General features: G+C 40.6%; 1 protein-coding gene across 1 annotated transcript; it reads right to left on the reverse strand.

The window, feature by feature from the left end:
* Window positions 1-14,257: 14,257 nt before the first annotated feature.
* Window positions 14,258-120,431, reverse strand: vstm2a (V-set and transmembrane domain containing 2A). Its single transcript, XM_086160826.1, has 5 exons — window positions 120,118-120,431; window positions 118,889-119,055; window positions 49,326-49,376; window positions 44,535-44,871; window positions 14,258-17,122 (listed from the first exon to the last, which is right to left on the reverse strand). Exons 1-5 carry the CDS (start codon window positions 120,191-120,193, stop codon window positions 17,046-17,048), a joined length of 708 nt encoding a protein of 235 aa, XP_086016952.1. The 5' UTR covers window positions 120,194-120,431; the 3' UTR covers window positions 14,258-17,045.
* Window positions 120,432-144,179: the final 23,748 nt, after the last annotated feature.

Below are 144,179 nucleotides of genomic sequence, written 5' to 3' on the forward strand. Positions count from 1 at the left end.
CATACCCCTGAGGTCCCCACCTTGCCCCCTCTGTAGCCTAGAAAATGGAAAAGCTGGCTGCATGCTAGGCTAAACGCTACACCACACAGACCGGCTCTGCCTGGTCTCCTCCTCACAAATGCCAGGTCACTCGAACAAAATGGATGAGATTTGACTGAGGATCACCTCACGAGACTTTGAAAGCTGTGGGGCAATCTTCACAGAGACCTGGCTGGATAACAAGACCTCCGATGCTGCAGGGGAGCTTACAAGGTGCTCTATTCTAGGCCAATAGGACTGCAACTTCAGGCAAGACCAAAGGCGAAAGTTTGGCGCTATACATTAACATATCACCATGAGTCAACAGAAAGTTACAATTGGGGGAGCTATCGTGCCTGATCAGCCAAATGAAAACTAATCCAGAGGCAACTGAAGGCTGTGCTTCCTATGTTTCACAGGTCCATAAACTTCCCAACAACAGACAATTATATACTGGATCAGGTCTCCTGCAACATTCCAGGTGCATACAAGGTCCCACCTTGGCATGTTAGATCACATGTGGTGGAGCTAATATATTGAATTACAAAAATAAAATGTGTAGGCCAAAGTAAATTTAAAAGAAAAAAATGCATTTTTTTGTGTTAAATCTTTTTACTTCAGGGGTTGCCACAGCGAAAAATGTGTGTTAAATAGACTACTATAATATACAAACAATATAAGTGAACAGACTTTATTGGAAGAAATTACATCAAAGTGTTCCCATTCTGGAAAATTTCTGTCTTTTTCACAAATACAACTTTTCTAAAACAAGACACATGCAGGAAATCTCACTGGAAAACTCATACCAAAACTCCAATACTTATCCTACGACTAGATGGGATCTGTTCGCATTTATATACATTCATGAATCTCACTAAAATTCGAAACATTGTTCAATGTGGTTAAAACCCAATGAATGAGAGGCCTGAAACATCCCAATTTAGGTAAATATTAATTACCATTGAGCTGTCAGGCACACAGTCAGCTTTTTTTTTTTTTTGAGCAAAGAAGGCAATGGTAGCCCTCCTGCACGACAATGCGAGTGAACCTTCAAACAGCTATTTCTTAAATGCCATAAACATCGGCTGAAATCTAGTCTAGAGAATAGCGGATAAGCATTTTCTTAACACTGTAGTTTTGTGTCTGGTAGATTGGCAAAAGCCACTCTTCTACTTTTGAAGATATCAATATGTCCTCGACTTTTCCACTGACTTGTTCGTTCCACTTTAGCAGTCTAGAGATCCTTGCTGATTACACTTGACATTTTAAGTGTGCCACTGACATAATCGGATTTTGTCTTAAATTGGTAAAATCCTGTCTAGAATAACCGTGTTGCTCTTTTAAAACTTTAATAAGGACTTGAAACCCCAGTAGTCACTTTTAGGCAAGATTCTTCAAACAAAACCTTACCAAGAAACAATGAATGATTGTTAAAAAAAAAACGTTTTACTATCAGCTTTACAAGCTGTTAAAAATGCCTAAAGAAATAAAAACGGTCAAGACTAGCTTAAGAGTTTTTGTTACCATGTGAAGTGTCTGCAGCTTGTGTGCATCCTTAATATCAACCATGCCATGGGAAGTCTCCAGTTCCCTCAGCATGGTGGGAGGATGGGTGAGGGTCTGTATGGCTATGCTGAAACAGTTAATTCTCTGTAAAATTAAAATCACCCCCTTAAAGAATCGCACCACCTACATTATCTTAATTTCATTCTGTCAAAAAGTTCTTTCTGCAACTTGTTTGGGATATATGCATTAAAAATGATTAAAAGCGGCATTGACTGACCGGCAAGTTCCCTGAACCATGTGGTCTATTGTTAGAATATTCCGTTATAATACATTGTGTTTACATACATTCATTGTATTTACTTATTTCGATTGTAGTCCTTGTGTGACGTGAGGACGCTCACGTCAAGAAGGACTTGCAAAATCCCCTACGTCAAATTATAGAGTCTCCAACCTCACATCATTATTTCACTATCAATTGCAAAGACTGTAAAAATGTAACTGCGAGACCCCATCATGTAAGGTGAAGGAATGCGCTACCCTGCTGTTCCAATGACACCCCCCGGGGATAATCGACCAGAGCCAGGGGGTCGGAGGAAGTCATTATCAGGACTTCTTCCGAACCGCGACTTCGATCAAAGCATGGTTTTACACAACCCAGGTGCTCATATTCCAAGAGAGCATAAACCAGGGGTCGGAGGAAGTTTATCAAAACTTCCTCCGATCAGCGACTTTGATAAAGCGCAGTTTACGAGGCCCCGCAGCCCAGATGGTCGCACTCCTAGAGAGCGTAAAACCGGGGGGGGGTCGGGGAAGCCATTGTCAGGACTTCCTCCGACCCTTTTGGCCAAAAGGTATAAAATGAGCCTGATCCTTTGGATCGGGGCCAGAACTTCATCTACACATTCGACTGGACGCGTCTCAGCGGGTGTCTAGAGGAGCCGAACGATCCTCGCGGGGTGACATTCATTCTGGCCTGGGATATCTCGTAAGTGTATTTTCCTGACTTTGAATAAACCATTCTTGCTTGATTAGTTCCTGGCCGTTGTGACGTTTTTCCCTGAATGATAATCTGAACACACCGGGACAACAAAGTCCGGTCCCGTGGCAGGAGCCACAAAAACGGACACTATGCTAATGGTCCAAGACAAGAGGAAGCCCACTCCTGCACAAGATGAAGTGCCATGGCTCAGACAATGCACCCGCTCTAATCCCAACACCAGTCCACCTCGATGCCTTCATCATTGTAAGTTTCTTGTACAAAAACCCCAAAAAATGTTCTGTCTGTTTCTTATACAAAAGCTATTTTCTTTGCCTCTCTGGCTCATTCAGGTTCAGAGACCGAACGTTAAGCCAGGTGAAGCGAGGTTGAGAACTACAATACAATATATACACCCAGCAAATAAGAAACAAAGTGCTGAGGGGGTTCTGTCCTGCAACACCACAGTATAGCTGGTTTTTCCTCACTTGACTTTTTTTAGGGTCATGTCTTGTTCAGTTGACTCAGACTCTGCTTTGTATTTTGAAACTGAAAATTGTTAGGTCCAGGAAATTGTGCTGTAATTTAATATGTTGAAGCTCTTCAGCAGTGTAACATGGTAACAGTTCTCCTAACTGGTTGTGTGTGTGTGTGTGTGTGTGTGTGTGTGTGTGTGTGTGTGTGTGTGTGTATGTGTGTGTGTGTGTGAACAAAACATCAGTAGTCTGACCAACAACTCCCACAATCACTGCTGTCTGAGACACTAGTGTCTGTTAGCCTACTGCCTGCTTGACACCCCTTGTGGTTGCTTACAACAGCTTTCGTTTTGTGGCAGTAGTGTCAATGAACTTTCATGCTCAATCACCTCTGCTGTGATCTGTTTTACCTTGTGTCCTCATGTCACACAAGGACTACAATCGAAATAAGTTAATACAATGAATGTATGTAAACACAATGTATTATAACGGAATATTCTAACAATAGACCACATGGTTCAGGGAACTTGCCGGTCAGTCAATGCCGCTTTTAATCATTTTTAATGCATATATCCCAAACAAGTTGCAGAAAGAACTTTTTGACAGAATGAAATTAAGCTTTGCTACTTAATGGTTTGCTTACTTCTATAATACCACTGCTCATCCCTGCTTTTTCACCTGCCTCTCTCACCTAGTTGGGTCCCACATCAGGCTCCCAGAGCCTCCCACAACTTCATCCATTGCATCAATTGGATCATAACCTCAAGCTTAACTCAACTGTTCAGTCTCACCCAACTGCTCCATTCTTACCTCAATGGTTTCTCCACATGCCTTACTCTTGGTAAAGGGAATGCACACAATCTCCTGTTTGGTCCCCCGGGCAAAGACTGCATCACAACATCGGGCTTTGAGGTCCCAACAAATATGCTAGCCATGCCTTTTCACCACAATATAAGCATTTCATTTGTGAGGTTGCAAATACATTGTGGAGAGACCTTTGTGAGTCCACCCCATACCCTTTGTTTTGTGAGTTGGAAGCTTTGCTAACCTCTTATAATTTAATGCTTTAATGCTCTCTGAGTTCATTCTCTTCTATCATCTTCTTCTTCTTCTTCTTCTTCTTTCGGCTTTTCCCGTCAGGGGTCACCACAGCGAGTCAACTTTCTCCATCTAACCCTTTTCTCTGTATCCTCCTCTCTCACACCAACTACCTTCATATCCTCTCACTACATCCATAAATCTTCTCTTTGGTCTTCCTCGAGACCTCTTGCCTGGCAGCATTAACTCCAGCATCCGTCGACCAATATATTCACTATCCCTCCTCTGTGCGTGACCGAACCATCTCAGTCTGGCTTCTCTGACATTTCTCCAAAACATCGGACATGTGCTGTTCCTCTGATAGACTCATTCCTGATCCTATCCATCCTGGTCACTCCCAAAGAGAACCTCAACATCTTCATCTCTGCAACGTCTAGTTCTGCCTGCTGTCTTTTGGTCATTGTAACGGTATTCTCTTCTGTCGTGATTTCGTTAATTGGACATTTTGTCCTGTGTGGTGTAATAGTTGTGTTAGTAGCATCAAGGTGAGTGTCAGTGGCTCTCCATGTAGCGTGGAGAGGGTGGCCTGGCATGAGGGAGTTTATCGGCCACAGATGTGTGGAATTTGCTGCATACATGAACAGATCCATGGTTCTGTTGGTGGAGAAGGCTTGCCAGCTGGCGTAGTCTGGCTCTCCCGTGAATGGAACATTCGTCCAGGTGTTGCTACTGACTCAGCCGGCTCCTAAAAATCACCCTGTCCAACATGCCTCTGTTCATCAGCGGTGATGTCCTATGCAGAGTGCTGTACAGAGACAGGAAGGTGGTGTTGCCAGTAAGAACGGTCTCTTCTGGATCCAAGTCACCACTCAGAAAACCCATTGTCTCCTGCCGGACACAACTGTTCATCAATCTGAATAACTGGAAATAAGAACTCAATACATGTAGGCATAGATGACTTGGAAACCTAACAAATGTTTTGTTTGTGATGAAGAGCAACATGTTATTAGGACGGGTCAAGGCAGAGCCAATCCTGCTGGAGCAACCCCTGCCCAGTGGGGAGCGGACCAGGGGTTGAACACAGTAACATGGTGAGAGGTAAGGGTGACACTAGAGGAGTGAGTGAAGAACAGAATGAACCGACAAGTGAGCAGAGATTATAGAGCAGAAAGCTTCAGCAATTCTGCTGCCAAAACTAAAGAGGGGCAAATGAAAGCTGGCGCTGGCTGCAACATGGGCCAGCACGCAGGTGGCATAGAGACACATGGTCTCAGACAGAAGTGACTGTGAGAGCTGCTGTTCCAACTTGTGTGATGTTTCACTACCCAACACAGTCAACCAGCTAGGAAAACCTTTAATGTGTGATTCTGCGTAATAGCTACCTTCAGCAGACCAAATGCATGACAGGTGTTAATTTAGATCACTTCTTCACAGATATAACCTTGTTTTATCAGTCAGCAAGTCACTATGTTAAATAGAAAATGGTTTCTGTTTTCACTGGCAAAGACGTGTACAGATTTTAACAAGCAATGTGTAGCTCTTACTACAAATTTAAAAGAATCTGGACCAGGACCAGATTCGGAGGAAGAGCAGTTAAAATGGTTAAAAGATAAAGAGACACCACATACCAATTGTTAGTTTAAGTGCTGGCTTGTTTATCAAAAAGAATTGAAGTAGTTAGAAATGATAGTAATTAAAATTCTGTACCATAAAGACATTTACACAGACCATCGAATTAAATACACAAAACCATTTACATAGACATGCAAAAGATGAGTTGCAGTATCAACCTTTATTTTCCTGTAAATAAAGATACAAATATGAATTTCTTATTCTTCCACTCACTTAAACAGTAATTTATTTCATTTTATCTCGTTAGTCTTCTTTTAAATCAACATAGGCCTATTCTAGTATTAAGAGATCCAGTATTGGTATCACCTTCCTAATAACAGGCTATTTCATCCACAGACACCAACGAGTTACAATACGCAATTAACCCGATAGGAAATGAACACCTTCAATTGCAGTGACACTTCAGATTCACAGGTAACATTTTCAAGAAATACCATATAAAATGAAACTAAATGAATATGCAGTCCTCTAATGATCAAAATCTTGCTACTCAATCAGTTCTTTAACAAGTAAATGCAAAGTAAGCATGTGAAAGCAACGTTCTTTCCTTACGACCGAGTCCATGCGATGTCCACGTGATCCAAGGGGGGAAAATGATGAGATCAGTCTTACCACGATATGGAGATTCCCTCTCAACAAACAGTTGGAAAACTGAACTCAATTGGCTTTGCAGTTTAAAATCCACGTTCCCAAAAGCAAGTAGAACAGAGGAGTAGAAAAGTTCTCCTACCGCTGTCGCAATCAAGTCGAGGCTTTAAATGTGGGTGGCTCGCCATTCACGCCCATGCGCTGGACGCGATGGGCTTCAACAGTTCACCGTTTCTCCAGCAATACAGTCATTGAACTGGAAAATGTTCAAAGTCACCACAGTCTATCAGCAAAGACAGAACCTTAAATAAAACATTTCAGGGATACTTAATATCTGTTCCTTTCTTTGTTCACTCACTGAATCACCTCGACCGCGTGGCTATCCATAATCATGTTTAGTTTCGTTCTGTCGTAACTTCTGGAGCGGAATCGCTATCAGCGTTATGATTGGCTGATACATTTACCGTTTCTTAAAGCAACAGTACTATTAACCTAAATGACAAAACAACAATATGAAATAACGTTTTTAATCCTATTTATCTCATTTAGATATTTTTATATCACTCATATGACTTTTTATTCTAATCACTATTTATTCTAATTTATTCAAGTAATAATTTTAGCTTTCTTTACCTGGGTGTCCAAAGTCAGATGACAGATATGTTTGTGTGTTGTTGGACACCTGGAGTCACCCTCCTCTTAAAACCTCTCATATCACATGGCCACTCGACATTGGAATGTGAAATCTTAACAGCGTCAGAGAAGCAAAGAAAATAACTTTTCTATGAAACGGTCAGTGTGAAACGTGTTTATTATTTATTCAGGAAATTGATAGCGATGAAGGCAGTGATGTGCCCTTGCATCAGTGAGCAGCTCATAGCATGCTGCTAGGATGTATGGAGAAGGATGCCCTCACGCTGCAGACAATTCGCATGGTCCCATGTACAGGACAGTAGAATCTCCTTTAACGGTTTTATATCTTTGAACATCATTTTAACATCTTGAACTTTTACTGATCATTCATTGCTTTTATATAAGTTTTTATTAGAAGTGCCTACTGGTATTTCAAATCATTTTACTTCATTATCAAAGGTTGAAAGACACCCTAAATTATTTCCGGACCAATTTTTAGTCAAAAGACAGAAAACATTACTTGTGTAAGGCAATGGTGGGACCTCGGGAAGGTTTTAATCGGACTATTGTGAAAAACATCACACTCGAAATATCATACCAGATCTATTGATAATCTGGACACTGATATTGTGGCACTAATGAATGAGTGAGTCCTTGGAAAACTGAGGACCTATTGAGACCATCAAAAGTAAAAAAAAATGGCCTCAGCTAGCCTGCTACATATCCCGAGTCCCAGATGGATGCTCCCTCTAGCTTCTTCTTTGGCTCGGAAAAGAAACACAGTACAAGGAAGCTGATCCACTCCTGCTGTCAGACGCAGGGTTGGTGCTGAGTGAACCGGACCGGATTGGGAAGAGGGCAGTTGAGTTTTACTCTTCCCCCTACTCAAGCGAATCCATGAAAAATGAAGGATTTCTGTGGAGAACTACCCCAGGTCTCAGCAGAAATCATCTCCAAGCTAGAGTCTCCACTGAGCACAAACGACTTACATATTGCTCCTCACAGCATGGAGAACCGCATGGCCCTGGCAATGATGGTTTGGCAGCGAAATTTGGCAAAGCATACAGGGACATTTTAGCTACCAATGACATTTTAGATGTTTTTAATTAAAAGACTGGCTGTGGGTTTGCATTGCAATTGCAATTCAGAACAGAGAAGAGTCCAAGAGACTAGCATTCGGCAATCCAGTAAGTAACTAACTTAACTAAATAACTATTGAGAAATTGCTGCAGCATACCAGTCTAGCGGTTAATTATTGTGAGTAGAAGTTAATTTACTTTATTATACAGTGTAAAACTAACTTGTTGTTGTTGTTGTTGTTGCTGTTGCTGTTGCTATTGTGGTTCTAGTCCTTGCTGTGATTGGTTTCGGTTTCTGATTGGCCCATCAACTTGGGGCCTGTAAGCAATTGACCGACAATTAGTGCTCCTTAAATTCCAGCCACACTTGAAAGCTGGGCTTTCATAGTTGAAGTTGTTGAAATTCTCAATTAAAAAAGATGTGTAGAGCTGATATTATGCAGCTCAATAGAATTGAGTCAGCCACACAGTCATTTGAATAAGCTTGTCTGATCCTATTGACAGATGTTCTGAATAAGAGATTCATGCAAGGTGACACGGAAACCATCTTTCACCACGATTTTTGCAGAACTTTCAAGGTCCTAAAACTAGACAAAGAAAATCATGTTTAAGAAATCTGAATATGTATAAGATTTGTATTATGGTTCTGAGGTTGGACCCACAAACCAATGGAGACTATCACAGGGGAAGAGTTCAAAGAACAAGTTTACTTGAGATACAACACAGCTGGACTTCGGGTCCAACTGCAAGCAGAAAACAGGAACAGGAGAGTGCAGGTTCAGGAAGGAGGTGAACAGCTAGGCGATGGTCAGCGTACAGAGAACACCGGCATCCAGCCAGATTCCAGCAGTAGGGGGAGCACTTGCTTCCGACTCACAGGAGGACTCGAGGAGCCCAATCACAGACAGGTGGCCAGGCAGGTAGAGAAAAAGCTCGTTTGAGGATGGGCAACCGGGAGATAGGCGCTGGCATACACCCGCAAGCATGGAGGAAGCCTGGTCGGGGACAGGCGGGAGGTGTTGCCATTCACCATTCAAGAAGGGAAGAGCCAGGGATCCAGTGGAGAGAAGGCTCAAGTGGAAAACAGATGGTGCAGCAGAGGCGCAGCCCCCCCCTGCAGCCTTTATCCTCCCACCATCTATTTGAAGCCCTAATAATTAGCTCCACTACCATGGTAAAATCTAATGGAAACAGAGTACACCCTGCCATTATGCCTATCTGTAGGTGTAATGCTGTAGTTAACTCTACTGTGGAAAAGCAGAGTTGAATATCTTTTAACTAAACTCTTCATGCTACCTGGCACTAAAGAAATGAAAAGCCTCCAACAACAGACTATTTGGCACTGATCCAAAACCATTGGCCAGGTCCAAGAACACGATGTGCAAGTCTTTCTTCTCACACATCGCTGTCTGGATTTGGTGTCACATCATGCTGGTGTGCTCTAAGCACCCAGAGAAGCTGGTAATCACAGCTTTTTTCACTGAAGTATCAATCAGCGTATAATTACCAAGGTTACTAGACAGCCCTTGTGCCACCACACAAAAGAAAACCTTCCCTTCAGCAACAAGTACACTGAGGTAAAGATTGAGGTGGCAAAGGCCAAAGAAATGACGAGTCATGACTTGTATGTTCGGTTGAAAAGTAAGGAGGTAAAGAATGATTTATACAGGTTGGCAAAACAGAGAGATAGGGATGTGAGGGACATACAACAGGTTCGGGTGATTAGGATAGCGAGGGAAATGTATTGACAGGATCCAGAGGAGTGATGGGAAAATATAAAGAGAACTGATTAATGAGAACATTGAAAGTGTATAAGAGGCAACTATTGTTGAGCACAACTAAAAGTGAGGTGAAGAGGATGAAGAGGCAGCTGGTCCTGATGATATACCTGTGGAGGTAGGTAAATGTCTAGGAATGGCAACACTAGAGTTTCTGGTGGACTTATTGAGCAGGATCTTAGAGAGTGAGAGGATGCCTGAGGAATGGAGAAGTTTGATGGTGCTCATTTTTAGGAATAAAGCAGATGTGCTGAATTGCAGGTAACTATATAGAAATCAAGTTGATGAACCATACAATTTCAACAACTTCAACTTGTATTCATGGTGAAGTCCCCAAAACCACATGTGATGCATGCAAGAAACAAACAAGGTTGCTGGGCTGCTGGTCCCAAAATTCCATGGATCCCCTTGAAAATCCATTAGACGCACATGCATTTCTGCACTCTGTCACTGCATATCCAGAGTCATCTCATGACATAATTTGCAGTAAGCAGTAAAGAAAACATGGTTTTTAACTGTACACATATGTTACACAAAGAACAAAATTCAGCTTCAAGGCATGCAACAGAGATTCCATTTTGTGTTCAATATATGTATGTTCATTTTCTATTTTATAAAGTGGGGCAATATATTCCCTGGCAATCATCTTATATTTGATGTGCATTTTCTTTGGGGTTTCATAAAATGTAATTATATTCAACAATTAAACTTGAAAATATAGGTATTTTCCAAAGACAACTATTTTTCAAGAACACATCAATACTTAATATGTAAGTTATGTTAAAGAATATCTGTTATTACTATTGCCCACAGTAGTAATTCAGTGATGTATATACCTTCTATATGCATGTGTGCCTGCGGATCCACCTCTACTATCTGTATTGGTGCTGTTTATTGATTTTATCTAATTAGAAAGACACAGAGTGTTGAGCTACATTGTGTAAGGACCTAATAACCATTGTGCAGGGGTTGGCCAGCTGGAGAAAGGATTCAAAGAGAAGTAATAGTGTTGACAATAGTCACGTTGAGTTGAGGAGGTAGAGTAACTAAAATGAGTAGATCTGCAGCAGGGCTTCACTGATGGGAAGCAAAAATGACAACAACAACAACAACAGAAATATTGCAGCAGGTGGTCTTGGATCATCCAGTGGAGAGGGAAATGAATGAGGGATCCATGTTGCGCTGAGTCATGCTTCACCTCTCATACTAAGTTTGTCTCTTGAATATCAATTGAAAGTTAAAACCTCTTATGCCAGAAGTAAGAGGTTGTCTACTGTGTTTTTCTTGTCAGCAAAAAAGATGAATGTGCTCTGGCCTAGAAAGTTTGGGATCTGTGAATGCTGATTTTAGTTGTGATTTATTTCACTTTTTCCATGCGTGAAACCTCACAGTTTTGTCACAGACAGCTATTCATATGTATCAAATAGATCTTACCTAAAATTTAAGAAAAAAAAAAAAAAAAAAAGCAAAAAAAAACTTGGACGGATTCCAGTGGTTCCAAAGTGATAACCCAAATTATCTTGAAGGGTAGAAATATTTCATTTTTATAGCTATTCTTCATGTGTTTCATAAAACCAAAGGAAAACAGGATACTGATATTTATACTTGAATTCTAACTTTTGCAAGGCAGAAGAGTTTTATTCAGTTACATGATGATACACTCTGTTCATTTATTTATGCTGTGTGTTTATGATAAGGATATAATCAATCTTCAGTTTTTTTATAGGATGCAGGGGCACTGGCGAAATTAACCTATTTATTGGGAAGTTAAATTTTGTTTTGCTTCTTTATTGTAACACTAAAAAGGTGAATGTGTATTTATTATATATGGCACTGATCAATTAAATGCTCACTAGTCTATCAGATTTCACACACTGTACACTAATCTGTTCACTGTTCAACCTGAAGTATTAAGCTGAGTTACTTTCAGAAAAAGTGAAGAAAAACATTAAACCTTCTGTATGTCAGGTCCTGAGCTGACAACATTTTGGGTCCAAACTAACTAGCCTTCCAATCTAAACCAACAGCCTTCCAATCCTAACCAGAGCAGAAATGTACTTGACAGGCAATAATTTACAGCGGAATATTTCTATTTAAACTCAATGCAATTTTCCCATCTCTATGGCACATGATTAGCAGGAAAGACAGACCTACAACTGAAACTGAAATGTGCAGTACTTATTCCTCATCACTCCGAGGGGTCAAAATAAAAAGACAGAACAAACAAAGAGCGTTTGAAATAAAAAATAAAGATTTATCTATGCTTTACCTTCCAAAGAAAAAACAAATGCTTTCAAGTTTACCTGTCTCTACTTACATGTTTTTAAGAATTTCTCTGACACGTTACATTGATTTTGAAAATCCCAGCAGTGAAGGGGATTTTTAATCTCACACAGTCAGATTATTATGTGAAACCACTGTAGGAAGGCCAATTCAAAGTCAAATCAAATTGTTCTTGATAAAAGACAGGAAAACAGTGTTTAGAACTCGATGTGCACCAGGTTACACCTCTGCAAAGACTCATAAATGAATTCAGCCTTTCAGTGGATTAAGAGATTCTTTATTTGTCTCTTCTAAAGACTGTATGTGAGACGGAGTCTTCGTCTCTTTTCCCAGAGCTACTACTTACTATGGGGTGTTTAAGTTCAGATCATCATTAGCTCATCTAATGTTCAATGTCAACGTTGAGGTGGAAAACAAAATTATCATTGAACATCATACAGCACAAACTTTGGAAACCTTGCATGGTGAAAGCAGCTTCCCAACTCTGAAAAAATCTGGTCTCTACTGCATTCACATGTATATGTCATGAGCATACATGAAGACGGAGCGTTATATGAGTTTTCCTTGTGGTGGTGCATGAAATAGATCTCAGCCATCTGTGACTTATCTACATCATTAAACATGAATTTTTTTCAGGTTGGGGTCTGGGCAGGGGCCTTGGTTTAGGTTTTCAGGTTGAGCTGTTCAGTGAATTCCAGCTACATCTTTATGCTGCTGTATACCGTAATTTCAGGACTATTGAGCGCACTTCAATATAAGGTGCACCGGCTAGCTGATCGTTATCTTGAGCTTCCTCCTGCGCACTAAAACCATCAAAGTTGTCTTCTTCTTTTTCATGTATTAGCCGCATCGTTGTTTAGGTGTAAAAAGTTTATCGTCCGGAAATTACGGTAATACGACCAAATGTCCGGATTAGAGAGCCAGAGGTGGGTTGGTTGCTTCTTTTCTCTTCCTCTGAACATTTGTAACTGTGTATCCCTTGCTGTCTCAACAAATATAGTCCTAGGGTTAATTTGGTATTGTTAGTGAGTTGTTTTGTCTTCTGCCACTGAATTCTTCTGGTTTGAAGTCAGAGATCAGTGATAATGACCTGAGCCTCACTCAAATGTAGGTTTTGATTTTTGTTTATATATATGTGTGTACAAATATGCTCGGTTGCTTGCCATATTGTATGTCACAATCTTGACTCTCCAATGTAAGATGACCATATTCATAGGTTATTTCAGTTTTAGTGTATTTTTGATTGTAAAAACATACTATACCTACCTCCTAAGTGACCTTAGCAAAAATTTGAAGTTAAAAAGAAGTTAAGCCTGGCCACACTGACACTATGTAATGTTCTCAATCGTAGAAATAAGTACTTGATTAACTGAAATTGCATTTAAAACATAAAATACATCCACTCTATAGTAATACATAAGTTTGTCATCATTACCATACTAATGCAGATTTCAAAAGTCTTGCACATTGTTAACTTTTTATCCCTTTTTATCCTTATTTGGCACCAGCTCTTCACATCTGTGTCTCATGGCCTCTGTTAGCATCAGCTGCTAAATTTCACAGAGATCATCAGCAGAGCTGTGGAAATAATTCCTTGTCTAATTTAGCTGCACTATAAGCCTCTAACCATATAGTCATCTATTTGTGGAAAATAAAGTAGTCACTAAAAACAAGACTTTTAAAAAGCCAGTGTAATCATCTGTAGTCTCAATAGGTTATGCAGGTCACCTAGAAATATCAGGTCCACAGTACTTATTGTACATGTGGACTCCTCCCTGTCATCCCTCACCTCAACAACTATCTAGATCTTTCCAACATTTCAAGTAAGATGCATGCACAGAATTTGGAGAAAAAAATTACTGTGCTATCATAAAAGGAGGATATCAGCTCAAAAAAGAACAAAAAAACATGACTTTGAATGGCAACCAGAGTTAGTATTTGTATTGCCAGCACTGTTTTTCAAGTCAGACCACTAGAATACAAAGTCAAAATGGAAAAAGATGGAATCCTCAAAGCATTTGAATCTCACCAGTGAAAATGGTTTATTTATATATTATTCTGATATTGTCATTATAATACAAAATGTTGCAATGTTCCAGTACAGAAAGCCCTGCACAATACCAAATAAAAGAGGATTAATTTAATCAGTATGTATGACAGCTAAACAGACAGGACCGCAATTGAGATGAAACACATTAGAAAAAAACAAACAGATCTAAAGTGGATGAGTGGTATGGTATTTCAATTAGCGGAGGGAAAGCACAAGTGTTTGATGTTTTCTGTATCCCTGGATGAAGGACCTGCTTTTCTATGATCTGTCCCGTTCTTTTGTAACGGAGACCTTATTGCAGACCTTATTGCAATAGAGCAAAATTTTCCACCAGCAAAAGCCATAAACTTCATATTATATATATATATATATATATAATCATTATATTTTATATATCATTTATATATAATCATTATTTTTTTCAATCTTATTACAATATTGAACCACTCAGCATAAGATATTGCAATGAACTGCCGCTTGTTCAGTGCAATAAAGAGGTGTGACACTTTGATAAAGAAGATACAGTATATGAGAACCCACACTGGACTCCGTAACACTTGAATATGACTACATAACACCGATGTTACAAGTACAGAACATCAATGGCCTTTGCCTTTTCAAATTATTTTAAAGAAATATTAACATGCTTATCATTTTTTTACAAGTTGTACAGATCTTTAACTTTTCCAATCTAATCAATATTCGAACCGCGTCCTAAATCATTTGCCTGAGCCATATTTTTTTACATGTCTCATCTCATTTCAAAAACAGCAACATCTAGGTATACCCATCTTGCATCTGTTTTACATCACTGTGAAACCTATCAGTTAATCTAGAAAAACATGCTTGTATGCTTGGAAGGGGTTTGCTTCTTCATCTATTTATCATTTTTTAAGGTACCTTTGGGCATTACCTTTTATTTTGTTTTTGATATGAAATGTAAACCATTTTCTAATGCCTTCTAATGTTGAGTTGACCTTTTTATGCATTAAAGCGGGGCGGGGATTATGTTTACAGTAATTCAAAATATAGTCCTTACGTCATATTGGCAAGGCATTTCTTACATTATACATTTAAACGAAACCACTTTCATTTTAATTTTACACTTAATTTATTATTCTTTTTTAAAATTTGTATCAAGTATTGTTAGTGATGCTGCATTTTTGTAAAATACACGTGACCGGCATTTAGAAGCCTTCCACCATCATGCTGTGATCGAAAGCATAACACACTCAATTAGCCTTTGAACCACAGTGCTGGATCAAGAAGCTCATCACCCTTCTCTTGTCTTTTGAAGTGATGACAATGCGTCAAAGGAGTTGCTTCTGAAACACACAGCACACATCTTTTTTTTTCTCCTTATGTTCAGTAAGAATGTTTATACCACATTGTGGGGAAATCACATAATTTCATTAATCTGATGGAAATTGTTAAGATCATCCAAGCTACAAACCATGTGTGCTTAACCATCACAGCCAAGCAAAACAAAACATTGATGTCATAATTGGGCAGCTGTCAACTCTGGGTTATTAAAGAAATAAATCAGTAAATTAAAAAAGTATAGGTTGTACAGTATTTTGTGTGAACTTGAATCTCTGACCATCTACACAATTTATAAATTGGTTCTGTGCATATTGGAGCATTAAACATAGTGAGAAACATAAGAATAATGCTAAATTCGGGTTTATATTGTTTTGTTCCATTAATAATATGAGAGAGATGATTGAACTATAAACCGGAGAATACATTAGTCTGTTTTTGTCTGATTGTCAAAGCCTTTTGCCATATATGCTCTGAGTGGATACAATTCTCTATCATATCATCTGAAAATAAATTGAAATATTTAACTATGAGATCATAACATTTTAAATGAACTTGTTTGTCCCAAAATGAGGTTTGTTTGAACAAGTCCTCTCTCAGTGTCAGCACTCAGTCACTCTGTGGATTTTGATATGGTTGTTGTTGTCAACATAATAAACACTAGTAATACTCATGGTTTAGAGTGGTTACATACTGTTTCATCCACTGTACAAATGACACGTGACAGGGAGGTATACAGTAACTGGGGCATGCCATTTGAAAATGGTGGCTTACAGACCGAGGTGTAGGTCAATTAAAATTAAGCACCCATCGTAACTTCATGATTCATAACGTGTGACATCCATTTTATTCCTGTTAAGGATGCAGTACAAATTAAAATGACGAGGACCACTTCATTTCCCTTTTGGATGATTTCTTTTTCATTTTTAAGTTGATATTGTTTTTTTTCTTCACACAAAAGATAGCACGTTCAAATACAACAAAATCCAGTAACACTGAACCCAGGGTCTTGACTTAGATAATTCAAATAGCATAGTATGTTCCTCTCCCTTAAGCCTTCAGATTAATAAGCATGCACATTTGTCTATGTATCACTAACAAGATGTCAAATTATGCATACTAGATCATTTGGATGACAAACATACTTTAGAAGAAGTTCTAAAAATTAAGCATCTCAACCTGATGGCTGACATTCTAAATGAAAATATATTTATTTTATCTCTCAGACTTAAAGAGGGCTATTCACAAAGATGTATACGTCACATACAGTAACTCAATGTCACATGAATGCCTTTTGAATTAGATATAAACATTATATATATATATATATATATATATATATATATATATATATATATATATATATATATATATATATATATGTATATACAATGTTCTTTTTGAGTAGTGTGTTGCACCTCAGGCGGGGTTCATCAGCAGTAGGCTTGGAGGGGGCATCTGTACAAAATGTACTCCAGCTCATTCAAAGGTGACTGGTGCTTACAGCGGCAAGTAACAATGTGCTGGATGCAAAAGCAGTGGTGACTGGGAAAGATGGCAAACTGTGCTGTCTGTGTGGTGGTAGGGAAAGTAAAACAGGCAATTTTGCTTGATAGCCAACATAGAGACAAAGTGTAACCTGGCTGCAAATCATGACAGTTCCTCAAATTATAACAAGGCATCCCTCAAAAAAACACTCATCAGAAGGATGACAGCCAGTCCATAGCTGGATGATAGTCTTGTACCTGTGAGTAGAAGAAACAGAGCAGTCAGAAATACAGGATAAGTGAAGTGCATGAAATGGTAATATATACATTTTGAACAGGTTTTTATTTGTTCTGGCCACCCGGGGGGTGTACAGCAACCTGAAAAAACAATTCTGAGTCATGGGGGGATGGGTTAGCAAAAAAGGCTAGGCTAATTGGATTGTGAAAAATGCATGCGTACCTTGGTTACCTCTCTAACAATTGAGGCCTTGAGGCAAAAGTTTTTGAGTCAGCGTGCATCACATGGCTTTGTGATTATACAGTATGGTGACAATGCCAATTTGAATTCAAAGCTTGAAACTTTTCCCATTTGGACTTGCAATGTTAAAAGCATTGCTTCAAATCCATTTATCCATTGTCTGCCGCTTATCCTCCTTAAGGTCACTGGTGCCTATCCTAGCTGCCATCAGGGAAGAGGTGGGAAACAACCTGGACTGCCAGTCAATCGCAGGGCCATATATATAGACAGACTGCCATTAAGTCTCTCTTTCACACATCTGGGGAATTTTGCCAGTTTTTCCATTTAACCCTCTGCATGTTTTTGGACTGTGGGAAGAACTCCAAACAGAAAAGTGCCCTATTGGACTCATACAAGGGTCCTTCAAGCTGTGAGGCTGAAATGCTGACCACTGCGCCACCATGCCACCTCTACTTAAAATCCACTTGTTGCAAAATATTGATATGATACATTGAAATATATGCTTGTGTAATATGTTTTTTTTTACAATTTTTAAAAGAAATTTACATCAACTTTGCAGTTTGATTTGACCTGGGTGATATCATACACACATATATATTTTTTTCCCTTCATCATAATTGCCTAATTTCTTGTTTTTTAAAGTAAAGAAATGTGGAAATTCAGTTAACCCCCAGCAGGCCTAATGTGCTTGGTTGAGTAGCACATGCGGGGGAAAAGTCCTTATGCTGCAGAATAGTTGTGTTTTACACTATTAGCATTTGTTGTCAAAGAGGTAGTCAAATCTTCTTGTGGCAACTGAACTGAATATTTTTGATTACATTTCAACCTGGCTTCCATGGAAAGATGATGGCAATAAACAAATCATAAAAAGCAATAGCATCGATGGATAGTATTTAGTGTTGATATGGAATAGCAGTATTACACTGGGTGCATATCCTAGATGTACTGATTTTTATTGAGGCTATCCCTTTACAGTTTGGCTCATATAGACACTCAAAATTTTTGTTAAAAAACTTTAAATTTAGATTCCACATCCAAAAACACAGCTATGAGTCCAAGATAAAGGAAAACAAAGGGAAAGCAAACATTGGCAGCTTAACTTCTGTATGTCTTGACAAATGTTCAATCTATGGTTATGTCTCAAATCTCAATCAAGAACCCCCAGGGGTCCTTGATGTCATCTAAGACATTCATATCAACATGAGTTGTTTCCCAACAAAAGAATCATGCAATATTTTTTTTCATTTTCTTAACATGCTCTCAAGCCCATGAGGGATTAGAAATTAACAGCTGTAGGCATGAGTGTCAGAGCGTGCTGTCAAGCAGAGGATGTTGGTTGACTGGACCCTGTTATATATCATGTAATGTATCATTTTTGTCATAACAGCATTAAACAAATAAACAAAAAAAAACAACCCCTCTTGATTGAAGTAGCCATTTCACTGTTTCTACTTGAACATTTCTGTTTTAACTCAAAAGTCAGTGTAACTATGATTGCTTTGAACCACATACACTTGAGCAGCGTCTATCAGTTCCTCTCTGAAGATACTTTAACCACAATATACTGCGATGACAGTGTATTGTGCATGTGACATAACTGAGAAAAGAATATCAAAAATCATTTTTTCTACAGCTTACCAGTTGGTTTTGAGGCATGTGAACTAAAATAATTTGGCTCAAAGATAGCAAGAGAAAACAAGAAAGAAAAATAGCAGTGGATGAATATGACGAGGGCTCGGATAACTTGTTAAGCTGTGGCACAAAACAGTGATTGAAAAATTCTAAATGACCACTACAGTGAGTATTGACATTCAGTAACCAGAGGAGCCAGGCAGGAATACTAGGATATCAACAAGAGGGACTGGGGGTATAGACTGCTTTGACCCTTATTCCCCCCTACCACATCTTATTTGCCTTCAGGTGATCTGGAGAGCATGAGTGCCACAGAGTAGCAGCAACCGCTAGGGGCAAAAACATCCTTCACACAGAGAATAATTAATCAGCCTTGAGCCAGAACAAGACACAAATAGAGAAAAAAAAGCATGGGAAATCTATGCATCCATCCAGAAATAATGAGCATTTTATAATCCTCAAAGATAAATAAAATGTTAACAGTCTACTCCTTTGATTCTGTCCTGCAATTCTAATTGCAAACATTCTCTTTACTTATTTTTTTGAGCTGACCCTACTAATATAAACAGCAAAAACAAAACAAAGCAAAAAAACAGTATTTGGACATTTTAGCTGATAATAATATAATAAATAATAATAACAATGTATCCTTTATTAATCCCTCATGGGGAAATTCGTTCTCTGCAATTAACCCATCATGGATGAACCATGAGCAGCAGCTGCCATCCACCAGTGCCAGGGGAGCAGTTAGGGGTTCAGTGTCTTGTTCAAGAACACTTCAACAAACTAGGAGGAGCAGGGAATCAAAGCTGTATATATATATACATACAATATATGCCCCTGGTAGGGCACGCAGGGTGGACAGGTCCTTGGTGAGGGACCAGGCAAAGGGTGGCTCAAAAAAGACAAATGGACATGGTTTTCACTTGCCCGGATGCGGGTCACTGGGGCCCTTCCCTGGAGCAAGGCCCCGGGACAGGGCTCCATGGCAAGCATGGAGCCCTGGTCGCCTGGCCTGGCCTAAGAGAGCAACGTGGATCCCCCTTCCCTTGGGCTGACCACGGAAGGGGCTATGGGGGTTGGGTGCGATGTGAGCTGGGTGGAGGGTGGAGTGGGGGACCTTGGCAGTCTGATCCGCAGGCTGAGAGGTTCTGGCAGATATAGTCGGACTCACCTTGATACATAGCTCGGGCTCCTGTGGGGGACTCCCTCATCCTACTGGGCGACTTTAACGCTCACATAATGCAGCAACAGTCAGACCCTGAAAGGTGTGATTGGGAGGAATGCTCCCCGCAATCTAAACCTGACCAGTGCTTTGTTACTGGACTTCTGGGCTTGTCATTGACAGTCCATAACAAACACTATGTTCAGACATAAAGGGGTGCAGATGTGAATCTGGATGATCAACTTTGTGGTTGTGTCATCAGACTTGAGGCTGCATGTTCTGGACATTCAGGTGAAGAGCGGGGCGGAGCTGTGAACTGATCACCACCTGGTGGTGAGCTGGCTCCGATGGTGGGGGAATGCCAGTCAGGTCTGACAGAGTCCTCGACAGAAAGAGTTTCAACTCCCACTTCCGGCAGAGCTTCAACCTCATCCCAGGGGGGAGAAAGGGGACATTGAGTCTGAGAGCGCCATGGTCCATGCCTCCATTGTCGAGGTAGCAGACCAGAGCTTTGGAACAGGTAAGGAATACTTAGGAAGCCTTATCAATCCAGACGACATGCCTTCCAATAAGGTAGTAGAGACGGGAGACTTTGGAATGGACTCTCCTATATTAGGGCTTGCTGTTGCTGTAGCCCTGGTAGTCAAACAGCTCTCTGGTGGTGGGGCCCCACGAGTGGATGAGATCTGCCATGGGTTTCTTACAGTTCTGGATGTTGTGGGACTATCCTGGCTGAAATGCCTCTGCATCATTGTGTAGAGGCCAGGGGCAATGACGCTGGATTGTTAGACTGGGTTGGTGATCCCTCTCTTAAAAGGGGGATTTGTGGGTGTGCTCCAACTACAGGGGGAACACAATCCTCAGCCTCCCCTAAAAATTTTACATAGAGCTGTTGGAGAGGAGACTCCGACGGGTCGTTGAGCCTCAGATGCAGGAGGAGCAGTGTGGTTTTTGTCCTGCCTGTGGAGCAGTGGACCTCGATATCCTCGGCAGGGTCCTTGAGGGCGAATGGGAGTTTGATCGGTAAGGCGTCAGCAGTGATGTGGACTCTGCATTGGCCTGTGTTGGTAAAGATGGAGCTGAGCCAAAGGCGAAGAAGAGCTGGACCAAGTGGCCAGGGAGAGAGAAATCTGGTTTGGCAGCTGAACCTGTGGCTCGATTCTGAATAAGTGGTAGAAGATGGATGGATGGATGGAAACACCCATGTCAACCAAGTTATTAACAGACCATTCCAGTGTTCTGATTGTTACTGCCCCTCTTCCAGTTCAACAACACTGACAGTCAGTAAGCGAAGTGTGCTGGTCATATCTGTCAATCACTTGACTGCTCAGTTTCTGATGACTGTGAAAGATCTTTTTTGATCTTGTGTTGTTATAGTTACATATGCCAGTATTGATTTTATATGATGTACTGTAAAAGTGTCAAGGACTTGACTAACGGCACACAAACTTTATTTGTTTGTATAGCTGCAATACATTTAGAGGCACTACTTTGATAGTACTTTGTATTTTTGATGTACCAGGTAGTCTTTATAGTATATTTATATTAAGTTTAGATTTCATGGAATCATTAGCTTATTTTAAGGGGCTTCTTGACGGTCTTCTGTTTTCATCCACGGCCCTTTTTTTCCTTTGTTGGTTTTATTTTCTTTTTGTGTTCAATTAATTAAAAATGAAATTATATCTTTATTTGTACAAACCAGGTTTGTAATTTTAAAATCAGTGTTATGTAACTAATATGATGTGGACACAGACATGGGGAGGGTGACAATTAGGTCAGCAAAACGACCATCCTCTCCATGATTACCAGAATTATTTATTTTACTTGCTTAGGGGACAAATTTCATTATTAAACAACATAATGTGCTGGAAATGCCAGCCACTGGAAGAAATCAGAAAGTATTGTCTTTAACAGTGTTCAGTGACACTGTTTGAGTATTTTTAATACGTTTCAATTTTCTATATACTGAATACTATTCATTCGTGTTTTTTTTAGAAGACTATTTCCCAGTTTTAGGGTACTTCATTTTAAACAATTTCTTTGGTCAGGAACTGGATTCTGTTGGCCTAAAAAACATAAAGGAGATAATAGACATACTTCACATATTTGAAATTTCAAATATTTGGGTGGGAGCCACCAAAATAATTGATAAGAGATGGGAACAGAATAGAATTTGAAATGGAGTCTGAGGACGGTAGGCATGCATCAGTCATACTGTCTCCTTCCAGGCCATTTCACATTCTTACATTTAAGTTAACTTTACTGGCCAATGAGGTTTCAGTATGTCACAGAGGAATACTTTTTTTCTTCATTCTCTCCTGTATAATCATAATTATATGAATAATCTACTAACATATACCTTACACAGAAAAAAAATAGATTTCACATCTAAAAATGTCTCACATATATCTGTCACATACCCAGAATATTTTCAGAGAGAAAGTAAGAAGATCTAATTTCCCACAATGTTTTGATATGAAATAGTCCAAATAAGATTACAATACACTACCTGCTGGAATTCCAGATACATTCATTGCAAAGATTAACATACTGGGAAACATGACATTAATTGATTGTCTGGCCATGGATGACAGCACAATCTAAAGGTACTGTTTAGTTACATTATTTTGTTATTTTGCAGTATTGACTTGACAGGCCTTCTTGCCTTCTTCGGGAGATATACACATATGAGAATTTAGAAACAAAAAAGCTCTGATAGCACCTTTTTTGAAAATACAAGAACATACTACACCATCACATGAAGTAATCAAGGTTTTTTTGTGTAATTTAATTGTAATCATTGTCTTTATTTGGTGGCCTAAACACCCTTGCAGATTAAGACATTTATATCACCTAAATTCGAACCAGGTCAATGCTAAAACCTCCTCAACAGCTTGACAAATTTACAGTTCGACACCTTGTACCCCCCATTTCCCCCACCACCAACAACACCAAAAGTATGAATGTACATGTGTATGTGTGAATGGATGATTGTGACCGTGTTATAAAAGCACTTTGAGTGGTTGGAAGGCTGGAAAGTGCTATATCAAAGCATTTAATTGATGATTTAGCCTGCCTCCATTTACATGGCCCTTGCTAGCAGTGGCAATGTGCATAGAAGCCACTTGCATACAGGTTTGCAGCAAAAAATATACATCTTTGCATGCATGGTGAGAACTTCATCATCAAAGTAGCAGCCTTGCCACACAGTATACCACAGGTGTAGTCAATTGTCTGTGTTGCTATTCTAGAAATAACAAAGACAGAACATCTGTTAATTAATTTTTCTAGAATAGAATAGAATACTAGCTTTACTGTCATTGTTCAACCATACAATGACCATACCCTGCATTTTAATTGCAAAGGATAAACAACTCCAGTCATCCATTTTTCCAGGCTTTCCTCAACAGTCTGTTGAAATAATTACTTTGTTTCAGTTAGCAACACACATTTTTAAGTTTTCTATGTACTTTTCACATTGTCCTACTTAGCCTAGCATTACTACGACTATCATTTGCCAAAATGATTTGGCCTGATGAAATGGTGATGTTGAGTATTGATTTTAGGCCAACAAGGCAGCGGGCTGAGCGAGGCAGGGAGGTGAATCACCACAGCACCTCGACAGGGAGTTCAAACTGGCTTGATGCCATTTGCAGCCATTTGTGCTGATCCCTAGCTGCCTGTTGGGCTTTTTGAATCATTCACTGGCTTTCTTTCCAGCCTGCTGGCTCTGTTGGAATACATGCTTACTTCTTTGCTTAATGACTGATTAACCCTTTCTGTTTGGCTAGCTTAGTCATGTAAGTAAGGAAAAAAATGAGGTATGGCTATAATACCCCAGAAGAGTGCTTGGTTTCTTATTTCATTTTATTCGTTCATTCATTCAATCAGTCATTCAAACCATTAGCCCCTAATCAGATGTAAAAGGCCAAATAATTACTGTAACTGGCAGCAGGTTCAAATGATGGTCTTAATTATAAATATATAAATAGTGAGAGAGAGAGAGAGAGAGAGAGAGAGAGAGAGAGAGAGAGAGAGAGAGAGAGCAAGAGAGGGAGAGAGAGAGAGTGAGAGAGAGAGAATTGTGATATATCAGTAGTTCACATAATTTCTAACCAAAGAAAATAGAAATAGAAATGCAAAATAAGATAAAAGTAAGAGCAATTGAAGGGCAGGTGTCTAAAATATCATTATTAACACTGACCTTGGATATGAAGATTTACCTTTGTGTTCCACTGATAATGGAATGAATGAGGTGAATAATACATCTAGTGTATTCACATTTTTATATGACTTTTTATAATTGGCATTGAAAACATTACCTTTCCTCAGGCACTTGAAGTCTGGACACATGATTACATTACACTACCATTCTTAAAGCCATAAAAGAAAAATAATTCAATTATATCTGTCAATGAACAAGTATGAAAAGGTGCTACAGAACATAATAAAATAACAGGTTGAGCAGATTTATTGATTACCATAGAATATGAGCAGACAATAATTTAGCAGGAAGAGATCAACAGCTCTTCCAGTGGAAAAGCAGTTGGTCCTGATGATATACCTGTGGAGGCAGCGGTAGATTTTCTGACTAGATTATTCAACAGGATCTTAGAGAGTGAGAAGATGCCTGAAGAATGGAGACAAAGTGTGATGGTGCCTATTTTTAAGAATAAAGGGGATGTGCAGAATTGTGGCAACTACAGAGGGATAAAGTTGATGAGCCATACAATGAAGTTATGGGAAAGAGTAGTGGAAACTAGACTGAGAGCAGAAGTCAGCATTTGTGAACAGCAGTATGGCTTCATGCCTAGGAAGAGTACTACAGATGCAGTATTTGCGTTGAGAATGCTAATAGAAAAGTACAGAGAAGGCCAGAGGGAGTTACATTGCGTTTTTGTAGACCTAGAAAAACCATATGACAGGGTGCCAAGAGAGGAGCTCTGGTATTGTATGAGGAAGTCTGGAGTCGCAGAGAAGTATGTTAGACTGGTGCAGGACATGTATGCTAGCTGTGAGACACTGGTACGGTGTGCTGTAGGGGTAACCGAGAAGTTCAAGGTGGAGGTGGGACTCCATCAGGGATCAGCTCTGAGCCCCTTCTTGTTTGCAATGGTGATGGATAGGCTGACAGATGAGGTTAGACAGGAATCCCCATGGACCATGATGTTTGCAGATGACATTGTGATCTGTAGTGAGAGCAGACAACAGGTAGAGGAAAATCTAGAGAGGTGGAGGTATGCTCTGGAAAGGAGAGGAATGAAAGTTAGTCGCAGCAAGACAGAATATATGTGTGTGAACGAGAGGAACTCGGGTGGAGCGGTGAGGCTACAGGGAGTGGAGATCAAGAAGCTGGAGGATTTCAGGTACTTAGGGTCAACAGTCCAGAGCAACGGAGAGTGCGGAAAAGAGGTGAAGAGACGGGTCCAAGCAGGTTGGAATGGGTGGAGAAAAGTGTCAGGGGTACTATGTGATAGAAGACTATCGGCCAGAATAAAAGGAAAGGTGTACAAGACAGTGGTGAGACCAGCGATGATGTATGGACTAGAAACTGTTACAATGACCAAAAGACAGCAGGCAGAACTAGAGGTTGCAGAGATGAATATGTTGAGGTTCTCTTTGGGAGTGACCAGGATGGATAGGATCAGGAATGAGTCTATCAGAGGAACAGCACATGTTAGATGTTTTGGAGGGAAGGTCAGAGAAGCCAGACTGAGATGGTTCGGTCATGTACAGAGAAGAGATAGTGAATATATTGGTAGACGGATGCTGGAATTGGAGCTGCCAGGCAAGAGGTCTCGAGGAAGACCAAAGAGTAGATTTATGGATGTAGTGAGAGAGGATATGAAGGTAGTTGGTGTGACAGAGGAAGATACGGAGAATAGGGTTAGATGGAGAAAGTTGACTCGCTGTGGCGACCCCTAACGGGAAAAGCCGAAAGAAGAAGAAGAAGATCAACAGCTCTTCCATCAATGGAACAATGAGGAAATAAGAAGGAATTGGGCCAAAAAAAGGCATGCAGCAGAAAATTTTAGTCACCTCAAAAGCTTTCTTACTCGACACTCAAGTACACCAGAATGTTGAACACCTTCTCTCTCCCAGTGCGTCAATTATCTGACAAATGGTGAATATTCCCTGCATATGAATGCATTAGAAAACCCGTTCTCATAATTTTTCAATGAACTTGGGGCGTCATGTCAACATCAACATCTGTTTTTATATCTAAACCTAACCTAAATAAGAGTCGAGTCTGTATTTCCTCATCTTTCTGATGTGGAAACTGCATTCCTCCATGGACGCTGCACCCGAAAAACAGGTGCTTCATTGAAAAATGGAAGCGAGAACGTGTCAGCATGTTTGAATATAACTCTTAGCAAATTCATGTAGGCAGGTTCAAATAATGTTCATACTTTATCAGAATACTATATTCCAGTAACAGATAATCTCATTTGCAGATGAAGCAGTTATATTTAGTTTGTGGGGTGGAAGTTAGGTTTGATCCAAATCTATAATCGTTACATGTAATTTAATAGGTTAAAAAATCATGGATGGAAATTACAATGATGGTAACTCTGATGATTATCACATTAGCTGAGTGCTTTCTGTATTTTTTAACAGGTCTATGCAGTCTTTTCAGTTTCATAGCTAAAATGGTTATGGGGGGGGGGGGGGGGGGGGTAACGTCACAGAACCTACCTGCTCATAAAAAGCTTTGTCTCCTTCTGATAGGTTCCAAATTTATGGTCGTTGAATGGAACTTAACTTTGCACATTTTTGAGAGACTGATGGCTGCTGTGTTAGCTAGACAAATACTAAATGAACCTATTCAGTTTAAACTCTATTCTACAAATCTACAATGTGCGTGTGTGTGTCTGTGTGTGTGGGTATGCCTATATTGAGGCAGCTTGTGCCTCGTAGTTATTTTTAATATTTTGGGGAAAGGGGAATTAATCCATAATAATGAACAGTCCCTTTAGGAGTTTTGAGTTAAGCCTATACAACTAGCTCAATCATGACACATACTGCGATTGCTCTCAGGCCCATCTAACACAATTTTTAACCTTTAAGCAGTTTAAAGAAAAACACTTGTACTCCACTTTGGGATGTCCATTGCCCCTGACCATTACATACACTTGCAAAACTGGAGGCGTGAATCATGCATTTTTTAAAAAATATTTTACATTTCAATTGAAAACAAAATGAACAACACAATTGAACAGTAGAAAATTAAATATTACACACAAATGTTATTTCTTAATCTTGAAAGTCAGTATAGCTGTCAGTTAAACCAAATGAAGTACATTTGATGTACATTTGATCACCTCCTGAATCAAAACGAATATAAAAGGATTTCTAATTTTTTTTTTTTCAGCATCTTCTTTCTTTAACCTCTCGGATTTTTCAGGTATTTTCACTGAGGACAAAACAATAACTTTCAAATACTGTTTGCATGGAAAATTGCTTTTCACAAAAATGATTGATATAAAAAAGGAAATAAAAACTCTCCCCTCTTGAGTAAACATGATAGAATACCATAGGATAGAACTTAATTGATCCCATGGTAGACTGCAGGAGAGAAACTTACTGTTCCCTGTGGGAGCAGCTAATTTTCGTACAATTTACAGTGTAATGTTAATTATTGTCATCCTTTCATCCTTTTTTGGTATCTGCAGTCATCAATTTTGTTTCATTTCAAAGAGTAATATTCCTGATTTGAGGATAAATACAGTGTATGTGTGTGTGTATATTTATATATACATATATATTCAGTTCTAGAGACAATGGGTCTACCTCTTGCACCATGCTGCCCCCATTCGTCCTTCTTTTGACACAGTGCTGAGCTTAAGGACGAATGCATGTCTGGATTAAGGGCCTATATTTTTCTTTGCATTCAGATGGGGTCACCTGACCTTTGAGACAACGCTTGCAGGAAGGATGGAAGCTGAGTTGAGATTTAGCATTAGCTGACACACTGGTGAGAGGCAGCTGTTAAAGAGGAAAAGAAAGAAGAAACATTGCTGCTGCAGCCACTCCACCAGCAAGTAACTACCACAGCTCTCCTATCTGGAAAATGCCCTATTGTTTACACATGCAGAGGAGCAGAAAAATAATATAGTTACATTTTCCCTGGGTAAATGTCATCTCCACCCATTTAGATATTGTTGCTCATTTGCCTCGGAACTGAAAAGGGCCATGATGGAACTCTGTTGCACTCAGTCATAATACCTTTCTCCTGCACAGAGAATGTTATGAAGGGTGCCTAAATACCGGGCATTTATCAGAGTTAGACACGAGGCAGAGAGAACTTACAGCACATTTGTCAGCAGAATTTGAATGCATACTCTCAAACTCGGCAGCCCTGATGATTACTCGACTTTTTACCTGTGTTCCGTATATTTCTCTCTCTGCGTGTTTGCTTCAGGGCACAGAGGGCTAATCAAGCTCACGGCAGCTGACTTTGTGCTTGAACACTATGGGGGGGTAAGATTGGCATTTATAGGCGAGGATGAGCAAGGATACCATTCTAAGCTTCTAATACCAACTAAGCTTCGCATCAAACAAAGAAAGGTAGAGTTGATGAACACACATTTTAAGCACAGTCAGTTATAGAGGCAGATGGAAAAAAAAATTAAATGGACTGAAATATGAATGACTTTCGCAAATGCCAGAGTCACAACAAATAATCCATTAGGAGTTCTAGCTTGGCTTAGGTGCAGAGAAATTAAAAGTGTACTTCTTTTTGTTGGAGTCTAACTGGCTACATGATTTTTTCATTTGGTTTTGTTTTGTTATTTTTCTATTTTTTTTAATTTTTTCTTTCTTTATTTTTCTATTTTGTAGCAAAAGAAGAAAGAGTCAGAAAGTGTGGTGTGTTTCTCCAAATTCATGGCACACGACTTTCTTTGGCACAGTTCTTTTTAGCGGCATAGCCAATTGAGCTTTGGGCAAAGGCAGGAGTGTTATGAAATGAGAAGTCAATAGCTTGTGAGGGCCCCTCATACTTATGTTAAAGACATACAAAAACCTCTTACTATGGTTAGATTTCATCACTTTCCTTGAACAAAATAAATTTTGGTCCCAAAGGTCTACATTAGAACCCAACAAAATTGCCATGAATGAATCAATGATGATACTGTGACAGACACTAGTGTCCGTGCCTTTCACTCGATAGCATGCATAATTAATAGGCAGGTTATATTTTTGAGGCTTAATTTTGTTATAGTATAACTGCAGTGCTCTTTGTCAATCCAAAATGTTGATAAACCCTCAAACAGGAACATTTTAGTCGTAAAAGTGAAGTTTTGGTTTTCTTAAGAGAAAATCTATGTGTACACCATTATTAGGCAACTGTTAGTGTGCAGAATTAGTATGCAACTAAATGAAAAAGAAAGATTTTCCCATCTCACTTGTTTATTTTCACCTGTTAAAGTGAAAATTATAAATAAACTACATTTAAAAATAAACATTTCTGAAATAAAAAACAACAACAAAAAAAAAACCAACTAAAAAACCTCAGTGACCAAAATAGCCACCCTTCTTTTCAATAACAGTCACAAGCCTTCCATTCACGAGGTCAGTCAGCTTCTTGATCTGGTCAAAATTAACTTTTTTGTGCAGCTGCTACCACAGCCTCCCAGACTCTGTCCAGAGAGGTCATACTGTTTACCTTCACTGTAAATTTCCTGCTAAAAAGGGCCCAAAAGCTCTCAATAGGGTTTAAGTCAGGTGAAGAAGGGGGCCATGTAATTAGTTTTTCATCTTTAAACCCTTTATTGGCCAGCCATGCTGTGGAGTACTTTCATGCATTTCAAGGAGTCTTGTCTTGCATAAAAATCTAAGTCTTCTTGAAAGATGCAGCCTTTTTCCTGTGTCTGCTTGAGGGAAGTGTCTTTGAAAAATTGGCAGTAAGTCTGAGGGTTGATTTTGAGTCAATTTTCAAACCGAAAAGGTCCACCTAGCTCCTCATTAATAATACCTGCCCATACCAGTGCCCCACCTCTACCTTGCTAATGTCTGAGTTGAAGCAGAGCTCTGTGTCCGTTACTGATCCAACCACGGGCCAATCCATCTGGTCTGTCAAGAGTCACTCTCATCTCATCAGTCCACAAAACCTTTGAAAAATCTGTCTTCAGATATTTCTTGGCCCATTCTTGACGTTTCAACTTATGCGTCTTGTTAAGAGGTCGTTGGGTTTCAGCCTTTCTTACCTTGGTCATGTCTCTGAGAACTGAACACCTTGTACTTCTTGACACTCCAGGTAGGCTGCAGTTGTGAAATATGGCAGTACTGGAGGGTTTGGGTTCAAGGTGGCTTCATGTTTGATTCTTCTCAAATCTTTGGTGGTTGAGTCTTGACACATTCCTTGCAACCCTGCTGACTACTACAACAAAACGTTTGATGGTTCTGCGATCACGTCCCAATATCTTATATATTTCAAGAGTGTTGCATCTCCCTCTGAAAGACTTATTAATATATTTGACTTTTCAGAGTCAAATATATCTCTTTTTTGACCCATTTTTCCTGAGGAAGAGAACCTGCCTAATAATTATGCACACCTTGATATAGGGTGTTGATCTCCTTAGGCCACAACGCCCCTTGCCACAATAACACACATCAGCTGATATACATTCAATACAATGAACATTCAATTTATACAACTTGGAGTTGGAAATGGGATAAAAAAATTGGAAATTGGAGTTGGATAAAATGATGACATGATCGAAATAATCACTTGCCTAATAATTATGTACACAGTGCAGCTGGGGGGCGTGGTTTATGTCCCCAGTGATTTCTGGTTCAATGTGTTTCCTCGTTAGTTTGGTTCAGGACTTTAGGAATAAACTTTAAATCCGCCTTTGATTCCGTTCTTATTTCTCATCCCTGCGACAATACCAATAATACCATATTTTCATGACCATAAGGCGCACCGCACTGAAAGGTGCAGTCTCAGTTAGGTGAGCCATTACTGTATTTAACATATACATAAGGCGCACCTGATTATAGGGCGCTGCTTTTAAATACAATCCACGCCCACACTTCCCCCCTTTAACGTTCTTATGGTGTCCTCTACTATGTCCGCCTTACAACAATAACACACACACAAGCATACAAGTTCGCGTATTTAAAAATAGAGCGGAAGCTAAACTGAGTTTGGTATTCACATTTTTTTACCGGTAATCGTCATCAATCAAATCCATCGAATTCCTCATCCTCTGTTTCTGATTTGAACAGCTGCACTAAATCTCCATCAAACAAGCCTCCATTTTCTTCACTGTCAGAGTCACTTTCCGTGCCGTGCAGCTTCCTGGAAATGATGCCGGCTTTTGCGAAAGCTCGAATCACAGTGCCAGCAGACACGTCAGCCCAAGCATCTACAATCCATTCACAAATTGGGGCGTAACCCGCCCGGCACTGCCTTCCACTCTTAGTGAAACTGTGATCTCCAAGAAGACTTTTCGTACCCCGCTGTGCGTATCGCTACCGTGCTGGTCCCCTTCTTCTCCACAGTGTGACTCACCGGCATGTCGGAAGTGAGTGGCACCTCGCCCACGTTGGTGATGTGGCTGGGGTGGATGTGTTTGTTGGTGATGTTTTAAAGGTTGTTAAAACAACAATGTTCTGCATAACGCACATACCTTTTCTTTTATACACAATCAACGCCCACACTTCCCCCTTTAACATTCTCATGGTGTTCTCTACTATGCACAAAGGGCGCACTGAACCATAGGGCGAGCCGCACATTTTGAAGAAAATCTAAGACTTCAATGTGCACCTTACGTTCTACGGTAAATATAAACCCTTGCACCCATGAAGAGTGGATCCAGTTTTCCCTTGCCATGATGCGGGTCATCAGGGCCCCAGCCCGGGGGCAGGGCTCGATGGTGAGTGGATGGTGGCCAGGCCTGCACCCATGGACCTTGGCTGGGGACAGCCCAAGGGATTGACATGGATGCTCTTCCCCTAAGCTCACCAACCGCAGGACGGGCTAAGCGGGTCCGGTGCAGTGTGAGCTGGGAGGTGGCCGGAGCAGGCCTTGGTGGTCAGTCCCTCAGCTGCAGAAACTGGCTCTTAGGACATGGAATGTAACCTCTCTGGTGAGGAAGGAGCCCGAGCTGGTGCGCGAGGTTGAGAGATTCTGACTAGATATAGTTGAACTCATCTTGAAACAGCCTGGGGTCTGTAACCAGGCTGGAAGGGCTGGACTCTTTTTCAACTCTGGAGTTGCCCCTGGTGAGAGGCGCCGGGTAGGTGTGGGCATATTGGTTGCCCCCGACTCAGAACCTGTACGTTGGGGTTCTCATTGTTGTTTGTGGCTATGCACCCAACAGCAGTTCAGTTTACCCACCCTTCTTGGGGTTCCTGGAGGGGTTGCTAGAGAGTGCTACTTATGGGGACTTCCTCATTCTGCTGAGAGACGTCAAGTGACAGTGTGACTGTGGAAGGTGTGATTGGGAGGAACGGCCCCTTATCCATCTAAACCCGAGCTGTGTTTTGTTATTGGAGTTCTGTGCTCATTACGGATTATCCATAACAAAGATTATGTTCAGGCATAAAGGTACAGGCAAACGCACCTTAGGCCACAGTTCTTTCATCAACCTTGTGGTCATGTCATCATGTCCTGGACACTCGCATGAAGAGAGGGGCGGAACTATCAACTGATCATCACCTGGTGGTGAGCTAGCTCCTATGGTGGGGGAGTATGCCAGTCAGACCTGGAAGACCCAAACGTAACGTGAGGGTCTGCTGGGAACGTATAGTTGAGTTTCTTTTCAGAGGGAATTTCCCACCTCTGGCAAAGCCACAACCACGTCCCAAGGGAAGCGGGGGACATTGAGTTTGAATGAGCCATGTTCTTTGCTTCCATTGCCAAGGTAGTAGACTGGAGCTGTGGCCGTGCAGCGATCGGCACCTGTTGGGGCGGCAACCCTAAAACCCGCTGGTTGACCCCAGCGGTGTGGGATGCCGTCAAACTGAAGGAGTCCGATCAGGCCTTTCTCTCCCGTAGGGTTCCGGAGGCAGCTGACAGGTACCAGCAGACCAAGCAGCATGTGACTTTGGTGGTTGCAGAGGCAAAAACTTGGGCATGGGACTTTGGGGGGACCATGAACAACAACATCCGGTGGGCGTCAAGGAGATTCTGGTCCACCATCTGGCAGCTCAGGAGGGGGAAGCAGTGCTCTATCAACACTTCTACAGAGGGAGCGGGGCACTGCTGACCTCAACTTGTTATTGATCGGTTGAGGGAATATTTCTGAGATCTCCCCAATCCTGTCAAAATGCCTTCCAATGAAGAAGCACAGCCCAGAACAAACACACCCATTTCCAAGGGCTGAAATTGCAGAAGCAGTCAAAAAGCTCTTCAGTAGCAGGGGTTGATGAGGTCCACCCTGGGTTCCTCAAGGCTCTGGATGCTGTAAGGCTGTCCTGGCTGGCACACCTCCAGCAGCATTGCATTGAAGTCAGGGTCAGAGAAGCTGGACTAGCAGACCGGGGTGGTAATCCACCCTTTTTAAAAAGGGGTGTGTTCCAACTACAGCGAGATCACACTCCTCAGCCTCCCTGGTAAGGTGCTGGAGAAGAGGGTCCGCCAGGTCGTTGAACCTCATATCCAGTAGGAGCAGAGTGGTTTTCGTCCTGGTGGTTGAATATCAAACCAGATCTGTACCCTCAGGAATGAGGATCAGCACCTCCAAATGCAAGACCATGGTAGTCTACCATGATATCAGAAACAGGTGGAGTGCCCACTCCTGGTCGGGGAAAAGGTCCAGCCCCAAGTGGAGGAGTTCAAATATCTCAGGGTCTTGTTCACAAGTGAGGGAATGATGGAGCGGGAAATCCACAGGCGGATCAGTGCAGCATCTGCAGTGATGCAGACTCTATACCTGTCTATTGTGGTGAAGGAGCTGGGCCAGAAGGCGAAGCTCTCAATTTACTGGTCAATCTATGTTCCCTCCCTCACCTACGGCCACGAGCTGTTGATAGTGACCAAAAGAACAAGATTGCAGATACAAGCAGCCAAAATGAGTTTTCTCTGCAGGGTGGCCATAATCTCCCTTAAAGATAGGTTGAGAAGTTCGGTCATCCGAGAAGAGCTTGGCGTAGAGTTGCTGCTCCTCTGCATAGAGAGGATTCAGACGAGATGGCTTGGGCATCTGGTCGGGATGCCTCCTGGACGCCTCCCGGGGCAGGGATTAAGACAAGATAAACTTTATTGATCCCCATAGGGGAAATTCTTTGGTCAAAGCAGCGCAACTGTTATTGTATCAATAAATATAGATACAGAGACAATTAAAAGACAATTAAAAGATAGCGAAAGACATCCATAAACAAATAGACAGCAGAGTGAACAACAACAAACAAAAACAACGGACAACAGAAGGGGAAAAAACAGCGAGGGTGCAGATAGACAACCAAAACAACAGGAACATAAACAGAGTGACAACAGCAATGACAAAAAAAAAAGCAGAATGTGAATGGGCTGAGACCACTGTTACCTCTAAGGTGCACATTTATTTTATTTACGGTTCAGCTCGGATTTTATTTTGAGCGCAGCACAGATTTGCTGTGCGTGGAGAACACTGGAGCAATACATGATTGAGCAAACGCGCGGCTTAAAAGGAACAGTGGCTGAGACCAACAAGGATAAAAACAGACAATAAAGTTAGGGCATGACATGAGTGAATGGGTGAGGTAGTGAGGTTGTGGTAGCACAGATGGACTTTTGGCCAGTCTGGGTTTTGTGCTGCACAAAGGAGCGTCTGAAGTGTTCGGTTCTGCTCTGGGGTGGAATGAGCCGTTGGCTGAATGAGCTGTCCGTCAGCCATTACTTGTCGTGTAGCAGGGGGGAAGGATTGCCCAGGATAGCTCCCAGTTTGTCCTTCACCATCCCCACTGCCACTGATTGAATATGGTCCAGGTGCAGTCCCACCACTGAGCAGGCTTTCCTCACTCGCTTTCTGAGCCTGTTGACCTCAACAGTCCTAGCACCGCCCCACCAGCACACCATAGCAAAGAAGACTGCTCTGGCTACCGGTCTTGAGGAGACCATAACAGACACCAAACAACCTCAGTCTCCTCAGGAAGAAGATCTTGCTCTGACCCTTCCTGTAGAATGCATCTATGTTGTGTGTCCTATCTCCCTCCTCGCCCTTGATGATGATTGGTACATGTCTCCTCTGACTCTTCATGAAGTCCACAACCACCTCCTTGGTCTTGGATATGTTGAGTAGGAGGTGGTTTTGGTTGCTCCACTCAAAAAAACTTGCAATCAGACCTCTATACTTCTCCTTGTTGTCATTGTCAATGTATCCAACAATGGAAGAGTCATCTGAGAACTTCTGGAGGTGGCAGGAACCGGAGTTGTGCCGGAAGTCGGAGGTGAAGAGGAATGGAGACAGGACAGTACCTTGGGACACTTCTGTGCTGCAGGCCATGGCCTCAGAAACACAGCAATCCACCCTGACATACTGCAGCCATCCTGTGAGGGAGTCCAGGATCCAGTGATGTCGGTGTTAAGTTGCATACTCGGCAGCTTGTCCTTAAGAAGGGTGGGTTGGATGCTGTTGAAGGCACTATAGAAGTCAAAGAAGGTGACTCATAATGCATCCTGTACCCCCCAGATTGGATAGGACCCTATGAATGAGGAAGATGATTGCATCCTCCACACCCATCTGCTGCCTGTATGCAAACTGCAGAGGGTACAGGGAAGCAAATAGCTGGTCTTTCAGGTGCTGAAGTAAAGCTTTTTGAATGACTTCATAACATGTGACGTTAGTGTCACCAGCCTGTAGTCATTGAGAGCACTATGATGTCCTTAAGTACTGGGACAATGCAGGACATCTTCCAGAGGTCAGGCACCTTCAGCAGCCTCAGGGAAAGGTTGAAGAGGTATTGAAAGACCCCAGCAAGCTGCCCAGCACACACCTTGAGGACCCTTGGGCTGATGTTGTCCCAGCCCACTGGCTTTGCTCTGCCTCAACCTGGAGAACTCCTGCACCTGGCTGGACGTGTGGATGAGGCCGTGGTTGGGGAGAGGGTGGAAGGGAGAAGTGTCTGTGTGCCCGGTGGTCCTTAGCCATGAAGGCCCTCTTCTTCCTGCGAAGGGGCCTTTGATGTGCTTTCTGATCCATGGCTTGTTGTTATTGAAACAACTGAACTTTTCAGATGGGACTATGTTGTCCTCACAGAATGTATGATGTAGTCTGTTGTACAACGAAAGAGGCCCTCAATGTCGTCACCAAAGTCTTTCAAAAAGACTTCAGTTGGTGACATTGAAGCACTCCTGCAATGCCTCCTCCGTGTTGCTGAGACCTGTTGCTGCCCGCCTGCTGCTTCACTATCGTGTGCAGGCAGTGTCCAGGAGTACCAGGTTATGGTCCGAGTTGCCCAGAGGGAGGAGAGGGGAAGAGTTGTATGCATCCCTCACATTTGCATAAAGGAGGTCCAGGGTTGATTCGCTCTTGTTGCACAATCTTCGTATTGGGTGAAGGTGGATAGAACAGGAGTGAAGGGGATGTGCTTGAATTCCCCGCTGACCAGGATGAGAGCGCTGGGTTGGCGCGTTTGCAGGTCCGTGATCGTCTAGTAGATGATGTCACTGGCTGCGGCTGCAGACGGACGAACATAGACGAGCACCAGGATGGAGTGTGAAAACTTACGCGGGAGGTAGTAGGGGTATCTATTGAACCTTGTGGATAGCCTTCCTAGAAGAGTTGAAGCTGTTATAGCTGCAAAGGGGGGACCAATGTCATATTGAACCCTATAGATTAGGAATGGGATGTCACTTAAGTTCATATGTGAGTCAAGGCAGGTGAATGAATACTTTGGGGCATAGTGTATATTGGTAGAAAGATGCTAGAGAAAGACCAAAGAGAAGATTTATGGATGTAGTTAGTGGACATGAAGTTAGTTGGTGTGAAAAAAGAGGATACCGAGAATAGGGTCAGATGGAGGAAGCTAATTCGCCTTGGCTACCCCTGAAGGGGAAAGCTGAAATGAATAGTAGACGTTTCATGCTGTTTGTTTTAAAAAAAACAAACACAAACATCATGGGTGATCTTGTCTTTAGAGATGCTCATATCGTTGATAAGAAAAATCCCCTCATGATTACCAAGGCACACAGATAACCCGTGTTACCCACATAACATAAGAGGTGACCTTCAGAAAGGTATATAGGTTGTTTGCCAAAATAAAAAAAAATAATTAATGAAAGGATTTAGGAATGTGAGCTTGAAATAATGCTAAGAGTATGCTTTCAAATTATCAGAGCATGATTTGACCATGCACTGACTTGATGAATATTACTCTAGACACTGCAGTTTAAGTTATCGAAGTAGGCCCAAAGGGATGAAAAAAATAGTGTCAAAGTTTTAAATAAAAAATATGATGCACAGTCAACACTCATACGTCACTTGATTAGGAAAGGTTGGAAATAAACGAAAACGATAGTTGCCAGATTTGCGAATCGTTGAGGCTGTAGAGAAGAGGACAACTCCAGTTTCATTGCTGTTAATTTTGGACAGTTGGATGAGAAATGTGAATTGATCTCCATGAGGAAGTCAGAAAGGGAAGAAGGTGGATGAGTGGCACTGGGTTTGGAGGAGATATAGAGCTAGCTGCCATCCACATAACAATGAAAGTCGATGTTCTGTTTATGGAATCGTCAGGGGGCATTTAAATTACAAATGCAGCTAAAGGGGGGCAGAATTAAGTCTTACAACAGCAAACGAGAAAGGAATCGGGACCGAGGAATTTAATTTGTATGTAGTGAACCTGGTGAGGGAAGCATTACTGATATCACTGGATGTTAAAGAGGGGTGATGTAAAAGATAATGTGAAGGGAATTGAAGGTCGTTGGTGACTATTAACAGAGTTGTATCTGTAATGAGGAGCACACAATGGACTGGAATAGTCACAAAGGCTGTGATTACAGTAATGTGTGTTAAGCTGGGAGGTGACAACTTTCAAGGACTTTTGTGATAAAAGGGAGATTAGAAATTGGTTGAAGGTAACCGATACTGTATAGAGTTGAGGCAGGTTTTCAGAGTTGAAGTAACATAAGCAGTTTTGAGTGATGAGAGAACAATTCAAGTGATAAGAAAAAATAGATGCAAGTCATTGTGAGGGAGTCAGTGAGGGAGACATACTTTAACTATAACAAAAGGGAGCGAGTTGAGCTGGACGGTAGATTTTTGTTTTTTTCGAATGACTATTGATGCATTAGTAAAAAGGAGGGGAGAAATTTGAAAAAGAATGAGGTATGTACACTGAGGGAAACAGGGAGGTGTTTGACATTTTGGTATTGAAGTATGGCATATGGGAATTACAGAAGTCAGCAAAATGCATTTAGACAGAGGAGAGTTCTGGGACCTGGTAATGTTGTTAAACAGAGAAAAACAATAATTCTGTTCAATTCATTAGAAGAGATTAAACCGGACCAGTAAGTTGATTCTGTAGAGGAAAACAGTCCTTAAAAAATTGCATGGTTAGTGTACAGTTCTTTGAGAATGGGGAATGTGGTTTTCTTGAAGATGTTGTCCAGGTGGCATCCCTGAACTTTGAGTTATGGAATAGGTGAAAAATAGGAAGAGGTGGAAGACATAAACTGATCTGTGTTTGAATGATGGTAATGTGTTGAGAAGATTGCAGAGGTATTCTTTGTAAAAAGGAAACCAGAAAATCAGGGATTGTGGGTGTGAGTAAGTGACACAACACATTGTGGCTAACATCCCAGTCACTGTTGTGCGCAGTGTTGTGGTGAGCCACAGGTGAGGGGGGGCAAGGTGGAAACATAGATGCAGGAGCTCAGTGACTGGGCCCTGATGGACTGCCACTGTGAAGCTATTGACAATGGACATGACAGTCAATCAAACAAGGACCACACAAAATGGTTTGTGGGTAAGAATAGGTTGAAATCTGTCCAGAAAGCACCAGCAGGAACACTTTCAGGAACTTGGCGTGTGTTGTCATCCAACAAATTTAAAATTATTCATCCATCTTATCTGGGGTTAGGACACAGGGGGCAGCAGCACAAGCAGAACAACCCAGACTTCTCTCTCGCTGACAAATTTGTCCAGCTCTTTCAGAAAAATTCCGAGGTGCTATCAGGCATAACCACTCCATTCTGTCAAGGGTTTTTCCTTGGTGCCTAAACCCAGTGGGCCATCCACGTCACCAGGCAGGTGTCCAGGAAGCAATCCAACTAGATACTGGAGGTATATCATTTGGTTCCTCTTATTGCCATGGAGCAGCTGCTCTACTCTGAGATCCTCCTGGACGGCCAAGTTTCTCGCCCTATATCTGAGGGAGAGTCCAAAAAACATGCAATTGAAAATTCAAATGCTGTTTATTCCCGAGATCTCATTTTGAGTCACTTCCCAAAGTTTGTGACCATAGGTGAGGGTATGACCCTAAATCGACCAGTAAACGGAGTGCTTCGCCTTTCAGCTCAGCAGCTTTTGTATCATAACAGACAAATGCAGAGTCCACATAACCACTGTTGCTGCACCTATCCACCTGTCAATCTCCTGCTCCATTTTTCCTCTCTTGTGAACAAAGATAGTTGAACTCCTCTATTTGGGGCAAGGTCTCATCTTCCTCCTGAGGAGAACACTCTTTTTCCAGATGAGGACCATGACCTTGGATTTGGAGGCACTGATTTTCATCTAAGCTGTTTCACATTGTGAACTGCTTCAGTGAGGGCTGTAGATCACAATTAGATTAAGCAAACAGAATGACAGCATCTGGAAAAAATAAAGATTTAATCTTGTGGCCCAAGAAACAGATCCTCTCAACACTCCAGCTTTGCTTGGAAATTCTGTCCATAAAGACAATGAACAATGAAATGGTAAGGGGCAGTCCTGGCAGGGTCCAACACTACTTTAAAACAAATCTGACTTTTTGCCAATGCAGGCTGAGCAGTTTTAAATGGGCCCAGTGTGCTATAGTCCTGGAACACCCCTTGCAGTACGCCCTATGGGACAAAGTCTACTGTACATGTAGACTTGGTGGGCAAACTCCCATGCACCCTCCACGATCTTGCTAAGGGTGTAGACCTGGTCCACTGCTCCACGGCCAGGATGAAAACCCCACTGTTCCTCCCGAGTACAATGATCAAGTACCCAAAGGACCCATCTCTCATAAACCTGAGGAATGTATATCAGAATTATGGATTATTCCCCCTTTTTAAAGAGGGGGGCACCACACAGCTTGGCAATCCAGAGGCACTGTCCATGCAATTTTTGCAGATATATGTCAACCAGTACAGCCCCTCAAAATCCAGAGCCTTGAGGAACTCGGCGTGGATCTAATCTGCAACATGACAGCCTTCTACCATAGCAACTTCAGCTTGAGTAATAGGAGAGCCGACCCTGCGAGTCCATCGACTCTTTACTTCTTCGTTAGAAGACAGGTACATGGGATTCAAAAAAGGTCTTTGTATTCCCTTCAAAGACCAACAATGTCTTGAGTCAGCAGCATCCCATCCCAAGTGTTTACAGTGCACTGCTTCCCCCTCCTGAGCTGGCTGAGGGTGGACTAGAATCTCCTTGAAGCACTCCAAGCACTCTCCTTGAAGCTGTGTCTCTACTGCCTAAAAAAACTCCTTCAATGTTCCCCCTTTAGCTACAAACCAGTTTACACTGCAACTGACCCCTCCTACTGATGGTAAGCCCATGGGAAGGTCAACCAATGTAGTCCAAGGCCTGGAAGGCTTGGCCACCAGGCGATCACGATGGACCCTTCCCCCTGGCCCTGGCCCCAGAGGGGTGCCCATGTCCAGGTGAGAGGAAACAAAGTATATTCTTGCTTTAAATTATGGTCTTCTGTAAAGTTATAAACTCTTTAAAGTCTTATTAGTGATTAGTGACACCCCAAAATGCCAGTGTGTACACAACCATCTGGGAGGTTTGATGGGTTTTAAATGAAACACAAAAAAAGACACTCTGTGATCAAAGCGTTGTATGTTATATTTCTTATTTCTGTATCTGCTTTTTCTGAGTGAGAAAAAAAAATGGTAAATTCTTTGTCAACCGTTTCCATCTTCTCTTTTTCAGAAGTCAGGCAGAGAGGAATATAGGTATTGTTTACAAGTACAGTCCATGAATTGTACTGGGTAAACCAAGTTCACAGTTAGAGGGTTGAAATACCAAAAATGCTGTGAAGACAGTATCGATTTGAAGGGCTGGGGCAGAGCAGAGAATGCAGATGAAGGAACAAAAGCCATCTGCTCTGCCTATCATGAAATGGAATGTGAGCTTCTTGGTCAAAAACCTGGCAACACTTGGCACAATCTGCCTGATTGTATACAACCTCTGTGTCACGGTTCTCAGTGATGTCCACTCTCTTGCCTTTCTTCCCTATACTGACCTTGCCTGTTTTTAGTTTGACTGCTTCATTTGTGTTCTACTGTTGTTAACTGCTTGCTGCCACGAGCCTCAGTAAAGTTTTGAACTCCCTCTCTGATGGTGAGGCATCTTGGTGTTGCTATTGGATCCATACTCCACCTGCTGCGGGCAACACTGCTCTTGCAGCCTTCTCCACCCAGGTGCAGCCACTGAGTCCCTGATCTCTGACTTTCCTGTGTCTGGCTTTAAAGTTCTCAGGCTGTTTGTCTTCTTTGGGGGGCAGGGTGTTCTGTCACAGTTGTCATTGCTTTTTCTGGTGATTCAAACTCATCAGGTGATTGCATCCATCTGGATGCACATCTGCACCCCAAGACAGGCAGTGTGGACAAAAGCCTAAGCTCCACTAGTTGCCAGGTCATTTTTCTTTTCCTTGCCAATGACAGTAGGGACATCTCCCCAGAACCGATCTGTCTCTGCATTCTCTTGCCAGACTTCAGGAACCCTAGCATCTGCCTGCTTGTCTTGAATTCTGCTGCTTGATCTACTGTTGTGATCAGCTCTCCCACTGCCACCAGCCTCAGTAATGTTGTTTTGATTTCTCTGGTGTGGGGTCTTGTTTGCAATTGTGTCCATACACATACCCTCATTACCCTCTGAGGATCTAAGCCATTAATGAATGTGCATTATCAAATTTCTGAAGTGCAAGAGTTAGTACCAAGCACCATCTATTATGATCCCTATTGTTTAAATTGTCCTATACTGTTTGAATTTCACTCATTCTTCTCTGGTTTAGGCTCATTGGTCTTACCTCGATTTGATTTTTGAGATGCTGTGTGTATATATACACCTTGACATTTTTCAAGAATTCTTCTTATACTTTTAGCTCTTGCCAAGTTGATTTACTCTTCCTTGAAGAATCTGGTTGACATATTAATTCCTCAGCACCATAGCAGCACATTTGAAAAAAAAACTTTGTTGGCTGACCTGCATTTCAATACAAACTGTCATTTTCATTTTTTTTTATTCATTCTTTTCCAACGAAAAAAGCTCCAGACACACAAAACATGTTTTATTTCATCAATGTCTGGACACCGAGCACTTTCTCTAAAAATCACCCTGATTATCACCCTCAATAACAGCTATGGAGCTTTTTTTTTTCATGTGCCTCTAAGCTCTTCTATGAACAAGCCGAGAGACTTGCTAAGAACCAAAGAAGCATCTTGGATGAGAGGTGAGGTGAAATGTCCAGTTGCCAGATTCAGATCACTTCAAGATTTGCCAATTGACTAACTATGACCTGGATTACTGAGAAAACTCCATAGAAATGCCCTGAAAGTTATGTTGGGATAAAGAAGTTGAACTACATAAAGTCTCATTTTCCTGTAGACTAAAGAGTTAAGAAGTTGGCTTATTTTCAATATGTTCAACATGGATAACCTCAGACCTCTGTGGGGACTTGTTCTGTGGTCACTTAAATTTCAGCATTTATTTTTCTGGGCTTAAATAACAAATGAAATGTTTTGTATCTTTTTTTTTTCTTCTTTAAGGAATGTTCTCATCAAATGTTGGAACAGCCCCGCAAGAGACCTTATGCCAAGAATCTGTTTCTGTCACTCGACTATCCCAATTATCTAACTGTCTCAAATTTAGTCTGTGCTCAGGTTTAAAAGGGGCATACAATTCTGGTAGCTCTTGGCATCCCAGAACTATTTTGCTAATAAATCAATATTTCTTGGAGCCAAATATATCTCCTGGGACCAAAAGGTTTGTTTTTGCATGCACTTGCAGTGCTCCAGGCTCCTTAATTCACATGAATATGAGTTGTATTTATATACGGTAATTCTATAATTCAAAGTGTTATATACCTCAAAGAGGACATAAAAATCATGAATCCATAATTCCCCTGTGTTTAGTTCAACTAAATTTACATCTGTGTGAGAACTGAAATCAGGCATTACTTCGACTTTCTTTAGTTCATTGCACCACCCCTTTATACATGTCAGCAATGTTTTGACCGAACCCTTAACAACAAACTATAGCGAAAGCAGCTTTGCATGTCTGCCCATCTCAGAAGTGATACACTTACATGTGGTGGATCATTTGTGCCTTCACAGTTATCATGAAATCTATTTAGTATTGAACCCATTCCCAGTATAAGTCAGTCTATTGCAGACAGTACAGCTTTCTTCTCAGCTCATTTTGGAGGTTTGTCGGCAGTAAAGTCAAGCACACCTCATCAAATCACATTCACATCATAAAATACTGTCAATTACTTTGTAATCTGCTAAATGACACCATTGACTTGCTGTTAAAATGAAGTGACTGACAGTCAGAGATGTCTCGAACATGCTCTAAAAGGCAATCGTAGCCAATTGTCTTGTGAGTGTGTTTGCATGTTTTCCACTTATTCTGTTTAACAACACTTATATATAATATTTTCTGTATTTGATTTGATTACATAAATAGTGACAATAAGCTGAAGGGTCATTTGAAGGAATTTTGCACAAATGTCTGGGTACCCTGGTACCCAGACATAACCTTCAGATTTCTTGAAAGGGTGTGCATAAAAGAAATTTGATCAAGCGACAGAACTAACCATGTGCAGAATGAATTTTATTTAGTATATATTTTTGTTTGTTTGTTTTATTAACTGCCTCTTTAATTACTGACTTTATGTATTCCAAGGACAGCTCAGTGGCACAGTCAGTTTTACTAATTTCAATATTTTGAAACATTCCTGAAAATGCTCTTATTTGCATTGAAGATAACGCTAAATCAAACAATCCACAATTTGGAAGACACATATGAACTGTTCCATGATATGTGGTCTGAAGAATATTACTTAATTGTAAATAATATTCATTTCATCTGAATGCATGAGCTGCCAGGGTCCCGTCAAAATAATTTAGACCAAGGCCAAACCAAGAGCAACCACACTAATGTCAATATTTCATCATGAAGGTGAGAAATTATAATTCATGAAATGGAAATGTACAGGTCTGTGGTACCTTTCTGCCGCTCAGTATACAAGTACCTCCTCGAAAGTCTTACCTGAGCTGGGGCTATGTTTGGCTGTGTTGGAGGATGTGTGAGAGGTGGAAGTGGAATCCACCCTCTGATCTGAACTCATGTTGTCCTGGCCAAAAGCTGAATTGGTCTTTCTTGGCTTCTTGTCTGTCAGGTGGAGTGGGGAGCTCTTCTTGGGGGGCAGCAGTGGTCTCTTTGGCCTGGCAGTAGTGTTTACCTTCAACCAGGCTTGAGCTTTGTATTCCGCAATCTCTCCATAGTTAGCTCGTGTCACTCGGCACTCATATAACCCTTCATCTTTCTTGCTGACTCTGGAGAGCTGCAGTTTATGAGAGATGTCGTTGCCCTGAACTTTCACTGTCTGTAAGAAAGATTAAAGGAGACAACACTGTGATATAAAAAAAAATGTAAACAATTTCCAAAGCATGGGATGATTAAAGTACATCTAATCTCATCATCTCATATATTTACAGTAAATACACCAGCAACCTATTGAAGAAATTTCAATCATGTGAACATTTAATTAGATTCAACTTTTCAATGTTGGTTTACAAAGTAAATGGACAGTCAACAATTCAGTCATGCAAATCAGTCAGTGTAAAACGTGAGTATTGCTGTGAGTAGGAACTCTTTAACTTTGTTGGGAAAGGTATAAATTATGACATTATTAAGTCTTAATAACAGGCCAAGGACAGGCATTATTTGACTTGTCTTGGCACGCTCTGGTAGACCATACAACCAACAAACAAAAAACTTGCAAATTTGTCTCCTTTCAAAAAGCCATTTTTGGACCAACATGCTCTTCTTTTGTTTATTTATTTATTTATTTATTTATTTATTTATTTATGGTGGTTGTGGTGGTGTGATAATGTATATGCATGGATATAAATGGTTGATTTTGCTCCACCTGGTATCTTTGAATTTACTGTGAACACTGTGATAAGCTGGGCTACATCACAAGTGAAGTGTGCTATAAACTTAGTGATACACTCCAGCAACAATTCCAATTACCATGAATTTTGGAAGTAGTTGGAGCGGTGCTACTCATGCTGCAAAGAATGTTTCATCAGTACTGCAAAACAGATCATTGACCTCAATAGCAGACAGTAAAGGGGCGGTTTAAAGTAGCTGAAAGATACAACCCACCATCATGCTGGTGTGAGGTGACACAGCAGTCAGGACACTGAATTAATTCAAATATTATCAAGTAAGCAACACCTCATAGATTACGTTACATTTCATCACATCTGCATCAGTTTTATAAATGCCAGTTTGTGTGCAAAAAAATGGTGTGTATGGGGGAGCTTGATTAAAAACAACTGAAAAATTAGAGGCATTGTAATGAATCAATTAATTGAAATGAAGCATATTTTATTAACACTTCAATATTAAAGACTAGGAAATTAAATACAAGTGAATTTGATAAATGAATCGATAAACATGATTTTGAAAAGTCAACATAACAATAGTCTACTACACAGATCATTATATCTAAGGACATTTCCTCAACATGACCAACATGAGTTGGATTTTTTTTTGACACTGTCTTTCTGGTTGCCTTTTTGTAATTGGAATCACTTGAATCAAAAGGTAGCCCCTCTTGTAACCCCTCATCCTTTACCACGGTGAGTGGGCTATAGTCCACAGCAATGCACATTTTGATGGTCAGTTACAATTCCTCTGCAGCAAAATTAACATTATTGACCTGCATGCTAGCTCCACATGGTTAGTGTCAAGATGGTAAAGGAGGGTGGAGATGCTACTTTGATATGCGTACATCTTCCTCCCTTAAGTGCAAAAAACAACATATTGTTTATATATCAATTCATCTGGAGGTTTGTTATATTTAAGTTTCCAACTGACTGTCAGAGTCTCATCCGCTTAGCTGATCATGCCATCACATGTTGCGTCAGTGTAATCTGTACACCTGGAACTTGAGCACTGAGGAAGTTCCACAGCGCACATGGAAGTGGGATTAAAATGCATCTTTTTTTCTGTTCTGTAAGAAATTAAATTACTATAATGTATATCAATCACCGGGGGGTTGGGGAGGGCACTCATTTCATGATAAATATTAACTTGACTGCCAGCAAGTAAAGTCAAGATTTGCTGTTGTAACCAAACCCTGGTTAATGTACTCATGTGATTTGCATAAATTGAACACAATGTATAGAATGGAGATATTTATAAACTATATCTGACTCTTACTGTAACATAGACAACCGAGCCTTGGAGTTGCCCTATCCTAACACAAGGGTTTCTCTTGTTTCAAGCCGATCAGCCATGGCTGTTAAACTCCTTTGGTTGAAATTGAAAAGGCTACTGAGAGAAACATATATTCCTTAAGACTGGAACTTTTTTTTTATTTTTACAAGATTTTATCAAAATATTTCCGCTATGACTCATATCAGTTATTTTACAGTGAAGGAAATTCAACACCCACACACACACACACACACACACACACACACACACACACACACACCCACACACACACACACCCACACCCACACACACACACACCCACACACACACACACACACACCCACACACACACACACCCACACCCACACACACACACACACACACACAGGTAGGCCCAGAAATTTTTGGGCAATGACACAATCTTAATGATTTGGACTCTGCATGCTTGTACGCAATGATTGCCTGAAGTCTGGCACCCATGGACATCACCAAACGTTAGGTTTCCTCCTTTGTGATTCTTTGCCAGGCCTTTACTACAGCTGTCCTCAGTTGTTGCCTGTTTGTGGGTCTTTCTGTCTGAGGTTTTGTTTTGAGCAAGTGAGATGCAAGCTCCATTGGGTTGAGATCTGGTAATTTACTCGGTCATTGCAGAGTATTCCACTTCTTTGCTTTAAAAAACTCCGAGGTTGCTTCTGCAGTATGTTTTGGATCATTGTCCATCTGTACTGTGAATCAACTTTGTGGCATTTGGCTAAATCTGAGCAAAAAGTATATCCTTCTGCACTTCACAATTCATTTGGCTGCTTCTGCCTTTTGTCACATTATCAATAAACACAAGTCACCCAGTGCCATTGGGTGCCATGAACACCGATGCCATGACACTGCCTCCATCATGTTTTACAGAAGATGTGGTGCGCTTAGGCTCATGAGCTCTTCCAATTCTTTTCCAAAATTTCTTCTTCCCATCATTTTGATCTTAGTCTCATCTGTCCAAAGAATGTTGTTCCAGAACTGGACCAGCTTCTTCAGGTGCTTTCTGGCAAAGTCAATATTGGCCTTTCAATTTTTGAGGCTGATGAATGGTTTGCACCTTTTGGTGAATCCTTAGTATTTACTCTCATCTTTATGGTAGACTAAGATACTGATGCACCTACTTCCTGGAGAGTGTTCTTCACTTGAGTGGATATTGTGAAGGGGTTTTTCTTCACCACTGAAAGGATTCTGTGATCACTCACCACTGGTGTCTTCCGTCTATGTCCAAGCCTTTTTGAGTTCCCAAGCTCACCAATGCAGTCTTTTTTTCTCAGAATGTACCGAACTGTTGATTTGGCCACTCTTAACATTTCTGCTATCTCTCCAATGGATTTCTTTTTTTCAGCCTTAGGATGGTCTGTTTCACCTCCATTGAGACCTTTGACCGCACGCTGTGTGTTCACAGCAACAGCTTCCAAATGCAAATGCCACATCTAGAATCAACTCCAGACCTTTTCACAGCTTAATTGATGACAGGTTACTGAGGGAAGTACCCATGCAGCCTTGTTAGTTTTTTCAGCTTTCTGTGTAAATTATCAAATTACTTTTGGTCCCTTGGAAAATGGGGGCAGCTACATATCAAAGAGCTGTGATTCCTAAACCCTTGCTACAATTTGTTTGTTTGTTTGCTTAGAAGTTTATTGGGACAGTGTACAAATACATTAAGCAGAGGCAGAGATGTTTGTACAAGATTATAGCTCATAGCTAATTTCCATCTGTAGTCCTGGACAATACAAATATAAAACAGTATAAAATAGACAATAAATATATATATATATATATATATATATATATACATATAATTTGGATATGAAAACTCTCAAATTACAGCTGAGAGTCTGCATTACATTGATACTGCTCATATTGATTATATAAGTGTCTCCTGAATATGTTTTTGGAAACAACTAAAATAGCAAAACTTGTGTCATTGTACAAATATTTCTGTGCCTAACTGTCTGTGTGTGTGTGTGTGTGTGTGTATACATATATATATATATATATATATATATATGTATATATATTCAAATATATATGTATTCAAAACTGAAATGCATTTTCTTCTGCTGAATTGAGACATCACAGATAATATATTTAATATATTCAAACTATCTCTAGATTTGCTACAAGTCACAACATCATAAATGATGATTTCTTTAACTCCTCAATGAATTTGAAGCATTTTACGCGGCTGTTCAACTATTCCAGCTACTGTATGTACTCAGTGTCTGTCATTCTAGCTAGATTGTTTGGCTAAAAAAATAGATAAATAAATAAATATAAATCAATCGATTTATTAATCTTTCTCTCTCTCTTTCTCTCTCTCTCTCTTTATATAGTTATATATATATATATGTTTGTGTGTGTGTGTGTGTGTGTGTGTATATATGTGTGTGCATATATATGTGTGTGTGTGTGTGTGTGTGTGTGTGTATACACACACACACACACACACACACACATATATATATATATATATATATATGTATTAAACATATGTATTTTTATATTAAATATATGTATTAAACTGAATTAAAAAAGCAGAATGAAAACAAACTTTTCACATGTTCCAGCACTTACACTTATTTTCGTCCCCTCATCGTCAGGATTAGGCTCCAGTGTTATTGCCAGCTGGGAAGACAAAACATGGGAGACATTTGTAATTTGAAGAAACCTGCTGTGAGGCTCAGACATACAATTAGTTATGTTTGTTATGTCAGTTCAGCAAGATTTTGTATCAAAGATTTACCCTGTCAAGATATATGAGCACAAACTCCAAATCAACAGACCAGCTTTATTTACCTCCACAGACATTTGGTTGAAGTTTAGCAATGTTCATTCATTTTAGTTTTTTTTTTTTTTTTAACTTCAAAATGCAATTTGAGAATACCTTCAATTGTAATGGGTTATATAGAGAGCATTTGTGAAAACATGATGATGGACTTATGTTACTTATTAGTTGCATGACAGCCAAACATATGTGCAAGTTTCTAATGTAAGCAAGTATCAGTTTTCTGACCGTATATCTATTCCTTTATGTTTATGAATGAATGATTCAATTCAAGTTTTCTGCAAATAAGTGTAGGAGGGTGGTGACATGCGCTGATGTAGAAATCGGCCACAGGTTTAGTACATCTTGCCAAAAAAGGAACAAACACAGCCTGGGGTTTCTTTTGGGCTGAACAAACCACTGTTTGCCCTCCGCTCTCAAATGCATCTCCATTCATATGAAAGGTGACAAGCAGGGGAGCAAGGAGAGGAGGAGAATTCTACCAAGGGGTGATACAAAGCAATTGCACTTAATTAAATGAATAATGGAGAAAAATACCTGCAGATTCTTTCACTGCTTTTACAGTATATGAAGTTAGACATTCATCAAATTGAGTAGGAAAACTGGTTCAAGTCTTGATGTTATATCATGATATGACTACTTCTCAAAATGAAGTCATCAAACCCCCAGCTTTCTCCACAGTAAAAATAATATAACCTATAAAACCTTTCTCCAAAAAAAGAAAATGCATGGAGGCCTAGGGCTTTTTCATTAATTCTGAAGAAATCTGATGCTCCTGGCTTTAAGAAAAGCCGATATGTGAGCTGAGGTGGCAGACTGCATCGCTGACCAGCCATTCCCCTTTTAGAGGCTATAATGTATTTATTTCACATTGGATGCCAGATGTATCTGTGCCCAAAAGATATGTCTGTTCACTAAAAGCTGAAGAGTCAGACAGTGGAGACGGCCTGAGAGGAGGAAGAGGACATGAGGGCAAGCTATTGGTTAAGTGACTGAGCAAAAAAGCAGACAGCAGAGGGATAAGATGAGGAGAGCCTTCCTTCAACTACAGTAATTAGCAAAGATGAACCTTTTGCTTGTCTTCGGAGAATGGTCTGCAGACAGGTGATTAATGGGTGGAATTAGGAGGTGGAGCGTTCTCTGTCTACATCTTTGCATGATTCTTACATTTTGACATTACTGATGGACCCTCTTTCCTTCTCTATTGTAGTGAGGAAACATCTTTAATGGTCAGGCAGGATTAATTGCACCCCCCCGTCCTCCCTCAGACTTGGCTTCAGACTGTTTCAAGCCATCAATTGCACCCTCTTCTTTTATAAACCTCACACTGTTATATTGGTTGGCACTGCAGTCTATATATGTCACCTGAAAGGGATAAAGTTAGTGTTTCAGTAGAGTGCTGCTTGAGTCCACAGACACTGGCTGCTGCATTTTTGGAAAGCAGATTCACAGTGACAAAGATGGAGAAGACTGGAGTAAATGGGTGTAGTACTTCTTACAAATTTCATTAGGGGAAATCCTTTGGGTATATGAAAATGGAGCTGACCTCAATGGTTTTAGGCCAGAGCTTCCAGCATATTACATTATTGACTTCTACACAAACATAGAGGGAACATTTGTCCCCCTTCTTTATACTAAAAATACCTAACATCCAACATCCAGTCTTCAACATGAAGCAACAGAATAAATTAGTTTCTAAAACAGTCAAATAAAATCACAATCATCCAACTGAAAGGAGGATGTACTGGAAGTGTACTTTATGTAAAGACATGTCAAAGTATAATTTACTTCTGTTAAATTCAAAGAAGCTGGCACTTGACTCCATACACAGACACCTGGAAACCCCCCCACAACACACCAAGGCTCCTGTTTGATGACTTCTCCTCAGCCTTTAACACCCCCGCAAACATACTTATTGGCGGAGAAGCTGTTGGCCCGTTTCTACCTCAATTACCAACTCATTAAGTAGATCATCGGCTTCCTCACCAACAGATCCAAGAGGGTGCTGGTGAACAATGTCCTCTCCCACACCCACTTCAACTCCAGTAGCTCACTGCATGGCTGTATCCTGTCTCCCCTGGTCTTCGTCCTCTGCGCTGACAACTGTAGATCCACCCAAAAGGTCTTCCACCTGGTTAAGTTTACTGACGACACTGTCCCTATTGTCCAGTCCCTCACAAAGCTGAATGTAAGCAAGACTAAAGACATTGTCATCACGTTCTCCAGCAGGCAGAGGCAACTGGCAGAGGCTTTCTCCTTCACTTGCTGGTTCCGTTCCGTCAACCAACACGACAGGAATCGCCTGGAGCGCAACACCTTAGTCTGCTCCAAAATAATTGGCCAACCCCTCAGACGTCTCTCCCCCTTCCATGATAGCCAAATTTTAGAAACAGCCAAAAAGATGCTCACAAATCAGTCCAACATCTTACATCCAGCCTTTGAGTGGCTCCCTTCATTCAAACACCCAGAGAAGAGCAACCTTTGACCCCAGAGCTGTCCAACTCTTCCATTCCTGGCAACTACTGATATATTTATTATATAACTGCTGAGCGCAGCTTACCTCGCAGTCTCTTACCAATGGCACAATTTGGACAATTTCTGTGCAGTAATTTATTATTATTTATTTTGATGCTCATAATTTGATGCTGCTACACCGTGTGCCTCCCAATTGTCCCTCAGAGATAAATAAAGTTTATTCTGATTTTGTGGTGGAATGGTTAACACTCCTGCCTCAAAGCATGAAGGCTCCTTGTTCACAGATGAAAAAAGTCACTTGAGATCACATTTGCAGCCGCACATTTGCAATCCTGACTATCATAAAGTTCATTGCAGAGTATACCCAGGCCCAGAAGATCATTTCAACTGGGCAATATCAACACTTAACATAAAATTCCATGTGACCAGATATAATATAATATATAATATAAGATTGACATTTTTCTTGTGAAACACATTGAAAATATATGTTATATTTTATGAAATACTATTCAAACTGATTTCTATGATCTGAAATGAAGGGTCTTGCAGTCCACAAGGTGCCTTAGGCCATTAACAGACTTTCTTCCAAAGAAAAATGGCAGAATAAGTCAGAGATGTTAACAGTGAAAACAAGGTTTTTTGACTTTTAGGTGACATATGTCATCTGGTGCGCAGAGAGCTGATGACCACAGAAATTCAGAAAAAAGAAGCTGTCAATAGTGAGAAAATGCACTTAAGGAGGTTGTGGTGTATGGCTCCCAACACAACAGTCTTGGCATGGGAGACTCGCGTTCTATTCCCATTTTTGTTGAACATACAAGATTATTGATAAGTCAGACGATAGAGACTGGGAGTCGGCTGTTGAATTCTAATATGTAGGATGCCAGTCAAAACTATTCCCTTGATAAATGTCCTCCAAAACCAAAAAAAAAAAAACATGACAATTAACAACTACAATTTAGTCATGGGTAACAGCAGGATCCAGGGCTATTTTGCTGTATTCATGAACTGCATTGCGATTTAAGGCAAAGACAAATTAAAAAAAAACAAAATCTTTTAACTAGGCTTCAAAGTGGTACAACAGATACATGCTTCACACCTGTGTGTGTGTGTGCGTGTGTGTGTGTGTGTGTGTGTGTGTGTGTGTGTGTGTGTGTGTGTATGCTCCTATTCTTATGTATTATATTCTACATGGCATCAATAAGCCGAGTTCCAGCTAGTAAATAATTGTGTTTGATCTCAATGTTCTTCTCTGATATTTTGCAATCCAGTCCTATTCCTTCTGGGGGAACATGAAAAAGTAATTTCTTGCACAATTGTTTCCTGAAATAAGTTTCAAGCTTGTGATGGTGTTTTGAAGTTTTTGAATGACACCTCCGAAGTAAATCATAATTATTTTCCCATTCAATTTCTGTTCTATGAATACTGACTCAGTAAAACCTTGTGCTACTTCAATGTATCTCAAATTCAATCGCTTTTCTCTTTATTGCAAAACCCTTCCACTATGACATGCTGCCATTCTTCATGAAAAATCTTAAATTGGGTTCTTGTAAAAATGGGCTCGGCAATTAGTGTGCATCAAAAAGCATCATTGAGTGGCTGGAACTAAATTAATGTTGCATGAAAGAAAGTGGTCATTGCTTAAAATGAGAAGACAGAATCCAGTGCTGCTATGACTGAGCCTCATGAGAGAGTGAAGGCCCTGGATGACTCAAATGCAAAAACCAAGGGTATCCTAAAACATGTTAATGAGAACTAGCATTGATGAATAAATAAATGGTGCTGTTTATCCAGTATCAATTAATAAACATACAGAAGAGGTTATATTTGTTTCATGCACCACATGATGCCCTCAGGCATCCCCTATCCTGTAAAGCCTGCAACCAGTGTGCATAATGAAGTTTGCCTGGGATTTTTTTAATTCAAATTAAATGGAGATCTACTGTATTGTTGAATATGGATGGAAAATTTAGTAATCAATTGGCGGGTGCTTATTGAACATATTATGCATTAAAGTTAGTTCAACTCTCTGGACAGATATCTCAGATGTTTTCCCTCAACTCTGCTCAAACCAGCTTAGGGGTTAATTCTCCATGTGAGATGATCACTGCTTGGACCACTTTTGCCTTTACTTTCACTAATTTCTTCGCCAACTCCTCCTCAATGGCCTGGTATAATTCCAACTTCTTATGCTCTTTTTCTTGATCTTGCTGTTTGCTTGAATTGCAACACCCACAACTATGTGTGTCTTCTGCTTCTTGCCCACCCCCACTATTTCCAGTTCGTCCAACATCAACAGTTTGTCAGTCTGGAAATCCTAGCTCTACAGATCTACCCTCAGTCATTTTACCACCTTTGGAGGTTTCTGTCAACTTAATTTAGGGTCCTCCAGCCCATACTCTATACACCTGGGTGAAGAGGGGCAGAGCTGTCAACTGATCACCACCTGGTGGTGAGCTAGCTCCGATGGTGGGGGAGGATGGCAGTCTGACCAGGCAGACCCAAACGTAACATGAAGATATGCTGGGAATGTCTGGCAGAGTCCCCAGTCTGAGGGCACTCACACTTCCGGCAGAGCTACAACCACATCTTACTTCCAAGATACTTCCAAGACTCTGGAGCAGACCCACCTAGACCAACCAGACCAACCTGAAGTTGCTCAAGCAGTCAAAAAAGCTTTTCAGTGGCAGGGCCCAGCGGGTATATGAGGTGGCGATCCCCTTTTTAAAAAGGGGGATCAGAGAGTGTGCTCCAACTACAAGGGGAGTTGAACTCATCTGACAGTCAAAGAGGAGGTAGTGGATGTTACTTGTGTTGGGATTTCTGCGCTTGAGGCAGAGGTTAATCGTACTGTGAAGAATTATACTTGACTGAGACAGACAGGAAAAAGATAGTGGTTTCTCCTGAACACCTGAATGTGAGCAGGTCTTTGGCGCTTTGAAGAAGGCCTTTGACGGAGTCTCCTATCTTCATTCCCCCAGACCCATTTGCAGATAACAGTAATGCAGCAGCACTAACTCACAATAGTTGTGAGTTTTTCCTGTTGAACTGCATTTCATATTGCCAATTGGTTTAAAATGACTCATAATCTCCTCAGGACAAACATTTTATATGTGCAATTTGGGTTGGTCAGTGGTGGGCTGTCAGGGCCTGCAAGGCCTTCTCTGCTGGCCTAAAAAATATCTGAATCACAGATGTTAATTATATTTTTTTCATGAATAATTATTAAATATTTCAAAATGGTCTGTTCACCTCCTTTCATAGCTTTTCCCCTGGTTGTGCCGCTTCCAGACATGCATCTTCATATTAAAGCATTTAACCAATGACATTTTAGCCATCATCTGTTGCCAGGCAGGGTCAAAGTCAAAGAAATCTGCCGAGGGGGCTGCAAAATCGGTTCTGCAAGCCATTTACGCAAAAAAATAAGTGTTGATGACGCTGTCGCTTCAACCAATCATATTTTGAGTTGGCAACATCAAAGCCTTCTAGCAGGCTACAGCGACATCAGCGTATTCACACCCTCTAATTGGATAGTCAGAGAGTGGACAAGTGTATTAGCGAGGAGATGCGTACTAGAGAGCTGCGAACAGAGATATAGTTGTGTTTGTTTAATTTCAGTTTTGTCAACCCACAATGGCTGCAGGAGGGGAGGAAACAGATTTAGTTGCTAATATAGTGTTAAACCCATTTTCTAGATGGAGTTTTGAAAAAAAGCTGGACATAGTAAAGAAAGGTCGGGCAACAAGCTAACAAACGTGTCACAACCAGGAAAAGGATTTGTCCGACATTTTCAAGCCACAAACTACGACCGGTACCCATGGCTCACAGGCTCTGAGGTACACTGCAAATTGTATTGCTGGGAGTGCTTGGAGCTGAGGCACACGGATAATCTGTACGACAGAATAACTGAACTCTATTTGAAGAAAGAAAGGAGGATGGATTTTGTCTACAAATGATGAGAATTTTGGTGAGTAAAATGCTACTAGTTTCCTAAATAATATTGAACATCTATCAGGTTATTATTGGTGTTTTTTATGTGTCCCAGCTGTTTGCTAAAAAGGCATTTACAGTATTGTGGCTACTGTCCGTTTTTCTGGCACCCGCCACAGGACTAGACTTTGTCCCGGTGTGTTTAGATTTCATTCAGGGAAAAACGTCACAATGGTCAGGAACTGATCAAGCAAGAATGGTTTATTCAATGTCAGGAAATATACTTACAAGATATCCCAGGCACGAGATATCCCGGGCCAGAATGAATGTCAACCCAAGAGGATCGTTCTCCCTTTCTGGACACCCGCTGAGATGTGACCAGTGGATGTGCAGGTGAGGAGGTTCTGGGCCCAAGCCAAGGAGGCACGGTCAATTTATACCATCGCCTCAATGGTTGGGTTGACTTCATAATAAGGACTTGTTTTAGACGCTCTTGGAATTTGCGCACCTGTGGTGCTGCGCTGTGCTCCGGACACAGCCACGTGGTGCGTGATTGTTTAAACACGGGGGTTGTCAGTGGAAGCCTTTGTCGTTACATGATGCGTTCCTGCGGGCGAATTTTAACACTACACGAGTTATCTATCTGCAATGCACCTCTCTTAATACTTCATTTCTGCATAATAAGATGTTTTTTTATAGCCATAGACTAATTATTGGGGGGGGGGGGGGGGTTGATTTGGAGCACTACTGAAGGCTCTTCTTCTTCTTCTTCTTCTTTCAGCTTTTCCCTTCAGGGGTCGCCACAGCGGATCAACCTTCTCCATCTACCCCTATTCTCTGTGTCTGTCAGGATCTCCTCTCTGCTGCCGAGAGGACACACGGCTGGGTTCAATTCGTAATTGGTGCAAGCTGCAGCAGCGGGCGCTAATCAAGAGCCCTATAAAGGGCAGCAGCACGCTCTGCCTGGTGCCGGAGGAGTATGGTTGCCCAACAACAGCGACCACTGTGGGCCCCTGTCATGACTGGGCCCCGACACTGTGAGAACCCCCTTTGGACCCTGATCCTGCCTAGACCCAGCCTGAGATCCTGCCTGGGGCCCGTCCTGCCTTCACCCTGCCTGGGGCCCATCCTGGTGAGACCCAGCCTTGCGCGACTGTCTCGGGGCCAGGGAATTGCCTACCTGAGACACCCTGTCTAAATAAAGTGCTTCAACCCTGATTCCTGCCTCGAAGGTGTGGTTCCCTGCCCAAGTCCGCCCCCGCGTCCCGTGACAGTATCCTCTCTCACAAAAACTACCTTCATATCCTCTCTCACTACATCCATATATCTACTCTTTGGTCTTCCTCGAGACCTCTTGTCTTCTTTCGGCTTTTCCTGTTAGGGGTCCCCACAGCGAGTCAACTTTCTCCATCTAACCCTATTCTCTGTATCCTCCTCTCTAGCAACAACTACCTTCATATCCTCTCTCACTATGTCCATAAATCTTCTCTTTGGTCTTCCTCGAGACCTCTTGCCTGGCAGCCCAAATTCCAGCATCCGTCTACCAATATATTCTATATCCCTCCTCTGTACATGACATCTCCTCTGACCTTCTCTCCAAAACATCTAAAATGTGATGTTCCTCTGAGACTCATTCCTGGTCCTATCCATCCTGGTCACTCCCAAAGAGAACCTCAACATCTTCATCTCTGCAACCTCTAGTTCTGCCTACTGTCTTTTGTTCGTTGTAACAGCACCATTGCACAGTGGTCCTGTGCAATATTCAGAAACTGTGCAATATTTCATCTCATAACAGCTACACTGTGCAATATTTCATCTCATCTCATAACAGCTACACTACAATTTTCCCTTCTATCATACTATGTGCACTCCTTACCTCACTTGTTACTAAGACACTTATAGTTTTATCACTGCTTACTAAGTCACTTTATAGTTTCACTGAGACACTTTATAGTATATAGTTTATTTTTATTTCTAATGCAGCCTCAGGGCGGCACTGGCCCGTGCCTCTCCAAGCCTGCCTTGGGAGGGCACGGAGCAGTGTCTCCCTGTGCCGGTCCCAAGCCCGGATAAATGCAGAGGGTTGCGTCAGGAAGGGCATCCGGCGTAAAACTTTTGCCAAAACCAAATATGCGAGACAACCAAAATATATACCATACCATACCGGATCGGTCGCGGACCGGGTTAACAACGACCGCCATTGGTACTGATGACCTACAGGGTACTAATGGAAATTGGGCTACTGTGGGTCGAAGAACAAGAACAAGAAGAAGAGGAGGAGTGCGTGTTCGGAAGCAGAGAGAGAGGAGGAAAGGAAAGAGCCTGGGACTGAGAGTAGGGACTTTGAATGTTGGGACTATGACAGGAAAAGGTAGAGAGTTGGTGGACATGATGCAGAGAAGGAAGGTGGATATACTGTGTGTCCAGGAGACCAGGTGGAAAGGTAGTAAGGCTAGAAGCTTAGGAGCAGGCTTTAAGTTGTACTATTATGGTACTGACAAGAAGAGAAATGGAGTAGGAGTTATCTTGAAGGAGGAGTTTGTTAGGAACGTCCTAGAGGTGAAAAGAATGTCAGATAGACTTATGAGTCTGAAACTGGAAATTTAAGGTGTGATGCTCAATGTTGTTAGTGGCTATGCCCCGCAGGTGGGATGTGAATCTGAAGAGAAGGAGAAGTTCTGGAATGAGTTAGATGAAGTGATGCAGAATATTTCCAGAAATGAGAGTGGTCATTGGTGCAGACTTCAATGGACATGTCGGTGAAGGCAATAGAGGGGATGAAGAAGTGATGGGCAGATTTGGTATCCAGGATAGGAATGCAGAGGGACAGATGGTGGTAGATTTTGCAAAAAGGATGGAAATGGCTGTAGTGAACACCTTTTTCCAGAAAAAAACAGGAACATAGGGTAACTTATAAGAGCGGAGGTAGGAGCACGCAGGTAGACTACATCTTGTATAGATGAGGTAACTTGAAAGAGATCAGTGACTGCAAAGTAGTTGTAGGTAAGAGAGTGGCCAGACAGCATAGGATGGTGGTTTGTAGGATGACTCTGGTGACAAGGAAGATGAAGAGGACAAAGGCAGCGCAGAGGACAAAATGGTGAAAGCTGAAAAGGGAGGAGTGTTGCATGGTTTTCAGGGAGGAGTTGAGAAAGGGTCTGGGTGGTCAGGGAGAGCTTCCAGATGATTGGACAACTACAGCTAGTGTTATCAGGGAGACAGGTAGAAGAGTACTTGGTGTGTCATCTGGGAGGAAAGTAGATAAGGAGACTTGGTGGTGGAATGAGGAAGTGCAGGAGTATATCCAGAGAAAGCGGTTAGCGAAGAAGAAGTGGGATACTGAGAGGACTGAAGAGAACAGACAGGAGTTCAGGGAGGTGCGGCGAAAGGTAAAGATAGAGGTAGCAAAGGCAAAACAAAGGGCTTATGATGACTTGTATGCTCGGTTGGATAGTAAGGAGGGTGAGAATGATCTATACAGGTTGGCGAAACAGAGAGATAAAGATGGAAAGGATGTACAACAGGTCCGGGTGATAAAGGACAGAGAGGGAAATGTATTGACAGATGCTAGAAGAGTGATGGGAAGATGGAAAGAGTACTTTGAAGAACTGATGAATGTGGAAAATGAAAGAGAGGCAAGGGTAGAAGAGGTGACTATTGTAGATCACAAAGTAGCAAAAATTAGTAAAAGTGAAGTGAGGAAGGCATTGAAGAGGATGAAGAGTGGAAATCCTCCAGCTTCTTGATCTCCACTACCTGTTGCCTCACCGTTTCACCCGAGTTCCTCTCATTCACACACATATATTCTGTCTTGCTGCCACTGACCTTTATTCCTCTCCTTTCCAGAGCATACCTCCACCTCTCTAGATTTTCCTCTACCTGTTGTCTGCTCTCTCTACAGATCACAATGTCATCCGCAAACATCATGGTCCATGGGGATTCTTGTCTAACCTCATCTTTCAGCCTGTCCATCACCATTGCAAACAAGAAGGGGCTCAGAGCTGATCCCTGATGGAGTCCCACCTCCACCTTGAACTTCTCTGTTATCCCTACAGCACACCGTACCAATGTCTCACAGCGAGTATACATGTCCTGCACCTGTTTAACATACTTCTCTGCGACTCCAGACTTCCTCATACAATACCAGAGCTCCTCTCTTGGCATCCTGTCATATGCTTTTTCTAGGTCTACAAAACCCCAATGCAGCTCCCTCTGGCCTTCTCTGTAGTTTTCTATTAGCATTCTCAACGCAAATACTGCATCCGTAGTACTCTTCCTAGGCATGAACCCTTACTGCTGTTCACAAATGCTGACTTCTGCTCTCCATCTAGTTTCCACTACTCTTTCCCATAACTTCATTGTATGGCTCATCAACTTTATCCCTCTATAGTTGCTACAATTCTGCACACCCCCTTTATTCTTAAAAATAGGCACCATCACACTTTGTCTCCATTCTTCAGGCATCTTCTCACTCTCTAAGATCCTGTTGAATAATCTAGTCAGAAAATCTACCGCTGCCTCTCCCAGACACTTCCACACCTCCACAGGTACATCATCAGGACCAGCTGCTTTTCAAATCTTCATCCTCTTCGATGTCTTCCTCACTTCACTTTTACTAATTTGTGCTTCTTTGTGGTCTACAATAGTCACCTCTTCTACCCTTGCCTCTCTTTCATTTTCCACATTCATCATGTCCTTCAAGGTACTCTTTCCATCTTTCCATCACTCTTCTAGCATCTGTCAATACATTTCCCTCTCTGTCCTTTATCACCCGGACCTGTTGTACATCCTTTCCATCTTTATCTCTCTGTTTCGCCAACCTGTATAGATCATTATCACCCTCCTTACTATCCAACCGAGCATACAAGTCATCGCGCGCTCTTTGTTTTGCCTTTGCTACCTCTATCTTTACCTTTCGCCACATCTCCCTGAACTCCTGTCTGTTCTCTTCAGTCCTCTCAGTATCCCACTTCTTCTTTGCTAACCACTTTCTCTGTATATACTCCTGCACTTCCTCATTCCAGCACAAAGTCTCCTTATCTAGTTTGACAAACCAGGTCAAAGTAGACAAACCAGATGACAAACCAAGTACTCTTCTACCTGTCTCCCTGATAACACTAGTTGTTGTTGTCCAATCATCTGGAAGCTCACCCTGACCACTTAATGCCTTTCTCAACTCCTCCCTGAAAACCATACAACACTCATCCCTTTTCAGCTTCCACCACTTTGTCCTCTACTCTGCCTTCGTCCTCTTGATCTTCCTTGTCACCAGAGTCATCCTACAACCACCATGCTATGCTGTCTGGCTACATTCTCACCTAGAACTACGTTGCAGTCACCGATCTCTTTCAGGTTACCTCGTCTATACAAGATGTAGTCTACCTGCGTGCTCCTACCTCCACTCTTATAAGTTACCCTATGTTCCTGTTTTTTCTAGAAAAAGGTGTTCCCTACAGCCATTTCCATCCTTTTTGCAAAATCTACCACCATCTGTCCCTCTGCATTCCTATCCTGGATACCAAATCTGCCCATCATTTCTTCATCCCCTCTATTGTCTTCACCAACATGTCCATTGAAGTCTGCTCCAAATACCACTCTCTCATTTCTGGGAATATTCTTCATCACTTCATCTAACTCATTCCAGAACTTCTCCTTCTCTTCAGATTCACATCCCACCTGCGGGGCATAGCCAATAACAACATTGAGCATCACACCTTAAATTTCCAGTTTCAGACTCATAAGTCTATCTGATATTCTTTTCACCTCTAGGACGTTCAAAACTAACTCCTCCTTTAAGATAACTCCTATACAATTTCTCTTCTTGTCAATACCATAATAGGAGAACTTAAAGCCTTCTCCTAAGCTTCTAGCCTTACTACCTTTCCACCTGGTCTCCTGGACACACAGTATATCCACCTTCCTTCTCTGCATCATGTCGACCAACTCTCTACCTTTTCCTGCCATAGTCCGAATATTCAAAGTCCCTACTCTCAGTCCCAGGTTCTTCCCTTTCCTCCTCTCTCTGCTTCCGAACACGCACTCCTCCTCTTCTTCTTGTTCTTGTTCTTCGACCCACAGTAGCCCAATTTCCATTAGTGCCCTGTAGGTCATCCGTACCAACAGCGGTCGTTGTTAACCCGGTCCATGACCGATCTGGTATGATATGGCTATAGTTGACTCGTATGTTTGGTTTTGGCAAAAGTTTTACGCCGGATGCCCTTCCTGACACAACCCTCTGCATTTATCCGGGCTTGGGACCGGCACAGGGAGACACTGCTCCGTGCCCCCCCAAGGCAGGCTTGGAGAGACACGGGCCAGTGCCGCCCTGAGGCTGCATTCGGAGCACTACTGAATGCCTAGGTGTAAAATCCACGGCCTGCCACTGGGGTTGGAGGCTGTGAAAATAAATATGAACACAAGCCAGTTCTTTTTAAATTAATTAGTCTCTGCAGTTTGTTTATTCAGTTTAATGTGAGATCATTCATCTAGTAAACTTCATATCAACGAATCCTGAGGGCACCGCAATTGGAAAGCAATACTGTATGTTCAAGATGCTTACAAACAGATAAAATAATGATAAAGAATGACAAATTTGCTACTATGATCGAAACATCTGAGTTTTGGCACCAAAATGTCTTATTTGTATTTGATAAAGACTTGTGAATATTTGAATACTCACCGCTCCCAGGCTGAGATACTTGACAGCTGTGCTCACTTTAAATAAACAAACATAGAGGGTTATAAGTGTAAAGTTAGGGAACAAAATGCACTTACTTTAACTTGGAAAGTGTTCCCTAATTACAATGCTCACTGGCTCCTGCTTGGTGATGTTTTCTGGTCTGAGCTTAGTTGTTAACCTTAATTACATCTAATGGGAGACAGGGGCTCCATTCACTTGCAAATATTAATCTGCTTCACAGCCCATTGGTTTATGACACGAGCTATGTTAATTACATGTGAAGTCTTCAATTGTGCATTAAAACATGTATGTGTTTTACTACATGATTATATCTGGTGATAAAGACAAAGGAATGCTACCAGTTGTAAAGAAAGGCTCCTTTTGAATTGCAGGATGCTCAGGAAAGAGCAACTGTAGTTGGCACAGTGAGGATCCTTATGTGGACTGATGATGATGTCATCAGTTTTATACAAGACAACCTCTTACAATTTGGCCACAACAGTACTAACGGAATGAGGACACATCATTCTGTTACTAACAGCTTGCATCTCTAGGCTTATATGGTGTGTTCCTTTTTCTGTTGCATGCAGGCACGTACACAGTCATGCATGCACAGTTGCGCACGCTGTCATGCAAGCACACACAGGCACACATGCATTCACACCTACCCAGAGGAGATGCACCACTAACCCCACATACATCCATACACTGATGGTGCAACATTAATATGAATAAGTGGCTTACTTGCCTAAAGCACACTTCAACACAGAACTAGAGATCTGTCAAGTAGGATTCCACTTGACCACCTGATGAATACCAGTTATGAATGTGCATTCAACTTAGGTAATTTGTGTTCAAATACTTACAAATGTTTACAAAGTAAAATAATGTTTTTTTGTGTAATGTGTTGTGTAATGACTGCACAGGATTCAATATTATCAGCTGCAAATGTTGTGTCTCAAATCCACTTTCTTTATGAATTGTTTACTGAAGAACATTGGTGTGTTGATAGCACAGCAGAAATAACAAAGCCACAGATGACCACTTGGATCCACTCAGCACTTCACTCATGTGTCCAGTCTCCAGGAAAATGTAAAAAAAAATAATACATAAATAAACAAGCAAGAAGAAAACAACATAATTGTTAAGATTACTTGTCCGGTCAACAAGGAGACAGCAAAAGTGCTTGTATTAAATTATGGTGAGAAATCTACATAATCTTTACTGTGACAGGTACAAGAGATAGGGTACTGTAAGAGAGATTCAAGATGTTACATTGGGGACTCAAAGGAAATGCATTTGCTGAAACAAAGGGGCTATTCTCTATTTCTCTCTTGCTCTCTCTTTCTCTTTTGAACATTTTGAAAAGGCAAGAAGTAACACAGATAGAATAATAAATGGTAGAGGCCAGTTACACCCCTGATCAACACAGTCACAAATAGACAGTCTAATGTCAAGTGGCATAGAGGAACTGTAATAAATATGTCTTGAACATTAAGGAACCAACAGAAGCACAGGCTTACACTAATGAAAAGTGGTCCCAACTCAACGACAAAATACAGCAGGTGTCATGTGCATGATAAATGCTATATTTTGTCAAGGACAACATAGATATGATCCCTTTGGAATGTGTCAGTGCATGACTAAGATGATACAATTGGCATTTATCTGATTGCTATATGTGAAGGGTTTTGGGAGGGCAAACAAGGAGTATGAATAAGGCATGCAAAAAGCATAGTAATATTTACTGTTATTGTAAGTCATAAACTTTTTATTTTCATTTTCTGGATCTCCAAATTTTAGGAAACTCGTCACACTCAGTAAGTCTCCTAATTTCATACATTTACCTATGTACATTATGAATGAAACAAACAGAATATGGAGCGATGTGCTAAAAAAGAAATATAATGAGTAAGTATCAAATGAATCTGACCAACTGAAAAGCCGTGATTGATTTTAATTTCTCTCCTGCCTAGTTAATCCAACCAAGTGAAATAGCATTGCTGGAAATGAGCGGACAGAGACAAAGGCACTCTCACAAGAAAACCGATTGAAATGACAGACACTGGGTTAAATGACTAATTTCAGTAAATGGTTAGTCGAATATGAACAGGACTCTTCTCATGCTTGGAATGATAAATAAGATAAGGATGCAGCAGTAACACTGAGGGGAAAACTAATTTTTTGACATCTTTGGTCATTAAAAAATGGATGACCCCTGCCAGGGGAATGGTTTGCTTTCCCTGGGCCTATTGCTGCTCACAGCTGAAGTCATGCTAGACCTCTTTTATAAACATTTAAAACATATACATGATAAATATATATACATTTGAACGAAATAAAACCCTGACTGTTAAAAAGAGAAAATGTATGTATTTTTCATTATGGGAGTCACATATAAGTAGCATATGATTGTTTTAAGAAAACCTAGTACTGGAAGATTTGGTTCAAGAAAAACTAATCTGAACTTTATATGATGGGAGTTTTTTGTCAGTATCTTGTGGCTTTTGAATTTATAAAAATAAGAATAAAAGTAGTATATAAATATAAATTCATAGGTATAAATTGCCATGCTCATTAATTTTTTTTACTAGGTTTAATCTTTATTTATAATAATTTGTGTTGAACACAAAGAGAAAAAAATACATGATACTTGTGCGAAACGCAACTGGGAGGCCATGACAGGAATTTTGAAAAACAACTGTTCAGTGTAAAGCTATCATGGCTCCACCTCCTCGCACAGCTTCACTTGTCATAGCCGTGCTTGGTAAAAGGACTCCTAGGTGTTGCTAAATACCAGCAATCGGTGAAGGATTAAAAGACACCTTTCTACAGAACTTTCTTCTGTGCCCTTTACTGTCAATCGTCCTGGGCTTGTTCATGAGCGTCATTGCCTTTTGCTGACCCCCTTTGAGTTCTCTGGGCGCCGTTGCCTTTTGCTGTTGAAGATGGGCCCCCTTCTGAGTCTGTACGGGAGCTAAATCTTCCCAGTCTCTTTCTGTGTATGCCCCCACTCCTGTTCCATCTTCCTTCTCTCTCCAGGGCCACTGACAGGATTCCCTCAATGCCAGGCGAGACCTTCCAGCGGTTCTTTGGCCAGGCCTTCGAAACCTCATTGTTCTCCTACCTGGTCTCATGGTACTGGCCAAGCTCTTCCTGTGTCCCCTGCCCTGACGGTGGATGCTAGTGCCATCTAGCCTGGCCATAGTGGTACAACCTTGTCTCCCTGAGTTCCCGGCCCCATCGGTTGGTGCCCATGTCCCTCTGCCATTCCTGCACTCACCTGTCTTCGAGTCACCTGCTGCTACTCAAAAAATGAGTTTACTTTGGGTCTACCAAAGTAAATTCATTTTTTGAGTTCCATCTCAGTTCATCTCAATTGGTGCGGAGTCTTGTATTAAATCGTGACAAAAGTAAGGATAAAAAAAATAAAATAAAATACATTGATACAGATACTATCTATAAATGTACTATATATATAGAAGCATACTGAATAACACAAATTTAAAGCACCTCACATGTTGCATCTACTTAAGTATCTTTGCAGAATAACTTCTGAACACAATTTAATGCATGGGGCAAATTCTTAATTACTTCAGAATAAGGTTTGTCTCACTTTCGACTAGATCATTGTGAGAAGTGTTCACAGATGGCTTTGAGTGGTGGACTTCAAAGGTGTGAAGCTGTTCAATAAAGCCCGTAGGGCTGCAGAAATTATAGAGTTGCACTTAAAAAAAAGTATTGGGAATCACAATTGCTAGTGAAGCCACACAAGCAAGTAGAATCATGTTGAATTAGAACATTACTTGTCAGGAGAAAAGAAGAAAGTGAGAGGAGTAGAAAGTAAGCAGTCAGTGCTGAGGCAGAATTGTATTTTAGTATTGTATTTAAGTACGAATCAGTGATGGAAGGGCAAGAAAATAAGGTAGCAATTCCTTTATGTGTGCCAGGCACTATTACTTATGTTAATGGCAAACATTAATATACTTTGGAGCACCAATTACTGTGAATCTGATAAATTATTTATTGAGAGCCCCTGATCTACAATATATGATGTAAAGGTTACATTTTATCTTAAGCAACAGTATTTCAATCAAATTCATTTACATGAAATGTGGTCAGAACCACCATGTTGCATGCCCACTCGGATTTCTATTGTTATCCAGCTAATTATCTTCCTCGGGGAAAAAAAAAAAAAAAATTGTAACTTAAGTAATTCTTGCTTACGTCTATATATTTCCCCACGGAAATTTGCATAGATGGAAATCAAAAGCAAATGTTTGTGTCACAGGAGGGGTTGTGGGAGGTGGGGCATGTTCTGTCTTTGCATCATTAGTCATTATCAGGTCTTGTGACCATTGTTCTATTAATGTCATATTGAATAATTGCTTTAAACATCCAATTGTTGTAACTCATGCAGCTGATAATAACAGTGTAAGATATCATCTTATTTGGTGGGAATGAATTGGCACGAGTTCCCTTTTTGCAATTTCCATGTCAGGAGCAAAATAAATGCTATTCTGTCATTGGTATAAAGATAACTCCAAAGTGAATTAATATTATCACACAATAAAGACAACAAGAGAGTCACATATTTAAACTGTTACAAGTTTAGAGACAAAAGATGCGGAAGGAAATATTTTGTCAGGTAGGAAAGATTAGATTTAAAGCAGTACTTTAAAGTACAGATGAACTGACAAGGACATTTGTCTGTAAAATTATACACCATAAAACTATATTTTCAAACAATTTTACACACATTTCAATTAAAAAAAAGTTGCATAGATGCCGGTAACAGATATCAAATGGGGTCCCTGACAAAAAAAAAAAAAAACTACCAAAAAAAAACATTATCCAAAGTCCTACACACACACACACATGCACACACACACACATACACACACACACACACACACACACACACACACACACCTGACCAATATTCCTGCCAAGGCATGAATCGAAAAGTTGCATAAAATTACATCATGTTGTCTTAATTTTGAGGATTCTTTTTACCTGTTCATATTATCAGTTTGCAGCTAACCAGTGGCAAACTTTTGACAATGATGCTGGAATCTGGGAATTAACCCTATTCAGTTTTCTCACTATATAGCACTTGTAAGAGTCCAATGCAGCTGTGTGGACATTTATTAGGCAAGAGACAATTTTTACTGTGTCATCATTTTATCCATAATTTCCAACTCCAAGCTGTATAAACTTGAACGCTTATGGAATTTAATGCATATCAGGTGATGTGTATTTGTGTAATGAGGGACGGTGTGGCCTAAGGAGATCAACACCTTATACTCTCAAGTTGTGTATGATTATTAGACAGATTCTTCTCCTCAGGAAAAATGGGTCAGAAAAGAGATTTAACTGACAAAGACAAAAAATTCTGTCAGAGGGATGCAGCACCCCTCAGATATCTAAGATATTGGGGTGTGATCACAGAACCATCAAAGGTTTTGTTGCAAATAGTCAAAAGGGTTGCAAGAAATGTGTCTAAGAAAAGATGCTAATTAACTGCCTAAGATTTGAGAAGAATCAAACATGAAGCTACCAGGAACCCATTGTCCTCCAGTGTTGCCACATTCCACAACTGCAACCTACCTGGAGTTTCAGGAAGTGTGAGGTGTTCAGTTCTCAGAGACATGATCAAGGTAAGAAAGGCTGAAACCTGACCACCCCTGAACAAGACACATAAGTTGAAACGTCAAGAACGGGCCAAGAAATATCTGGAGACAGGTTCTTCAAAGCTTTTGTGGACTGATGAAATGAGAGTGACTTTTGACAGACCAGATGGATGGGCCTGTGGCCTAATGACATGGCCCCTTCTTAATCTGACTTAAACCCTATTGAGAACATCTGGGCCCTTCTTAGGCAGGAAATTTACAGTGAAGGTAAACAGTACAACCTCTCTGAACAGTGTCTGTGGGGCTGTGGTTGCAGCTCCACAAAAAGTTGATTCTACTGACTCCATGAATGGAAGACTGTTATAAAAAAGAATGGTGGCTATATTTGTCACAAGAGGTTTTTTTTTTCGTTTTTTTTGAAATTTCAGAAATGTTTATTTGTAAATTGAGTTTGTTTATTATTCTCACGGTAAGAGGTAAAAATAAACATGTGAGATGGGAACATCTTTGTTTTTCATTTAGTTGCATGATAATTCTGCCCACTAACAGATGCCTAATAATGGTATACATGTAGATATTCTCTTAAGAAAGCCAAAACTTCACTTTTCCTCCTTAAATGTTCAGGTTTGAGGGTTTGTTAATACTTTCAATTGACCAAGAGCACTGTAGTTGAACAATAAAGAAAAATGAATCCACAAAAATACAACGTGCTTAATAATTCTGCATGCAGTGTATGCTCATTTCACTCATAACAGACTAATTGGGAAACTTAACCATTTCATTGTTACAAATTGTGATGATGTGTTCAAGGCCCACAAAAAACTCACACACACTGATCTGTAATGTATTTGGACACTCTAAGCTTAGATCTCATAAGATTTGTCTCGCAGGTCAGTCATCTCTTCCAAAGTATCACAAAGCATACCAGAGTAACAATTTTCATCTAGAATGCTCCAAAGTGCTTCTTTAAACATATGAATCTGTTCAAATAGTGCATGGAAGCAGTTCAGCAGGTCCAAACTCATGCCCATTACCATGCTAGCCACTTAAAGAATGCATTTCAATCTGAAATGCAACACTGGACAAGTCCTTCAAGTGTCTTACTAACAGGCATTCATCTTCAATTTTCAGAAGTAAACTCTCCAGGCAGTAAATTGAACTTTCTGAAGTTCACACACCAGTCAGAAGATGGAGGGAAAATATATCAAAACATTATATAGTACTAATAGGGATGGTAAAAGTAGATATGTTATTTTTAAATATATTTATTGTAGTAGTAACTTTCAAATATATTATTAGCACCGGATATTGTATAGGTGTACATATAAGGATTATACAGTATCTCTTATGAATGAGATAACACACAAAAAAAGATCTGATCGTACTATACCTCTGGGTAAAAAGACAAAATATTTCTAATCTTCAGGGTTCTCTGCAGTGAATCAACTTCCTCCAAGGCTAATAATTTCTAATCAGCAATTTTGATTACAAAATGACCCAGCTTTGAAATTTGAGAATATGGTTCTAATCCCTCCTGGTATATTTTAATGTCTTTACTTCTGCATATATCACAACAGTATGATACACCTACCATGACACTGCAACATAAAAGCATCACGTGTGGCTGGTTCAATATTTCTAAGTGGATTTCTGACTTTTACTGCTACAGATTGAACTAGGCTTTCAACTAATCAAATAAAGACATGACAGGAGTAACCATTAGATAGATCATGCAACAAACAAAAAAATTTAAATAAAATTTTAAAAAAAATCAGCACTTTGCGCAGTGGTTAGTGCGGGGTGATGGAAATATTGGGAAAAATTGCCCCGGATGAGAGAGTGAATGGTTGTATGTCTGTATATGTGGCCCTGCAATTGACTTGCGACCACTCTAGGTTGCCCAATGGCAGCTGGAATAGGTTTCAGCATCCCTCGAGTGGATAAAGCGGCAGATGATGGATGGATGGCTGGATTGATGGATGGATGGATGGAAAAACAGTAAGAGAATGGGAGAAAGAGAATGGTTCTGCAAACACTGGCAATCAAACCAAAACACACATTACTTTTATAGCAATGCTCCAAGGCACTTTTGTTTCTCAGCAGCTAAATGCCAGTCCCTGAATTAGACTGGCTTCTTGTATGATAACATGCAGGCTTTTGAAAATAGACTGATAGGATGGAACATGAGATTGATCTGTAGAAACAAGGCTTTTCATCAAAACAAAACAAAGATGGAAACATCTGTTGGGGTATGAAGCTTTATGTTTGCCACAAGTTGTCTGGATATTCAAAAGCTATTCATGCCATTCTTATTTGGACATTATAAAAATATACCAGGACAGCACGGGGGCTCAGTGGTTAGCACTTCTGCCTCACAGTAAGAAGGACCCTGGTGGACCCTGTGGAGTTTGCATGTTCTCCCTATGTCTGCGTGGGTTTCTTCGAGGCTGTCTGGTTTCCTCCCACATTCCAGAACACATGCAGAGACTTAATAGGGAAATTAACCAGAAATATGAATGAGACAGTTAGTGGTTGTTAGTCTTTATATGAGGGGATCAACTGGTGAATGTGGAGTACCCCAACTCTTGCCCAGTGAGAGCTGGGATAGGCTCCAGCAGGATCCCTGCAACCCTGGGTGCAGGATAAGCGGTAGTTAAAGGATGGATGGATGGATGGATGGATGGATGGATTGATAGATGCATATAAATATACTATTGTGGCAGGATGACAAAAGATAATGTAGACAAAGGTAAATTCAAGGTTTATTCCTCAACACCTTTACCAAACTCAAAGCAATGCCTTGTGCCAAAAACAACCAAGGCATAAACTATGCACCAAGTTAACGTCCTGTAGGGTGAGAGGCAGCAATCTCAAGCAAAATTCTATTGAAGAACAGATTCAGCTCATAAGCTCTCGCCAGGACAACCGTTGGCTGTCTCTCCCTTTAAACCAAGTGATGTTCATCATTCCCTTCCACGTATTCTTGACATTGTTCTGCTGGAGACTGGCCTCCAGCTTCCTCTTGCAGTTGTTCCTTGCAAATCCTCAGCATGTCTCTAATTTTGTGCTGTACCCTCTTCTGTTCTCCTCTTTCCCCAGTCCTGAAGGCCCTCTTCTTTTCATTCAATAGTTCCTTCAGGTCTCTGGTGACCCAGGGCTTGTTCTTTGGGAAGCAGAGTAACATTTGGGCAGGCAGGGTGCTGTGTTCACAGCACCTGATGTATTGTTTATGTCCTCCACATGTGGGTAACAGAGGGCATCCCAGTCCATCTTCTCTAAGCAGTCATTGAGCATTAGAAGCTTCTTGTGCCCGCCTCCTCACCGTCCTTGTGTGAACGGGCTGGCTCTGCACCAGGGGGGGCATACTTTAGGGTTAGCAAAACCAGGTTATGATCTGCTCTGCCAAGGGGGTAGGGCAGTGGCACTGCATGGATCTTTGGTATTAGCATACAGGAAATCTAGAGTTTTATCATTTCTGGTTTGACCGCCCACATACTGCTGGACAGTTGGCAGAAAGGTATCCAAGGAAGCATGATTAAAATCCCCAGTAATGGCCATGAATGGGTGCTTGGCCATTAGAGTAGCAGTAGTGGAGCTTATGATGTCACAGGCAACCACAACACCAGCTAATGGAGGGATGTAAACAAGGACCACCATGGCAGATGTGAACTCCCTTGGTGAATTGTATGGTTTATCCCCACAGCCATAAGTTCTACACTGAAAAAAAAAAGTTGTATTTTTAAGGATTAATTTTGTTATTCTACAACTACAGTGCTCTTGGTCAATCAAAAAAGGTAAACAAACCCTAAAACCTGAACATTTAAGTAGTAAGAGTAAAATTTGGCTTTCTTAAGAGAAGATGTGTATGTACACCATTATTAGCCAACTATTAGTATGCAGAATTATTATGCAACTAAATGAAAAACAAAGATTTCCCATCCCACTTGTTTATTTTCACCTGTTGAAGCAAGAATAATGAACAAACACTATTTACAAATAAACATTTCTGAAATTTAAGAAAAAAAAAAAACACCTCAGTGACCAATTGTCACAACTCATCAGGTCCCCAGGCAAGCTGCACAGCAATCACCGCAAATATCCTCCGCACCTGGTGACCACGCCTCACCAGGGAACAATCCCACTAATCAGGCCTGAGAGTATTTAAGGCTGACCCATGGGTTCAATTGGCATCCGGTCTCGTTCGAGAAGCTTGAAATGAACCAACTTACAGGCCCAAGTACCTGTGTTTGTCCTCCTGGGGATACTGTAACACCAATGTAGCCACCCCTCTTTTTGAGAACAATCACAAGCCTTCCATTCAGAGTCAGTCAGTTTCTTGATCTGGTCAAAATCAACGCTTTGTGCAGCCGCAACCACAGCCTCCCAGACACTGTTCAGAGAGGTGTATGGTTTACATTCACTGTAAAATTGCTGCTAAAAAGGGCTCAAAAGTTCTCAATAGGGTTTAAGTCAGGTGAAAAAGAGGGCCATGTCATTAGTTTTTCATCTTTAAGGTCTTTACTGGCCAGCCACGCAGTGAACTACTTTGATGCATGTGATGGAACTTTGTCTTGCACAAAAATCTGTCTTCTTGAAAGATGCAGGCTTTTTCTTGTACCACTGCTTGAAGAAAGTGTATTCTAAAATTGGCAGGAGGTCAAAGAGTTGATTTTGAGTCAATTTTCAGCCTGAGAAGGTCCAACTAGCTAATATTTGAGAACACTTGCCCATACCACCATCTCACATGCACATACAGTAACCCCCCCCATGCCTCCTTTCTTCTTACTGCTGCTAGTAACAGATTGAGTCAGAGACTCAATGGCACCAGGCCACAACTACAGCCAGTGGAGATGTCCCAGAGGAGGGCAGGACTACCTTCCAGCACCATTGTACCCTGTAGCTTGGGGCTGCTGCGTGTCAATCTAAGGATGAAGACATCCAGGACGCTGGACAACCATAGCTGAAAAATCCACACTGACATGCACAGGATACACAAGCACATGCAGCAGATAATCAGCAACTGGGTTGGATTTCTCTCCTGAATGTCCGTTATGAACTATTTGTAGTGCCCCATTCAAGCAAACAGGCATGCGCATGAAAAAAAATGGTGAACTCTTGCGCAGGTCCTCCACACATGGGGACCAGATGATAGCTGTACACTAGGTCTACTGTCGAGAAAATTGTGGTATCCGCCAGCCTTATGGAGAGGTCCTCTATGTGAAAGATGAGATAGGAGTAATTTGTACTGACATTGTTCAAACAGTGGAAGTCAGGGCAAGGACTCAGAGACCCATCGGTCTTGGGCTACATGTGGACCAACAAGCCATACAGGCTGTTCATTAACTAAAAACAAAGATTCCTTCGCTTTAATTTAATCTTACTGTTATGTCACATGATGTACATCACATGATGAAGTAGTTGGAGCTTTCCCTAAAAAGTACGATGGACTCTGGTTCGACTCTCAAATAGAGCCTCTGTTTGTGGAGTTTGCATGTTCTCCCTGTGTCAGCAGGTTTTCCAGTTTCCTACCAGTTCCTCCGGTTAAAGAAAAATGCCCAGGTGTGTGAATGAGAGAGTGAATGGTTGCTTATCTCTTTGATCAACTGGCGATTGGAAAAGGGTGCACCCCGCCTCAAGTCCTGTGACAGCTGGGCTAGGCTCCAGCATGCCCGTGACCCTAAGTACAGGATAAGCATTAGATAATAGGGCTAAATTCTGTGTTGGATAGACAAAACAACCACAAAACAAATGGATGGCCCAAAACAGGAGAGCCACCACTTCAGGACAGGAGTCCACGGTCCATCAACACCGTTTTGAAGACACCGTTGTCTATTCTCGGCAGAGAAGATGGATGCTCCAAGAGAGGAGTCAAAGAGGGCATCTTTGTCAAAACAGAAAAAAACATCTCTGAACAGAGGAGGGGGCCTCAGGCACAACCTTTCAAAAATGTACACTGCCCTACTGGGATCAATACCGTGCACACACGGACCAGGAAAGATTCACCACTAGAACTAGACCCTGGTAACGTCCACATGAGTCTCAGTTCATATGATCCAGCAGGTTTCACTCCTTTGTTTAGCTATACCTATTCATATTCCAATCCAGGTAATCAACAAAAGTTGCTCTTTCGTTCCAACCAACGACACCATTATAAGCATACACAACCCCCCCTTACACCTAGTTTCTGCATTAAACTCCCCATTTACACAACAAACCACCATAACCTAGACCTGCCCTAAACCCTGGCAGTTATATTCAGAAACTTCCCATTGGTCATTAGAACTGAAGAAGCCTCTCGGATGAGGGGGGGAAACATTTTCAAGTGAAGAAATTCAAGTCCAATTGCCAAGACAAAAAGATTTTGACAAGAATTCACCATGATGATAGAAGACCTCCCCCGAGATGTCTGGTGAGTTGCAAACAAGCTATCAAAACACAACACAGGGAGTTCAACGGTATTATACACTGCTGATTATAGAACCAGGCATGTCAGACAGCTTTGACCTGCAATTGAACCCATTACTTCTAATTCATATTCTTCCTTGAATAAAATAAACTCTACACAATGGGCACTGTATTCAGTACTTGATCAGCCACATTACAGATGCACTAAACATACATCATGTTCTCAGAACAACTAACAACAAAATACGCAACTTAAAAATCACATTTTGTTGGTGTACTGTTAAATTTCTAGTCGGTAATAGAAAGAAAAGCACTTTGATGAGGAAGACCATGATTTGGGTTTAAGTAAGATATTTTGTTAAAGTACAGTCTTAATTTGAAACACATCTGATTGAAACAGGAGATGACCGTTAGTTACACAATTCAATTGAAGCTTCTTTGATTATTTGCATAATCCCCTGAGACCTCTCCATGCTTTCATCCCCTAGGCACATTAATTTGTATCATCATGTTGTTGAGATCAATAATAGCATAATAGGTTCATTACAATACCAGTACATCATTATGTGAGGCAAAAAAGGCCAAGTTATGACAAGCTGACAGTCCTGGGAGTCACGCAGTCAGGGCTGTATCATGGCAATCGCAAAAACAGCTCTGTGCTGTATAATGCATGAAGGACAAAGACAATAAACCTTAATTTGCTTCATAATGCCCGAAGGGTAATGATGAACTGTAAGGCACATGGATGAAACTCTTGGGCCTAAATTAGTCAAGTAAGGAAAACTCAGCACACTTTGCACTGATACAAAAAGAAAGACAGTGAAAATGTGTACCTGGGATGTTGCTTGGCAGCTGCCAGTGAACATTGTTCACAGATGTTACATGTTGCCATGATATCAAATAACTGAAAATAATATCAAATAACTTGGTGCTGACACATGCATTAGAGCGGTTGCCCTTGGAACTGAACATTCATGTTTCGATTCCCGTGCTCCTCCTTGCCAGTCCAAGTGTTGTTGAGCAAGACACTGAACCCCTAACTGCTCCCCTGGTGCTGCTCCTTAGCTGCTTTGAGCTCATGGTTCATCCAAGATGGGTCAAATGCAATGGTCAAATTCTGCTAATGCTGTGCTCTAAGTATAACTGAAAGTGACAGTCAACGTATTTCTTCTTGTAACATATTAAATATCCATCCAAGAGCAGCCTCAAGAGTCTGCTACTTTTCTATAGCCGTTGTTTTAGTTGGATCCATATTTTCCTCCTGTTGCTCTCCTTTTTTTTTATAAAGGCGTTATGAGTATTGGTCTATGAAAAATCGCTCTGCTTTGGCAACACACACAAAAAGGCTTTCACTGCAAATATTACAAATGGCTTCAGAACTATCTTAACTTCCATTTTATAGGTAATTAATCCAGTGACATCATTGTTGCTTGATTCTTAGGTAATGGGACACATGTCTCTTTTGTCTGCACCACTGACATGTTTCCTTTCAGCATAAACTTAACAGGGAATCAATTATTAAGAAATCAGCAAGTATCAAGAGTATATCCTGCTAATTTTGATTCCATGTAATTCTTTAAAAATAGCCAGTCTCAACACAATTAGTATCAACCATTGAAACAAGCAAGATGGAAAAAATGATACCGTCAAAAATCTGAAATACTAGAAAGGTCGGCATTAAAAGTGATACTCCAGCAGCCATGTTATATTTAGTTTTAGTCTCAGTCTTATGGACTAAAATGTGTTTTAGTTTTAGTAGAATTTTAGTCATTTGTATAAGTCATAGTTTTAGTCTAATTCTAGTCGACAAAAATATTTTTCCTAGTTTAAGTAAATTTTAGTCAAAAAAATTAGAGATATAGTCTTTTAACACATTAATTTAGGTCAATAAGTTTTGGAGCTTGATGTTGGGCAGAAATCTTTTCTCTCCATGTTTCAACTTTTCAACATAGTTCTATTTCATGAATCGATGCCCTACTTCATCATACAAAATTGGTTCATATAAGTTGTGAAAATAGTAGATCTATAAGTTGAACACATTACAACACTTTGTGAACTTGTAGATTGTGGTTACAAGGTTGTCCTCATTATAGCATACACCATTAATCTGGCGATTTTGTTGGCCTTTTGGAGGTGTCTGTACACATTCCTGCCCTGCTACTATTTTGCCTGGTCCGGAAGAAATGGCCATGCCGTTCGATATGTGGCTTCGTATCTTCACTTGGTAGTGATAAATGCGTCCGGGAACTCTTGGCCAACAGCCCTCAAGAGAGCTACTTTGCTACACTGCCTTGGTGGTGAGGGGCAAAAGATTTTCAACTCGCTGCTGGATACAGGTTGAACTTTTGAAGATAATGTGACAGAGCTAGAGAAACACTTCTTGGCCAAAGTTAACGTCATAGTAGAGCAACACACATTATGCCAAAGGGTACAACTGCCACATGAGATAGAAGCTCAGTACATCGCCGCCTTCCGGGCACTTTCTGTTAACTGCACATTCAGTTTTAATGCAGACAGGGTGACTTGGGACCAGTTGTTTGAACGTCTGCACAGTGACAGATCGAGGGAGAGACTGTTATTAGACACCTGACTTGACATTGAAGAGGGCTACTATATTAGCACTCCAGGTGGAAGCTGCTGCAGCATTTTCACCAATAATCCCAATAAGAAAGAGCTAGTCTTAGACTTATAAGGTTTCCAGCAAATACTTACAGATCTAAGGATTATGCATTACACACTGATGAAGTGGTAACAGTGTGACGTTCACTACACCAATAAATAAAAAAAAAACATTCTTACTTTGGCAAATGTTGCCTTATTTCTGAGAATTTGCTAAACTGCAATGAACATACACATGCCCAAAATGTGTCAATGAATGAGTAACACATGTTCAGCTTGACCTCGCCTGCCAGTGCAATGAAGATACTTATTATTTCTAAATCAGACATCACACAACCCCAGCAAGTATGACTTATATTTGGATGACTGAGCTCTGTCGTTCTTTGAACAACCAAGTTTCTCTTTAGTAATTCTGGAGTCTGAGATCTAGTTGAGGACAAAACAAAGAAGGGACACAATTACTCTATCTCTGTCTACAACGTCCACCGGCTGTAAAGATTTACAGATGAATATAAAACAACCAAATAGGTAGGTATATCAAAAAATATTCAAAATACTATAAAAATAGTCAACGAACTATCAGGTTTGTTAGCTTGAAAGAAAATACAAAGGTCTTTTCAAGCAAGCAAGACAAAATATATAGCTTATGAACCCATGCTGTACTAAAGCCATCTTATCTTTTTTTTTCTTTAGAGCAGAGGCCAAAATAATATCTGTACAGGATATTTTGTGTGCGTCTGTGTATGTCCAAAATCAATTGTAAGCGCACAAAATGTACGAGTAGTGGTAAGAGCTGAACGATGTCACTAGTGGTGTTTGGCAAAAGCGATCTGACTGTATAACAGTCATAACAAAGCACATATAACTCAACCTGTTTAACATATCGCAACTTGCTGACAGAACATTCACACACAGAGATGACCACTCCATCACTGAATGTAAGCATGGCTAAAACATGCGCCTAATGTTACGCAAGCCAAATGTGCTCTTAATTTGGACACACGGAGAACAGTAACCGGTCTGAAATGACAGACCACCCACTAAAATTTACGTCCATTCTCATCAATGAAAACACACGTGTTTTTGTCATCAAAGAACCATGTTTATCTTGTCCCTGTCTCGTTAATGTCATGAAAAAATGGGGAATCAACAAAATCATTTTGTCATAGCAGGAGGTGACGGAAGCAATACTGTACTAGTAGTTGTAGAGTAGTAACGTTAAAAAGCTGATCTGTTCTTGAACAAAGCTTGGTGATAAATAAGTAAGGGAGTGAGGACATATCACGTGTTCCAAGCCACTCTTAACCAGAGCTTAAAAACTGACAAAAAATGTACTGGACTGTCTCAGAAAATTAGAATATTGTGATAAAGATCTTCTGTAATGCAATTACAGAAACCAAAATGTCATACATTCTGGATTCATTACAAATCAACTGAAATATTGCAAGCCTTTTTATTATTTTAATATTGCAGTTTATGGCTTACATCTTAAGAAAACTCAAAAATCCTATCTCAAAATATTAGAATATCATGAAAAAGTATTTTTTTGTTTTTTTAATTGCATTAAAGAAGATATAGAACTTTATCACAATATTCTAATTTTCAGAGACAGTCCTGTATATCCTCCACAATGCCCACATCATACAGTTTTGGCAGAATGCTTCAGCTCCCTCATCTCCATTCCTCAGGCATTTTCTCACTGTCTAAGATCCTGTTGAATGATCTAGTCAGAAACTACCACTGCCTTTGCTCGACACTTCCACACCTCCACAGGCATATCATCAGTACCAACCGCCTTTCCACTTTTCATCCTCTTCATTGCCTTCCTCACTTCACTTTTACTAATCTCTGCTACTTTTTATAGTCTACAATAGTCTACCCTTGCTTTCTTTTCCTCATTCCTCTTTCATTTTCCTCATTCATCAGCTGTTTAAAGTAATCTTCTCATCACTCTTCTAGCATCTGCCGATACATTTCCCTCTCTTTCCTTCAATCACCCTGACCATCCTTTCCATCTCGATCTCTCTGTATCGCCAAACTGTATAGATCATTCTCTCCCCTCCTTACTGTCCAACCGAGCATACATGTCATTGTACACCCTTTGTTTTTTCTTTGCTACCTCTATCTGTACCTTACACATTTACCATAACTATCTGTGTACTCTTGTCAGTCCCTTCTCTTTGTAGACTCCTGCACTTCCTCATTCCACCACCAAGTCTCTTTATCTACTTTCCTTCCAGATGATACACCAAGTACTCTCCTACGTGTCTCCCTGATAACATTTGCTTTAGTTGTCCAGTTATCTGGAAGCTTTCCCTGTCCACTCAGAGCCTTTCTCAACTCCTCCCTGAAAACGATACATTTCCCTTTTCAGCTTTCACCACTTTGTCCAATGTTCTGCCTTTGTTCTCTTGATCCTGCTTGTCACCAGAGTCACCCGACAAACCAGCATCCTATGCTGTCTGGCTACACTCTCACCTACAACTACTTTGCAGTCACTGATCTCTTTAGGTCACCTTGTCTATACAAGATGTTGTCTACCTGTGTGCCTCTATCTCTGTTACCCAATCTTCCTGTCTTTTCTGGAAGAAGGCATTCATTACAACTACTCTGCAGTCACGGATCTAAATGGCATATGCAGAGTGCATCGTTAACACCTCCCAAAACTGAACAAATCTATCAATTCATTCATTTTTATTTTCATGCAATTGATTAAATGATGTAGATAACATAGACAATGTCAATGTCATCAAACACATGGCTCGAACTTGAAATTAATTCCTTTTAGTTCATCAGAAAAAAAGTGGTCTTATAACACAAAATCTACTTGTTGGCAAGTAAATTCATGAAGACATAGATAAACATGGACGGGAGAGTCCATTTCAATTAGCTTTTTGACTCAAGAGTAACAGGCCGTTATATTTTTAGACATTCAAGATGATACAAACGGTTTTGCTCTAATACAGTTTCACCCATTTTTAATAGCACTTATTATAACTCAAAAAAATAAATAAATAGAAGACAACCATACTTGAATCAGATTCCCAGAATAGCTTTTTTTCTTTTTTCTTATTCACAGTGATTACGAAAACAGCCTTCACATGATGTATTCCATTTATAAATCATCTAAATAGTAAATTCAGGCTGAGACGATATGTATATCCATCCATCCATTATCTACCACTTATCCTACTTAGGATCGCAGGGGATACTGTAGCCTATCCCACCTCTCATCAGCCTTGAGGCAGGGTACACCCTGGAATGTCACCAGTCAATCGTAGGACGATTAAAGACAGACAATCCTTCACTGTAATTCACACATATGGGCAATTATTCCCTCCCTTTCACGCATTATTCTTAATTTGAGATGATTTAATTATCCAATGTATTATAAACATATACTTGCACTATGTATTCTTAGCCTGTTTCATCACTCAAAATCTCCAAACTTTATTTTTCTTCTATCAGAGACTTTATCTGGATTGATTGCCTTCAGAGTTTGTAGATACTTCCCTTAAAATCCAGCAGATATGAAAGCCAAAGTTGAAACTGTCAACTTGTGGCAACCCCTCTGCGCTTCATCACAGACAGCAATTCCTATCCTTCCATTGGCTTAAAGTAGTCATAATAAAATATTTCATGGTTTGGCAGTTTAACAAGGTGAAAGGAAAGGAGAACACATTTAAAATAATGCATAATTATCGTAGTAATAATACTAAATTATGTGACTGAGTCAATGACTGAAGAGACAGATCACTGAGGGGGTAAGTTCATCTCATTCTAGATTCTTTTTTAGGATCATTTCTTAAATTCTTTAAATGCCTACCTGATATGAAAGTGCTGCTAACATTTAAACCCATCGGAGAAATGATCAGCAGCTCTGCGGGTTTGTTTTGAAGAGAAGGTCAGAGAATACAGTAATGGTAGATTGGTGCTGGAATTGGAGCTGCCAGGCAGGAGGTCTCGAGGAAGACCAAGGAGAAGATTTATGGACGTAGTGAGAGGATATGAAGGCATCTAGTTTGTGAGAGGATACAGAGAATAGGGTTAGGTGGAGCAGGTTGATTCGCTATGGGTACCCCTGAAGGCAAAAGATGAAAGAAGAAGAAGAGTTAGTTTTGGGTCCTTGAATGTGAATTAGAGGCTGTTGGTATCTTCTTCTTCTGAGATATGATATGATATGATATAATATGATATGATAATTATTTCTCTTTCTGTTCATATATAATTTGTAGTCAGTGGGCATTGCCGAAGTAGCAGCAGTAAAAATGGTAAAGGGGAATTCCAGTCCCACACCACTTGTGTGTGTGTAAAGACCCCAAAATGGCACCTTTCAAGAGACATGCTTACGAAGCAGAGTTCAAACTCAAGACGATCAGTCACACAGTAGAATATGGGAATAGAGCAGCAGCGAGAGAATTCAACATTAATGAATCAATGATATGGAAGTGGAGGAAGCAACAAGATGACCTGGGCCAAGTAAAGTAGCCTAAACACAGTTTTTGAGGCAACAAAGCGAGATTGCTACAGGTTAAGGACAAACTCAAACAGTGCATTGAAAAGAGAGCAGCAAGTAGAAGCGTCTCTACAGTCACTATTCGAATGAAGGCTATATTGCTAGCCAGCGACATGATCAATGAATTTAGAGGCGGCCCTTCTTGGTGCTTTCGTTTTATGAAAAGATTTGGCTGTGACAAATGGAGTTGGAAAGACATTGTTTTCAACGAAGGCGGCACAAATACCCATAAGAGCACCAGATAAAGCTCAGCTTCATCTGGTGGATACATAACGCAACCCCAGCCACTACAGTAGTTTCTATTCTATGCGCCTTATAATACAGTGCACCTTATATATGAAAACAGTTTTAAAAAAGGCCATTCATTGAAGGTGCGCCTTATAATCCGATGCACCTTATAGTGCAGAAAATACGGTAGTTCATTTTCTGTGAGTGAGCAAACTATTAATTGTTCATCTATGAAGTAAGAGATACAGTGTATTTATATTGCATTTCATAATGAAAATCCTCATTTTGGGTTGATGTTTGCTCTAAAATAAGATAATATACATTAAATCAAATAAAAATATGGATGAGTGTCAGGGTTCCAAATAATTGTTCCAGACCTGGGCTCACCACCCATAGGAAGGGCGTTGGGGGTCAGATACGGAGTGAGCTGAATGTTGGGTAGAGTGGGAGACCTTGGCGGTCCAACCTTCGGTGACAAAAGCTGGATCGTGGGACATGGAATGTCCCCTCAATAGCAGGGAATGAGCCTGAGTTGGTGCGTGAGGCTGAGAGATTCCGACTAGATATAGTCAGACTCACCTTTATGCATGAAGTTTGGAACTAAACCTCTTGAAAGGAGTTGGAATCTATTTACATATTTTGTAAAATATGCCTATCCCAGCTGTCATTTGGCGAGAGGTGGGGTACACCCTGGAGTGATCACTGGTCAATGATTGAATTTGATCTATTTATAAATATTTTGCAAAACATTTTGTATATATTTTTTAAATATTTACATGTTGCATATTTATTATCCTCTGACACAGTGCCTACATGTTGGGGTTGAACCAGGGGAGCCTCCCTCCGCCTTCAGGTGGGGGGATGGGTTCTGACTGTTGTTTGTGGCTATGCACCTGCTAGCAGCTCAGTTTACCTACCCTATCTACTTCCTGATGACACCATTTCTGATGTATAATCAGTCTATGTTACTTTGGAGGGGTTTGATGCAGAGAGGACTACTTGTGAACTCTGGAAAACAGAAAAAAACGATATACACACATGCATTTTTATAGATGGTTTGAATCACTGATGATGTTGAAAAAAATGTGTGAATGATAGAGAAATGAGAATAATCCCAAATCATTGTTGACTTCCAGACATATTCATATCAAAGAAAATGCAAAATACTGTTGTGCATCTCTCACTCTCACACGCACATATGTGTAACATTTTGTGGATATTAAATTGTCCTAACTTAATTTGTTATCATCCCACAATAAATATATCATCCCTACCTGTTTACACAACTATTATATGACCCTATGATACCCATGCTAGATTGAAAGAGTGCTTCAGCTGATTTATCAGCCTAAACAATCACAGTAATTATTTGGGGGAAGCCCCAATAAATCAGAAGATTATTGGCACTCAAAACACGAGTACATATCAGTGTGTGATCAGTGTCATAACTGTTCTAGTGCAACAATACATTATATTTAATATCCTCGGACTGCTTTCAAGCCAGCAGGGGCCTGAAGCAATTAAAGGCAGAATCAATGCCCGGAGTCAAAACACTGTGACAGCTCTATTATCCCTTGATATAGGAGCACCGTTTTTCCCTCTCTTTCTTTCTCTCTCTCTCACACTCACACACACACGCACACGCACACACACACACACACACACACACACACGCACACACACACGCACACACACACACACACACACACACACACACACACGAACACGAACACACACACACACAGAAACATCTGTTTTTAATGATTTAAATAGAACCCAACTTTATCACAAACATAATGCCGAAACATGCTATCACATTTTCAGAGAGTCTTTTTTCCTAAGGAAACCCATGCTCTACCTTCAAGTCTAAAATAATGCTTGGTCGTATCTTCCCCACATTACCTACTGGAAAATCTCCAAGATTGTCAGAATCAAAGTTTGCTCCTGAAATCCATCCCATCAATGTCAGCTCCATATCACAGCTGACAGTCCTTTCATCTAATTTCATTCTTTCATGTTTTGGCCTGCTCTCTTCCACACAGGAACCATAGGTAAAAGCTATTCTTGCTTGCGTTTGTTCAGCTCTATAGATGATACCTTGGTGAGAGTTGTATTTGTTATAGATTAAATCTTCCAAGACTACCATTTTTCAAATTATTATTGTCAAAGTATTACAATTCTTCAAAACTCAGACACATTCAATCATCTGTTTTCATCAGAGCATTGTTGGGTGTCATTACATTCAGAAATCTAAAAATATTTGTTTTCCCAATAGGGAGAGGGGTTCCAGCGACTGAATTAGAAGTCCTGGAAATTTCCGCTTCTCCTTCAAACCCCCCTCCCCTTTCAAGAAGTGTTAATGTTATCACCTGGTCGTTGCACTTGCAAATTCGATGAGTACCTTTGCCCCATCCCCCCTCTCTGGTCTAAGGGGAAAAAAACGGTAAAAGTAATGAGAGAGCAAACAAAGGACTTGAGTGAATAAAAAAAAAAAAATTTTTTGTAATGAAAACTATTCCAATTAAATTGCCTTGAAAATAAATTGTGAGCATATTCCACAACTGTTGTTGTTTTTAGTATTTTTTAGCAATTTTCACACAAATGGAGATACTTTTCTACATTTCCTACAGGTGTACTTGAGGCAAATGGCACAATTCTCTGTACTACGGTTTCTGTTGCAACTCCGACACACTTGGCATGTTGTCGTTTTCCCTTCAGAAATCCTGTTTATTTCACGTAGCACCTTTTTCTGCTTTTCCTGTTCAATAACCGGCATGTGTTTATTTCTCAGTTCTTCTGCAAGCTTGAATTGGAATGTTCGCCTTGACTCGCTTCATCCTGTACATTTCTTATACAGTACATGTGCATTTGCAGCAGCCATGTCCAGAATATTGTAGAATACTGCAATGGGCCATCTCATGTTCGCGCACTGTGTAAGCTGGCAGTTTTTGATCCAGCACATCAACACCACATTTCAAGCGGTTGTAGTCTGTGATCACGTTCGGTTTTCTCCGCACATCCTCTTGAATCTCAACTTTCTTATGGATCGTGCTGAGACGACAGACACTTATCTTCTTTTTCGCTGTATAAACCATCAGCAGGGCACTGCCAGAAGTGAACACCTATGTTGCAAGTTCTTCACGTTCTGTGTTTTTTTTAACTGGCTCTGGAATTTCCCTTCGGATTTTGTTTATTGTGCCAAACAGAGTTGTATTGCGCTGTAGAAGCCTGTTTGCCAGAGACAATGATGTGAAAAAAATGTCCATGGGGACAGTCCTGCCTCTGTCCGGAAAGGGTTCCATAAGCCTTGTCACAACACTTTCTGAAAGTCGCTCTCTGACAAAACGGGTGGAGTCTTTTCCTAAATAAGGCATGGCATTGCACATGCACTTTGTCTCCAAGTCTGCTGCAATCCAAAACTTTATTCCAAACTCGTTCAGTTTGGATGCAATGTGTTGTAGAAAATGATACCGCACCTTTGTGGGAAACAACTGTTCATCAACAGTTATGTGTTGCCCTGGGTTGTATGACAACACACAATTCAGAACAAAGCGCCGCCAAATGTCTGAATTAGCAGCAAATTTGTCTGCAAGCATTCAAAATGGGTTTCGTTGATATCGAAACATAAATATCCCAGCAACTCATGATATTAGTCCCAGGACATTGTGGACATGATTGCCGGAATGCCAAAGTTTTTTGACCAGCAGTCCAGCATAGCACCAGTTCTGCCAGCTCCTCCTCTGAAGGACAATACAGCGATGGATGGCATCAGCTCTTCGTCACTTGTGCTCCAGTCAGGGTTTGTTTTGCGTGCTTTGTGAACTGTGCATTCTCTGATGGTCAACAGCATGCTGATGTCAAACAGACAGAGGGATAAGAATAAGGATAAGAACAACTTTATTTACCCGAAGGAAATTGTTGAAGTAAGCTTGTCACTCTGCATCTTGACAACTTAACATCTTGGCAAGGTTGAGCCCAGGGATAGTTCTGTCTACATCCAGGATCATATATGAGTGGAGGATGCAGAGAAAGAAAAGACGAGGGGATTACAAGCAGATGCACAGCCAATCTCAAAGGAGCCAGTAAGTGGATGAGTGATTGTGGCCACCAAAGCTTAAATTGGGATTTTTCATTTAAAGCTGACACCAAAAGACAAATATGTTTTATGTTGTGTTGATTCATATGCTTAAGTTATGCATTTCATACATGTAGAAGAATCCAAAAACAGTCATTGAGAGTGACCTTATAGGGGTGGCATGGTGCAGGAGGTAGACCAATCGTCTTTGGAACTGATCGTTCCTGGTTCAATTCTTTGGCTCCTCCTAGTTTGTCAAAGCATTGTTGAGCAAGATGCTGAACCCTTAACTCAGCGGTTGGGAACCTATGGCTCGCGAGCCATTTGCCATGACCGGAGGAGCCATATATAGCTGCCATAGGTTACCAACCGTCCAGACAATTTTGAGTTGAAAAAGAAAAAATCAGTTTGGAACTCATTTTCAAATACTTGTGATATTTCTTCATAATACTGTGTCATTTTAAAGCAAACAGAAATTAGTTTTGAAGATAAATTTCATGGGTCACCCGTCCGTCAGGTCGGGAACCAATGGCTTCCGAGCATGTCCGGGTCATTGTTCAGGTGAAGAAATTAATCTTATCAGATAGCCAACTGTTTTTTCCGCGTCTACCCTCGTAATGGAAAAGATGGCGAAAAGACAAAAGACAATGATTACCGTGCTGAGAATGAATTTCCCGGGGAGATTAATGAATGATAAATTATTTAAATTATTATTATAATTATCATTACAATTGTTATTATTTTTATTATTATTAATGCAGTCTCAGGGCGTCATTGGCCGGTGTCTCCCCGAGCCAACCTCAAGGAGCACATGATACCAATTTATGAGATCTAGGGTTCATTTTCTGGCAATGTAGCCTCAGGGCCTCAAGCCCAGATAAATGTTAAAGGTTGCGTCATGAAGGAAATCTGGCGAAAAAACTTGCCAAAACCAAATATGCGAATCAACCATAATAACCAGATCATACCGGATTGGTCAAGGCCCGAGTTAACAACGACTGCCATTGGTACCAATGAGCTATAGGGAACCAATGGAAACTGGGCTACTGTAGGCGAACGAGGGACAGGAGGAAGGCGTGTTCAGAAGCAAGAAGCAGAGAGAGAAGAGGAAAGGCAAGAGTCAAGGACTGAGCGTAGGGACTTTGAATACCGGGACTATGACAGGAAAAGGTAAAGAGTTGGTCGACAAGATGCAGAGAAGGAAAGTGGATATACTGTGTGTCCAGGAGGAAAGGTAGTAAGGCTAGAAGCTTAAGAGCAGGCTTTACGTTTTACTATCATGGTACTGAAAAGAAAAGAAATTGAGTGGGAGTTATCTTGAAGGAGGAGATTGTCAGGAACGTCCTGGAGATGAAAAGAATGTCAGATAGATTTATAAATCTAAAACTGGAAATTGAAGGTGTGATGCTCAATGTTATTAATGGCTATGCCCCGCAGGTGGGATGTGCGTTTGAGGAGAAGGAGAAGTTCTGGAATGATTTAGATGAAGTGATGCAGAATATCCCCAGAAATGAGAGAATAATAATTGGTGCAGACTTCAATGGACCTGTTGGTGAAGGCAAAAGAGCGGATGAAGAAATGATGGGCAGATTCAGTATACAGGATAGGAATGCAGAGGGACAGATGGTGGTAGATTTTGCAAAAAGAATGGAAATAGCTGTAGTGAAAACTTTCCCAGAAAAAAACAAGTATATAGGGTAATTGATAAGAACGGAGGTAGGAGCACACAGGTAGACTACATCTTCTATAGATGAGGTAACCTGAAAGAGATCAGTGACTGAAAAGTAGTTGCAGGTGAGAGTGTAGCCAGACAGCAGAGGACGGGGGTTTGTAGGATGACCCTGGTGACAAGGAAGATGAAGAGGACAAAGGCAGAGCAGAGGACAAAGTGGTGGAAGCTGAAAAGGGAGGAGTGTTGTATGGTTTTCAGGGAGGAGTTGAGAAAGGCTCTGAGTGGACAGGGAAAGCTTCCAGATGTTTGGACAACTATAGCAAATGTTATCAGGGAGACACGTAGGAGAGTGCTTGGTGTATCATCTGGAAGGAAAGAAGATAAAGAGACTTGGTGGTGGAATGAGGAAGTGCAGAAGTATATACAGAGAAGGGACTGACAAGAGCACAGGGAGATGTATGGTAAATGTGTAAGGTACAGATAGAGGTAGCAAAGGAAAAACAAAGGGCGCACAAAGACATGTATGCTCAGTTGGACAGTAAGGAGGGAGAGAATGATCTATACAGGTTGGCGAAACAGAGAGATAAAGATCGAAAGGATGTACAACAGGTTGGGGTGATTTAGGATAGAGAGGGAAATGTATTGACAGATGCTAGTAGAGTGATGGGTAGATGGAACCGTGAGGCCCCAGGGAGTGGAGATCAGGAAGTTGGAGGATTTCAGGTACTTGGGGTCAATAGTCCACAGCAACAGAGCATATGGAAAAGAGGTGAAGAGACGGGCTGGAATGGGTGAAGAAAAGTGTCAGGGGTACTAGGTGATAGAACTATTGGCCAGAGCGAAAGTTGTAAAAGACAGTGGTGAGACCAGCAATGCCGTATGGACTAGAAACAGTTACAATGACTAAAAGACAGGAGGTAGAGCTAGAGGTCTGAGAGATGAAGATGAGAAGGTTCTCTCTGGGAGTGATAAGGATGGATAGGATCAGGAATGAGTCTATCAGAGGAACAGCATATGTTAGATGTTTTGGAGAAGGTCAGAGAAGCCAGACTGAGGTGGTTCAGTCATGTACAGGGGAAGAGGAGGGATAGAGAATATATCGGTAGACGGATGCTGGAATTGTAATAGAAGATATGAAGGTAGTTGGTTTGAGAGAGGAGAATACAGAGAATAGGTTTAGATGGACAAAGTTGATTTGCTGTGGCGAACCCTGAAGGGAAAAGCCGAAAGAATATCATTGTTATTATTATTATTACTATTATTATTATTATTATTATTATTATTATTATTGGTAAACTGAAGAGAATGAATTTCCCTAAAAGGAATTATTAAATTAGTATTATAAAATTACCTAACCCAATTTTTGATTGCCTTTGATTGATGTCATGTCAGTACTACACAACAAGTAGAGGATCTAGTTATGCCTTGGATTGTAATAACAATAATAATACACCAGCCAATCTATCCCCTTGTACCTCTGGGACCTTCTGTTTGAAGTCTGCAGGGGCAACAGGGAAGGGCAAAATGGAAACAAAGATGTTTGTACTGACAAGGAAATCTTTGAGAAGATCCATCACGGCTTTGGGGATAGACAGCTTCAATTTCCGAATTAGGTGAAAAGATATCTGGGCACACGGTGTAGCCATAGTATACCATGACAAGAGGTAAAAAAAACAGTAAAGTTTAAAAAACAATGGAAATTCCAGACTTACGCCTGTAGGGGTCTCGATCTAGTCATGATGTAGACCATATCACCAGATACTACTTCTCCATAGAAAACAAAGTGGTATGTGACAATCTGTGCCCTTTTGTTTGTGTTCCCTTTTTAACATTGATGTTGCCAATGCCTGAATTCTGCGCCAAGTGCTGTGCTGTCAGCATCCATCTATGAAGGCCACAGAAATATGCACAAGCTGCAGTCCGATTTGGGAAACCCACCAGTTATAGGTAAGGCTTGCAGACTACCCCAGGTTCACTTCAGTCAAAAACCTGCCAAAAAAAGGACAGCAAAAATGTCATTGTATTAAAACTGAAGAGGTTGATGTTTTTTTTTTTTTTCGTTTAAAAACTTTTCTGTCCTTTCTCTGTGATCATATGGAATTTTAGCATTCTCAATGGCCTGCCTCTCGCAACTCCAGTTTCCTCTTGATCTTTTCTTTTCTTAAAGGACGGCATCTAATGAAAATGCTCTGTGTGCATGTTTCTCAGTATTTTCGAGGGCATCTAACTTTATGTACTTCATGAAGTTCTTAAGTTTAGCCCATGAGCTACCACCTCTCCCTTTAGCTTTCAATTGAACCAGGTGAAGTAGGGACAAAGCCCTGGTGAAGGTATGTAACTCTCAATATGAAAATTCCAACAACAACATACATTTCTCTTTATTGGGTTCATTTTCGGTCTGCTTCAACTTAGCTGAAATTCATTTGGAAATGATAAATGTGTTGTGTATTTTAAAGTTCATTGAACATTTTGAAAATGTCTACCAGTGGAACTAAAATTGCTGGCTGGATTTCATTTTGTAGTCAGAGATTTTTGTAGTCAGAGTTTTGGTTCTGTATATAGTAGTGGTGGGCCGTCAGGGCCTGCAAGGCCTTCTCTGCTGGCCTAAAAAACATCTGAATCACAAACGTTAATTAAAATTTGTCCATGAATATTTATTGAATAATTCCAAATGGTCTGGTCACTTCCTTTCATAGCTTTTCTCCTGGTTGTGCCACTTCCAGACATGCATTTTCATACTACAGCATTTTACCAATCACATTTCAGCCATACTCTGTTGCCAGTTAGGTTCAAAGTCAAAGTAGTCTGTCAGGGGGGGCTGCAAAATTGGTTCTGCAAGCCCTTTACACAAAAAATAAGTGTTGATGACGCTGTTGCTTCAACCAATCAGATTTTGAGTTGGCGACATTAAAGCCTTCTAGCAGGCTTCAGCAACGTCAGCGTATTCACACCCTCTGATTGCATAGTCAGAGCGTGGACAAGTGTATTAGTGAGGAGAAGCGTACTAGCGAGCTGCAAAACAGAAATATAGCTGTGTTTGTTTAATATCGTTTTTTTCAACCCACAATGGCTGCAGGAGGAGAAGAAACAGATTTAGTTACTAATATATTGTTAAAGTGATTTTCTTTTTGAAGAAAGGGTGGACATAGTAAAGAAAGGTCGGGCAACTCCTAAGCTAGCGAACCTGTCACAACCAGGAAAAGAATTTGTCTGACATTTTCAACCCATGAACTACGACCGGTACCCCTGGCTCACAGGCTCCGAGGTACACTGCAAATTTTATTGCTGGGAGTGCTTGGAGCCGAAGCGCACAGATAATCTGTATAACAGAATAATTGAACTCTATTTGAGGAAAGAAAGGAGAATAGATTTTGTCTACAAATGATCAGAATTTTGGTGAGTAAAATGCTGCTGTTTTCCTAAATAATACTGCAAGTTTATAAGGTTATTATTGGTGTTTTTTATGTGTCGTAGCTGTTTGCTATAAAGGCATTTATTGTGGCTACTGTCTGTTTTTCGTGTCCCCCACACCAGGCGTTCGGGAATTGAGCAAGCAAGAATGGTTTATTCAAAGTCAGGAAATACACTTACGAGTTAACTGGGGCCAGAGATATCCCGGGATCCGAGAGGATCGTTCACCCTCTATGCTCACCCGCTGAGACGCGTCCAGCGGATGTGCAGGTTAGGAGGTTCCGGCCCCGAGCCGAGGACGCGCGGTCATTTTATACCATCGCCTCAACAGTCGGGTTTATTTCCTAATAAGGACTTGTTTTACACACTCTTGGAGTTGTGGCACTTGGGGTGCCAGGCCGCGCCCCAGACAAAGCAGCTGGATGCGGTGGAAGAGTACAGAGTTGGGCATCCCTTTGTCATCACGTTAGGGATGCGCTCCCGCAGGCGAAATTTAAGACTACACGGGTTATCTATCTGCGATGCACCTCTCTTAATACTGCATTTCTGCATAATAAGATGTTTTTTTATAGCCATACTAATTCTTGGGGGGTGGATTGATTCGGAGCACTACTGAAGGCCTAGGTGAAAAATGCACGGCCCGCCACTGGTATATAGCAGTTTTCACAACTAAACTGTCATGATGTCAATACTAATAATGCCAATAGTAAAAACATTACTTATAAAAATAATCTGACAAACCTTCATTATGGAAAATAATAGTTTAATTTTTGCATCCCCTTTTTTTTTTTTTCAAAATATTTCACCAACAAAAATGTTTATGTCATGTGGATTTAGATATTTCTCTGACAGAGTTAAGTAGAAGGGAAAAATATTTAAGATATCATGAAAACATGTTCATACTTGACGCAATGCTAAGAAAACATAAAAGTACTTTGCAGTTGAAATATATGCTTTTTAGGGATTTTTTGGTTAATAACAGTGCTTCTGCTTTTTTTCGTCTTATTGTATATGATATTTTCAAATAAATGTTAATGGAAATTCACATTCAGCATTAGCATTGTGGTGTCTTAAACCTCCTCAACATAGCACTTAATTAGGACAAATTTTAAGCATTTGTGTGTTAGTACTATTGCTATTAGCATGTATATTTTTTCAAAGATAAGGATAGGGAACAGAATGTATAAAAAATGTAGGAAAGAAATACATTTTGTTTATTCTTAAAATTCAAGGATGATCTTGTGAGGTCTGTGGTTAGGTTTGCCAGCCTTGTTTGCTCTACACTTTTGTGGTGTTAATTTTTGTGTTTGTTTTTTTTTACTATCCCAGATGTTTTTAAATATATCGATGGAAAGAACTTAGTTTATGTTTATCCAGTAGAGGCTTGTGATTATCTACTTCACAGAGAAGCTAGGAGAGCAGGGGGACTGCGGGTCATTACACAATTTATCATGATAGCTAATAAAGGTCTTTACATTACATCTAAGTTCCTGAAGTAAGGCCATGACTCTTGTAAGCTCAAACAGATCATCCTCCAGCTATCCTCAGGCAATACTCCATTCCCATTAAGATTGAGAAGTAAAAACAATACATTTATTTTCCTATGTAGATGGACCATTTATTTTTATTTAAAAATAAATTATTCAAAGAAAACACTGTTAATGATTAATAGACAAGTAATTCATTATACTTTTTAATACTGGTGAGGTAGATTTTATTTATGACAGTCATTAGTGCTAAATAATCGTGGAAGGGTTTGAAAATAGCAAGTGATTGTATCACATCTCTCTTTGAGCAGCAGTGTGATGAATACTGACACACTGATAGGAAATAACGTTATTCCAGCCTGCTTAGCAATGTGTAAATCCAACCTTTTCAATTTAAAAAGGCACAGCCCATTGAGGCATGAACACCACAAGACCTCTGGAGTAAAGATGTGGTATCTCGAATCAAGCCATTAATAGCAGGTTCTAAAAGCCCTGCAAGTCGGGTAGTAGGGTCTCCATGAAACAAAACAGTTGTTACTTAGTGTCCATTATCATAATTTTGGATAGTTGACAATGCTAAGCATGGTAACATGATCTATTGGTGAATATGCAACCATGTAAATAATACAATACAGGCAAAACACTCGCTTCTCTGCTATTTGCTTTATTTTAGTTTAATCAATTCAAATCTATTAACCAAAATGCATGATGAACTTGGCCTACTAATGATTTGGGCATTTCACAGTTTCCACAGATGAATCATTTCTGGTAGGCATTGACACAGGAACATCTCAGAATACATGGTGTTTTTGACACTCTCTAACCTAGTAGTTTACGAATCACAAATTGATTTCTATCAGATTTTTACTGTCTCCTCACAATTTTCCATTTTTTGACTTCATATGCGCAATGTAAAGAAAAATGTAACACAGTATTTATAGTTAGTTTATAAAGTGTTGGTCTCTGACAGAAATTCTAAAAGCCACTGTACACAACCTGCCTTGCACAAACCTAATAGCAGTAAAGGTAACCCTTAATTGAAACATCAGGTAGCTCAGAAGACAGATTTTTCCCTCGAGAGTGAACAGACAGGAAAAGACCGGAAATACACATATAAGGGTATATTGCTTTTGTTTCACCCTGTTTACCAAGTTTCTGAAAAGCAATTGCTTTGAATGGTTTGGATGTGAAATAATAATTTTTTTAGAACATCATTCTTGCCCTAAAATACCCAAAGCACACCTGCCCCTCACACATTGCATTATAGGACTGAAAATACTATGGTTCCCTCATAGTTATAGGCTCTCCAAAAGTCAGCATGATAAGCTATGCTGTAAGGAACGCTAACAAGTTCCAACAATGGTTGCAGCACCAACACATCAATACAAATCCAGCATGAGATGTGAAGAAACAACAAGCAAGGCTAAGTACTGACAATGGGAGATTTTTTTTTTTTTTTTTCTCGTAGAAAGTGCAAGGGCAAATTTGGAAACAGTGGTGACAGAGCAGCAGTGCCACTTCATGGATTCATAAGTAAACAGCAGACTTGCTTACCTGCCTACTTGTTTCCTACTATTTCACTTCAATACTAAGTGTGGTTTATCAACAGTAATGTCCTTTTAATGTCAACCAAAATCAAAGGTACAAAACAGAAAAAGTAATGCAGAAATAAAACCTTGTACATACATAGATGGTAAATGATGATAAATTAAAAAATAAATAAATAAATAAATAAATACCTCCCCAACCAAGTTCAAAAATCTGTTCATTCGTTCCATTTGAGCATCTCTTCTAACATCCAATTCAATGTAATTGTGTTATAGAGGGAACAAATGAAATTTAAAGAGATGGAGAAAAAAGAAAAACATATGGGGAAGTGTGATGCAATACGGGAAGAGAAGGCCTTTGGGAAATTCTTTCATTCAAGGGTGAAACAGAGTCCTGTTTACTGTCATATGTGAATCTGCACTGCCCTATAATATTGAACAAACATTCACTTGGACACAGCACAACCATGGACCAGAGACTTTAATTTTTTAAACTTCCAACAAACTGCCTGCTAGAATAGAGAGGGAAAGATAACTAAAAATGCTGTGTATGAGATAATATTAGATTCTTGGATGCGTACTTTCGCTTATGCAGCTTGTGTCCTTTGGCTTTGGGAAAAAACAATGTTTTTTATAAACATCAATGTTATAATTGCATTGCGTTTACAATGTTGAAACTGCGACAACAGTATTTATGGTTTAAATGTTTCATGTGTAGACTTATGTAGTCAAAATTACCATCATTTTACACAATCTGGCATATTTCTGATTTTTTTTTCAACAGATCCACACGTTTCAATGGCCCTTTTTGCGAAATTCACATGAACTATAGCAGTTTAGGATTTTATTCCATGCCTGCATTTCTAGCTTCCTAATATTCTAATGGAGAAAATAGGGCAAAATTGCATGCACTCATATGATAGGCATCCAACAGGATATACAAAGAGGCTTTACACAGCTGCAAAAATCATTCTAGATTAGGACAAAATACTCTAAATTACAGCTCCAGGAAGACATTGGGGGGAAAAGCATATTGCAATTAGCCTCATATTCACCAAATCATACAAACTGTGCAGCTGTAGCCACCGAAATGTTGTATAGTAGAATTTGAAACGAGGCTCAATTTCTTGTTAGCGGAGATAATTAAGGCTTAACCAGGAATAAATATAAAGTTTACTTTAATATAAGCATCTGCTTCCTGACAGCTGTTAAAAATGATTTCAGTCTGTTAATGAATAAGGTGTTTGTTTCAACTTGGTTTCTCTAATAGTAAGTTCTGACACGCCATCATGGAAAAAGTTAAAGGTTTATAACTATGATCACAAGATCATATTATAGGTTCTATTTTTTATTATTGGTATGAGCCTGTCTGTATTCCTGATTTACTTTTGTAATATCCATCAAGGAAAATGTGTTTTCAATTAAAGGTAGCAAAATGCTCAGTAATATGTTCTGTCCCTTTTGAAGTATGCTTATGTTTCTAGTAATCATACTTTTGTAATATTCATCGAGGAAAACATGTTTTCGATTAGGTAGCAAAATGCTCTTGTCCCTTTTGCAGTATATTTATGTTTCTAGTAATTATATTGATAACATCAAACTCTATGTTATCAAAAATGTTTGTATTTAGTCTTTCCTTTGAATTAGCATTCATTTTCAAATTTAATTTGACAGTTCTGAAACATACGAGGTAGTAGTCACTATTCTCATCAAAAAAGTAATGTGCAAATGCGCAGAAGGGGATTGTGTATGTGTTTTTTGTGTTGACACACATAAAAAAAGAACATTTGAACAGTCAAAACACTGTTGAGGATATTCACATAATAATCTACACTCACTTCATCTGTTCATTCATTCATTCATTCATTCATTCATTCATTCACTCTCTGCATTGCATTGCCTAGTTGTAGCTGTTTACAATAATGATAATTACTAAGGAGACTAGAATCATTGATTAGTGATTTCTCAAAATGTCAATAGTCCGCTTCAACAATCATGGAGAGTGTGATAGATGAGTTGACAAAGGAGTCATTGTAGATACAACCAAAAGGGAGAAAATATAGCTTTCTCTGTGTATTATTCTTAATCATTTGGGTTGAGTTTTTTTAAATTTCAACAGTCAAGTTTTGTTTTCAGTTTACCCATCCATTATCTACCGTGTTTTCATTCACCTAAGAATGCTGGAGCCTTTCCCAGCTGTCATTGTCTGAGGGGTTGGGTACGCCCTGGACCAGTCACAACAACCATTCACTCTCTCATTCACAGTTTGAGTAATTTTTCCAAATTATTTCAATAAACCTCCTACGTGTTTTGGACTGTGGGAGGAAACCAGAGAACACGGATATGGAGTCTTCAAACTTTACTTTGAAATCAAACTAGGTCCTTTGTGCCATTTGGTGGAAGCACAACCATGACACCCTGTCAAATATGGTATGAATCACCCCTTGGGTAGTGCTGTCTTACATCCTCTCTGATGGCAAGTCTTATCTATATTTGATGTTGTGACAGCCAGAAATGCCAAAATTAAAGATACACACTGTAGTTTAAATTTAAAAAAAGGAGAAAAACACCTGTTGATCTGATTCATATGTAATATTTACTGTGTATTGACCTTAATAAAAAACAGCTTTATATAAGCCTATAAAATGTGTTTTTTCATGCAAATTTGGGCCCTTTTAATGTCTACACTTCCATTCCACCATAAATGAAAGTAATGGTTGGTTTTATTTTGTTTTGTAACTAAAATGTTGATTTAACACAAATTGAGAAATAACAAATCCCATATTCATATTGCAAAAGCTTGCAAGGATTCACATTGTCTTTACAAATTAAGTTATGTTGAGGGTCAGCAGGTCTAACGTGCCCCCATTTTATGGTTCACCTAGTTCAAAATTGGACCATGGACTTATACCATGATAATTATCCCTTGCATTTTTAGAGGATCCAGGCCCAGGAGTCTAAGGATTATGCTCATTTTTTTGCATGGACCGCAAAGGTAGGGTTCTTCCGACTGGGTGATATCCATATTCCCATGGCAAATCTGATCATGTCAGACATTTTCACGTATGTGTGTCAATCCATGGCCAAACAGCTGTTTTTCTGTGGAGATGTGTAAACCATTTAAAAACCATGTAACCATTGCAGACTTGTGTGGGTACTGAGGCTGAGAAAAGTAGTTACCAGGGTAACGCGTGGCTCATCATATTGACTCCAGGTAGAGCTTATCTGAGTGAAAGTGTCTGCAGCACTTACCCATGCTGCAGTCAGCAGCAATGTAGGGTCAGCGAGGCAGACTGTAAGGTCACTCAGAGAGCACAGCACCAAATGGATTTTATCCTTCCTTGCTGTTACACACACTGGATTTAGAAACACCGATCTTAAGCCAGGTAACTCTTGCTATGATTTGAATGCACTTTGGTCAAAATGCACAGGCGGATATAATATCTGATTGCCATTTGTATTCCATCTGCAGAACCCTGTTGATCTCTGGTTTGGCTGTCTGTCAGCACTACATTAGGTCTTCTCACCTATTGGAAAAGAAAAAAAGTGATCTCGCTTTTAAGGATACATCACAGACCCCATATATATGTATATATATCAAAGGTCAGTTAAGTCCCACATTGAATCCAGCAGCAGCAGACCCATTTCAGGCAGAATTTATGGTACAGACGGTATGGAATGCTCTATAATGAGGTATTTGTTGTTCCTTTGCCAGCATATCCATGCACGTAAATAGACCTTAACATCAAACATATAGGCCTATTTTTGCAACAAATTACTGAATTATATCACACGTCACCATAACTGAACATGGTATTGTGAGATGAGGAGAATGCAGAAATCCCAAATTTAACATTGATTTCTAAATAGTCCTTAACTTGCCTTGACAAGCCTTCTTAATCTTGGCACAGATGCTTATGCACCCAAATAACAGAATGATTAGAAACAAGCTTAAGTGTTGTGTACACCATCAAATCTAGTGTGGAGTACAACACATCGTATATCAGAGAATCCAAACGATCGAGTCAACTGGCTGCTAGTTCCCACCAGGCCACTAGTCGATCAAGGCCAGCACCTTCCACCTGGCTGCCCGTTCCTAACCAGGCTTCTCCCCTGCTGGTGGATGCCAGCACATTCCGCCAAGTTGCCATACTTGACCAGGCTTCTTCCCTTGTCAGTATATGATTGCGCTTTCCGCCAAGCCTCCCATTCCCACCAGGCTTCTTCACTTGTTGGTGTAAACTAGTGTCTTCTGTATAGCTGCAACAAAATCATGAATTTTGGCCTATATATCTACTTAATTACTTATTTACTTACTTTAAATATCACAGAAACACAATGGATTACATCAAGTTCATGTTTGATGATGATAGAGGTTATGCATTGACATCCTTGAATGTGGAGTGCTCATCATCTACAATAGAAGCCTCAAAACTAACGTTTATTGGTAACCCTCACACAGTTATGAGTACTTGCTTTTGTACTCGCACCACTACCTGAAACACAAGTTTGAGGTCATCAGAACCCTACATAATCATCCATGGGACATTCCCTCATACACTGAAAATAGGACATTATAAACATCAACAATGTGTTAAAATCCTGTCATTATCTTAACTGGTCATATGACTGAAAAAACAGCAGCTCAATAAAGAGAAAGACAATATGAGGTCATGAGTTACAAATATGTTGCAAAAACATAAAGCTATCATTTCAGAAAAACAGGGGAATACATACCAAATTTCTGTATCCTTCAAGCCTTCTTACATCCTGAAGCAGAAACATATGCACCCCAAAGGTAGAATGATCAGAAACAAGCTTGCAACTGTTGTGTACATCATCAACTCTAGTAAGAACTACATCGTACAGGTATCAGAACTGAAGAAGCCTTTCGGATGAGCGGTGAAATGTCTTTTAGTGAATAAATTCAAGTCCAGTTGCCACGACAAGAACATTTTGAAGAATCATACATTTGGGAAACCAAAGAAGCCCATTATAAATCGATGGCCCAAAGAGGACAGTCAGCTTCTCAGGACAAGACTTGGCAGTTGTTATAGTATCACCAGGCTCCGGTGGGCTGGTCAGGTCCACTCCCCAGCCAAAGCCCAGCTTACACTCTCAAGCTAATAAGGAATCAATGTTCAACTGCACACATTTCCCAGTATGTAGCTAATTCAGTAGTCTTCGGGTTCTCGGGGCTTCGGTTCTACGGCCAATGTTATTTAAATTACTCTACAGTTCTATGTTTGATCCCTAAGTGGCCGTGTCTTGTTGCCCTCCAATAAACATGGAGCATGGAACTACTCCGAGTCAATGGAGGTCCAAAACAGCAGTCTACATTGTAAAGACACACAACACTCTTTTCCAAAAAATAGCCAAACAAAACTAACAACAAAAAAAAGCAGATTCTTTATTTTGTCCTGTGAGGACTCATACTTTAAGAGGGAATTGAAGGAAGCCATCTTTGCCAACTTGTAAAGACCATCACTCAACAGAGGAGGAAGTCTTCAACTCAACCTTTCAGCTAATCACAATTGATTTGTTAGATTAGTCATAAAACACATTAATGCCCTTGGACTCATGTGACCTTAACAATTCACATGATCATTAGCGGGCCAACAATTGACATCTGATCTTAACAAACCCCAATCACATCCCGAATGACCTATAATCCTTTTTGGTTTTATATACATAAAACTCCCAATCACACATCCGGGGCAATTTTCTCATTTGTTTCCCAATTAACCTGCTGCATGTTTCTGGAATGTGTTGGAAGAAAACCATGCAGACAAGGAGTGATCATGCCAACTCCACACAGGAAGGTTTAAGGAAAAAAAGCAATTAAAATGATGCAGATAACAACAAGGATAAAAAATAGACAACACAATGACAGAGATGAGAATAAAAATAGAAAACAGAATGAGGAATAACTTCTGAATGAGTGAGGTAGTGAGGTAGTGACAGCACAGATGCACCTCCGGCCAGTCAGAGTTGTGTGCTGTCTAGACTGCTGTCATACAGTCTGATGGCCATAGGCACAAGGGAGGGTCAGATGCAGTTGGTTCTGAACTGGGGTGATATGAGCCCGTGGGCTGAATGAGCTGCTACAGGTCGTCCCAGTTTGTCCTTCACACTCCCCACTGCCACCGATTCAAGACTGTCCAAGGTCAGTCCCACCGCTGAGTGGGCTTTCCTCACCAGTTTGTTGAGCCTATTGACCTTACTAACCATAAACACCTTTTGAACAGTCCCTGTAACTATAAAAAAATACAAAAAAGTATAAAAAAATGAAAAATACAGTAGCCTACAAGGAAAAGTAAGTGATTGCTACCTTTATCCCGTACACTTAAACCACTAAAGTCATCTTATTCAGTGTCAGAATTAAACAGCCTCAGAATTCCTCTGTAACACAATTCCTCAGTCTCTTTCATTGTCACTCTCAATGTCAGTTGTGCAAACCACACGTGTGTGTCTGGCGGTGTCTATGAGTAATTTCATTGGTCCGATTAGACAAGGCAAATATTTTGGCAACATGAAGCTCGTTAACCCTTAAAAATACATAATACAAAAAGCTCCATTATCGTTTTAGTCGCAGTCTTTGGAAATTGTAGCTGGTAATAGTCCCACAATGTCGGTATATTATAATGTAAAATAATAATGTACCGTTATTTCTTGTCCTCTTAGTGTGGGTTAGGGTGACCTTGTAGTCTTAGCGCAGTTAGCTTAGCTCAATCTTTTCCTTGTCTGATGTCTTATGACAATATCGAAAATGTTTGATATTATCTCAAGTCTTAGCGTCACTGTTAAGACAGAATCAACAACGGTTAAGGTTGCTATGCTCCCCCTTGTGCCCTCCTATTTCCCACGTATCATGACCAAGTGGAGAAGGAAATGTGATAACAATAACAAATAATAATAATAATAATAATAATACATTTCATTTAAGTTGCCTTATTGATTTTGAATCAATAAGGCAACTTTTGACAAATTTATTTTTATCTATTTGTTTAATTTACCAATATTCAATATATTTACATTTATTTTATATATTGTCCTGTTCTATGTTGCAATCCTATCCCTTGTGCCCTCCAATTGCCCCTCGGGCACAAATAAAGTTTCTCTGATTCTGATTCTGATTATTGGACAGAAATAGCAGAATCTAAAATAGCAAAAACCCTGTGAAAATATTGCATGGTCGCATAAAAATTGCTGAAGAAACCTAGTTGTAGTTGTCCTCGAGTCTTTTTAAAATCTTTGCAGTCTTTAGATGTGAGACCAACAGTTTTTGGTCTTAGCCTGGTCTCAGCCTAGTTTCAGAGTAGTAAGACTTAAGACTATAAGAGCTAGTTTTAAGATGTGAGCTAAAGTGAGTTGTTAGTTTTACACAAGTCTTTTCATAATCTTAAGCCTTAAGTCTTTAGTCTTACAGACACAGCCCAGCATAACTCATCCTATATCAATGATCCAAACCCCCCTTTTCATTTTCTTCGTCTTTCAGCTGCCTCACCCTCCAGGGTTCACCACAGCAAATAAACATCCTCCTTCTAACACTATACTCTGTATCCTCTCACTAACTTGTACTATTTCATTACATCCATAAATCTACTGTTTCGTCTTCCTCAAGGACTCCCGCCTGGCACTTCTTGTTTCAGCGTCCTTCTTTCAATATATTCACCATCACTACTCTGTGTATGTCCAGACCATTTCAGTCTGGCCTTTCTGACATTATCTCCGAAAACATATTCTGTCCATATGACTCATTCGATTAATTCCTGATCCTATCCATCCTCATCACTCCCAAAGAGAACCGCAACATCATCTCTACTGCCTCCTGCTTTGCCTCCTGTCCTTCCCTGGTGTCACGGTTGTCTTGTATAATTCTTGTCAAATCTTCATGTAGCAACTCGACTTGATTTTCTTCCCTTGAAAATATTTCACCTATCATCTGAGAGGCTTCTTCAATTCGAAGTAACCAACAGATTGCCCAACACAGGAGAGCCACCACTTCAAGACAGGACTCTGCATTCCACCTACACCTAAAGGACAAGGGCAACCCCTTTGAGGACAACAATGTCCGCGTTCTGGTCAAAGAAGAAGGATGGTGCGGGTGAGGAGTGAAAGAAGATATTTTTGTCAAAATGGAAATATGGTCTCTCAACAGAGGCGGGGGCTTTTCGCCTACAAAACAATACATCTTGTATTGGAATCCATCCCAAGATAGATTAGCTTACACAGACTGCGCCTATTTGCACCATCCAAACAATCCAGAAAGATCCAATAGCAGAGTCAGACCCAGTAATTACTACCTGAGCCTCAGTCCATGTGATCCAATGGGTTTCCATCCATTGTTTCACATTCTGAGACTTTTGGCTACACCATTTCAAATTTTGATCCAGATATATTACCAGAAGTTACACACTCTAGGGAAATTAAGAGGGAAATTATACTCAGAGAAAAACTTATGTTTCTATTCAACCATGATGACAAAAAAGTCTATCACAATTCTTGTCACATCTGTAGGATTTCAAGATAAAACAAAGACTGGAGAATTGGCCGACTCTGGCTGGTCCCCTGTGTCCCCAGGCCAGACTGAGTATTGCAGAGGGCAAAATTACTGACTTAAGACAAGTAAATGACATAATTGAATATTTCAACCAAATAATTCTTGTTAAAAGAATTGAAATAGTAAAAGACTTTATTCCAACAATACATTTTCTCATGCCCTGTAAGTGGTTGGTGACTCTTGCTTATGATGTTCATTATGTTCATGTGCCATTTTTTTTTTACATTTTAGTATTATTGTGCAAGGGAAAGACATAGGACATGAAGTTAGTTTGAGTAAGATGGAGAAGGCTGCTTTTGCTGTGGCGACCCCTGAAGGGAGAAGGCGAAAGGAAGAGAAGAAGAAGTGCAATGGCCTTATTGTAGGATGTTACAACCCTCTTTGAAGTCTTGTTAAAAGACACTGCTGCTGTTGTCCTCTATATTCTTTTCGTCCTTCTTTATGTTCAGGCCAAAAGACCAGTTAATGCTGTAATGGCAGACTACAGATGCAAAGCTTCTCTCTTGCTTTAGAATGTCGAGAAGTTGCACATTTTCTATAACGGTTAGCATTTTCCAACCCCATCTAGTAAGGTTTGAAATAAATAATTATTGTTGAAAATATATTTACTTTGATTATATTATCGAAATATCATTGAAATAAATGTAGACTGGACAAGGCAAGATGAATGCATGCTATGCGCAGAGATGCTGAGAATGATGTTGTGGTCACTGAGCACAGCCCAGGACACAAAACGCCATGCTCCGGCAGGTCTCCACCCTAGAAATTGCACATATTCCCATAAAAACAATCCAAATGATACATGTATAAAAGAACATATATGCATACATACCACAAAAACAAATGGTAAAGCAAAAAGTCTGAAATATAAAATTTAATAAAAAAGTTAAAAATTGGCGATACAGTGAGACCACGATTAACCACGAATGGCGAGGGACTACCGTATATTAAAAACAATTTGCCTGCAAGCAGGGGGGTGCAGTCTTATTGCAGCTGTTTGAGGAGACAGTACTCCAAATAAACAATATTAAAGAGGAAAACCAAATCAGACACAGTGACATAATTTTTCTGGACATTAATCAAATCATGGTAAGAGACCTAGAAAAGGCATATGACAGGGTGCCAAGCTCTGGTATTGCATGAGGAAGTCTGGAGCGGCAGAAAAGTATGTTAGCCTGGTGCAGGACATGTATGCTAGCTGTGAGACACTGGTACGGTGTGCTGTAGGGGTAACAGAGAGGTTCAAGGTGGAGGTGGGACTCCATCAGGGATCAGCTCTGAGCTACAGGGAGTGGAGATCAAGAAGCTGGAGGATTTCAGGTACTTAGGGTCAACAGTCCAGAGCAACGGAGAGTGTGGAAAAGAGGTGAAGAGATGGGACCAAGCAGGTTGGAATGGGTGTAGAAAAGTGTCAGGGGTACTATGTGATAGAAGACTTTCAGCCAGAATGAAAGGAAAGGTGTACAAGACAGTGGTGAGACCAGCTATGATGTATGGACTAGAAACTGTTACAATGACCAAAAGACAGCAGGCAGAACTAGAGGTTGCAGAGATGAAGTGACCAGGATGGATAGGATCAGGAATGAGTCTATCAGAGGAACAGCACATTTTAGATGTTTTGGAGAGAAGGTCAGAGAAGCCAGACTGAGATGGTTCGGTCACGTACAGAGGAGGGATAGAGAATATATTGGTAGATGAATGCTGGAGTTGGAGCTGCCAGGCAAGAGGTCTCGAGGAAGACCAAAGAGAAGATTTATGGATGTAGTGAGAGAGGATATGAAGGTAGTTGGTGTGAGAGAGGAAGATACAGAGAATAGGGTTAGATGGAGAAACTTGACTCGCTGTGGCGACCCCTGACGGGAAAAGCCGAAAGAAGAAGAAGAAGAATCAAAGCATGGTAAGTATGAGAATTTTAATGAAGCAGTAAATTGAAGGCTTCTCCTATAGATAAAAAAAAACAAACAATTGAAAATAAAAAAATAAAAAGATCCATGTTATTTTCCTGTTTTCTTATGATGAAATAAGCAACAAGTAGTATCATTAGAAAGTAGTATTAGTCAATAAAATGATGACATAAAAGTTAGAGATGCAATGATACAATCAACAGATAAAACACTTTATTTTAGATATGCAGAGTATAGATATGCTGACCCAGCCAGCACACAGTTGTTTTTCCTCTTTCTTTTTTCCCAAGTCTTTTTAGTCCTAGACTTGGAAGACATATCAACAGGAGTCCATCCTTTCAAAGCACTGGTGAAAATGTACCGTCACAAACGCAGCTTAGCTTTTCTCCTTTTCCTCTTATCACATAATCCTGCACCAAGCAGATTAACCAATGGATGTGGTTTTAAAGCCTTAGTCTTTGAATTGATTTTATGGCAAACAACAGATAATGGATAAACTGGATATAAAATAAAATAAATCCAAGATCAAACTTTGAGAACAATTTAATCCATACTTCCTGAATAAGAGGGATTTGGGGTATTGAAACCAGAGGCTAATTAAACGATTTGCTTTAATGAGAAAGTCATGGATATGTGGCTTTTTGTCACCTCAATGTGACACGGGAAAAAGACTAAGTGGCAGTAGGCTTCCTCTGCCTCTTCGTTCAGTAATGGATGTTTTATGCTGCAGAACAAAATCTGACAGCCTGGGGATATAATTATTTGTTGCATGTATATTTATTGCATGGAGCAATGAAAGTGGTTCCAACCACCTACTTTTATCCCTATTTTCAGGGAATTTTATATACAACATCACATCCTGATCACAGTATGTCAGTTATGTCAAAATCTGCAAGAGGGGATGGGGGTTGGATAAAACCATAACACATAAAGAGAAAAAATACAGGTATGCTTGCATTGGGATTAGCTATGATTTGTCCCTCAAGAAATTCCCAAGGTAAATCAATCCTTTATTAGTCCCATAGCAACATAATTTCAATACTGCCTATTATGTTGTTATTATTATAGATGTTATTAGTCTGCCACTTTATGATCAATTGTTTTGAAAATGTCAGAGCAAGACCACATTTCTAAATAGGGCTTTAGTTTCAGTAAATGTAATATGGGCCTCGTATAAGCCCTGAAAAGAGATGAGAGCAGATATTTTACCACTTTAAACCAACCTGAATGAAACAGCATGGATAACGAAGACAAACTAAAAAGCTGGGAAGTATATTCATCTTAATCACCTCAAACCTCCTCCACAGAGACAACCACAAAGAACAGCATCTCTCAAAGTCATCCTTTACTTTAAACAAGAGCCATGGGCCATTCAGTCCAAAAGCCTTTGAATTAGTTGCTGTAATTATGGTACCTAAGTATTTAATGCCAGAAACTTTCTATACTGATGATGTTTCACCAAGATCAGAGAAAAAAAAGAATCCAATTTAGATATTGCTTCAGTTTTAATCCAGAATATTTTATATTCAGAACACCTGCTAAATGTATTGATAAACCTTGGTAGTGAAAAATTGACTACTTCAAGTAAATAATGTATCATTATAAAATTTAACCTTCAAAAGATGGCCTCCTAAATCAACACTCTATTTTTATGGCTTTTTTTTTGTATGCTAGATGATCCAAGGCTATTATAAATAATAGAGGGCAGACACTAGACAAACCTGGCGGGTAGAACTAATAAGAGAGAAGGGCTTAGAAAATCCGCTGCATCCACAAACACAGCAACAGTTGTGCTGCTGAGACAGCCAGCCTTACTAAAATAGTGGAATAATCGCCTCATGTTTCTAAATGAGAGGATGCCCCAAATTTATCCACTATGGTCTAAATCACTTGAAGAAGAAACTACTTTGAATATCACTTAAGATTCCAAAGGGTATAAAAAGCCATATGGCAGATTCGCCGACTTGATCTCTACCCCTTTATATATATTACATGCTCTACTTCTGCAGCTCCAAGAAATGCTCTGGATAAGTTAAGTTTGTTTTTTTTTAATGTTAGCTTGCCTTTGAATTGGTCTTCAGTATTGCACTCCTGTTCCTATCTGATAAAGTTTATGAAAATAAGTCAAAGCAAGGCCTGGAGTCATGGATCAGATACAGAGCACAGCTTGCTCTAGTTAGGGCTTTGTTTCACTGCAGCCTACAGCTTTTTGACAATCTTCACCAATAGCTGGATTTCACCACTAGCTTCCAATCTCCTATCTTCCAAAGACCTACCTTCCATTTCCACTGTCTTTGCTGGCTCCCTAAATACCGCTGCCTGTCAAATGTGGAAGACAGTTTGTAATTCTATAGAAACCGAAGCATTTTTCCACTTTACTGAATCTATGCACAGGGGCCTTGAAGTCTTACAGCTGTTCAGTGATGTATTTATCGTATGTAGGAGCAGAACACATCCCTGGTGAGAGGCTTCTTTCACTTCCAAAATTTTGCTGGATACTGTAATAATCACAGGAATAGATCTTTTTCCTGGTGAGTGCACCATCCATATTGACCCTAATCCAATGCCAGTAATTCACTCACCAAGGCGTCTTCCCATTGCTCTGCGTGAACACCTCAAAGATGAACTCATGAACATGGAGAAACATGATATCATAACAAAAGTCACAGAACCGACTGAATGGGTGAACTCAATGGTTGCTACTGAAAAGCCACGGACAGGTAAACTCAGGGTTTGCTTAGATCCAAAAGATCTCAACAAAGAAAAAAGTAAAATCTGTTCCACTGAAGTCAGCTACTTTGGACATTTGATAACAAAAGATGGAGTCAAGCCGGATATAGCAAAGATTGCAGCTGTCAGAGACACGGAGACACCCAAAGACAAAGGTGAACTTGAAACCATTCTTGGCATGGTAACTATTTGTCAAAGTTTGCCCCCATACTATCTGACATTAATGCACCTCTGCAACAACTGTTGAAAGAGTCCAGTGAGTTTGTTTGGGATGCACAGCACTACGAAGCATTCAAGAAAATGAAAGACCTTACAACACGCGAGCCAGGCCCTGTTTTTGCTGTTTATGATCCCAAGACAGAGCTTAGGCTACAGGTAGATGCCTCAAAGTATGGTCTAGGTGCAACTCTGCTACAAGAGGGTAAGCCAATCGGCTATGGATCCAGATCTCTCACAGACAGTGACGTGAATTATGCACAGATCGAGAAAGAGCTATATGCTAACTTTGATTGGATGCAAGCGTTTTAACCCATGTGTGTATGGACGTCAGGTCATTGTGGAAAGCAACCACAAACCACTAGACTCCATTCTTCACAAGCCTCTCATTGCAGGTCCTCCAAGGTTGCAACGAATGATTGCAAAGATGCGATTTCAGTATCATTCACAAACCAGGCAAAGACATTCCTCTCGCAGATGCTCTCTCAAGGAAATCACTGCCTGACCCTGATGACAGCCTAGGCCACATGGGTACACATAGGCCACATGGGTCCAGAAAAGTGCAAGCAAAGAGCTCGTGACATACAAATAGAAGACATGGTTGCGAAAATGCCCAGTGTGTTTGGAGCACAGACCATTAAACACCAAGGAGCCCATGATCAGCCACATGATCCCTAACAGGCCATGGCAAACAGTTGCTACGGATCTTTTCACCTGGAACAATGACAACTACATTGTTACAGTTGATTACTACAGCAGGTACTTTGAGTTAGACAAACTGTGCAACACCACTTCATCAACAGTCATACACAAACTCAAAGCATCCTTCGCAAGGCATGGTATTCCTGAAATTGTGATCTCGGACAATGGCCCACAATACGCAAGCAAGGAGTTTGAGTCATTTACAAATATGTGGGGGTTCAAACATGTAACTTCAAGTCCACACTTCCCACAGAGCAATGGTCTTGCAGAGAAAGCTGTCCAAATTGCCAAGTCACTCATGGAAAAGGCCAAAGCTGATCACAAAGATCCATATTTGAGCTTTTCGCCAAAGCTACCAGAAAAAGTATTATGATAGATCTTCAAAGCCACTCTCAGCTCCTCACACAGGACAGAATATTCGCTTTCAGGACAATAGACATCACCAGCTGTTTTTGTCTGTCCAGCAGACAGGGCCAGATCATACCACATCCAAACACCAGACGGAGTTCAGTACAGGAGAAACCGTCGCAACCTGATGGACTCTACAGAAACACCTACCGTTCCCACTTGTGATCACCCTGAAGTTCAGCATGCACCTGAAGGGACTGACTGTAACTCAAAATTACCACCAACTACTAGCTACCGTACTCAGTCTGGTCACGAAGTTAAACCTAGAGCCATGTTAGATCTCTAACATATGCCTATGCATAATATTCCATGTCAGTGTTAATGATCAATGTTTATGTTTATCTTAGTCCTTCAGTATACAGGTCCAATTTATTGTATTCTATTAAATTCAGATCCCATACATTTGGTCCGCTCTACCACAAAAGATTTATTGTTTCTTTTTTTTAAAAGAAGGATGGTGTAATATTCTGTGGGAATATGTCTTCAATATCTGCATTATTTGGATACATGTTCTCCACTATGATTGGTCATATGTCATGTGATGCTTTATGCACACTACGTAAACTGTTATTAAGCTGTATCAACAGCCTGGAGAACACCTTTGCCATTAAAGCACATGGCATGCTCGACTGTCATACTGACCGTTCTTGTAACAGATACAGTGTTATCCCACTTTCCAGGCATTTTGTGAATATATAAAATATATATAGTTATATATATAAATATATTCTTAGAAGATTTATGGATGTAGTGAGAGACGATATGAAGGTAGTTGGTGTGAGAGAGGAGGATGCAGAGAATAGGGTCAGACGGAGAAAGTTGATTCGCTGTGGCAAACCCTGAAGGGAAAAGCCGAAAGGGGAAGAAGAAAATAAATAAATATATTCTTATTCTTATTCTTATTCTTATTCTTATTCTTATTCTTATTCTTATTCTTATTCTTATTCTTATTCTTTCGGCTTTTCCCTTCAGGGAGTGCCACAGCGAATCAACCTTCTCCATCTAACCCTAATCTTTGTGTGCTCCTCTCTCACACCAACTATCTTCATATCCTCTCTCACTACATCTATAAATCTTCTTTTTGGTCTTCCTCTGGACCAGTGGTCCCCAACCCCCGGGTCGTGGACCGGTACCAGTTCTAGGACCAATTGGTGCCGGGCCGCCCAAGCAATAATCTATTATTTCTGTTGGATTTATTATCTGAGTCTGCACAATCTTTAATTTGAAAAATCTTTTATTTTGAAATATGACCGGAATCTCTCGGGTACGTTGGTCACTTGAGCACCAAAAATGTAACCAACAAGCTTGCAAAATCAGTAAAAAAAAGACGTCAGCCCTGTGACCTGCTTGAACCTGTTTCTTCACCTCTTTTCCGCACTCTCTGCTGCTCTATGCTGTCGACCCCGAGTACCTGAAATCCTCCAACTCCTTGATCTCAATTTCCTGTAGCGTCACTTATCTATCCAGGTTCCTCTCATTGACACACATATACTCTGTCTTACTGTGACTACATTTCATTCCTCTACCTTCCAGAGCATACCTCAACCTCTCTAGACTTTCCTGAACGTGTTCTCACAACAGATCACATTGTCATCTACCAACATCATGATCCATGGACATTCCTGATTAACCTCGTCTATCAGCCTGTCCATCACCACTAAAAACAAGAAGGGGCTCAGAACTGCTCCCAGATGGAGTCCCACCTCCACATTGAACTTCTCTCTTACCCCAACAGCATACCACACCACTGTCTCACAGCTAGCATACATGTCCTGAACCAGTCTCACATACTTCTCTGCTACTCCAGACTTCCACATACAGTACCAGAGTACCCCTATTGGCATCCTGCTGTGTGCTTTTTCTAGGTCTAAAAAAACGCAATGGCACTCCTTCTGGCCTTCTCGGTACTTCTCTATTAGCATTCTCAAAGCAAATACTGCATCTGTGGTGCTCTTTCTTAGGATGGAGCCATACACCTTTTCACAAATGCTGACTTCTGCTATTATTCTAGTTTCCAAAACTCTCCCATAACTTCATTGTATGGCTCATCAACTTTATCCCTCTATAGTTGTTGGAATTCAGCATATCCCTCTTTTCTTAAAAATGGCCATCATCACACTTCCTAACCATTCCTCAGGCATCTTCTCACTCTAAGATCCTGTTGAATAATCTAGCCAGAAACTCTACCCCTGCCTCTCAGACACTTCCACATCTGTATAGATCATTCTCTCCCTCCTTACTGACCAACCAAGCATACAAATCCTTTGTTTTGTCTTTGCTACCTCTATCATTACCTTACACTGGATCTCCCTGTACTCCTGTCTGTTCTCTTCAGTCCCCTCCGGGTTCCACTTCTTCTTTGCTAAGCACTTTCTCTGTATATACTCCTGCACTTCCTCACCAGGCCCCCTTATCTAGTATCCTTCCAGATGATACACCAAGCAATCTCCAACTTGTCTCCCTGATAACATTCACTGTAGTTGTCCAGTCACCTTGAATCACTCCTTGACCACCCAGAGTGTTTCTTAACTCCTCCTTGAAAACCATACAATACTCCTACCTTTTCAGCTTCCACCACTTTGTCCAATGTTCTGCCTTTGTCCTCTTGATCTTTCTTGTCACCAGTCATCCTACAAACCACCACCCTATGCTGTCCGGCTACACTCTCGCCTACTACTACTTTGCAGTCACTGACCTTTTTCAGGTCACCTTGTCTATATACTTGCATGCTCCTATCTCCTCTCTTATAAGTCACCCAATGTTCCTGTCTTTTCTGGAACAAAGTTCTCATTACATCCTCTTTGCAAAGTCTACCACCAGCTGTCCCTCTGCGTTCCTATCCTGTATACCAAATCTGCGAATCACTTCTTCATCGTCTCTCATTGTAGTCTTTACCATTTACCACTCTCTCATCTCTTGGGATATTTTGATTCACTTCATCTAACTCAATCCAGAAGTTCTCCTTCTCCTCAAACTTACATCCCACATGCACTAACAACACTGAACATCACACCATCAATTTCCAGTTTCAGGTTCATAAGTCTTTCTGACATTCTTTTCACCCCCAGAACATTCCGAACAACTCCTCCTTCAAGATAACTTCTACTCCATTTCTCTTCCTGTCAGTGCCATGATAGTACAAATTAAAGCCTGCTCTTAAACTTCTATCCTGAGTACTATTCCACATGGTCTACTGGACACACAGTACATCCACTTTCCTTCTCTGCATGTCGACCAACTCTCTTCCTTCTCCCGTCCAGGCCCGATATTCCAAGTCCCTACACTCAAGCCCGGACTCTTGCCTTTCCTCTTCTCTCTCTGCTTCTGAACACGCCTTCCTCCTCTCCTTCTTCTACCCACAGTAACCCAATTTCCACAGGTACCCTGTCTGTCATTGGTACCAATGGCAGTCGTTGTTAATCCAGGCCTCCACCGATCCAATATGAGATTATTAGGTTTGATTCACATGTTTGGTTTTGGCAAAAGTTTTATGCCCTCAGCCCATGTTTGGCTGGCTCAGGGAGACACTGGCCCGTGGTGCCCTGAGGCTGCATTATTTATATGAATATAAGAATGAAAATAAATTGCTCATGTGTATGATTCATTTATCTTTTTTCCATGATAAATTATCTCATATTATCTTACTACAAACAGAACAGGCTTTATTTCCTTGTCTGAAAACTACTTAGATAGAGGCCTTTTCTCATAATGGGGATGTACAGTATGTGTTCAAATGGGTGCGTTAGGCCTGACGAGTTAAAGATCAAAAGTGGGATCATTACGTGATCTGATTTTTATATTCTTTTAATAGCTATAGCCCTCTGTCAAGACACAATCATTCTATATCCTCTAAATAAGAATCAGAAAATACAAAAATAAGGTGAAAATACAATTATATATATATATATATATATATATAACAATGAAGTGGGTCCATTATGATAGAAATACAAAGAGAGACTGGCAGACAGAGATAAATAGGCAGATATACACTGAATTTCACATGACAAAGAATCATGACCCTGCACTTCATCACTTTGCCCATTTTGTCTAGAAGCAAATGTTCAGCTGCTGCACCCTCACCCACCATCTGTGTATCTTTACTCTTTGACTTGAATCAACATCAGCCGAGTGTAGCAAATCCTGTCAGTTGCATAATTTTGTTCTCCTGTTGAAAGTGGGGATATTTTGCCTTTACTGTTCTGGGATAATGCATAATTATTAACAGGCAGTGTAATTTATCATCTGTGAGGAGAATTATTTACCATGCCGAACAAGCATTCCTTGTTGACATATTAGCTTTCTTCCGTCTATTAGTATCTCTGCTGCAGTCTACAGGATTCACAAGCCCAATTGTGGTGGCAAATGTTTGACAACCAAGACTATCTGATACAGTAAACACAGCTTTGTTTATAATGGGTCCTGAAAGGAGGATTACATTTTGTTATTCTTTGTTTATCTTATTGAGCTATTGATCTATTTTAATAGCTATTTTAGAAGCTGACATTTTTGATGGTTCACAGGGTTACATCAGAGGCAATCCCAGATCTTTTATCTCAGATACACTGCCCACTCCTTGACATCTTTGAGGAGGCCAGGCCTGGGAAACCTTCATCTGATGAGTTTCACCGACATCCTTACTCCAGGGTACCAAAGTGGGTGAACTGAATCAAAATGCATACGTCACAGAGGAGGGCAGGAGCGCTTTCTAACATTTAAAAGTTTTTGGGCTTGAGCTTGTAACCACCACTTGAGGCCTGTAACCTCTAATGGCGAGGATGTCTGGATTGCTGGGCTGGTCAGCACCTATGACAAAAAAATCCACCCCAAGGCACATAAGACACAGAAGTACATGCAACAGAAAATCAGCAAAAGCATTTGGCTTTCCAGCCACAAGCTAAATGTCCATCATAAACTCGGAAATGGCCCACAGGGGGTGCGCTGACAAGCAGCTCAGACACATTGGAAACGGTGGAGGTCAGTGGTTTATTATCTACATAAGTTGTGAAAGAGTGGCCTTCCTGCAGGGAACAGAAATGACAGGTTGCAGGCCACTGCTGCCACAGCCATGTTGACTGCATTAGTTGTGGCAGCTATGGACGCCCTGTGTTTGGGATGTGAGAAAAGTGCAGCATTAGCCAGTTGTGGACTTAGCCCCCTTAAAGAGCTGGAACCATTTGGCTGTCCAGTCATCAGGGTTGTAAGCCTTCCTTAGCTTCCTTAGTCACAGGGCTGCATTACATGGCTGCAGGAGGTGGACAGTGTGAATAAGAAAATACCTGTTGACATTTTCCCAAGAATACGGGCAGTGTCTTAACAGACCATTTTCACCTCGAAAAGCATCAGAACTGCTCCATGTAACCCAAGAAGTCAATCACCAGTAGCCCAAACTGACACTTGGCCGAGTTGATTTATCTGGAACTGGCACAGGAAAATGTGTGGGAAAAAGGAGCACACACCTTTGCCTGAGCCCAGCAGCATCTATTTCTTGAGATACTCTACACACCATTGCCCAAACCAGACAGGGAAATGAATGTATTTGCCCTTTCCCGGCAGACAGACTGAAGGTGGCATATTTTCCATGTGCCGAGATGCATGAACAACTGCATGACATGATGTGTGGACTGCTGGTCCAGACCAGGGATGGCTGAGTACTATATTGATTAATGTGCAGTAATTCCTCGCAAGTTGAGCAGCACCTTTATGTGTCGACACCACAAACCTATGTTGCTCTGTCTGATATCTGGAAGCCTGAAACCCATGGCAAAACAGCCAGTTGTGAGTGTTGGAGCAATGTGGCTGAAGACAAAACTCAGAAAACCATCACTTAAAACATATCCAAATCATTTTTTAAACCAGATGGGTTATCTGTAAACAGCTTCGTTGGTAGCAAATTACATTGGTAAAGGTCCTGTCCAAGTGACTACCGCATAAAGGACTGGTTCCTCATACCTCATTAAACCAAGTGTTGTATGTGGGAGTCAGGCAACTTGAGTAAAGCTTTTCCGAAAGTAAAGTTCTCAGCAGGTCCTGAAAAAGTCCTCCCAACATGGATATTAATAGAGATGCAGAGTTCAAGACTAACTTGTCTTTCAGTCAGTTAGTTTGGCATTGAGGTCCTTCGTCCTCTTAAGTTGCCAAAATGCATTGGAAAGGTTTTAACTCCAGATCATATTAAAATAACAGCAGCCACTTCCTCTCAAGCCCTTTATGTGGTATGAGAAACCTGGAAGTTGATTTTGAAGTTCTGTTAGATGATTGTTGAGGACAAAAAAAATGATTTTAATAAATTTGTCGATGAGTCCAACAAATAAAAAAAAACTTGACAGAATTGAAAGGTTTTGATTACTGAGAATATTTAATTTTTGAGATGCCATTGTTCTATTCAGAATTAAGCCACTAAAACTATTGCTTTTAAAAAATAAGTTCCTTGGCAAATGAAAACATCTGAAAATGATCAATCAAAATTGCATCAAATTGTCAGGGTCTGACACGGCTGGATCAAATTGGCAATCTGCGCCAGCTGCCGCTGATTACCCGGCCCCATAAAGAGCAGCGCCACGCTCTGCTTGGGGCTGGGGAATTAAGAAGGAAGGAAGGAAGGAAGGAAGGAAGGAAGGAAGGAAGGAAGGAAGGAAGGAAGGAAGGAAGGAAGGAAGGAAGGAAGGAAGGAAGGAAGGAAGGAAGGAAGGAAGGAAGGAAGGAAGGAAGGAAGGAAGGAAGGAAGGAAGGAAGGAAGGAAGGAAGGAAGGAAGGAAGGAAGTCATTCATTCATTCATTCATTCATTCATTCATTCATTTTGCCTGGGGGCCTGTCCTGACACCCTGCAAACCTAAATAAAAGATCTCAAACCCTGATTTCAGCCTTGAAGGTGTGGTTCCCTGCCCGAGTCCAGCCCGTGACACAAATAAATTGTCCTTTATAAGAATATCCTTAAAAATTCTCCTTTTTTCAGATGCAAAAATAGATTTTAAATTTAGTGGAATTTGGAACATTACATTGTTACCGAAAACATCCATTCAAAACATTTCAATTGGTGTTTTTCATCATTAATTTGTTTTTTGTTAATTTGTTTGTGTATTTCACTGATTCATTGAAAGACTGTTTTTAACCCTGGAAATGTACTTGATGAATCTAAGGTTATAAACCAACCAACAAAAGCAATTTTTACTCTGGTAAAATATTGTCCAGCACATTAAACTTGCAAAAAGCTAAACTCAATCAATACCCTTTGGAGAAAGAGAATTACACAAGCGCACGCATGCACTTCCACTAAATTGGATATTAATAACAGATCCTTGCTTACTTCATTAGGTATTGTTGAATGCTACACTGCGTGATGAATATACGTTTTTTTTGACATGGCATTTTTCCACTTACATATTAAATATAATATGTAAATAAGGTTAGATACATACAGAATATAATTAATAGATAAATATATGAAGTTCCCTTAATTCTGCTAAATATGAAGGGCACAATATGGTTATAGGCAACTTCTCCTTCGACTATTTCGATGCATGATTTGCTGCCTCTTGTTTGCCTGGCCATATATCTGGATCTACTACTGTCTTTAGGTGTGTTCAGCAGCCATCACTACATTCAAAGGGAAGTTACGGGTCTTAACATCTTCAACAGATCAATAACTGGACAGGTTGCAAGCCATGTAACATCTTTGAACCTTGGAAAAAGGGCTGATATATTTGCTTTTGTTCCTTATTTCCTTTTTAGGGTTTATAAACCCTATTAATATCCTGTTCAAGATATAACAGAGCGAAGCAATAAAATTGAATGATATAGAACTAAAACCACAAAAGCAGTGTTCGGAGTTATAAAAAAAATTGCGGTGTAAAGAGTCACTGGCTGCAGAAACCAATGAAAAGTTGTATGACTTTTTTCTAACTGAAAATGTCTTCCCTCTTTTCACCATGGCTAGAACAGTAGAGTTACCACACATTGTCCTCATAGACCATGCAAAAGATGGGAGAAAAAAAACAAACATATATCAATGATAATAATAATAATGATAACAACAATAATAATAATAATAATAATAATAATAATAATAATAATAATAATAATAAGAAGAAGAAGAAGAAGAAGAAGAAGAAGAAGAAGAAATATTAAATTCAGTCTTTTTTAGAACAATAAAAAAACAAAAACAAGGATCCAATGTTTTTCATAATTATAGCTGTTTATAACTGTGGCATGATACAGTGATATTTTCTGAAACAATGATCATACAAAGTCCCATACATTATACATGGTCTATTCCCAATCTATTTTAATTTAACTTATTTCATATCCAACAGCCCTTAAGTAGAATATTGATCAAGTACAGAACTGAACCTGAATCATTGAGAATTGAAAAGCATGAATCACCCAACCCCTCTGCCTATCTTGCTGCTCCACCAATTGTGTCTGAATGTCCTGTTTGTGATGTTAATGCACCATTCTCAACATCCTTCAAAAAAAAGTTTCTTTCTGTCTTTTTCATATTTACATTGAAACAAATTGCTTACCTTCTCCTTCTGCTCCAGCAGCATCTATCATGCAGCCTTGACTCTACTTCTTTTCATACAGCAGGAAATACACACAGCAGCTTTCATTTCAAACAGCCTTCCGCCATGAGAAATGTGGCTAACAATGGGACGTCTGGATCAATAAGCTACTTCTGCCCAACATCCATGAGTTGCGTGGGATCAAACCCACATCAAATCCTGGCCAACGCTGGTGGTAGAACCCCACAACAATGGAAAAATAATTGAAGCCTCATGGATATCCAACCAACCCACTGTCACTCACACATACCATACGCACACATACACACATCCTTTTGTCACTAAAATAGACTGAGCTCAGTTTGATCTTTGTCAATGACAATGCATACACCCTTCCGAACCTTGAAGTGAGGCTACCCACCCTACACTATGTAAGCAGGCAACTCTATCCATCTGAATTAAGGAACCAAACTCAAGCCCTCTCATCCAATGAGCAGTAGCTCATTGGCTCCAGATCAATCACCACATCCTGTGGTGATGCAACCCAGACCAAGCAATACGCCAAAGCAGCTTCAGGTGCACCATTAAATGGAGCGGTTTACATAATATAATACGCATTTACTCTACTGACTCGGGTTCTTAAACCAATCATAAATAGTTGGGCTCATTTACCTCATATATCGTGAAATTAATAACCAATTTAGCTGAATTATTTTCACACCAATACGTTTTAATAATCTTTTTTTCCTTAGGTTTAATACTGCCACTTGCCCAGTGTGAAGATAGATTATTTTGAGAAAAATCAAAATTCAAGGCCTAACATCAAATCAAATATTGATTAAATGCCTGAATTTGAATGAAACATTGTAATGTTATGTAACTGTGACGTACTCCAATCACCTTGTGTCTATTTAGTCTACTTACCCCTTATTCCCAAAAAGCTATTATTTTCATAATGAATATTTTTCTTTCCAAAGTTCCCAGTACATGTGCAACATATTTAACCAAGACCAAGGTTAACCAGATCTCAACACTATACATTACAAGTTTTATTGAGCATATGTTAACTAGTTCTATTTTTTCTAATAATAGGCAAAATAAAAAAAAATGTTCTCTGATGACAGATGGAAAAAGATAGACAGACACACTGACCAACAGACCAATAAATAGATAAATAGAGAATGTTGTTGCAATATATGGATAGTTTACAAATATAAAGTTAAAACAAAGTGTTATGTACCTTCTTTTTCTGAATCTGTTATTATATCTGAAATTCAAATGATTTGTGACAAAGGTCCTTTGCACACTCTGTCAGTCCTCCCTTATTTGGCTGCAGTGAGTATACTCTTTCAAAAGGTGGTAATACAGAAAAAATGACAAGTGAAAAGCTGCTTGAATCTGGAGGTCTAAACTTGAGTGTTCAGCTTCAGCCCCTGAACTCTAATGATCACTCCATGTGTGGACGCATAAGTCATTTGAAGGTCAAAATAAGCTGTTGTGTGGATGAGAATAGACTAACAGCAGGAACAAAGTTGTGCTGTGGCCTCCTTGAAGTCCCAGGTTGTGACTAACTGCTCGGGCACATCCCCAGAATGTCGGCTTTCAACACCGCCGGCACGTCTCTGTGAAGCGGAAACAAGTATGTACCTCTTTATTATCGATCTCCTCCCCGGTGTCGGCGGGTACTGGCGCTTTCACGAACCACCACTGGATTTCCAAATATACGGACGCAGTCCCGCTCTGGAACGCGCACGCCATTTCAATGTTCTGTCCTTCCTTAACCGTCATGTTGGAGGGCAGATCCGTGAAACGACCTGCAGGGGGAGGCGGAGATGGGTTGTTTTGTTTGGTGTCTCTCTTTTTTTGGAACACAGAAAGCGATTAATTCTTCCCCGGGGCGCCCACACGCAAACACACACACACACACAGACGCGCGCGCGCCCGCGTGCGCCGGTTCTCCTCCATAATCTGCATAATTCCTGACAGTTAAATGCAAACTGAGCTATTTTTTTCTTATTTTTAACGGACAATTGTTGCAGTAATAAAAAAGGCACGTAATCGCAAATGCATAAGGACAAACGCCTGGGGATCACATGGGATGAGTGACAAGTCAATGGATTGACATTGCAACCTCTTCAGATTAGGAAAATAATTTCTATAAAACCAGGTATACCACCACATATATAGCGAAAAGCAGTGTTGATTTGCGTTTCCTGAGGTTATATATGTTTCTAGAGCGTCCTCTGCCAGGGTATGAGCCGCCGTCTCCCCATTAAAAGACAGTAGCAATACTCATCAAAGTCTAAAGGAGCGCGGGTTAAAGAGTGAGGGTTTTATCTTGCAAACGGAATGAATATGATCAGGATGAGGTTGTTTTCAGACATTACCGGTACAGTAATACAGCAATCTTAGACCAGAGCAGGTGGGCGGACTGCAGGACCGCTCAGAGCTGCATCCAGCAGCTTTTACGGCGGTTCCGAAATCCCTCACCTGCCCCACAAAGCGCCTTTTATTTTGACAGCCAGGTCCATTTTCGGACATGGGGGACGCGTCGTGGAAGAAAACGAGTAAACAGTCACACGATGCGAAAAGTGCTAAACGATCACCAGTTGCATTTTTTCTTTTTTGCCATCAGCCCATCCTCATTTTGATGCCAAATTTCACCTCAACCCGTCTCACTTCGTAGGTTTCATTTTTATTTTATTTAATATCCTTTTTTCCATTTTCCTCCAAAGCTCCGTTCTGGGTTTCCAGAAAATATGCAGACACACACTTTACTCCACTGTGTCGGGGGGCACCGGACCTCCATATCTAAATAAATACATAATAAAAACAATACAAGGGAGTGAAACTGGGATAATATAACCCGTCCTTACCTTCAAAAGAGGATCCAAACTGAACGAAGACGCCAGCTAAGAAAATTAATCCAGCGGTATCATGAGAGGTCCACATCGTTACAGCAGAGAGAGGATGTTTTACATCCGTCGGAGGGGGTGGGGGGATCTTTTCGCCCAAAAAAAAAAGAAAAAAGGGAAGAAAAAGCCAGCCAAGACAGGCGGCAGCAATAATCACAATGTCGCTGGACTGGTGCGTTCGAACGAAAACCCTCGGAGATGGAACATGCCGCAAAACTAGGTCCCTGCTCGGCGAAGTTCTCCCTCTGCCTCTGCGGGAGAGACTACCGACTGCCGGGCTGCGGTCCTAGTCTGCGCTACCGAGGGGGGGGGGAGTCTTCATCCCCCCCTACCTTCACCGTATAATAATGAATAAAATAAAACAGTAAAGCAATATATATACAATGTATTTCGTAACCACACAGAACTGCCCCTTTAGATACAAATTTTAATATCTGCAAGAGCTTTTTCTTTTTAACTACATATCCTACTACATGGCTTCACCGTGGTGAGGCTATGTGGTTGTAAAACACATAAAGCAAGCTGGTTGTACTGTGTCCTCTGAAGTGATGACTGAAAAAAAAAAGATCCAAATGTTATTCAAGTTCATTGTTATCTATATTTCCTCAACACAAAACAGATATGTTTCTATAGTTTCTATCATAATTGAGATCATTCATGCACTTTTTTTGATGGGGCTAACTTCAGGGGCCTCCTTGACAAATTATTTTAAGGTCTTTCCTCTAAGCTTGTGATGAAATGTTTTATTTGGAAAACCATTTGGCCCAGATATGTAAATCCTCAACACATACAAAGATTTAATTACTGTATGTCACCAAGTTAAATAAAAATACAGTAGAGTACATCAACAACTACCATGAATCTTTGAATTGATTAGTTGTTTAAATATTCTTAGGTCTCACCACATGCCCTTCATCTTTCATTGGCCAATGCACTGGTATTTTGAATGTGCAACATATAACTATTTTGATATTGAATGGTTCAATGGCTAATCTGATTTATTTTTTTAAAATAAATCCATGATTAATTCAAGGGTTTACTTAAAAAAAAACAAAAAAAAAACATTGAGCTTAATTTTGACATTGTTTTGAACTCACTTTCATATAACATGGAACGTGTGGCTTGGTTTGGCTTTGGTGGTAATGCTGCCAATTCCAATTCCTGTTTAGATCCTTGCACAGAGCCCAAATCGTTATTAGGCCATACCATATGTAGAGTGCTGGTGAAAATAACATTGAAGTTCCAGTACTTCAATTTTCCACCTAACACTTTATAATGTTGTCAAAAGGGATCAATGATTAAGTACCTATAACTTTGCACAATTTTGCATAGTAAGCTTGCATCAGACACAGTAATAATACACAAGGGAGCAGTGTCTGTTATTCAATCTATATGGAGATCCAGACATATGTATTTTAAGTTCTTTTGCTGTGCAAATGACAGCTGAAAAAGTCTCTGTACTTTGATGGGGTGGATCTCTGCAGCTGTCCGGTGGGGGTGTTGGAGACAACGATGACAAAGCAATGATACATTAATGTTGCTTACGTTCCAGCAGCCCTCAGCATAGTATTTCTAAATGCTTATTAGTGATAAGTCAATAGACCTGGATAGTCACAAAACCATGTCACCAGAAAATGTTAATTTTGAAACAAAATCTCTAACATATATCATCCATCGGAGATTCAAAACAAAACTGTCCCTTCTACCTTTTGGTCATTGTGATGATTCCCAGGTATGAATAAACAATACCTTAAGATCTCTTTTAATAAACATGTTTAAAAATGACAACTTTCTGGTTAAATATAAGGTGCAATTAGTTTTTATAATGCCCTCTCTGAAGGTCTACCCCAGATAAGATTTAATTTTAACATTGCCCATATAAACTAATTTGTGGACATACTGTAAACTTGAAATATGCTTTGGGGAATATTTGTTTGTAGTTCCATTTAGCTGTTCAACAGATGTAGCCTTCCCTGAATACCCAAACGAGAAAAAATAGGTTATTGACATTAAATTTATATGATTAAAGATAGCTTTTATTTTATTTTGTTCATTTTAATGGTTTTCTTATACAGAGGAACACAGCTTTTTATACCTTGGCATTGTGATGCGAATATTCTTTTTAAATAGCCTTGAAATCAACAACCCTACATGTCTGCATGATTATCCTATTATACGCATAATATACATTTATCGTTCACTTTTGAGACAATCTAAGTTGCAGATTTCATATTCCGTCTCCTTCCTTCTCTTCCATTGTGTGAGGGGTGGGGGAAGCTGAACCTTTCTTTCTTAACGTTACTATCTATCACTCATTTATTTGTGTCCCATTTAAATGGCTGCTTCGATCAAAAAGAAGAACCGAAAAGGAGATTTGCGGTAGTTAAAGGACGTGAAAAATATGTCCATGAATGTCCATGAGGACATGAATAATGATCATGTTCCTTCAATCGCTGTTCCCAACACGGGGGCTTTTGTTTGGAGTGATATATGGTGTTGGTCTCATATGATCTCTGCCAGCTCTGGGCAGCTGGAGTGATTTTGAATGTAGGACATAAAGACATTGTTTGTCCACGTATCCACCAGGAATTGAAATTGGCAATACTTTAAAAGTCGGTCTTTAATTGTAACAAGAATACATTTTTACACAGCCAGACTTGAACATGTTTATTTGATTCCTACAAGATATCCGCAATGATGAAATCAGCAAAATGGACTGGTGTTGAGCGTAGGGGAGAAAGTAATTTTAAATGATGACACTTCAATTGGTGAAGGAGAGGGCCTCCCCTTCTCCAAGACTTTTACTCCAAACTTGATTGAAGTGGAGCAAACCTACAAATCTCATGTCTGACTGGTCGAGGCCCAGGAGCTGATAACCTATCAGGGTACTAGTGGAAATTGGACTACTGTGGGCCAAAGAGGGAGAGGAGGAAGGCATGTCTGGAAACAGAGTGAGAACAGGAAAGGCAAGAGTCTGGGAATGATTGTAGGGACATTGAATATTGGGACAATGACAGGAAAAACTAGAGCGATGGTTGACATAATGCAGAGAAGGAAGGTGGATATACTGTATGTCCAGAAGACTAGGTGGAATGGTTGCAAGGCTAGACGCTTAGGAGCATGTCTTAAATTGTACTATAATGATACTGATATTCGCCGGGGGTGAAAACAGTGTCAGATAGACTTATGAGTCTGAAATGCAGGTGGAATGTGGATAAGAGGAGGAGGATTTCTGGAGCTAGTTAGATGAAGTGATGTGGAACATCCCCAGAGGTGAGAGTAGAAATTGGTGCAGACTTCAATGAACATGTTGGTTCAGGCAATAGAGGTGATAAAGAAGTGGTAGGCAGGTTTGGTATGCAGGACAGGAATGTAGAGGGACAGGAAAAAAGGTGGAAAAGGCTGAAGTACATACTTTTTTTTTTTTTCCAGAAAAGGAACATAGGTTAATTGATAAGAGCAGAAGTAGGAGCATACAGGTAGACCCAATCATTTATGAACGATGTTATCTGAAGGAAATCAGTGACAGGAAGACAGTATAGTGGACTGTAGTAGGTGAAAGTAAAGCCAGGCAGCATTGGATGGTCATTTGTAGGATGACTCATTGGACAGGAAGGATAAAAACCACAAAGGCAGAGAAGAGGACAATGTGGTAGAAACTGAAAAGGTAGGAGTATTGTATGGTTTTCAAGGAGGAGTTGAGAAATACTCTGGGTGGTCAAGGAGTGCTTCAAGGTGACTGGACAACTACAGTGAATGTTATCAGGGAGACAAGTTGGAGAGTTCTTGGTGTATCATCTGGAAGGAAACTAGATAAGGGGACTTGGTGATGGAATGAGGAAGTGCAGGAGTATATACAGAGAAAGAGGTTTGCAAAGAAGAAGTAGGACACTGAGGGGACAGGAGAGATCAGACCGGAGTACAGGGAGATGTAGTACAAGATCGAAGTAAAAGCCACCTGGTGATGCCTTATAGACCAGTGAATAGCCCTGCCGCATTCCAAAGTTTTATGAATGACGTCTTTTACCCGTTATTGAATAAATAGTCTATATTGATAATATCGTAATTTTCTCAAAGAATAGATCAGACCACTGTTATCACTTTGGCTAAGTGCCCTCAATCTTTGGCCAGAACAATCTATTTCCCAAGGCAGAGAAGTGCCTATTCGATATCACTAAAGTGGATTTTTTTAGGTTACTGGATAGGCCTTCAAGGAGTCAGCATGGATCACCACAAGATTGAGGTGGTAGTAAACTGGCCCAAACCCTGAAGTGTAATGGAGGTCAAGCACTTTCTGGTATTTTCCAACTTCAGCTGTTCATTCAAAATTACAATGGGATAGCCGCCCCAAATGCAGCCTCAGGGCGGCAAAGGGCCGGAGCCAGCCTCGGTTGGGCATGGGCGTCTGGCATAAAACTTTTGCCAAAACCAAACATCCAAATCAATCATAATCAATCAACCAAATCATACTGGATCGGTTGAGGCCTGGGTCAACAACGACCACCATTGGTACTGATGACCTACAGGGAAGCAGTGGAAACTGGGCTACTGCAGTCAAAGGATGAGAGGAGGAAGGCGTGTTCGGAAGCAGAGAGAAGTGGAGATGAGAGAGTGGTAATTGGTACAGAGTACAATAGTTCAGGCAATAGAGGTTATGAAGAAGTGATGGGCAGATTTGGTATACAGGCCAGGAACGCAGAGGGACAGATGGTGGTAGATTTTGCAAAAAGGATGGATATGGCTGTAGTGAATACCTTCTTCCAGAAAAGACAGGAACATAGGGTAACTTATAAGAGCGGAGGTAGGAGCACACAGGTAGACTACATCTTGTAAAGACAAGGTGACCTGAAAGAGATCAGTGACTGCAAAGTAGTTGTAGGTGAGAGTGTAGCCAGACAGCATAGGATGCTGGTTTTAGGTATGACTGGTGACAAGGAAGATCAAGAGCAGATGACAAAGGCAGAGCAGAGGACTGACCTTGGCTCATGCCACTCCAGGGACCAGACACAGGTATGGTACTCACGACACCTTGCTGGCAGGGAATGCTCTGTCACATGATTTGTGGCTTCATCTAAGGACTGTGCTGTTTCAAGGAATCCACAACACCTTCCAGAGGGTAAACTTATGCTCCTTGCCACCCTATGCAAACCCTGGTACCACTTGGGTGTGAACTTTATGATTGATTTACCCAGATCAGAAGGTAACATTTGCATCCTCATGGCAGTCGACCGGTTCTCCAAGGCGTGGAGGACCGTCTAAGCCCTCTTCCACCAGGTCTTCCTGAACCATGGCTGCCTGAGGACATAGTCTGTGACAAAGGATCACAGTTTGCCCCTCAATACTGGAAGGCCTTTTCAAGCAACTCAGAGTAACAGTCAGCCTGACCTCTGGATATCATATCCAGTCAAACGGACAGACAGAATGCAAAGCCCAGGAAAACAGACGCTCCCCGCACACCTTCTGTCATGACAAACAACACAATGTCCCACACCCAAACCACCACTAGCCTAACTACCAACCTCTCCCTACCAACGAAGTGGTGTTTTCTGGTTCTGGGTCACTGCTCTTGCGGTGACAGGCCGATGCATGAAGTAGCTTTTTCAACTTCTTCTTCTTTTTTTGGTTTTCTGTATTTTCTAGCTTAGTTTTTACTTGTTCCCTCACTTACTTGTTACTTACTGTTCCCCCGTAAGATGCCGAGCAGACAGAAGATCATGAACTCCAGGGAATGGCTGCTCTAGCTGTTCCACCATTCTAACAATGCTGTGGTCCCTGACCTCCTGGAAAAGATTCTATGCACCCCACACCAGGATTGCCCAGACGTCCCACTTTCACTCCCAACGACGCCCCACTCAACAAAAAAAGGACCAAAAGAGGAAAGAAAAAGGCCTGACTCAGATGGGAGAGAGGTAAATACCGAGGCTCCCCTCAGTCAAAATAGCTAACGTGCGTTCACTCTGTGGGAAGATGGACAAACTCAAGGCCAATTTGAATCACCTGCATGAGCCAGATGCAGTCAGATACCAGACTGCCTCAATCTTTGCAGTCGCGGAAACATGATTAAACATTAAGGACAATAATGATAATTCACTACACATAGACAGTTTCGGTCATCCCATAAGACCAGACTGTGACACTGTTAGCACAGGGAAACACCACGGCCGGGGTGTCAGCCCATACATTAATCCCCAGTCGTGCAAGCAGTCAGGGAAATGCTGTGCAACTCACACATTGAGCTCCTAGAGGTCTCCCTTAGCCCCTTCTATATCCCCAGAGAATTCCCATAACTTTTCCTGATCCAGGTTTACATCCACCCCAACGCCAATGCAGCCTCAGCCTAAGAGCAAATCAAATCCACACTTGATACATTTGAGTAGATCTCCCCTGATGCCCCCAAATTCATCACGGGTGACTTCAATCACTGCTCACTACGCAAAACTCTAAAAGGATTCCAACAGTATATCAACTGTGAAACTCTTCTGGGGAATATGTCAACAACAACGTCATACCACCAAAAAAAGTCATCATGTCCGCTAACAAGAAACTCTGGGTGACTAAAGAACTAAAAAAGATTCTCAATAAGAAAAAAATAATTTTCCTCACTGGCTGTGAGGCTGAGAAGAAGGAGGTAAATAAGAGGTCATACAAGCCATAATAAATGCCAAGCTAAGTTATAAGAAAAAGGTGGAGCAACCCTTTCCACGAGTGCAAGGGATAAAAAAATATGGCCTCAGTGAACAGTCGTTCACCCATTCAAATCCCAGGGAATAACTCACCATCACTCCAACATCCTTAACTCACCCACTTTGACAGTGACAACAGATCCCAGATAGAGATCTTAGTTAACCACTCTCAAATCAGACTGCCCCACCCTGCTGTTCGACTCTGAAGAGGTAGTGAGAGCCCTTAGGAAAACTAGGGTCTCTATAGCGCCTGGTCCAGACGGGATTTGTTGACGTACCCTCAAGTACCGTGCCAAGCAGCTTGGGGGAGTTTTCCATCTCCTTTTCCATAACTCCATCTCATGCAGCACTCAACAGTGACTCCCATTCCAAAAAAGGGACCCCGACACTGACGACTGCAGGTTCACTCAGCAGGCCTGCCGCCTGGTGAAGTTTGTCAACGACACTGACCCGCTGTCCTTATTGTCTGGTCCTTCACTCCACCACGGTTCAGCCCTCCAGGACTTCACGCTCAGGTGTGAAGCTTCCTGCCTGAAGCTGGATGTGAGCAACACCAAGGACATGGTCCTTATTTTCTCCATTAGGTAGCGGCAACTGACAGAAGCAAATACCACCAACATAAAAGGGAATCCAGTAGAAACGGTGAAGGAGTACAGGTACCTGGGCACTGTCCTTGACAACCTCCTGACGTTCTCTTCAAACACTGGGGAGATCATCAGGAAATGTCACCAATGGTAGTACCTGCTCAGGGAGCTGAGGTCATTTGAGGTTAGCAGCACAATCTTAACCACAAACTATTATGCCTTCACTGAGAACGCAATGACCTTCTACCTTACCTGCTGGTTCCGTTCCATCAACCAACATGACAGGAATCACTTCGAGTGCACAACTGTGGTCTGCTTTAAAATATTTGGCCAACCCCTCAGACCTTTCTCCCGCTTCAATGACAGTCAAATATTAAAAACAGCCAAATAGATCCTTTCAGATCAGTCCCACATCTTACACCCAGCCTTCAAGTGCCTCCCCTCGCAGATTCCACTGTCCCACCTGCAGAATCCAGAGGAGAAGGGCAACAGTATATTAGGTGGCATGGTGGTGTGGAAGTTAGCCATTCCGCTTTCCAACATGAAGGGTCCTGGTTCGACACCAACCAGGAGACCCTTCTGTGTGGAATTTACATGTTCAGGTTAATAGCAAAAAAAAAAAAAATGACCTGAGTGAGTGATTGAATGGTTGTCTGTCTGTATATGTGGCCCTGTGATTGACTGGTGACCAATCTTGGATGTACCCTGCCGCTCGCCTGATGGCAGCTGGGATAGGCTCCTGGGACCCTGAGTGCATGATCATCTGAAACTGGATGGGGTACGACTCTCTTCCCATGACCTGTGCCTACCCTGCAGGAGGCTGTCTCCCATTTCATCGGAACCTTCAAGATCATCTCCGCTGAGCCAAGCCTGGACTAGGACCCCCCTCCACCACTGCTGCAGGAAGATGAACAGGTTTATGCCATCCGTCATGTGGTGGACTCTGGATGCTGCAGGGGGTACCTGTAATACCTGATCGATTGCGAAGGGTATGGGCCAGAGGACCAGTGATAGGTTCAGAGGCAAGATATCCTGGACCCGGACCTGTTGCTTGAGTTCCAACCCCAGTTGGCTTGGCCCTCTGTCAAGAGGTGGGCAAGATGTCATGGCCTTGTCAAGTGCCAGCAGGCTGACGATGGCAATTTGCCAGCCACAGCCAGGCCCCTCATCCCTCCATCTCCAAGTAACTAGGACTTTTTTCAACTGCCCACACCTGTCTTGTGTTTTGGTTAATCCATTTCACTTGCCTGACTCCCTTTAAAATAACGCCTGAGACCAGGCATAAATTGTCTGGTCATCTTGCCAAATATAGACCCCTTGAAAGCTTTGTTTTATCTATTCTTTTTGCTGTGTACGGCCCAAGGACTCATTTTTGTCGAGCCTTCAATGAATACGAAGGAAGGAACTACTCAAAGTGTCTGGAGGGTCTGTAACAAGAGGATGAGAAGAATGGAGAAGTGTGATGGTGCCCATTTTTAAGAATAAGAGAGGTGTATGGAATTGCAGTAACTATAGAGGGATAAAGTTGATTTCCATACAAATGGAAACTAGACTGAGAGCTGAAGTGAGCATTTATGAGGAGCAGTATGGTTTCATCCCTAGAAAGAGTAGAGTAGATGCAGTATTTACTTTGAGAATGCTAATAGAGAAGGTCAGAGGGAGCTGCATTGTGCCTTTGTAGATCTAGAAAAAGTGCAAAGACAGGATACTGAGAGAGGAACTAGTGCTGTATGAGGAAGTCTGAAGTAGCAGAGAAGAGTATTAGACTGGTGCAGGACATGTATGTGACATTTTAGACAGTGGCAAGGTATGTTGAAAGTGTGACAGATGTTTGAGGTAGGACTATATTTTGGCTCAGCTCTGAGCCCATTTCTTGTTTGCACTAATGATGGGCAGGAATCTCCATGGACCATAATCTTTGCAGATGACATTGGGATCTGTGGTGAGAGCAGAAAGCAGGTGGCAGAAAATCTAGAGAAGAGGTGTGCTCTGGAAAAGAGGGGAATGAAGGTTAGCTGCAGTCAGAGAATATATTTGTGAATGACAAGGACCCATTTGGAATGACAAGGCTACACTGAGTGGAAACGAAGAAGATAGAGTATTTTAAGTACTCAAGTTCAGAGCAATGGAGAGTATGGAAAAGAGGGGAAGAAATGCTTTCAACCTGGTTTGATCTGGTGGAAAAAAGTCTCAGGGATAATGTGTGATGAGAGTATCTGCCAAAATGGAAAGGTGTGTAAGGCTGTGATGAGACTAGCGATGCTATATGGTTTATTGGTGGTTGCTTTCAAGAAAAGACAGGGAGTAGTGCTAGAGGTAAAAGAGATGAAGATGTTGAGGTTCTCATTGGAAGTGACGGGGATGGATAGGATCAGAAAAGAGTCAAAGGGACAACATGTTAGATGCAGATGCTTTGGAGATAAGAAGCCTGACCGAGATGGTTCGGTCATGTACAGAGAATGGATAGTGATTATATTGGTCGAAGGATGCTGGATCTGCGAGGAAAGCGGTCTAGATAAAGACAAAAAGAAGATCAATGGACATAGTGAAAGAGGATATTAAGTAAGTGGGTGTGAGAGAAGAGGATACAGAGAATTGGGTTAGGTGGAGAAGTCTGATTTGTTGTAGTGACCCCTCAAGGGAAAAGCCGAAAGGAGAAAAAATCAATTGCTGTTTTGATTATTTTAACATTGTTTAAATTAATATTCATGCCCCAAACAAAAGTGTAGAGAACCATAACTTTTTTTACCAAATCAATGAAAAATTGAAAGCCTGTAGGCCATCCAATTATGTTTTCTTAGGGGGTGATTTAAGTTGTGCTGAGAATTAATTTTTAAATAATCATACAGAGCCCCATCCAGCTTCTCAGCATGGTCCGAGGCAGCTGGTCTCCCCCCGCAACCTTGTAGATGTATGGAGAAGGAATCACAGAAGCCCTGGATAATTTATCATCCCATCTGCAGGATAACGGACTCTCTTTAGATCATCTTGACTTTTTATTGTTTTAAGTGTTATTTATAAATCAAAAAAAAAGTCAAATTTTACCAGTAGGTTTTACCAATCATTTCAATGCTTTTTGTAAGACTTTTAGAGGTCAAAAGTCACCTAAAAGTGCCTACCGGTGTTTACCCCACAATCATAGTTTTAAGGAAGCATTGAATCATTTTTGGACTGGATTGGACTGCCAAAAGAAAACTAATTTTAGCATATATTGAGACCTTCCAAACCTAAAGAATGGTTTCGGCCAACCTTTTAAGACACTTAAGTGCAGGGTGCATTGGTCAGTTCCCGAATATTCCCCGAATATTCCCTCACTCCTCCAAGCCTGTCAAAGTGTCATTGAGTACCCCTAACTACTCCCCTATGTGCTAGGTGGCTGCTAACTGGTCATGATTCACCCATGATGGGTTAAATGCAGGGAAATAATTTCCCACAAAGGAATTAATAAAGTATAAGAAAAAATTGAAAACCAAGAGATAATAAAGAGATGATGCTCCCTTTAACTGCTATTATATTGTTTGGAAAGAAAAAAACAAGCAGAGGAGACTGATTCTGTCCCTGGTGTCAGATACAGAGCAGGAGCTTAGTGAACTGGGCTAGATAAGGAAGGGAACGGTTAAGTTTTACTCCCTCCTATATGAAAGTGAATATGCTGAAAATAAAGACTTGTTTGACAAATTCCACAGGGAAACCTCAGGTCTCTGTTGAAATCAATATCGACCTAAGCTAGAGTGCCTGCTGAACATACATGATTTATACACTGTGTGCATCATAATTAGGATAGTTGTATTTTTGGGGAAAAATTTTGTTACAACTGCAGCCCTCTTGGTCAATCCAAAATGTTAACAAACCCTCAAACCTGAATCCTTTAATTGTAAAAGGGAAGTATTGGCTCTTCTAAGAGAATATCTACATGTACATAAACTATTCGTGTGCAGAATTATTATGCAGCTAAATGACAAACAAAGATTTTCTCATCTCACTTGTCTATTTTCAACTGTTAAAGTTAGAATAATAAACAAACTCGAAATTTACAGCATTTTTTTTTTATTTCAAAAACCTCAGTGACCAATATAGCCACCCCATCACATTCACAAGCCTTCCATTCACAAAGTCAGTCAGTTTCTTGGTTTTGTCAGAATCAACTTCTTGTGCCTCTCAGATACTGCTCAGAGAGGTGTACGGTTTACCTTCGCTGTAAATTACCTGCTTAAGAAGGGCCCAAAAGTTCTCAATAGGGTTTAAGTCTGGTGAGGAAGGGGGCCATGTCATTAGTTTTTCCATCTTTAAGGCCTTTTACTTGCCAGCCACACAGTGGAGTACTTTGATGCATGTGATGGAGCATTGTCTTGCATAAAAATCAAAGAACTAAGAACTCATCGGTCACAATAACTGCCCATACTCGTACACCACTTCCACCTTGCTGGAGTCGGAGTTGAAGTGGAGTTCTGTGTCCGTTACTGATCCAACCACGGGCCCATCCATTTGGTCTGTTAAGAGTCACTCATCTCATCAGTCCACAAAACCTTTGAAAAAACTGACTTCAGATATTTCTTCTCCCATTCTTGACGTTTCAACTTATTGGTCTTGTTCAGAGGTGGTCGGGTTTCAGCCTTTCTTACCTTGGTCATGTCTGAGAACTGAACATCCCTTACTTCTTGATACTACAGGTAGGTTGCAGTTGTGGAATATGGCAGCACTGAAGGATAATGGGTTTCTGGTAGCTTCATGTTTGAGTTTTCTCAAATCATTAGCAGCTAATTTGCGTCTTTTCTTCTCGACATGTGTCTTGTTGACTATTTGCAACAAAACATTTGATGGTTGTGTGATCACAAACCAATACCTTAGATATTTCAAGAGTTTTGTATCCCTCTGAAAGACTTTGAGTCTTCGTCAGTTAAATCTGTTTTCTGACTCATATTTCCTGAGGAGAGGAATCTGCCTAATAATCATTCACACCTTCATATTACAGGGTGTTGATCCCCTTAGACCCTACTGTCCCTCGTTACACAAATACACATCACCTGATATGCACTAAATCCAGAAAGCATTCAAGTTTATACAGCTTGGAGTTGGAAATTATGGATAACATAGTCAAAATAGACATAGTCAAAATAATCACTTGTCTAATAATTGTGCACACAGTGTACTGCACCCCCAGAGCATAAAGACCTTGTTCCTGAAGTAAGGTGACTGAAATATGTTAGTCTGTTTCTGTGGCATTAAAATGTTGTACGGAGCATTGGGAGGCCCTTATACAGAAAACTGATTAACAACTGGCAACATAAAAGTGGTTACACTCTGAAATATCTTACAATCTACTTACAATTGAATCTTTGGACCCTCCAACAGCTTTTAAGCAAATACAGAGCAAAATGGTCAACTGTTTTTAGGACTAAGTGCAATTCATTGGGTGTCATGGTCCATCCCATTTTTGTTGGGTGCCTGGTTGGTTCAGATCCAAACACAGACACACAGGAGACAGGGAGAGGTTGTTGTGTTAAGAGAAGCATTTATTTCTAGTCACTGCAGCCCCCAGGTCACAGGAAGCTTTGGGGAGACTTAGCAAAGAGTAGAAAGCAGAGTAGGCTTTTTTGGGGTGCGGGAATGGGGTGCTTGTCCCACCTTGCTTGGGTGGATGTGTCTGTATCTGTGGCAACAGTGTCTGGAGTGGGGGATCGTGGGGAGATGTGGGTGCAGACCTCTGTACTGTAACAAGTTTTTACCTGGAGATGTGGGGGGGTCATGGATATGTACACCTGGCTAGAAGAACAGTAACATTTACTGTAAAGTTTTAGGTACATTATAGTATCTCTGGAGTGATTTGGCCCGCTGCATTTTTAGGTGCATATAATAACTTGAGGCTTGATGCTACTCTGATGTTACCTGATTTAAAATTAAGCAGAGCACCAGGGTGTTTTTAAGTACTGTGCTCTGTATGAATGGGAAATAGCTTAAAATGTTTACTTTCTGGACCAGTTTCTAATGGAACCCTTATATTTATGGTGCCAAACTGGATATAAGTTGCATCTCCACATCACTACTGATGGGAGAAATATGCAGGACAAAGACTGCGATTTCACTGTGGATGAAGTAGGTCAAGCACTTTCTGTACGGGCTCCAATCTATTTGGCTGGTACAAAGAAGTGTGGAACTCTGGAGGCTCAGACTGAACAACCCTCTTCAACTGTAGACTAGAAGAGGGGCTCGATCTGACCCCGCAGGTGCTTTCCCTGACCTCCATCAGTCTTAGATTGAAAGACTTAAGTTTTACCTTTCCTGACCAACAATACCAGAGTGAAATGCGCATTTTGGAGCATTGAGATAAAGACTCTCAATATAAATTTTATGAAAGCTACAAAAAAAAAAGAAACATTTATGGCAGAGTTGTGTATGTGTGGACAGGCGGATATTTGGGACCATTTCCCCATTGTCCCCATTGGAGACGTTGTACAATGCAAAAAAAAAAAAAAATTGACTTGCAGTGGATGATTTTACAAGGTGCTATTGCTGCAAATATATTTATACCTGTTGTAAATCCATCTGGTATGAATAAATATCCATTCTGTAGTTTGTCTAAAAATGTTTTATATGTTTTTGTTGCATGTAGGAGACTTTTTTATTGCTTCTAACAGATGTTTTAACCTTTTTGTTATTGTTTCCTCTGGCCCTGATTCAAATATGACAAAAAAGAAAACAACGAACAATCATACAAAAATTTAACTTCATTGACATCTTTTGAACTTTTTATTTGGAGAGATCAAATTTACCATTTATTTAACTTGGAGGGACAAAGTTGAATCTGAGACTAAAGTGGATGCTGTGGCCTTGTGGAAGTGAATGTGAAGTTCTTCTTTCACATGTCCTTCGGAAAGTCAAATATCTTTTGGAATTATTGGGATTTAATGGAATTCCTATTCAGTGTCTCCAAACAAAAACACCCAATGCACTGTTCAATCCTTGGTTGAGTGTAATGGTGTGATGATGGTCCCCATTTCAAAATAATGTTTCTCTAAAAAGCAAAACATCCTCTTCTTTCTACTTCCCCCTATTCTTTCCCCCTAATTGGGGTTTGCCACATTGGATAATCTGTTTCCATCTTGCCTTGTCCCCTGCATCTTTCTCTGTCACACCCTGTTACTACATACTATGCCTCACTAGATCCACAAATCTCCACTTTGGTCTTGCCCTTTTCCTACCCCCTGACAGCTCCATCTAGGTAGTAGGTGAACACACAGTGACGTGTAAGAAATGACCTGGCAACCACTCAGCCTTAGGTTCTCACTTCTAAGTCCTTACTGATTGTCTGTAATAGGCGACAGCTTGTGGTCCCCCAGTGAATGGCAACCACGAGCTGAAAAATCTGGACTTTCTGACTTTTTCACAAAAATTTACATCTGAAGTGCTTTTTTCTGTCCTGTCCATTCTCATACCCACAGATTAACGCAACATCTTCAGCTCTGCCACACAAAGCTCATGTTCCTTACTTTTGGTCAGAGCTGCTGACTCCAAACTGTAAAGAAGGGCTGATCTCACCATCATCTTATACACCTTGCCTAGCATTCTTGCTGTTACTATTTTAGTGTTCATTACCCATGAACTTTTCTCCAGCTATTCCCCCCATCTCTCATTGCTCTTAACATTTGACACTAAATATTTAAACTCCAGGTATCCTGATTTATTTTCATTGCCCATATGACTCTGTCTTCCTTGGACAGCCTGTCATTCCTCCTCTGTCCAAAACCTCTCTGAGCTGTCTTTCAGCTTCTCTCCGCTCTCACTAGAGATCACAATGTCATCTCCAAACATCATTGTCCATGTGTATTCCTTGCTAACCTTACCTGTCCACCCATCCCTCATCTAAGCAAACAAGAAGGGGTTAAGGGCCAATCCTTGATGCAGTCTGATGCAGTCCCATCTCCATCTGAAATCCATCCGTGACTCCTAAACATTTCCCCTCTGTCATTCATATCTTGGACCTCTCTTAACATACTGCTCTTCCAGACTTCCTTGTGCCAAATCAAATATCATCCCTTGGTACTCTTTCACATGCTGCCCCTAAATCTGCTAAGACGAAATGTCGCTCCATCTGACCTTCTCTGTACTTCTCCATCACATCAAGGCAAATGTAGCATTTGTGGTGCCGTTCCATGGAACAAAACCATACCACTGCTCTGAAATTGAAACAATTTTTCTTAATCTATCTTACATTACTGTATCCCCTGGCTTCATTGTGAGGCCCAACAGTGTTACAACCCTGTAATTGTTGCAATTACGAAGATTTCCCCTTGTTCTTGAAAATTGATACGAGCATACTTTTACTCCACTCCTCAGCGCTCATCCCATTCTCCATGATAGGGTTTAACAAACTTGTCAATAACTCCACTGTGTCCTCTTCTCTCCATCTCCACCTCGATCTCCTCTGTCGGTGTCTCATCATATGTATCTCATCAGGACCAGCAGCCTTTACATTCTTTATTTTCTTCAAAGTTCCTCTAACCTCAGTTGTAATGATCTGTGGGACTTTCTGGTTTAGTGGTCGAACCTCATCCAACCCTCTCTCCCCCTCCACAGTCATCAGTTCTTCAAATTATTTTTTCCATCTTGAACTTGCACTCACCTTCAGTCTAAGCGCACTTCCTTCTCTATCTTTCATCACCTTAGTGATGTTGAAAGGTCTCTATGTCCTTCCTTGGGTTCCATAGGTTTTGCCTTTGCTACCCTGCTCTTCACCTTACAATGCATCTCTTTGTAATCCTCTCAACTTCCTTCATCTCTTAGAGGTCTCACTGCCTCTTTGCTAACCTCTTCCTGTTATTAGTCCGCTGAACCACCTCTTTCTACCACCAGGTCTCCCTTTAATTTCTCTCGCCAGATGACCAAACAAGCACCTTCCTGACTGCATGCCACCTTTGTTGTTGTGCCTCAAAATGTCGGTGTACCTCAACTTTGTCCGTTAATATGCTTTTCCCATTGTGGCCTCCCAAAGCACAGTAAGTTCCATGACCAGGCACTCGACCACAAAATAAGATCCGGCTTTAGATTGGTGTTGAAAATCTCAGGTTGAAACTTGAATTGTTGGTCTAGATTACCTTGTATTTCCCAGTCCCTCGTGGTGTCCAAAAGGATGCTATCTAATGTTGCTGCTGTTTTCATTGGGCGCTGTCCTGCTCTCAAAAAGGGGGTATTGCAAGAGTGCCTAGATGTTGGGTGAAGTAGGGCATTGATGGATGATCGCCATTCATGCAGGGTGACTTCCAGTTGGTGTAGGATTTGATGTAACAGCCTTGGGACAACTTGGCTTTGCAGCTTGTGAGGAAGTGCCTGGGAGTTGCTGGGGTTTGGCAGAGAAGGCACACCAGGTCTTCTCCAATCCACTGGTTGAGATTTTTGGGTGTAGGAAGAACATCATAGATGGCCCTGATGATGGCTCCCTTCCATTTCCCATAGATCTCTCCAAGTAAGCTCATGGCGCTCCAGGTTCTCCCAGGTAGTCCATTGCGCCTGTTTGGCTTGTGACACTGCCTTTACACATCCCTCTGCTTCAGTTTGTGCCGGATTTCAGCAACTACCAGCTTTTTTGAGACTCCACTAGGGTCATATTCAGCCTCACTATGGTGCACTTATACTCTTCAAAAGAAGTAGTTTCAGTGCCCCGTGATGATACAGCCTAAAGTTGCTGACATAACACTGGAGAACTCATATAACATATACCTGAGCAACCCAAACTACAGACAGCGCAGCTTCTACTTAACTAAGGCTGTTCAATATTCATCAAAACCTTGGATGTTTTTTCCTCAATTGGTCACACTGCTCTGTGTCTTTGAGGGTTCCACTCCACCACCGTCTCTTGACAGGCAGCTCTGATACCAAAGGAATAGGTGTTTCATTGATGTGGAACTGCTGATTGGTAAGCTTTCTTTTCACGATAGACATGCTCTTTGATATGCTGGGTTTCAACTTCATCCTTGCCAATGTAGTGTCGGAGTGAAACTTCTCTAATATGCATTTGGAACAAGCGATTCTGGAGGTTAAGGTCATGTTATCCATACTGTATAGGCACAAATTTGTCCAGCCAACTGACGCTCCCCTCCGACTACCCATCTAGATAGCCTGATGATCACGTCCATTGCCATGATAAAGGCTGACAAAAAAATTATAAAAATTATAGTTTGGCTGAGTGTAATAACAGTAGAGTAATTAGTAGGAGTACCATTTTTGCTCAGTCTTCCATTTCTGTAATTTTGAGAGGAAGCATTACATTACAGGTGATGGCTGATAGTCATCTGGTACCAGCCATTGGAAAAAAAAATGAGCAAAGCATTGTTACCTCTGCTTCTGCAGACCTGTGTGCATCTCAGCTGTGAACACACACCATCTGGCCTGCCAGTGCAATCACCATTAGACAGTGAAACCTCCATTCAGCTGGTTCCCTGCCAGCATCCATTTTGTCAGCCTGAGCAAATTTACCCGAGATCGTTGAGTGCAACAGAGTGCATCAGAAAATAATTAAACACTTTTTCCAAGGTGATGATGCAAGCAATAATTAATTACCTTTGCATTAAGCAATGTTCCTTAATGTGATTGCCACAATAATGCTTTTTCTTGTCTTATCTAGCCTTCCTAGGTTTCATGGTCATAGTTCTTGTGGTGAAGAACAACTTACATTTCATTAGGATTCTGGATATTACTGTATCCAGGGTAGTAGCCTTATGAGCTATCCTCACTCCTACAGTACTAGAGGAATAATCCCATTGATGGGTGCCCATCATGTTCAGTATAATACAGGAGGGCAAAAGACAATTTCATCATCATTTGAAAAACAAACCTTAACACAAGGCTAATGCACATCAAATGAATAAAAAAACCTCTTAATTGAATGAGGGAAAATTGACACATTGTTTAATAGTCTGTTTATTCTTTACATTCTAATGACACATGACGGTGCAGACATTTTTTTGCATCTATAACTGTTTTTACATGCAGTAGTTCAAGGATGACAATAAATGGGGAAGAAAAAAAAATGACAAGAAAGCTTTAGCTTTTGCTGATACAGAAGAATAAGCTGTTCACTGCTTATTGGTGTATATTTTTTATTCATACAGAATAATTGGTTCACCAGGTCAACATCATTAACTGGGCTCAGCCTGGCTTGAGTTCAACGGAAGTGAATACATATACAAGTATATATATATATGCTTTTATGAACATAATCATTAGCATCAATTCATTATTCATGCTTGCTGTAGATCAAAGTGTTCCAGTTTTTATAGTCTATGGTTTTCATTTTACAATATTAAAATATTGAAATGATGGTTTGATTGAAAAGTTTTGTTGTATTTAGAGATAAAAAAAAAAAAGCATGCTTTGCCCTCTTACAGTGTTTATTTTTTTGGACACAGTCGTCCATAGATTGGTTTGCAACCATCATGGAATTTTTTGGGACATAGGGCATAGGACAAGGGCAATAAAAAAATCACTAGAATGTCAATCACTACAATCAGATTAGTGTTTGAGGTTTTTGAATTTGATGTCAAGCAACAAAATGTAACATTACCATATTTTATATAATATTTAACTCATAAGGTGCACCACATTATAAGGCGCAATATCAATGAATTGGTCTATTTTCAAACATAAGGCGCAACGTGTTATAAGGCACATGATAAAGCATACGATATACAAAGCGAAACAAAGCAGTCAGTTCAGTCGAACTTTATTTGTCTCATCTCGCTTTGTTCCCTCTGAAACTCTATTTGGTCTTCTTTACTTGGCGTAGTTCAACTGCGTACATCCTCCTCTCCCTTAACATTGATTCATTAATGCTGAACTCTTTCACAGCTGCTCTGTTCCCATCATCTACTGGGTGACTGATAGCCCTAAGTTCAAGTTCTGCTTCTGTAATGTCTCTTCGTAATGTCTCTTAAGTGTCACTGCCTTAGCTGCCACTTTTGGGGGTCCTCATACACACAAATGTACGGTAAAATTATGTTGAGGCACAGTACATACCGGTATTACAAAATGTTGCTGAGGTAAGTGCATGTATAGTTCTCTGATTGGTTTATCATTGCGAGTGATAGCGGACACCTGAAGATAGTGTGAGGTTGGGACGATGTTGTATTCCTGCACTACATAATTAGTTATCTGCCGTTGTCTGATGTTGTAACCAATATTTGACAAAAGAACCACTCTAATACAACATCCCTGTGTCAGGGTTGAACCGTCCGACTATCAATCAAGCTGAGCGGCTTTCTTGCTTACCAAAGTCGCAGTCAAATACAAAAATATTTTTGAGTGCAGTGTGCCACATAAAATTGGTTCCAGGTCAGTAAGCGCAACAAAAAAAATCATACATAAGATGTGCTGATTATAAGGCACATGGCTGATACTTGACAAAATTTAAGGATTTTTAGTGTGCCTTATAATGTAAAAAACATATACCTCATATGATGTTTGAAGGTGCATTTGAACCAACAATGTTAACGGTGTACTGTTGATCTCTGACAAAAGAGATATGTGTGTCTCATTATAATGTGAAATTATCACCCTAGTCCTTGATCTTATCGGCAAGGCTAACTTAAGCAAACACCGTCAGTGATCAGGCAAACCTTTAAGCCTGTGCATGTCTAGAATGCAAAAATCTCATCAAAGTTATGATTTCAGCTCCGCAGCAAATCAGTTTGAATGTGTCGTGGCCTCCTCAGCAAAAGTTGGAGGAAAACGTTTGGGCATAGTGTTTCTCCCAAACAAGGCGTGTGATGAGGTATTTAATAGCAGCATGAAAATCACAGCACAGACTCTAAGTTAATGCTAATCACCTGCCTCTTGTTGGTAGATTTCAGCAGGGCCACTATATTTTGTCATCATGGGGCTATAAACCCAGGACCAAAGTCTACATGTGGTAAATTAAATAATAAGGAACAATAAAACAGGGAGAGCAAGAAGATTAAATAAAGCCTTATTTCAACAAGTTGGAGTGATAAAGGGGCGATAAAATGAGCAGACTGGGCCTTTTAACGTCAGAATTTTATCTGTGATATTTAACCAGACATTGGTGTATTCAAAACAACTCTGACAATGTACATGTAACTGTTTGGCTCTTCTTGGATGAAGTGCAGAAAATTAGGTGACCATAAAGACCAACTGAATAGACATTAGATTATATTCAAAAGTTTGGGGGTTCTTTATAATTAATTACAGTAATAAAATACATTGCATTGCTCTGGAACAAACACAGAAATGAGTAACATTTCTAAGTGTGATCTTTTATAAGTTGTTTTTTTTTTTTTCCACGTTTGTTGAGGAATCTGCCAGAGACAGACAACTGCCCTTGGCCATAGACATTACAGCCATAACAGTTGTCCATATGCAAATTATATTCGGTAATACATGGTTATTCAGATATAAGTTATGCAGATTCAAATGCCCTAGACATTTTTGATAAAAAAGCACATGTCGTCAGTAGCCCATGGTGATGAGTTTCAAAATCCCAGGCCAACTTTTCAAAGAATGGGGTAGCCACTGAATGAATGGAGTCTATCTATTAGACAGGCACAGCAGCTGGCTACTTTCAAAAAAGCCAAATATTTCCAATACATTGAAAGCAAGTACTGGCAGAGCATGCCTCAGGTACAAAGGAAAGTCTGATACTGAGATGCAGAGATATGGGAGCTGATAAAACTGTGAAGATTTATACTTCACTCAATGTAAAACTTTTACATTTTAAACAAGGGTGATGCAGATACTTCCATGACTAATAGCACAAGAGCTCACTTGACATTTGCCTCTGCCAATATTTTTACTCCTCTTCCTTCTTCTCACACTAGTATTGCTAGTTACTACTAATGTGAATATTAACATGAATGAACAATACATTAAAAAAAAAGTCCTTGATAGCAACCAGTGTATTGGCCCGATAAAAACATGAAAGATGACAAATTCTTGATAATCTGACAAACAATGCTGGTCGTTTGTGAGACGAGAAGGTTACCACCAGTACTACAGCACCATTAACCTGGATTGGTCCGAAGGCCTGCTGCATTGTGTGATTGCCTTATCAGAAGTGATAGAGAGGCTGATTGCAGTGACACAAGGGGGTGAAAATTTCCACAATCCATTTATCAGAGCCTTGGATAAACAGATGGAAGAGTGTCAGCAGTACTTGCCCAGCACACTCCCTTGCCCGCAGTTAAGCAAATCCTCAATTGTGAGGATATTGTGAAAAGTTAAATATGCATTCTGGGCATGATTATTTTATAATTAAATCGCTTTGATCATTCAGATTAATGACAGCCACCTTTCCAACCAAATCAATAGATTTTGCTGCTCAACTTGATACTCAGATCGATTCAAATATTAAACAGAATTAAATCCTAAAGTAAAGACTTATATATGATTTTTCATTTGATTGGTTAATGTGATGTCAATAAGGACTGTGGAATTACATTAAATCACATAGAAGTACCTTTTGAACAGTACTGAAGATAGATAGGGTGACATCTATCCATCCAATTATATTATGTCAATGTTCCCAGGCACATATTATTCTCCAACATTTTGGAAAATGATAAAATGAATATAATTATATTAAATGATCAAAACATGTTTTATATAAATATGTGTCTGGATGAAGACAAGTGCAAGATGATTTTGGAGCAACCATGATGTCATAAATTACCAAGACACCAGAACTGGAAAACAAACAAACAACCAAACAAACAAAACAAAAAAAAACACTCAGGGGTATGGGTCAAAAAGGAACATTAAGATCTCCACCTGGAGGTTTAAATAATCATAACATACACGTTAGTGTCCCTGACTTTTGACAACAATTGCAACTCAGATCAGCCATATAAAAAAAATCCATAAGGAGAAGGCCTTGAGTCAGATTCCTCCTATATGGGGTTAGAATGTTCCAAAGGGAGGAAAAAAAATGGAGATGATGACATATAAAAGCAAAAATGCAACCATAAACCAGTGGCCACATAATATTGCTTAGTGTTTCACTGAAAGGGACAGGTTGGGAATCAAATTGAAGTCAGAAATTCTACATTACAGCATTTTCCAATAAACAAAGTCCAAGAGGTATGCTATTGTTTTTAGCTGACCTGGATATGTGTCATATGAAAATATGTTTAGACTTCTCACAAATATTAAATAAGGGCATGGCTTACAAAAAGAAGTCATTCATTCAGTAGAAGTGTATAAAAGAATAAGAGAGAATACGAAGTTGAGCAACCACTACTGATCTTTCAGCTACAGAAGATGAAAAAATTTGTTAAGAACTCCACTGAAGAAGAAAACAACTCTTAAGAATTAAAACTAACAGATAACACTAAAGGACTCCTGAAAAAAATAAATGCTTTTGTTTTTTCGTAATTGTTTATTCAATTACCAAAAACATTATAAGCTTGTCAGCACACAGGATTATCATGAAATGAGTTGGTAAAATTGTCTTCTAAGATGAAAGCAGATTTTACATGTCATTTGGAAATCAAGGATCCAGAGTCTCGAGGAAGAGTGGAGAGGCACAGAATTCTTTTTGTTTGAAGTTCAGTGTGAAATTTCCATAGTGAGTGAGTTAGTGATGATTTGTGCTGCAATGTCACGTGCTGGATTTGGTGTACTTTTTTGATGTCCAGTCCACACACCCATCTGCCAGGAAATTTTAGAGCAGGTCATGCTTCTGCTTACTAGCTTTACAGCAGTGGCGGGCCGTGCATTTCTCACCTAGGCCTTCAGTAGTGCTCCGAATCAATCCAACTCCCAATAATTAGTTCTATTACTAGTTTAGAATTAGTTTATGGCTATAAAAAACATCTTACAATGCAGAAATGCAGTATAAAGGGAGTTGCATCACAGATAGATAACCCGTGTAGTGTTCGTGTAAAATTCGCCCGTGGGAGCGCATCATGTGACGACAAAGGGATGCCCAACTCTGTACTCTTCCACTGACAACCCCACGTGTAATCGATCGCGCACTCTGTGGCTTTGTCCGGGGCGCGGCCCGGAACACCAAGTGCCACAAATCCAAGAGTGTGTAAAACAAGTCCTTATTAGGAAATAAACCCTATCGCTAAGGCGATGGTATATAATGACCGCGCTCGGGGCCAGAACCTCCACACCTGCACATCCGCTGGATGCATCTCAGCTGGTGTGCAGAGAGGGTGAATGATCCTCTTGGGGTCACATTCATTCTAGCCTGTGATATCTCTGGCTCGGGACATCTCGTAAGTGCATTTCCTAACTTTGAATCAACCATTCTTGCTTGATCAGTTCCTGAACACACCGGGACAATAAAAGTCCAGTCCTGGTGCGGGAGCCACAAAAAATGGACAGTAGCCGCAATAAATGCCTTTATAGCAAACAGCTGCGACACATAAAAAACACTAATGATAACCTTATGAACTTGCAGTATTATTTAGGGAAATAGCAACATTTTACTCACCAAAATTCTGATCATTTTTCTGATCATCCTGCTTTCTTTCTTCAAATAGAGTTCAATTATTCTGTCGTACAGATTATCCGTGCGCTTCGGCTCCAAGCACTCCCATCAATAAAATTTGCAATGTACCTCAGAGCCTGTGAGCCAGGGGTCCCGGTCGTAGTTCGTGGCTTGAAAATGTCAGACAAATTCTTTTCCTGGTTTTGACAGGTTCGCTAGCTTAGGAGTTGCCCGACCTTTCTGTACTATGTCCAGCTTTTCTTCAAAAAGAAAATCGCTTTAACAATATATTAGTAACTAAATCCGTTTCTT

Source organism: Fistularia commersonii, chromosome 15 (genome assembly GCF_037954325.1).
Source record: "Fistularia commersonii isolate RoL2024-O1a breed Wild chromosome 15, RoL_Fcom_v1.0, whole genome shotgun sequence".
In the NCBI taxonomy this organism is placed as follows: domain Eukaryota; kingdom Metazoa; phylum Chordata; class Actinopteri; order Syngnathiformes; family Fistulariidae; genus Fistularia; species Fistularia commersonii.

What these genes read in the sequence shown, in the direction of transcription:
- vstm2a (XM_086160826.1), bottom strand. Translation starts at nt 120,193, where the DNA reads ATGTGGACCTCTCATGATACCGCTGGATTAATTTTCTTAGCTGGCGTC. An exon ending in GTTTGGATCCTCTTTTGAAG is followed by an intron (nt 119,056 to 120,117) that starts GTAAGGACGGGT and finishes CTCCCCCTGCAG; the next exon opens with GTCGTTTCACGGATCTGCCC. An exon ending in AGGAGATCGATAATAAAGAG is followed by an intron (nt 49,377 to 118,888) that starts GTACATACTTGT and finishes TTGTCTTCCCAG; the next exon opens with CTGGCAATAACACTGGAGCC.